The 144,179-nt window shown below is 37.3% G+C and overlaps 5 protein-coding genes across 6 annotated transcripts in view; 4 read left to right on the forward strand and 1 right to left on the reverse strand.

Moving 5' to 3' along the window:
* The first annotated feature begins 22,325 nt into the window (after window positions 1–22,325).
* Window positions 22,326–31,993, forward strand: LOC145773901 (G-protein coupled receptor GRL101-like). Its single transcript, XM_082585025.1, has 11 exons — window positions 22,326–22,385; window positions 24,177–24,299; window positions 24,701–24,761; window positions 26,056–26,198; window positions 26,686–26,867; window positions 27,338–27,481; window positions 28,111–28,227; window positions 28,905–29,123; window positions 29,652–29,797; window positions 30,234–30,408; window positions 31,863–31,993. The coding sequence occupies exons 1-10, from the start codon at window positions 22,326–22,328 to the stop codon at window positions 30,401–30,403; spliced, it is 1,365 nt and encodes a 454-aa protein (XP_082441151.1). The 3' UTR covers window positions 30,404–30,408; window positions 31,863–31,993.
* An 11,807-nt stretch (window positions 31,994–43,800) lies between these two features.
* On the forward strand, window positions 43,801–68,527 carry LOC145773902 (uncharacterized). The gene is made up of 23 exons (XM_082585027.1): window positions 43,801–43,914; window positions 44,739–44,894; window positions 45,650–45,736; window positions 45,884–45,974; window positions 47,201–47,349; window positions 47,833–47,974; window positions 48,977–49,134; window positions 50,202–50,351; window positions 51,495–51,905; window positions 54,011–54,226; window positions 55,606–55,701; window positions 56,864–57,008; window positions 57,649–57,759; window positions 58,813–58,981; window positions 59,353–59,479; window positions 59,895–60,037; window positions 60,503–60,684; window positions 62,888–63,016; window positions 64,223–64,339; window positions 64,780–64,998; window positions 65,487–65,632; window positions 67,860–68,075; window positions 68,432–68,527. The coding sequence occupies exons 1-23, from the start codon at window positions 43,842–43,844 to the stop codon at window positions 68,515–68,517; spliced, it is 3,519 nt and encodes a 1,172-aa protein (XP_082441153.1). The 5' UTR covers window positions 43,801–43,841; the 3' UTR covers window positions 68,518–68,527.
* Window positions 68,528–86,020: 17,493 nt separating this feature from the next.
* LOC145774280 (uncharacterized) lies at window positions 86,021–103,854 on the forward strand. 2 transcript variants are annotated; one of them, XM_082585481.1, is made up of 7 exons: window positions 86,021–86,116; window positions 87,189–87,317; window positions 87,571–87,687; window positions 89,100–89,318; window positions 92,620–92,765; window positions 101,175–101,353; window positions 103,685–103,854. In XM_082585481.1, exons 1-7 carry the CDS (start codon window positions 86,031–86,033, stop codon window positions 103,766–103,768), a joined length of 960 nt encoding a protein of 319 aa, XP_082441607.1. In that variant the 5' UTR covers window positions 86,021–86,030; the 3' UTR covers window positions 103,769–103,854. The 2 variants fall into 2 exon arrangements, with proteins under 2 accessions (XP_082441607.1, XP_082441608.1); XM_082585482.1 differs by lacking the exon at window positions 101,175–101,353.
* A 35-nt stretch (window positions 103,855–103,889) lies between these two features.
* LOC145774279 (vang-like protein 2) lies at window positions 103,890–118,571 on the reverse strand. Its single transcript, XM_082585480.1, has 14 exons — window positions 118,416–118,571; window positions 116,699–116,799; window positions 113,612–113,703; window positions 111,211–111,300; window positions 110,700–110,855; window positions 110,352–110,458; window positions 109,363–109,456; window positions 108,871–109,031; window positions 107,619–107,761; window positions 106,946–107,081; window positions 106,433–106,538; window positions 106,027–106,169; window positions 105,015–105,111; window positions 103,890–104,239 (listed from the first exon to the last, which is right to left on the reverse strand). Exons 1-14 carry the CDS (start codon window positions 118,469–118,471, stop codon window positions 104,099–104,101), a joined length of 1,623 nt encoding a protein of 540 aa, XP_082441606.1. The 5' UTR covers window positions 118,472–118,571; the 3' UTR covers window positions 103,890–104,098.
* Window positions 118,572–142,704: 24,133 nt separating this feature from the next.
* The window catches only part of LOC145774135 (THO complex subunit 4-like), a 3,843-nt gene continuing 2,368 nt past the window's right edge, over window positions 142,705–144,179 (forward strand). The window contains exons 1-3 of the mRNA XM_082585297.1: window positions 142,705–142,911; window positions 143,379–143,505; window positions 143,593–143,776. Of these exons, the coding sequence (XP_082441423.1) occupies window positions 142,758–142,911; window positions 143,379–143,505; window positions 143,593–143,776 (465 nt within the window). The 5' untranslated portion in view covers window positions 142,705–142,757. The remainder of the gene's footprint in view (window positions 142,912–143,378; window positions 143,506–143,592; window positions 143,777–144,179) is intronic.

The raw sequence follows: 144,179 nt of genomic DNA on the forward strand, positions 1-144,179 counted from the left end.
TTTATTTTGCGCTCTTTGGAACAAAACACAGTGCACTGTGAAACAAAAATACAGGACATAACAACAAGTAGGCGACATAAATCAGTGAAGGGACGCCATCGAGTTAGCTGCTACGTGTAAATGAAGCCTATCTCATAATTTTGAGTATCTCACAATTACTGTTTGCAAAAACGCTATTTCTCCGGCTTCTCCCAAAAGCATTTGCAGTGATACATTTCCTCAATTGCAAGTTTTGTCAATGAGAGCATTTCCATAGAACGTTTATTTCGAAACCAAGTTTTCGTGTCTTTATCCAAGAGAAGATTTCTTATTGTAACGTTTTTTATTCGTCAATGAATATTATCTGCTTGAAACAACTGTTTTGAATAGTTTGTGGCCTCCATAGTCTACTATTTTGATCGTGGATTGCTATTCTTCTTTGTAGAGCTGATAACGCAAAAAACGTTTGCTATTATTGTTTCTAATTAACAGCTTTGCGATCACTGGCTTTTCTTTGTAGCATAAGAAATAACGCGCTTTGTATTATTGAGGTCAAACCAAACAAAAGAAAGCAAGAGAATGCTTCTCTCTGCTCGCGCATATCGATGCACGAAGCAATTATGAGCTTATGGCTTGTCATCGCAATGTAATCCATTTCACGCTTTGCTGGAAGTTAGCTAGAAATAGCAAAAATTCACCAAAATCTTGAATTTACAAGAAAACTACACAACTTTTAGCATCAAATTTAATATCATCAGATCCGCCTGGCAATTTTAGGAAAAGTCAAGAAAAACCAAGTGCATGGCGTTACTGTGCTTCAAATAATTAAAGGAAATATGAGGGGGGGGCCAAATCCGGCCTCCCTTTGAGGAGCAAAGTGTTAAGGCTTGACAGTAGGTTACATCATTATAACATAGCATGATGCCCTTCTTTGTATACCGGACACTGTAGGCTATCATTTCTCAATACATAGTGAGCTGATAGATTAGCATTATCGCTATATCTTATCTTAAACCTTGAAAAAAAATTGGCCTTTTAGTAAACAAAAGTGTCTTTTTTTCGTAATCTTGCCCCCCCTCCCCCCCCAGTCAAAAATCTTTCCGGCGCCCCTGAGTCCAAAAATGCTTTGCTCAAACAAACACCCTGACAACCAACAAATATTGAGACGAGCGCGCAACCACTAAGCTAACGGCGAGTACAACGTGTAACCACTGAGCTAAGTAGCCTAGGCCAAAGAGTGTAGTATTGTGGACAATAAATATAAAAGACTAATTTGGACCAGGTGACCATGGCATTCCAGGGCCCTTAAAACAAGGCACCGCTAAAAATGCACTATAGCAAAACTACAGGCTACGCGACGTTTTCTTCGATTTCTCGACTTCCTGGAAAGGTTGTAGAACCTACCTACAGTTATCCCATGCGTGGGTCCAAAAGTAGACTAATTTCGAGACCCACTATTAACGAAGGTGACAGTAACACTTTTGTGCAGTTAGAACCATACCTTTTTATCATTGAGACTCACTTGTTAAATATGGGTCTTTGCAGCCAACTATAAATATTAAGTTTTAAAACTTTTATTGTGGAAAAAGAGTGGTCCAACCAACAAATAATATTAAGCAGTTGCAAATTTGTCGCATTGGGTTATAAAGAGTCGATTAAGAATATTTTTGTATTATTTTTTTTCAAAAATATTCATCCAACTTTAACGAAGTCGACGTTCCACCCAACGTCTAGGTTGCAAATAAGCAACGCAGGGTTAAGATATGAAGAAAAGAAAACAATCATGCAAATTTGAAGAAGGTATTTCATTACAAGGCTTCAAGCTTTACAAGCAACATTAATCATGCATTATTTGTTTATTGCAATATGGGCAAGCTCAATTTCATTTGAAAAGCTATCAATGACTTTCCATTTTGAGATTATTTTAAATTTAAAAACTAATCTCTGGGAATTGTCGTGACCAATGCTGGCATCACAAGAAAAAACCACACACGAGAAAAACCAATCAATCATCTTGTCAAAATAGTAGACTTGTGCACAGTTCAGTCAGTAATGTAGGGTATTTTTTGTACCACCGTTAAAAGATAGCAATGCAGAGTGTTTGATTAGAACTATATATCCTAAATATTTTAAATTGATGAAAATATTTTAAGCAGGAAAGCGTTCAATTAAAGCATTAAACATGAGTAGACTAAAAATTTAAATGTCATATATTGCAAAACAGTTTATTTTTCTGGATGTAAATACGTCTGTGTTTTTTTCTTTGTTTGCTGTAGCCAATATTCTAGCAATATTCAACTAGCAAATACTGCTCAGGTAGCAAAATATCGAACTTCTGAAGTGTACAGGGAACTGCTCTATTACTGTAGATTGATGAAAGTAGTGTACGTGATAAAATGTTTTGATACTTGATCTTTGAAAATTGAATTATTTTTACGAATAATATCTATGTTTATGTAAGAAACCTTATGTTGCTTTTTCAGCTTATAGCACTGTAACAAAACTTTTATATGTTTGTTTTGCTTGAAACTATGGTAGCGCTATTTTTTCGGCTGATTCAAAGCTTCCAAAAGTGGGGTCCAAGACCCTGCCGAGGTTCCAAGCTTTGTACCTCCCTTCTACTCACATAAAAAATTATTTCCACAGGAAAAATAAAAGCATCTTAGTTTACTCCATCTTGTTGAGGTAGCTGGAAGTCATGCATGCGCATTTATTATTTCTCTGTGTTGCTTCTTGATATCTCCGACACCTAACCTGAAAACATTTTCAGTTCTATATCGTTTCAACGCCGCTAGACGTCGAAACAGTTCAAAAAGTTATCTTTTGTGTGCGGAATATTGCCATGCATAATTGTTTTTTTTTATTATTATAAGAAAATAGTTTATTTTTTTTATACCGTAGGCTACATACATTTTTTTGCAAGTTTCAAAAGAAAGGTTTGGGCTTAATTAGATAATGTTTGGTATGCTAACATTTCGAGAAAACTTTATCTCTGCACGCTGCAGGTCAGATCAGCGAATTTACATGTTTTCATCGCATAGCCTTCGTTAGGTTCAGACAAAGTGCAGTTTGCTTGAGAAAACGGGTTGGTAGACATGGCTGGTACAAAACTTTAATTCTTACTTAATTCTCTCTGCTTGGCTTTTGCTTAGCATTGAGCACTTTTTGTAGAATTATAATTCTTACCTAAATATGCCAAAGAATATGCCTCTTCGCAGCTGGCAACACTATTATAGCGCACAACGGTTTTGTTTTGTCAGAACCTTTTTGACCTAATCAACGAAACAACTCGATTCTGTACATTCTGATGATTTACTGATCTACCAGTTGGCCTCATTCGCTTGATAAATCCACAGATAAAAAATCCAACCACGTATAGAATCCAATTTCCTTTGAGGTGAGTTTGTAACATTTGATATTCTTAGATATGGCATCCACTGCTTATTACAGTCACCGCATTCAAATCCAACACTGCTAAAGACCGAGGTAAATTCATCAAGAGGATTATACAATAGTGGACTTTAAGCAAACTTAAGGTACTGCATTAGGGTAGTCAACAATGCGGATCTAAGGTCCCTGAAAATGATGCACAAAATAGTGAAGCTACAAAAGGGAAAGCCTTAACGTCGACAGAGAGCAATGTAAAGCATTCATCAGACTTTCTGACTGTGATAGGCCAGCCCAGGCCTACTTGTAGGAGTAGCAGATTCTAAACCTATCTTTTTCTCACACAGTCATGTTTGAAATTAAATTAGGAAACAATGACCCTTGTTGACAAATTGGAAGTATTTTTTCTGTTGATTATATTGGTGACAAATTCTTTCATTAAAGGCACTGTCAAAGCTACAGGTGAGAAAATGCGTTAATCATCCTTTGTCTAATATACTGAACTTTGCTTCCTCTATGAGACAGAGAAAGTTGGATGATATGCGTTGTTTAAAACGTCAAACACACCAGCAACAAACATAAAAATTAAAGGAATTCCATATCAGTACGTCAGTTTGAATGTCTTAAACTTTCCATTCATTTATTTATTTTTGTATTCTGCAATCATGTAGAAAATGAAACAATGAACTCATGAATGTTGTCGATTGAGTCTATTTGAAACAGCTCAACTGAAGATGATCTAACATTCTAGCTTAGGGTTGCCATACCGTCCGGAAAATTCCGGACATGTCCGGAATTTAGGGTGAAATTTTGCGTCCGGGAGGAATTTAAAAAAATGCTCAAATGTCCGGAATTTTATGATGAGTGTTTTGGGGGGATTAAAATTGCGGGAATAATCCTGTAAATTAAGGGTGTCCTAGAAAATTCGCTCAGCCAGCACATTTTACTGCATCTGCAATCGTACTGTGCACACTGCCAATCCAGAACATTGTTATTTCGTACCTTGTGCATTTTTTTTACTACGAGGTTTTTTACTACGGAATTATGATGTAACAGAGCGTTTTCCTTATCAATGATGTTTACCACTTAGAAGTCAGTGTTACCATTTTAGTCTTTTTAAAACCAAATCTGGTTTATTTTGCAACCGTTTGGTTTATTATTTTTCGATTTGGTTTATTATTTTTATTTTTTGGTTTATAATTTGTTTTTTTAACATACTTTACGTCAGGTATTCGGTTCGTTGCAGTGATTATTTCACTCGAACAAATTTTTTAGTTTATTTCTGCTTCAATTTGGCTTATTCTGGTCTTTTTTGTTTAGCTTTATTGTCGTAATGCGATTTATTAGTAGGGGAAGGTATGGAATGATGAGCCACTTTTTCACATTAAAAGCTATAGTTGGTTAACTAATCACTCTATGATGACGAAACTTCCACATAACATAGTGTGATTACTTCAGTATATTGTGTAAAAAATTCAACCACATATAATTATAGGATCAACAACAATATTTGACAACATTGACGGTGATCAGAGTGGTTCAAGGGTGCAAACGCGTTTGGACCCTTGAACCATCGGGTATGGACCCTTGAACCACTCTGATAAGTGTGACCTAAAAAATGGTTAGAGCAAACTTTTATGATACAATAAATACACTGTCAAATGAGCACACTGCTAAAAGTTTTCAGAAATAGATTAAGCAATATTAAACTGCGAAAAGTCGGTTCAAAACTTTTTAATGTTGACTGTTTGTTTTGTCGTTCCTGCAAGTGGTGGGGAGAGGACAAAAACAATCGATTAGGCATCACCAGCTACGCCAGTCATTTTATAATACTTTACTCTCCACTTACAATACACAATAATTTCTAAAATAAAAAATAAATGAAACATGTTCATTGTCCCTCAATTAGGCATTGTGCTAACCCATGAACTATGTGGTTCAAGGGACAAAACTTTTGGTGGATCATCGGTCAGAACTGTTGGTGACAAAGTTTCATCTTAGCTTTACTTAATTAGAATGGAGTAAAGTCTAAATGAACTGTACTAAATCCTGCACTATATAGCAGGGAGTCGAACCGTTTGATTTTTCCGGTTCGGGTCCGGTTCTGGTTCAAAGATTGTTTCAAAATTTGGTTCAGTTCCGGTTCGGGTTCGAAGAAACTTAAAACCGGTTTTATAAGTTCCGGTTCGCGTCCGATAAAATTAGGCCTAGGCCTACTTGCCCAACTAATAACTAGCCCAATTGGGCGTGAAAACCGCAAGTTTGGCAACACTGATCTCAACACTGCTTTGCTCAATTAACTTGCCTTTGTTGTTTGTTGCACAAGTTACAATCAAACTATATTGTCTATGATGTCACAGAACAGAAGTTGCTTACCTCAAAAAATTCCTCTCCAAAGCATCGATGATAGTGGATCGTGTGTTACGGAATAGGCTATAATTCATCCGTACAATGTGGCCTCCAAGATAACAACATGCTACGACTGCTACGTACAACTTCACTTACCACAATGCGAACAATGACGTAATGCTGGAGTGAACCGCTTTTTTCAACCGGTTCGGGTTCGGTTAAGGTTTAAGCTAACTCAAATTTTCGGTTCAGTTCCGGTTAAGGTTCAGACAAAATCGCACCAAAACCGGTTTACAAAAATCCGGTTCGGGTTCGGTTCGACTCCCTGCTATATAGCCCATTACAATTTCTGAATTTTATATCTCGATGCTAGCTGCATTCAAGTTTCTGTAAAGCTCCAAACGCAAATGAGAAATTTTACTAAAACACCTCAAAATCACACCCCACCCTCTAACTTGCAAAATTTTAAAAGATTCCATCTAAAACTTTCCAAGAAATACTATTGAACTAAATGCAACTTATTTAGTTGATAAAAAATCTACTATGAGGTTTTATTCGAATTTGGAAGGGGGTGGTTCATGGGTCAGGTATGGTCATGGGTCCATACCTTCCTCTATTGTATGTTGGTTTATTTTTTAGTGTATTTCTTCTTCAATTTGGTTTATTCTGGTCTTTTTTTTAGCTTTATCTAAGCGTCATCAAGTTGAGCGTCGCGACTATGAAAGGCATATTGACTCTTCAATAGGCTATAATTTCAAAGATATGTGCTGTAGTGAATTTTTCTCATTTTTGAAATCACACAAAGCCCTATTGAAGAGAAATAGATCTTCAGAAAAATATGCATGGTCAGAAGAGTAAATTTGTAGTGACTTGACTTACAAGCGTGTCTTTAATTTGTTTTAAGCATGCAATTGCTTTTACTCTATTTTCGGCACAACCTAATTCTCATTATTATTTTTCACTCTAAAGTTGAGATTTTTGTCAGTGACGGTCGGTAGCTATATGTTACGGCCAATCTCTGTACAAATCAAACGTCATATAAAACCGTTCAAGTCTACTGAATATTACGTCATGGAAATTCCTAAAGCATGTGCCAAAATTGCACCATCGTTCATAAGACCTGTTTGGACCTGTTTGGGCCTGTTTAAACAGGAAATATTACATCAGCTTAAACACCTGTTGGAATGACTTCATAATTGTCTTTCATTTATTGCGTCACAGTTACTTTCTACGTGAATTTGAGATATTGATATCTATTCTGGTCATTCGTAAAATGATTGTTTGAAAGTTGGCCGCACATTTAACTGTTGGCTTAGTGCTTGCTAGCTGGACAAAAGTTCCGTCTTTTATCCAAGTAATTTGTATTGTAGTGACAGTTTTTAGGTGTACGGCGTTGCACCAGTCATTTCGATAGCCTCGGGCTAATTTTACTGGAATACACTTTTGAATAGACGTTTCGAAAGTGTGTTTATTTTTGGGTCATTGCATGCAGACGAACGGATTTGGGAATCTTACGTTACAATTTTCCCACGAAGAGATTATGGTTTACCGCTGTGACCACTATATTTAGAGAGTGCTTACCCTGCCTGGTTTGAAATTCTGCTCGTGACAGAAGACAATACTTTTCACTTCGGTAGCTGGCGCTTTAGCATAAGTATCGTACAACGTATATGCAGCTTTAGCATTTCGGTAGCGCATATATATGGTCTCATGAAAATAGTCATGCACTGTCCGGAATTTTGCTTTTTCAAATATGGTAACCCTATTCTAGCTGCTAGCAGATCAAAATCGCTTTTCACTTGTTTATGATTGAACTGACTCTTATGATAACAAATTTGTCTAACTGAGTCATTCATATCAAGCATTGTTGTCGGTTTCACGTTTAACACCTGTAAGAAGATATTTTAGTTTTTTGTTTGTAGCGTACAATGATGTGTTTATTTTAGAAATCTGTAATGACAGCCATCCCTTCAAATGCAATTCAAGCAAAGGCTGTATCCTGCGAAACAAGTTTTGTGACTTCACAGAGGATTGCAGGTGAAATGTTATATAATAATTACTTTATAAATGAACACCATTACGTTTAACATTACTTTTTATTTAAAAACACTCTCAAAATGCTTTCGGATTTTGTTTGGCATTAAATAAATATGCGTTGCTCCTCAGTGCTTTACAAAGCAGACAGTATCAAAAATTAAGTAGCCTACAGTATTATTAAGTCTTATACATGCATAGACCGAACCAAAATTGGAAGTAAAAATGCTAATTTATTGTACAATTTTCAAGACATGTAGCTTCAAGCTTAGAGAAAATGGTCTCTCGCTGGCCATTTTCTAACTTGCAATTGAAACTTGTAGAGCAGTTAACGCCATTTTCACTACTTACAACCTGCATGTCTTGAAGGAGCTGACTGCTTTTTTCACTTGCTATCTTAGTTGTAAGTGAGATTGCATCCATAACTAATCGCTCTCTTGTGCCACTATAGCCCATCTCATAAATAAGGGGTGGGCACCTTTTTGGCGTGCTCAGATCAAATAAAATGATATTGCAGAAGTAGGCGGCAACGATGCTCCTGCAGTAACATAAGAATAGGAATACTTAACTTTGAGTATTTGAACTCGTATTTGTTTAATATGAATCCCATTCATTTTTATATTTTTGTACTTAGTGATGGAAGCGATGAGATCCTATATAACAAAACTCTCCATCAAGACATCGGGATAGAGTGTCTTGTGCGTAACCCAATGACTGGAAGGGTCAAGCCTTGCTTCTTACCCAACCAATACAGGTGTGACCATGAACTGGACTGCACCCTTGGTAGGTAAAGATCTTGCTATGTTAAGCGGTAAGGTAAAGCTTTTCCAACGAAGCATTTTCACTCTTTTTACTATCGTCTTTCCCTCGCTGACTTCTCAAAACAGTTACCTTACCAGCTTTTTCCAAATCACAATTTAAGTTTTTATTAACCAACCTATCGTTTCTGCTTTGTAAATCTACTTTCTAATGAGTGAAATAATTCCCCAATGGCTATCTCGAGACATGGCCTGATTTGTTATATTTTTGAAGATTTTGATTACCGGTAGCCTACTGCTGCTGCCACCCCAAACAGCAAAATTGGTCTTTTTTACATTACGGTGCAAATGACGGATTTTGCTGTCTCTGTACAGTATGACTGAAATTTTCTATGATATTTTTTTTACTTTTTGCTTACTCCTAATAATATAAAAGGATTTTTTTTCCTTATGGAAGCAGTAGAAAAGAGAAAAAGTAAGTTAAAAAACGTCCAATCATACTGTTGTCAAGTAGTTAGCAGTCTGACTAAAATTTATGAATCAATTGTTTTTGTTTTTCAACGCCTGACAGCGTTAAAAACCTACGTTTTCCGAAATCGGGTTTTTAAGAGCAACAAAAAACCCATTTTGTCATCTGGAGAAGACAGTGAAGAAGACGTTTAAATATAATTGTTAAACAATTTCATTCAGACAGTTACCAAAAGTTGGCAAAATCTGGAAAATTCTGCGGAATGTGACAAATCAGGCCGTATTTCCTGATTGTCTTGATTCACCGTAGTTTGACAAGTCAAAACTATCCCATAATTTGAAAGTAATATTTCTGTATTTGTTCTGACGTTTTGTTAAATGTCAGATGTTAGAAAAACAAGCTCATCCAAACTTCTAAGCACTTTTAGTTAACATTATGGTTTGCCAGTAATATTGAGTCTGCCAAAAGTACTACTGTTGCCGTTTTACATGGTGCATCTTTGTGCGTTTTAAACAGATGATTTGATATTTTGACAAAAGTTTGTAGAATAACATTTGATAGAACCACAATTAATCTAAGTTTACAACTTATTTCAACTGGAATCGTTATTTTTACAAGCTTTTTTTGGATATGGGTGGCCAAAGTGGCTATTTTGTGTCACTATAAAATGGTTGAATACTGTTGTCACATTATAAGATAACAATCTGAAAACTTGGCAGCTGTTTGTGCTGACACTCAGTAAAATGAGCAACCTTTTAAGCTATCACGACAACACCAAGTCCTACTCGAAAACTAAAAGTCAAAGCTGGCATTTTTAAGCTACAGCCTATTATTCCATCCGATACCTAAAACTATGCTTCCAGATATTGTTTTACACAATGGCACATAAAGAATTTATTCAACAAATTAATCATAATGTTTTTGTGAAATAGCATGTTGTCAGGCAAGTTTTAAATTTATCTAATTTTTTCTATTTTTTTTTTTTTTTTTTTATAAAATAGGCAATTACTCGCAGCTAGCATGAATAGTTGGGAAGCGTTTTTTGTACTTAACCTATATATCATAGTAAGTGATATTGACAACGAAAAGATTTGGCAAGCACATGAAGTTTCAATAATGAATGAATATAATTAGCTTACAAACCAAGGAAAACGTTGCAATGCAAAACAAACAGATTTTGAAGCGTGCATCAGAGAGCCAATAAATGAACGTTGTTACTGGAGTTGAGTGATCACGTCTTGGACGAAGAATTTTTTTAACAACACGTTTTTTGAGCAATCATATGTTTAGAACAGCAGTGTTATGAACTCTTTGAACAACGAAAAAACAGTGCAGCATCTGAATTCCATTTAACAACAAATTTAAATACATTTTGAATGAAATTTTCTCACTATAGTCTATGTAGGGTATTTCACAATATAGGGCATTTCTCACTACATATTTCCTCACGAAATATAGACTGCATTCTTGAATGATTGACTATCGCCTGTATCAGTGGTTCCGATCGCCTGTCGGCGAATCGGCGCCGGTTTGCGTAGCCTACATTGTTTGCCGGTCCGCAAAATATCTTACTTTACTTTAAGCTAATTTTTATACGTCGCCTAATAATAATTTATAACCATATAGGCTACATTGTAAAGTTTCAATTTCCTGAAACTCAGCAAGGAAATCGGTTAAAAGTCGAAGCTGAGCTACTTGTTTCAAAAACGTCTTTGATATCTTGCTTGCATCTCATGCCCTATACTGGCAATGAAATGATGATTTTGTATGTAATCATCGTTTCCCTTCAGGTAGGCCTACAAATGGATAGGCATTTTGTTTTTTGAGTTGATATGATCCCGGCTTTATTGTAGCCTACGTAAGTTAATATTTTCTAAATTTATGGCATATGGTCACAAGTTTGGTACACAAAAGATCAGTTTTATTCACTCCAATTGTCTGTTGGCAGCCTGCAAACATTTTTTTTTAATTTTTACCGGTCTCCGGTGTAGAAAGGTTGGGAACCACTGGCCAGTATATAGTACAGTATACTGTAGGCTACTTGTACATACACAATACACATACAGTACTGCTACTGCAGGCAGTGCACACCGTTTCGGCCTTCCGTCCTTCTCAGTGCAGTAGGTACACGGGGTATGGCCACGGAGATATATACCTCCGTGTGACGTTTTCCCATTTGTGGAACCTAAGCTCCAAGAATGGTACATTATGTATTATTTATGTATGTAGGCTATTTATGTATTATTTTAGAAACCTTCAAGCTAAGCTTTTACTTATTCAAGTTTTTCACAAAACTTCAGGTAGGCCTACAAAGTCTACAAACCTACCATGTGTAGCAGTGTAGGGGTAGGCTCCTATCACTTGCAACATCTCATAATGTTATTAAGCTAACTTAGCCTATGTAGTCAGTTGCGATATTCTTTTGTTTTGATTAGGGGAAGATGAATGTGATTGCGATACTACAATGCAGTGCGATTCCTCTCCGTTTGCTCTGCGAGACAAACAATGTATTTTGAGATCAAGATTTTGTGATAATGTGCAGCACTGCTACGATAATTCGGACGAGATACCGCACAGGTACATGCAAATTTACCATGCTTAATTGCCTTATTCAAACAACTATCAATTTATCAATTTCAAGCTACTCATTTTATTTTAAAGAAATATGAAATTTACTCTTGAAATTGATAAATTGATAGTTGTTTGAATAAGGCAAATAAGACAATAAACTGTTAGTCTTCAATGTACAAATACTGTAAAAGTGGCTAAGCCCATTCCGAGAGGGTCTATCGGTTTTTAAAGTTTGTTGTACGTTTTCAAACTAATTACATTGTCTATTGTCTTCTCTGACGGCTCACAAGCCAGTGGTAATACAATGCTCAATTCGTTCATTAAGTTATAGTACAACACTCGAAGACAGGATATTGCTGTTCACAAAAACAGTAGGTACTTTAACGCATTCTTCTGTGCCAAAGTAGTAACGCAATCATGCATGACATATGACATCACACTCATGTGACTCAGCCCGTGATATTCTGAGCATTCTTCTCGAAAGAATTTTAATACAAGAACTTAAAAAAAAAATTAAGTTAATGTATCACCACTAACAGCGTGGCCACGGGTTAAGGCAAGGAGGTAGTCATTTCGATTGCGTGGGTTCGATTCCCACCCCCTGCCATAAATCTTTTTTTTCTGTAACTGAACTGAGTGCAAGAAGGATCTTAATGACTATTATCAATTGAGTATATAAGGAAAGTTGTCCTACCTATTCCAACGCCATATGTCACGTATGATTGCGTGATTGCTTTGGCACAGAAGTATAAGAGTTAAGTGAGGCTTCCCGTGACGCACCGAGTATTGAACGCGGGCCGGTAGAGTGAGGCACCACTCCACTGACCGCTACGCCACTCAATCCCGCCCCGATAGCTCAATTGGTTAGCGCGTCACTTCTGGAACGAAGAAACTCCAAGATCAAGCGGCGCTGGTTCGACTCTCGGGGTGTGCGATTAAGCAACGCACGTTAAGGAATGCTCTCCATTCAGCGGCATCTAATGGATGGAATAATTCCCTGGTAACAAGACTTCAACAATCGGAAACTTCACTCTGCCAATCTCGGTGACCGGGCCTGCGTCAGTGATTCAAAGCCTCTACAAGTATGCGAAACTGCCAGGATTAAGCTCTGCAAGAAGCTTTCCCAGTCCGAGGATAAAGATTCAATCAATCAATACGTTAAATTGCCTACACAAAAAGCAGTTCAAAGTGTTTCCAACTCAAAAGTCATAGATATCATAATCAACCCGTACTTTTTCAACCACTTTAGATCTACCCAATATTAGACCTGTTTTTGCAGATGTTTAGTTATGTTTTTATCGTTTTAATTAATTTTGTTCTCAAATGGACTAAAGAAGCAAAGAACTTTTTTTGATTAAATGCTACCAAAAAAGTAAAGTAACATAATCCATAGTTCAATCAATTTAAAAATACTTTAGTTTTATTTCCCACATTTCATTTTACCACGATTGCAAAAATGTTGTTTTCGGGTGAAAAAACATTGAATATTAACAGGAAGTTATGTTACACTTTTCATTACATTTAAGCATCACATTCGATAGAACATTTCCTGAATCGTTTGTGTTTAAACGAAATGCATGATTATAGCATATGCTACAAAAATATGTTTAAACAGCATGTTTTATTTCCTGAAACGTTTGTGTTATTTTTGCAGCCCTGATGCTGAGGGATTTCATTGCGCTGTTACCAAAACCAGGGTCACTTCCCACTGCATGCTTTCTCATCCTTACGTATGTGATGGGATATCAGATTGTGATGACGCTGTTGATGAGTGCTTCTGTACTGCGCCAGGATCAGGAGTCAACACAAACGGTATTATGTGATTTGTTTTTTTATTTTTTTATTAGAGAGTCGCGAACTTGTTTTCTGTACATCTTTTGAACATCGTTTGATTAAATGTCGCTTTACACCTGCTAGTTTTTTTGGAAACAATACCATATTTACGTCATTTTGACAACTTTAGGTTTTGCTTTGCTCAAGAAACTAGATAGGTGTAGCCTATCTGTACAATTATTTACGTTTTTGGTATAACCCGACTTTGAATTGAACCCAGACTATCCAGACGGAAAAGCTAAAATACCAACCGATGAGCCAACAAGGTAGTCAAACTTTGCTGAATAAAACCAAAATGTTTGACATGCCTTCGTAAGAAAATCAGATATTTTGCAAATCCGGTTGCCTTTCGACTTGTCTTTGATATTAAATTAAAACGATAATCAAGATTGGGCTTTCTTATGAATTAAACAAAAACTAACACACAAGGTTTGATTCAAACAGTCAAGCTGCAAACGTGTGTTGCCATTTTTAAATGATGGATTTTTGCTTTATGTACTGTTGGTCACAGCGGTAAACCATAATCTCTTCGTGGGAAAATTGTAACATAAGATTCCCGAATCCGTTCGTCTGCATGTAATGACCGAAAAAGAAACACTCCTTTGAAACGTCTATTCAAAATTTGTATTTCTGTAAAATTAGCCACCTGGCTGTCGAAAATGGAATGCAACGCCGTACACCACTAAAACTTGTCACTACAGAACAGATTACTTGTATAAAAGACGGAAATTTTCGTCCAGCTGACAAGCACTAAGCAAAACAGTTAAATGTGCGACTAACCCTCAAGCAACCATTTCACGAATGACCAGAATAGATATCAATATCTCAAACTCACGTACGCAGTACTGTGACGTAATAGTGAAAGACATTGTCACGCAATTCAAACAGGTGTTCAAAGGTGATGATGCAATATTTCATGTCTAAACAGGTTTGACACAAGTCTTACGAACGATGGTGCAATTTTGGCTCATTTTTAGGAAAAATTCCATGACGTAAGATTCAGTAGACCTGAACGGTTTTATATGACGTTTGATTAGGTGAACAATTGTCTGGAACAACTGTGACTTTACTTTAAAAATACATTAAAAAGCTTTACAGAACCTTCAATTTATGTCTTTACTAAACCTTGTAATGTTTTGTTTCCTGCTGCTCTGGCACAAACCGCATGTGTGTATAAACTGAATGTATTTATTTTAACATTGATCGATGATTAGAGATAGAGAAGCACGTCTTTATCTCCAGAGGTTTTGTGATTATAGTGTATCCTGATTATAAAGATCTTTATTCTCTGAGTGAGAAAGCTTCTTCGACAGCTTAATATTGTCAGGTCAGAACCACAATCCGTTTTAGCTTCCTCCTCGCTAATGCATATTGGATGATATCAAATGCATTATCAAGCTTATTGTTTGCCAATAACGTTATTCTGCAGCAAGTCGCAGTCTGCGATCAATTTAAAGTGATTTTAGTTGATTTTTTGATTTCTGTTTCTCTGAAATCGAAAAGAGTTGATTGGTGGTACAAAAATTGAAAAGAACCTATTTATTTGATTTGTTTATTTCATTCTGACGATAGCTCATGAAGAGAGTCAGACGAAAACCTGCAGTCTCGAACTATGAGCAACATTCTACTCGCAGTATTAAAGTCGAAAATTTATCTCTTTTTAACATAGGTTTTCTGCAATGTTGATAAACTAGTTCAGGGTGGTCCAAACCCTGGCACGCGGGCCGCATGCGGCCCGCGTGAAGCTTTTGTGCTGCCCGCAAACTCTTTGTGCATGCCGGAATTATCAGTGCTAAATCCAAGGTTTAAAAATACACCTACGTTTTATAAATACATTACATTCGCCACAACCCTAAATAAGTCATGCATAATCGGGTAAATAGGCAACAATGTCGGTTCGTGACGACACAAACGTGCGTTGATATTTTGCTTTTGTTTGCTAGCACTTTCTCCGTTATGAAGGCACTTTCTCCCTTATGAAGCGATTAAAAAGCGACACACGGAACAGAATGGCCGATGAAACCCTGGATGCCTGCTTACGTCTGTCGACCACTGAATTTAAACCAGAGATCGACACTATAATTATTACCTTTAACGTAATAGCCTATATTAAACTAGTCACTAGTTTAATTGTTTTTACTGCAATTAGACTATTAGTTTAATATAGGCTATTACGTTAAAGGTAGGCCTACTAGGTTCAATATGCAAATATTTCAGAGAACGTGATCTGCCACGAATTGGAAGCATTATCAGAATCATTGTGAAATGTACCTCACAAGAAATTTATTTACATTTTTGAATTTGCGTGAAGTGGAAATTTGCTGATTAGATTTGTGTAGTTTTCAACGAGTCGCTGTATTGCAGGCTGCAGCTAATGAACAATGTAAACACAGCAAAAAATCGTAACCTACAAAACACACGTCGCTTTTCATACACATTAGCAGGGAGCGCTAAGCGTAGCCTAGTCTTGAGATTAGGCTACTGCACAGGGCCGTAGCCAGACCGCAGAGCTAGGGGGGGGGCCAACTTTTTGTTAGGGGGGGCCCGAAAAAATTTAAATGATTTTGGTATTTTAACCTCTTAAATACCGGTATCCACAAAAATTGCAATATATCAGATTAGTGTTAAGCCCAACACTGGTCTCTTATTTTATCCGCTAGTTAAATCACGGTAACCATATTACAATGACCAACATAACACAGCAATTGTTGACTTATTGTATAATAGCGTTAGGCTACTTGTTATGAGCAGTAGCGTAGCCAGGAATTTTGAAAGGGGGGGGGGAGGGGGTGATGGCAAGTTTCGCTTATCGCGACACCCAGCGGCGGAGGGTCTGGGGGGCCTCCCCCAGAAAATTTTGAAAAATTACTTTAAATTTGGTGCATTCTGAGAGTATTTTCAACAAAAATGTGGGTGTGAATATTCCTGTAAAATGGTGCTGTCCGGTGGCATAGCAAAAGGATAAGATCATGTTTTCTTCGGCATTTTTCGGAAATAAAGCTACAAGTCTCTATGTTTTCTTGTTGCTAATTCCAGGCTAAGATATTTGAATGTTTGGTAATGGCAAAACTCGCTCTTTGCAGTTTTGTTTAAAGTTAGGCAAACTTTGTTTTAGAGACATAAAGAGACTGAAACCATCATTTGCAATATCGTGACGTACGTCACACGCGTGCCAAAGGGGGGGGGGGTTGCAACCCCCATAACCTCCCCCCCCCCTGGCTATGCCACTGGTTATGAGCAAAAACTTTAACTGGCTCGAAGAAGCTAGTGCCGAGGATTTTGATATATACGATTACATTCCGCCTATACACCCGTGAGCTAGTCTATTGCAGTCGCGGATGGTTGGATGCAAACCGTCTCACAAACAAGTCTAAATCGATAGATTTCGATACAGAATGTTCAAAGGCCATAAGCACCAAGTTTACCTGTCCTGGTTGTAACATGCTCCGTCTAGTGGGAGCGTCAACCCTTGTTAACACTGAGAATCCACACTCACAAACGGCAGTGCTAGATCCAAATGTAACAATATCTGCTGCAAGGTTGAACACTTTACAGATTAGAAAACTAGAAACAAAATTTATTTACACTGATTGAAGAGAAAAAATAAACACTGCTAAAGATTACGGGTTTATATTTTGTATGCGTTGTCTTCATAAACCACTTGCTTTACCACTGCACATTTTGCGATTTATCACTGCACAAATTGGTTATCACTGACCCTTAGAATATGGTACCGAGAATAGCGACAGCTGATATCAAATAGCCTAATTTGTACCGGTTTGTAGGCCTGCTGGAAAACCATTCCCTCTTTGTTAGGTTATCATTCTTTCCCAAAACATTTTTATTTTGCACAGTTTCTGACAAGTTGTCTACCAACCTAACACGTGTTGGCCTTGGTTGAATTGAACATGTTGAGGTTGCTAAAGGAAAGGGTAGGGGGGGGGCGAAATTGTTTAATCATCTTAGCTGTTAACTAAACAAAACAATTGTAGTTAATTGGGCCTAGGTTGGAGCTCTGCAACGGAAAAGATGGGCAAAATCATTACAATTGTAACTGTTGCTCGAGAATGTTGGAATTTTTCCAGGGGGGGCGAGGCCCCCCCTGGCCCCTGGCTGGCTACGGGCCTGCTACTGCAGCAATTCAGCATCAAGATTGCTTGTTTTTAAGTTGCCAGGTGACCCAGTTTAACACCTGACTTTTCACATTCTGCAGTTTTGCCGGCAGCTGTTACCAGTTTGAAGATATTTTTTTAAATTATATTTTTTCACTCTTGTTTCTTTTTCCAGGCAATGCTACAGCATCACCAGACACTTCATACCGTTTCTTATCAAAAGAATTTGAATTTAAAGAGATGACACATGGACTTCTAAATAGTAGAATCTGGACTGGAAACGCAGTGGACAACAGTAGGCCAAACAGTTGGTACAACAGTTGGCCAACATTGGACCAACAGGGTTAGTTACTTGGCTGTTGGCCCACTGTTGGCCAACTGTTGTACCAACTGTTTGGCCTACTGTTGTCCACTGCGTTTCCAGTCCAGATTCTACTATTTAGAAGTCCATGGATGACATTTTCTCTTTAATTGTTTTTCTCAGAGAAATAACCTGTCAAGAACATCGTCAAACAGTCTTAGAAAAAATGTTGTTTTGAAAAAAATCATCCAGACTTCAAGAAACAATCAGCAAAGTGTAACAAATTAGGCCGTACGTGTATGTGATCATGGGTAGCCGTTGTTAAAGCAGATAATTAATTTATGATATCAGGATGAACAGGAATCATACCACTGGATAGGAGCTTTTAGTGCGTTGTTCATATTTAAAACTGTAAAAACTGCAATTCAGACCAACGCAGCTCCATAAAAAATCAATCGTAGAATTTTGAAAAATGTGGCCTGCATGAAACAAAACCACAGTGACTTTAGACTACTGTAGGCTATTTTATTATTTCTCGGCAGCCGATTTGTAGCAAGAATTGACAGCAATAGACACCGTGTTTCGCCCATGAGGCTGGGCTCGTCAGTATCGCACCACTAATTCTGCCACAAAGGCATTCGCTCGCTGTACTCACTAATTCTGCCACAAAGGTACTGTTCGCTGTACTAGTGAGTGCTCAGCCTTGTGCTGATAGCCGGGAAGAACGCCCCTTTCTTCACAATATTTTATTATTGTTGTTTTTTTTTGTTTTTTTTCTAAGCCAGTGTTGTTCCACTTGTAATCTGGTCGGTGTTTTATTTGTTTTTTCAGCTTTCTTAAACGAGCATTGTTTTCGCTGCTTGGATGATTCAAAAGTGATTCCCGGCAGACAGTTCTGTGATAAAATTTTCCATTGCCAGGATCTTACTGATGAATGCTTGTGCACAGAAAAACCGAAAATTTGTGACCAAATATGTAAAGGTATTTACTATGTTAATTTTACTTCTTTCGTTTGACTGCAAAACAGTTCGTGGCCAAACAGTAGCCTCTAACTTAGACATCCCAATCAATAATGTTTAAAGCTTGAACCGCAAAAATCGCCAAAATTATTCAACAATCATATGCTATAAATAAAAGTACGTATAGCAAAGCAACACACTTTATGATCAGCACATTGTTTGGAATCAGCTGGTGAACAGAGCAATTCAAAACACAGGCGTAAGAACCAGGGGTGGAGGGGGTGTAACCACACGACTAAACTTTTCAATTTGTCGAAAATTTGGGCAAATTTGATAAAAAAAAATTGGTAAGAGCGTTCAGCATGTGTCAAAAACTTCACAGAACTTATTTTGGACTTTTGATTAAATAATGATTATGCAAATGTCAAATAATCAGGGATAAATGTCAGGAAAGCGTCAGCGGCCAATCAAGAGGTCATGGAAAACTCGTAAGGCAAATGCGAAACGCAAAGTACAAACTTAAAGGGCAAGTTCTCACACAAATTAAAAGCTTAAAGGCACGCTTCCAATATTTCAGGCATAACACAAAGTCACCTAAAAGCCATCCTAAGTGGCTGGTCCTGAGTAGGCCATAGTTTAAAGCTTTTATACAAGCAACTGGAACTGCCAGAATTAAAGCTCCAAAAGGGACTTCTCATTCTCATTATAAAGTAATTCCCTCTCAAAAATCTTCATAAATTTCAAAATAGCCACACACTTTGAATAAAATAATCATTAAGGCTACCTGGCTGTGCAGAGCTTTACGTGCAGGACCCCTAATGTGTGGAACAAGGTAAGGCCTGTTTTTATTAACAAACATTGAGACTGGACCTGGTTTAATAAATGTTTGTGTTTAGTTGGCAAGGATTGTGGACCCTGCGTAGTGGGACAACTGATGTGCGAGCGAGAAAACCCCAAATCGAATATAGAATGCGTCAACAGAACAGAAGTGTGCGACGGAAAATCCCAGTGCCCACTTTATGACGATGAATCAAACTGTGATGTTGATTTCTCAAATTTTTTTAATTGCACAGATGGATCGCAGTACATACCAAAGCATCAACTGTGCGACAGTAAGTCAGAAGAGCAGTATGCCGGTCTTTTCTTTGAGACAATAGTTGTGCTTCAATGATATGAATATCTCAAAAAAGCACTAAATCTCTTTTCTGGTTACTGACATACAGTAGCTCTTGGCATTGAAGAATTAGATGCATGACTATCACGTGCAAGGCTGTAGGCTACCTATACGGCAACACTAAAACTGGCAGTAATTTTAAAAGTTGTAACCGGCTGGTTATGATTCACCAGCTTCCATAACTTTTCAAATAATTAAGGGATTCACGTGACCGACGTAGCTAAAACAATGGTTTGTGAATCATTAGTTTTCTCATACGTCATATATATAGAGACTGACTGACTTTTTATGGTTAATAAAAACAATCAATTAACAATTTACGTAATTTGTGCGTTTAAGATAACAATGATTGTGAAAATCAGTCGGATGAAGAGAACTGCAGTGACAAGTTTTTTCAGTGTTCTGCGTATTACATGCTACCACCAGCTGGGAAACAAACACGTGAGTACAAAATTGAAAACAGACCAACTGCACTACCTGTGGTAGAATCTTGACTGATTTCATGCATTTAAAAACCTTCTGTGAATTTGATGTCAAAATTTCATTATTGCCCCCATCTTTAGTTCCATTCTACTCCTTCTTCCCGCGAACCATTGACGTTGGATAAAAGCAATGCAAAGTGCAACTGAACTACTGTAACCTACCTAAAGATTGAATTGTTTACGTTACGTAATAAGAGCTTGGTGCAGTGACACCGGTGTGAAAAACGTGATGTTTCTTTTCCTGCACAGCTTTGCCTAACGTTCCTTGTAAATAGGGAACCAGACTGCTCATTTACAGATTACAGATTACAGATGCCAAACTCTTCTTTGAAGACAATTTTATTAACTCCTAAAATATTCTCCTGTCCACTTTTAATACGGTATATCATCAGTTGATGTGTAGTTTTTTAACAGTAACTGCTGCAAGGGTTTCCACAGATTAAAACTGTGATGCTTTGTAGCTTTAAACGTTGATTAATCACATCTCAATTTTTAGGGTACGACTTTGGAAGACCTCGGTATGCTGTGGCATGTGATAAAATTCCAACTTGTGAAGACTTGGAAGATGAATGTAACGAAACAATGTGTGGGACACCTTTACCTGAATACTGTGCCAACGTCCAAGGAATTAATGGATATGTGTAGGAAGGCTGTTTATCAGTTAGCAGACTATTTTGTGTAGATTTGTGTGATCAAAATCTTTTTTTTTTTTTATCAAAATCTCAACACAATATATTTGCCTCAGTTTGTCACTTTCAATACACAGGATACTTAGTTCAGACGATCTGTCGAGACATTGTGGATCTTGATTCATTTTTATTATTAATTCTTTTACATCCTGGCGGCACCTCTTTCCTGGGTAGTTGGAAATTATTAAGCTAAGATACAGCCAAATGATTGATTGTACATTTGCGAAGGCCATCTGAATGCTTTTCTTCATTGCATACATAGAGGTTGATAAAGGTCCGTATGAGACTAAATGCGTTCTTCTGTTAGCCTAGGGTTTTTTCTCACATAGTCTACATTATGAAAGTGCAAAATTTCATCAGTAAATTTCATAACATCTTCTGGGTGACTTTTATAAGCGCATAATCTTGCTGAATTCCTTCCTTAGATGTTGTCGGTTTTGGATGAATTTTCTGAAATGGTGGACACAGTAGCCTACAAACCACGCTTCTAAAAATATAACATAAATACAAATTCGACTTCCTCGATTATCTGCAACATACTTTTAGGTGAAACCCTGGTACCACCTTATGGCAGAACATTATGCTAAAATAAGCTATAGGCCTACCTAACGCCTTACAGCTTTCTATTGGCTTACTGGGCGCCTAGAGCTCTCATAAAAATGCTCTAATTTGTTCTCAACTAATAGACAGTGCTAAAAATAAGTTCGTTAAAATTTACCAGGTAATTTCCCTAATGACTGCTGACCGTTAAGTAATTTACACTTCAAATATACGTGGTACATTTTAAGGTTCCCCCTTGAGGCCCCAGGCTTCAGCCTTTCCAGCCAAGTGATAAATCCGGCACTTCATGCTGTTTTTTATTTCATTACAGATATATAAAGTCTAGAGCAGGGTTACTCAACTAATGTTAACAAAGGTCCAGTTTGACAAGTTGATCTTGCTACTATTTTCAGGTGTCCCCATTCCAAGCTCTCTATCCTCGGAACAGAGGTTTGCGACGGATTTCCAACTTGCTTGCATTATTTTAATCACACAGCCCATGACGAACGAGATTGCCCCTTCAGGTAAAAAGATAAAGTGTTTTTTGTTTTCATAAAAACTTTTATGAACAAAAACTTTGAGCCTGCAAATAGATTGAAAAGTAATTTGCACAGCTATAGTTGAGTATTCTTTAAATTTCACCACCATTTGGATACTAAATGTGTTAGAGCATTGGGATAGGATCGAAATGGATGGTGGACATGACAGAAGTGGTTTCGATAGGGTAACCTATAATGACCCTGGTGTTGTGAGTATAGTCGTAATAGGTTATACAGAACAATAATAATTTATTTTATACTGGTTGGGTGCAAAAAGCGTCAATAAAAAATCTCCATTATTGGTTATTTTCAGTCATTTTTTTTTTGGTTATTTTGAGCTGTGTTCTGTAGAGCAAGCAAGCTGGTCGCAATAAGCAAGTCTCAAATAGTCTTGTTTAACGTTTTGCTATGGTGCAAAATCATACCAATCAGGCGAGTTTGCTTTTGCGTCATAAATATAATTGCTTCAGTGTGAGGGAAAGTCCGGGCAGGGACACTGTGGTGAGAAAACATTGCTACTACTTTTGACAATTTTTTTCTTAAGATTAACAGTTCAACATTGAATCATGCAAAAACCTCTGTTACGTACAATTTTTGAGTTTTGTAGGCTCTTGGTAGGCTCTGTAGCTTAATAGACTCAAGATAACGTTTGATACCGTTAATTAAAATTCGACAATAAATTGAAAACTTGTGAAAAGATGTGCAGCAATTTCCAAACACTTTCGAGGTCATTTGCTGAAGCGCACTACGATAACGCCTCACCAGCATTGTTGTTGTTGTTGTTGCTATGTAAGCTTACATTGAAATGACTTAAAATTGACAAGATCAACATCAATTTTATCACAAATTATTATTATGCAAAAACAAAAGTGATAGAATACATTTTATCTTTCAAAGGTTTTATTGCCACGATCAAGGACAAGAAAGCTTGCCGATTCACATTCCTTTAAGTTCAGTTTGCAATAAATTATCTGATTGTCATGATGGGAGCGATGAAAGAAATTGTTCTCTGGACACTCATTTTTATTGTAAATCCAATCTTCCAACATTCCTGCTAAAGGACAAAGTAATGTCAAACTCTTACAGCTACATTGTTTTGTGATTTAAACTTACGTTGTCCCCAGAAGTGGAGTAGCTAAATTAAAAGGTGTACAAAGCGATGCATCTACCCTTTAGTTTTGTGCAACATCAGGAGAATGAAATTGATCCACAAATTTAAACTTTCTAATATTTCAGTGTTTCATGGGTCACATTTGTCATCAGAAGGGCGAACCATGTCACTGTGTCCGAACTCTTAAAACTTTAGTTGTGTTCTAGTTCGCAGCATTCTTGGGTTAGACACCATATCGGACCACATCCAAATCTTTCAAAATTGGCTTTAATTTTGAATTCCTTCGCGTCAAAAGACTCAAATTTTATCAAAAATTGTCACATGATTCAATAATTTTGTAGTTCCTCGGATACTTTCGAAGGTTGTTAACATCTCTTACTTGCGTAAGAACTGACCTGTGTTGGAAGAATAATTAAGGTAACGGTGAGTCCCGTACTAGATCCAAACATCGGGGGGTGAGAAGATAAGGTTCTCATTGTAATAAGCGATCGGCTCTAATTGAAGAATATTAGCTATGGGCTAAGTGAAGTGTTTTGTTCATATCGGGTTAATAAAGACGCTAACTCTCCCTTTGACACCATACTGCTGTTCACGCACCACGAATGTGCAGGCCAATTGCATATTTTGTATTTAGGTGGTGTAAGTCAGTGATTGGGATGTGATGCATAAACTGTAAGTCACCAGTTCTACGTTAAGGTTACAAAAACAAAAGATTCAGGCTTTTTTATCTATCAATCAGCCTTGCGCTTGGACAAATTAGACAATGGTTTATTTTTAATTTGAATAAAAAAACTTAACGTTTTCTTTACGTTGTTTTTGCATTCATTGCAATATTGAAATGACATAAGCTTTGAGATAATGGCAATAGTTTTGTTTGTTTATTCATTAGGTTTGCAATGGAATACAAGATTGCTCAGACGGGGAAGACGAATGTCAGGATTGCTTCAGCAGCCCAATATCGTCAGATAGATTCCTGGTCAATTCATACGTACTCCAAGGATTAATATGGATTGTAGGTAAAGAAATGACAGAAATTTTTCATGTATAAAAGCTTCAACTTGTTGTTTGGTTTGCAAAAAGTCTGTATCACCTACTATAGTTTTTTTGTAGTCCTATGAGGGATGAATTAAACAACACACTAGAAAAGCCATGGTTGTGGGCATCAAAAAAAAGGGGTACCAGCAGAAACGTATATTTGATACGTTAGTGCCTCGTTGAATGGCAGCACCAGCCACTAACATGGTCTAGTTTTAATCTTTTTTGGAGATGTTATGGCGGTAAATGTGAGCAAAAATGACCACCAATAGAATCAGGATCAATTTTTTAGAGGTGTAGTAGACAGAAGCAGATCTAAAAAAAATGGAGAGAAGCACTAGACTCTATAGTACACTAAAATCTTTACCCACATCCCAGGTTGGGAACCACTGCACTAGAGGTTCTACAGATCGAAAATTGTTTACACAAAATGATCAAAGTAAGAATAAATGCCCAAAGAACAACTAGTTTGGTCAGCTTTGAAGGATTGATGCGTACCTTTTGAATAAGGTTTACTTTCGTTTGGCTACTTTTTGTGGTCCAATAATGATCCTGGTTCAAAAAACGCCCTTTGTATTTAACCAAATTTATCAAATTAAGAATGTTTGGTTTGAAATTTAGGTTCACATCATTTTTGTTACAACCAGAAAAAGATTTTGATAATCGATTTGTTAAATTCATTGATGAAAACACGAGAACCCTATGCTAATTAGAATAATAAAATGTGATTGAGAGAGAGCAAAAATTTTGGAAAACGAAGAAAAATTACATATTTTTTCACAAATTTTAGTGTTCCTTCTAGCTCTAGATCTACTAGGCTACTGGTAGTGGGTACCGCAGTCCCAATGGCCAAAACCTTTTATTAGGCTTAAAACGACCTTGATTATGAATTCATTCATTATACATAAATGGTATTGGTGTGCATGAAGTATATTTTCAATACCATTTTTGTTGTTGCTTTTTCCAACCTTTAAGAATATACTTTTCTAAAGTGATAAATTTTCAACTGGAAAAGTAGTTCACTTATGTCAAAAACATTTCACATATTTGAAGAGTTTCGTTTCAATACAAAATTATCTGTCGTATTTTTCTTTTATTTTGAATTATTAAGTCTCTTTGTATTACCAGTCACTCAGGCTTAAACCAATACCTAATAGCCCAAGTTACAAATTGATTTATTAATCATTCGTCATTTTTATCTATGTTTCATTGATGGCATTTTTTATTGTTGACCGTGTAGTGTGCAGTTTTTTTGCTCAAAACTGCAAAGATTCTTTTTGGAATGCATGGACTTAGTGATTGCTAGTTCTGTAATCTACAGTATATCCCCTGATGGTTGGAATGGTAGAAATTACAGTATGTTTAGTATTAGACACAATAAGCAGTACAAGAATATTTATTTTTACGTATTTTTTACATTTGAATAAAGACGTCTGATAATTCATGTTAGGCGAATACACCTTCTTCTTCTGACTTTATTCGCACTTCAAGTGGGGTCGCCAGATTAGATTGCAGTCCTTCACATCACTCTGTCAGTAGCATCTTCCTTCTTCACTCCCACTATTTTCATGTCTTCTGTCACACAATCTCTCCATCTTCTTTTCGGCTTTTCTTGCTTTTTTTACCAAAGGCGAAACAACCTGTGAAGGATAAATATTTCTACAAGTTTAATTAACATTTTTGGCCAATAAATCAATAGTTTGTTTCGACTAAAAATATACGTTATTGTCAAGCTTCGTTGGCTGTGTTTGGAAATCTTGGGGTGATTTGCCACAACCTAAAACAATTCCTTTGCAAGCCTTCTTCAAGATCTATTGTTACCCACAACCATCGTGTCTTGGTCATAAATCTGGCTGTGGCCGACTTGCTTCTTGGGGTAAGTTTACAACAAAAGCTTCTTTAAAAACTGTTCAGAAGTATTTATTTTATGTAGCCTACAGTTGAATAAAACAATGCATAGTTTTCTTAAAATCTTGTGACAACGATAAATCCTCATAAAAATAGGTTTAAAGAAATACTGAATACTTATATTTTATTGTAAGCTCACCTGTTCTTAACATGTTTTCAGTTTTTGGTAGCATTAAAATCATCTTGCATCACGTTTGTCACATCTGGGTTTATGCCTAGTGTCTTTAGATTTTGATTTTAAACATCAGTCGAAGAAAGGCATGGGAACCAATGTTTGGGTCTATCTTTAATCATGTCATTATGCATTTTGCTGAAAGCACAGCCGCGTGCTCTGGAGAGGTGTCGAACTAGTGCCTTTTGGAGAGTCATGCAAAAGCTTTTACTAAGCAGCCGACTTAATTGCTGTAGCCAAATTCCTTGTTTTTTGCTCACTCAAAATTCATTATACATTTCAGATATATCTTGTAGATCTTGCAATTGTCAATGAACATTACAGAGGAATTTATTGCCGTAAAGATATTCAGTGGAGATCTAGTTCATACTGTGCAGCTATGGGCTGCCTCGCAGTGATCAGCGTAACATGTTCAACTTTGACTCTGCTTATAATGGCATCAATGCGCTTGTATCTTACATTGAGGTAGAAAAAATGATTTTTATTAGTTTTTACATATAGGTCAAGTAAGATAAGGCGATAGAATAGCACAGTAAAGTAGGTTTTCGCTTTCCGATCTGGCAATCTTGGTTTGACTTAACTCAAGCCAGTTATTGAAAGGTTAAACTCATCTCTAGGATATAACATAGTTGCTAAAAAAGCGACCGACCACTCTACCCTCGTTATTAACAAAGACTTGGCATATTAAAAATCTCATTTTTTTCCCCGATGCTTAAATGAAGTACAGGAGCCACCTTTTCTTTTCCAACGTTGCAAAGACTTCTACAGATCTACTTTGTGCGTAGCCTATACTTTCTAAATCACTGTGCTACTAAAGAATGTACCAACTGTGCATATAGCCGCAAGACAAAAACTTTTTTTTCTGTTTCTGATTTTGGATCCTGTTCAGTTTTCTGAAGCAAAAATAGCCTAATTTTAAATAAATTTCCTTTCAGACCATTTACAACAAGCCGTGTTCACCGGAGGTACATTTTATTGGCAATAGCTTTTGCGTGGATTCTATCGCTTATCATTGCTCTCGTTCCATGTCTCGTTCCTTTGAATGAAACTCTAATGGATTACTTTCTTTCAGAAGTGCGGTGAGAAAAACTTTTAAATCTTTTGTTACCTTTCTTTTTAAAATATCTTTTTTGACTTCAACATTTCAAGAGAAAAATGGCTATTTTAACCCATAAGTAAACAAAGTAAAGCAACAACACGTCATCATGATAAAAGAAACAAAAATCGCGAACGTTTTCGGCTATGCATCCAACCCTTGTCAAGCCTTTGAAATACAAGTGGGGGGGTCAATGGTGTGCGTTGTTCAATTGTACTATTGATACTAAACCCATCTTCAAGAATTCTTTTTATGGATCACTTATTTTTTCTTATGATTTAACGATCTGTGGCATAGTTCCGCAACCTTTCAACAATCTACAGCGGTTGCAGAAAAATAGCAACACTGGTGAAATTTTTGTCCGTTCATTGTATACTATTACTGTACTGCTAGTCTGGATCGCAATAGTTTCGAGACGTCTATCATTAATGGCACACCCAATCCGATCCTTGGAGAAACGCCGTGCAAAAAGATAAATTTTTACTGGATCTAGACTCTTGTTATGTAACCTACCTCGATATTATTTAAGGTGGTGCATCAAACTTGTTGTACAAATTTGAAAAAGAAAAAGCCTGTGATAAAAGTTTTGATACAGATTTTGTGTTACTGCAGGTACAAAAACAATCAATTTCTGACACTAGCAAATCGACACAAACTTAAAGAATTCGTAAAATCTTTGTGGACATTTCAAGACAACACAAACGCCACTTTCACAAAGAACTTAGACAGGTAGTTTAACAAGTTTTGTAAATAGACGAATGATAGAGATGTCGATATGTTATGATTAGTCTACAGTAGGTTATGTCTTTGGGCAGTTCTTGAAGATATTATTTCCTTCTGTAGCTTGTCTAGATAATATGTTGTAGCATGTTTACAAGATTTTCTTCCAGCAATATACAGTATTTTTGTATTAAATGTGCATTACTTTTACATTGCATTATACTTACAAATTTTGCTTTATCAAAGGATAAAAAAGTAATATTGTACCTGTTTTAAATATGGAGCTGCACCACTGGCACTGAGCCTCCATTTCTGTTTAACCACTGGAGGTTTCTTGAACGACATTTATGTGTTGACGCACTAAAACAATGCCAAATCATTCAGTTCAGTGACCAGGCCTACGTTAATAGTAGCCTACAAAGTCGCTACAACCACACTACAAACTGCCAGAATGAAGCTTCAGTGGTGGCTATTTGTTGGAGGCTAATATTAGTCTATTAATAAATTGATTCATTAAAAGTTAACTATGCAAAGTGAGAGACGATATGTTTTATTGATATAATTGCTGCACACAAATAAATAATAATTTATAATTATTTCAAGGAATTTCTAAAACCTGTTTCATTGTATGTTTATCACGGAACATCACGAGGCCCTTATTCAAATAAATTACATTGCTTTTCCAGAACATTCTCGTGGAGAAATATGATCGAAGCAGTATCGCGGTTAAACGAAACGTATCGACCGGATTTGTACTTCGGATACTACTCCGCACACGGAGTTTGTCTTCCTCGAATATTCCCTGTTCCGTCCATAGATCGATCTTGGGGATTTTCCCTAATGACAATGATATTTATATTTGTTTCTTTCCTCTACATAGTTTGTGTTTATGTTACTATTTACAAGTAAGTTCGCTAGCAATAATTTAACTTCGATTTTGAAGTAACCTAACTATTTTTGTAGTAAAAAGTACATTTCTCACCAATGACAGGCTAATATACAGTAGTAGGCCTATTAACTTTAATACTTCTTGTCACGATAGGTCTCATAGTAAAAAATATTCCAGCCTTCTTTGCAAGAGTTTAACAGTAAACCTATTGCCCAGAAAGAAGCATTGTTTAATCCGTTTTTCATGCATAAACTATATGTCAAAATCAACAGAAAAAAAGAAAAAGAATACGTATTGTGTGTTACATTTTGTATAGTTTGTGTAGTCATGTTGTATACGATTGTCTAACTTAGTAGGTTCATCTTATTGACATTCTGGAATCTTGTGTTATGGCTTTGTGTTGGTTAGCTGACTGCCAATTCACAGTAAATCTTTTTCCTTTTATTGAAACACAGCATTGCTTGTGCGCATGGTTTTAGTGCTGTCAGATTTGAATAGAAATATCCACAAAATCTAACCTAATGATGAAGTAATGCTTTCACAGAACGACAGTTGACAACACTCGTCAGTCAGGGATGACTGGTGATGATGAAATAAACAAAATTCTTCAAAGAAAGTTATCACGGATAATGTTGACCAACCTATGTTGTTGGATACCCATCTGTGTCATGGCTTTTATGAGCGCTGGAGGTAACATGAAACGAAACTCACTTAGACTCTACTGCAAAAGCAACATACATGATTGTAGGCAGTTTTTGTAATTTTTTTTCGAAAACACTTGTACTTTTTCTGTGGTATCATACATAAGGACATGGCCGTGTTAACTGCCTTCAGTAGGCTATAGCCTACTCTGTAACCGGGAGGGGCACCTCATCATCAACTTAAACCCAGAAATTTTCTAAAGAAATCTCGCAATCTTTTTTGAAACCAAAGCATTAGGCCTAAAGTTGCCTATTTTTAAAAGTAATTGCAGGAAATTTAAAATTCAATTCAATTGTTCCTCGTTACAATTTATATATTCAACAAATATCTTTAAGTCAATTCTTGAGTTTGTTTTGTTGGTATGTTGTTACAATAAAAAGTTTCATTTTTGACCACTTTACCAGACGGCTTTTTAAAATTGCAGGTTACAAGTTGCCGGAAGAAGCTTACGCTGTGTCCGCAATTGTGCTCTTGCCGATAAACAGCGCGTTTGATCCAATTATTTATTCAAATTTTCCTGAATTACTTTGGAAAAACTGTTTTGTTGGGACAAGAGTGGAAAAATGGATGGAGCCAAAAGAACAAGGTTTATAGCCCAGGTATAATTTGTACAAATTTGTACGAAAACAATTTTGCAATTATATTGGGACTAGGGTTGTAGAGTTAACCAGACGCAGACCAGGGACGTAGTTCCCCCAAAAAAATTGGTTTTTTGATGCTATTACAAGGTTTTAATAACATTGTATTGCATGTAGAATGACGTTTCATAAATGTTTGGCTCGTCGTCGTGTGAGCCTCTGAGGCCGAGAGTCTATCCTTTTACCACCCTAGATTCACGATGTTCTCGGACTACGATGGAAGGCTATTAGAGAGCAGCCAGTCTTTGGTTTTATGGTCCATGATTGAGTTTTCTGAGCACCCAGTGAGGTTGTTGATGATACTCCATGCTTTGCGGCTTAATTGTGAGAAGTCGATGTGAGATTGTGAGAAGTCACTCAGTAGCTATAATTTTTAAACAAGCTCTTTATTTCAAATATTAAAACGTTTGTCCTCGCATCACTTGCTTTTGTCCCCCTGACATTTTCTTTTTAGCTATGTCACTGATTTGGACCAACCACATACGCAATACAGACTCCACAATACGGCTACGACCCACTTCGATCTTAGACTTGGCTAATTTTTGCAAAATTTTCGTTACGTTAAATAAGAAAACAAGATAGGCAGGAGTCAGGAACCTCTAGCTTGCAAGCCATATATGGCTCTTTTGATGGCTCGCAGATAAATTTTATCTTTTGAATTTCAAAACACGAAGGTTTATCTTAAATAATTATTTCAAAATCAGAGCTGAAAATACACTCAGAGTGCACCAAATTAAATGCTTTTTTTTTCAAAATTTTCTGAGAGAACTCCCAGACCTGCTGTTATTGTCTTTAGCGGAGACGTGGCCCATGTGATCACCACGCAAGTTCAATATTGTGATAGAATCCACTTTGCTTAATAGGCCACCTGTTTTGTTGAATCACTGGCTTTATCGAACAGAACTAACCAGCTGCCACTACATGTCAGTTGTGCGGTATTAAGTTTAAAAGAACTATTTGACTATCACCAAAATACATTTCTAAATTTGTAGCCTTTATGGTCCTCTTACCAAAGAAGGTTGCCGATCTCTGTGCTGTCTCTTTCATCTCTTTGTTTGAAAGGATTCTAATGAAACTATCGGCAAATGTTTATTCAATGATCATTCACTCTAAACATACACACACAAACTGTTCTCTTTCTTAAGCAAATAAAACAATAAAATAATAGATGATATATATAATAAATATAATATAGACATACTCAGAAGCAGGGCAAATTGTTGACATTATTCAATGACGAAACAATTTTTTGTGGCGTTCACACTGCACAATGCTCGAATGACAGCCAGTTCTATGGTGAAAGTTTTGACCATTGAAATTAGATCATACCAATCCATATTTTGTATTGCTGATTTTACGTAGTTTTAATTGCAAGAATTAATTTTGTGGTCTTTTAATTTATGTTTTTACTACAGGCGCCACCATGTGATGAGTTCTACCCCAGTCCATTCCACACTAGGAGGCGTTCATGAGACGACGTGTAACTTTGCCACGACTGAGCATTTGAACAATGTTATTTAATGTAATCTCCGTGTTTCAAACCGACAGTCAATTATAACATGGTTTTGTATTGGTGTAAAATTGAGCGTTTTTTTTTCGATAACACTGTAAATAAATAAAAAGAGAGTTTTACCTCCAAAACCTTTTTTGCTAAAATTGGAAACCCTGAGCATTGATGTTATTGTCTTCCAAACATAGCTTGATTTGTTTTGATTAACGACTCTGTTTTAACAATTCACCTAGCTTTCCTCCATAGTAGACCCTCAGAGAGTAAGATATTCAAAGCATTGCGTCGTACTCAGGCTTATGGTTGATACTTAAAGGTTTAGAATAAGTAAACGCGGAAGCAAAGAATGGAATCTGTGTCCACCTTCAGCCACATCATTATGTTTCTTGCCAAGACGCAAGGAAGTACGATACTTTGGGTTGGTATAGAAACAGTGCCAAGTTTGTTGGGAAGCTACAGTGGGCTCGGTACAAAGGACATTTCCAGGCCCTAAAAACAAGACACCTCAAAACAAATGTAGCCTATTATAACAAACATATACACAACATTTTCTTTAACTTTCCGAGCACCCTGGGCCCGGGTCTACAAGTACCCCTTGTATGCTACCCCCCTTTCAACGCTACTCCACAACGGACCCTTTCCAACGTCGGAGAGGCTCTCACGTCTCGGCTATAGCCTACAGCCGGCCACATTTAAAAACATTAGGCGCACATAATAATCTGGTCGCACATTGGCGGAGGAATATTTGTAGTAAGTTTACTGATGTGGTTAGGAAAGGAAGTAACAGGCAGAGAATGAAAGAACTGAATGTAGTGGCCCACGCAGAAATGTAGGTCTACTCGTGTCAAATAAAGTTTTGATTTGCTACTAATTTTAAGAATTTTATTAGTGTGTAAATGTCATCCTAGTTTAAAGAATGCACTGCACATAAATCATCTTTACAGTACTAAAAATGCTAAAAATTAATTATGTTTTTGGATTACTGCTCAAATATCAGAATATGCAGCAACAAATCAGGACTACAAACAGCATCTAATTGTAACCTACTCAGTTTGAACTTCACGATCTTCACAATCAGTTTATTCCGACGTTAAAATTCGGTGATTTTCGATAGACTACATTTCGTCATCGCGTTCAACAACAAATAAAGTGTTTTGGAAATTTTTTGAGGTTTCTGGAAACTCCACTTGATTTTATGACCACGAGTGTAAACAGAAAATTTATTGAGACTGTTTTTGAACCGTTTAAGCTTACATTTGATAGATGAAGATTTACAGTAGATTATTATTAAGAAAACGGGAAGGCAAGGAAGTCCATCTTCTTATCCACTATTGTGTATGTCTTACTCAATGAGTTGACTTTGAAGAATAAGCCAAATGGGGGTTATGTATCTTAACCCCCTCTCCCTTTGAGTCCTTTGAGACGTCAGAATAATTGAATCAGTAAAAACAATTAATGAGTAATGTCATAATTAGGGATTCAGTTAATGATAACGAAATTGCTTAAGTGCGGCCATGGCTGGCACGACAAAGAAATTTCGCTACAAAAAGACACTCGCTTTGTTTTCACATAATGAATTATTGAAATAGTTATTTTTGTTTGGCTTTCGCCGTAATTTTTTAGGTTTCTTGTTTTGAATATGCCTCCTACAGTAAATGAGTTAAATGCAGCAAGACAAAATATACTATATCAACATGTTTCTTTTTAGCTATCGATGCTTCACTTCCAGCATAGGCAAAGGTTGCGACTCCACTCTTATGCCCAGAAACAAAGCTTTGTTATGTCATTCCTGTGTAAAAGAATGACAAAATCATCACAGATACTGTATATAGTACAGTAATTTAGATAAACACTGTTATCTTATTGCACTTATATTGTCAAATTTTTAGCAGCTGAGTCTGTTGAATTTAAGTGATCAATTTATGTGATATCGGGTTTAAGAATAACACAATAAATACATTGCAAAAAACTCTTCTTTTTATCAGATAAGGAAAACATTTGCAACGTCTATAGCCTGCGCTTAAATCATAACCTTACTTGAAAGATGTCATGATTATTATAGACATATTCTTTTTATCATACGCCCACAAAGGGAAATAGGATTTTGCCTGCCAATGGCTGAAGAAAGCTTACAAACTATTGCAGAGGTTGAGTTGTTTCCAGCCAGCAAATGAGTCCTTTTTTACATTAATTCAACGTCTACAGACGTTGAATTAATGTAAGCGTTGATCAGCAATACGACGTAAAAGTGATGTAGTCAACAATCTTTACCATTCAAAACCATTTGAGCAAGTTTAATTCTATTGAATTCGATGTATGTCTCTTTGAATGAGAGATCTGTTCCTTCCGCCTCTACGAATTCAATAATCTAGTAAAACCTACTTAACGGCTAAATGATGAGAATAAACAGACTCTACAGTTTTATATGACCAGCATGTTAAAAAAATTAGCATACATTTCTGAAAGACAGACTATCTAAAAAATGTAAGATGTTGTCGATGACCTAATATATTTAAAGGGAATATGATAAGCATGTATTTTGTGCTCAGAAATAAGAAAAACTGCAATAGCCTATTATTATTTCGCGAAAGCACTTGAGAAAATTGACAGCATTTATCGAGCCAGACCCTAGACCAGTGGTTCCCAACCTGGGGTTCGCGGACCCCTTGGGGGTCCGTGAGAAAGCATTTGGGGGTCCGTGATTACCTTGATGAATTTTGAAAAAAAAAAAACTTTGTTCTAAATGCACGGATGGAGCACCAGCTATGCTCGGGAACAAATCCGAATTTGCTGCTTTAGTAAGAAACGAAGCTCCTCGCGTGGTTGTTACACATTGCTTCTTGCACAGGTACGCCTTAGCAGCAAAAATTTTACTAGCAAGTCTCAAAGAAATTCTGACGAATTGCGTGAAAGTCGTTAATTTCATCAAAAGCAGAGCTGTAAACCACCGTAGGCTACTTTTAAAGCGCTCTGTCAAGAAGTAGGGTCAGATTACGGAGTAGGCTACTTTTGTATCATTCTGAGGTACGTTGGTTATCTAGAGGAAAAGTTTTAAAACGACTGCAGCAGCTAAAAAATGAGGTATCAACTCTTTTGAAAGCAAAAGGAAGTTCCCTCTTAAAATTGTTCGAGAGTAAAAGTTTTCTATACGGCATGGCCTACTTAGCCGATATTTTCGGTCATATTAACAATGTTAATCGTGGCATTCAAAGACCAGGTGTGACAATGATGCAGCTGAAAAACTGAAAGCGTTTTTAGCGAAGTTGCCGGTTTGGAAACCCAGATTGGAAGCAGGTAATTACGCTAACTTTCCAAGGTTAGAAGATCTCATCTTGATGGATGAAACTCAAAGAGAATGTAGGCTACTCTTTTGATCTCTATGAGAGAAATTTTTTGCGCACATTTGAAACCCTGCAAATCTCATTTCAACGTTATTTTAATTTAGAACACCTGCCGAACGAAGTTGAAACATGGATTTGAAATCCTTTTCTTTTTGACTTGAACAACATTAGCGATGACGATCTCAGTAAAGATGACCTGATTGATTTGCGATCAAAAGAGTTATTACGCATTAAGTTTCATTCAAAAACTGTGGAAGAATTTTGGTGCTCACAAGTGCAAACCTACCATTCTTGGCAAAGCAAGCGATCATTGTTTTGTTACCATTCATAACCAACCACAACCAGCATAACCACTTAACCTTTGCGAGGCAGGATTCTCAGCTCTTGTTACAATAAAAACAACATCGAAATCGCCTGGACAGTGGACGTTGAAGAATGAATGTGACATGCGTGTTGCATTGTCAAAAACTCAACCGCAGTTCAGTCGTTTAGTTCAGGAAAGGCAACAACAACCATCTCATTAAATTTGCTTACGTTGAATAAGTTTCGGCATGGCACTTTGGGTCACCTTAATATTAATATTCAAATACTGTTGACATTTCTTAAACAATTCATTCATTTTCTTTTTTGAGCAACTGTTTAACCTGATATTTGCCGCAGGAGTCACAGCGGCAATACAATATGACACCGTACAGTAGTTGAGTAGCATAATTATTAGCCTACAATAGTCAATAGTAGGCATACTGTGATTAAACTAACTCGTGTGAAAATAAATTTCTTTGCAATAGTCAATAGTATGTTAATTGAGTTTCAAGCAAAATTTAGGTAGGGGTCCGCAAAATTAATAATTTGTCTAAAGGGGTCCGTGACAACAAAAAGGTTGGGAACCATTGCCCTAGACAAAAGTAAGCCGATTTCAAGCCACCTTTCAATTACTTCATCTTTCCTTGGAATCCTTATTTAAACCATCAGTCGTGGCTTCCTCAAACAGTATGTGAAGCTCAAACGAAGATGAAAACTAAGAATCACCACGATAATCGAAGCAGCCAGAGCAGCATGATCGGTATTTGTCTGTCCGTGAAACAATAGCTGCTGTAACTTCGACAAGTAAAGATATTATGACTGGGTTTTAAATCTAGTAATACGGGCAACACTTTTTAGCCTTTAAACGTCGGCAAAAAGAAACCACATCAGCAAAATGAGCTTGGGGTTATAGTTTGTTTAATGGGAAACGTGCCATGATTGTTAAAATCGTATTTCTTTCATACCAGAAGTCGGATGTAAGTCACAGAACGATGAAACATATTTCTAACATCTTTGCAGCCACAAGTCTAATCACTTTCCTCAAAAACCGTTTGTAACCCCAAACAGTTGAAAAAACTTTACGTGACTTGAGCCTTAACGCAGTGGTTGAACAATTCAGTTAAATTTGCCGGGCTCCGGGTGCTAAAATAAAACAATAATGTCTCTTGTCACGCAGACTTCCTGTGAAAGAGTGGGCGCTGCTTTTTTTCCGGTTGCGAATTTGTCGAACAAACATGAGAGGCTTGATTTAAGTCAAAAAAATGGCCTCAATCTTTCTTTCGTGTAGTTGTTGCAAAATCGGCAGATAGTAAAAAAACGTTTGCAATATTTACGTTAAATGTTCTATTGCTGCAAAAGCGAGCTTCAAAGCTTTTACTTGTAAGGAAAAACCACTTTTTTCCAACAAAAAGGATTCATTCTCTGCGGGTTTGGCTTGCGCGTTTGCTGTTTCAGATGTGCATTGTGCAGGCGCAAGGATTCTGAGTTAAGAAAGTTTGGCCATCAGTAAATGACTGGTTCCTTGTACTAAAAGCTTTTATGTTGTTTGTTTGTCTGTATAACCCATTGGTTTGTATCAATCAATAACTGCTAAATGTTTTCATCAACAAAACTACAATGTCATGATTAACCTTATGAAAAATGACAGGTAAAACGTGTTCAAACGTGGCTATTTTACGAGGTTGCAGTTTCGGTAATTGCAGCAAGACAAGAGTGATATTTTGAAAGATATTTTGAGCTAAAATCTCAAAATCTAGTATGGCCTACTGTAGTCAAAGTGAAAATTATGACTTAGGCTAACTTATCTTTTTATTTCGTTTAAACCAAAAGCTTTTGCTCATGAATTAAAATTTTTATTAGACTTTCGACTCAAAGAGTTGAGAAGACTGAGAAAGCTCCGAGATCTGATTGAGAGATATGTGGCAAATAAACTAATTCCACGAAAAAAAAACAAGGATATAACTTTTAGTTTTGGATTAGTACAAACTGTGGAGTTGCCCACATTGTATCTTGAAGTCAATTGAACCAAAATTTGTGATTTTTGGTAGGTAGGCAATAGGTGAGTCTCATACTTGATCCAAGCATCGGAAGATTTAAAAAATAAGGTTTTCATTGTACTAAACGGTCGGCACTAACTAACGAGAGTAGAGTGGACACTGAACAGTTTCTTTTTCTCGGCCGCCTTTCCTTCAGCAACTATGCCCACCCAATTTATTACACCCTAGGTAGAGGTGAGTAGTGTTTATCAAAAGCCAGCTTAAGCCGGGAGTCGAGCCAGGATGTCATGGTTATCCGCTGCGCCATCCCACCGCCCGATTTTTGGTAGACTATTATTTTTACATGGTAATGTAGGCGTAGGCCTACTAATCGGAGCAGTGCTGCAAATTTTATTTTAAATAAATAATAAAATTAATTAAATCACTTTCAATATTGGCACATCTCAATTAGGATATATTTTTCATAAAATTTGCAAGCATCAGGATATTTTCAGACGTTGAAAATAAGTGGAAAAGTTATTTAAAATCTTATGAACTAAACTTGCAGACTACAATTTCAGCTGAGCCTTTGAGCATGTTGATATTGGAGTTATACGTTTGAAGCATTACTTTCAATATTGGAGCTCATTGGATCGGGATATACTTTTCATAAACTTTGTAAACATCTGGACATTTTCTGCTCAAATTTTTCAAACTCTCAATAAATTACACATTTATTTCTTAACTCTCACAACTTAAATCATGTTCAATTTCAGTGGACTTTTTAAGTTTTACATGCATTAAGTTCAACATAAAATATAATTGTGATTATTAGAGAACAAAAATCAAAAAAGTTCCATGTTATGAATTTTTTGAAACATTCTGAAAGTTTTCGCCCAAATTTTCGGCTAATTGAACAGTTTGAGGGTACGTTTGCACCCCTGCGTCACTGGCTTCTACGCTTATGATTTCGAAAATGCGACAAGTAAGGTTGAACTACCGATTAGTAGGCCTACTGTTTTGGTTGCTTTATTCAAAAACGATAACCCATGTTAAACATGATCGCTTGCAAATCGTCAACAAAAGGCCTGAGTTTAGATTTGTAATCGTTCTGAATTCGCCCGCGGCAATCGTCTAAAAAAGTTCATAACAATCATTGGAGGCGATGGAATTGTTAGATCAAATTTAAAGCGATTGAATGGATTTCTTGTTTACCACGTGCTCAACCACAACTGTGCGTAATTGCAAGTCGCAGTTTCAACTTTCAAGTCACTTAAACAAACTAGTTGCTTGATTACTAGAATTTTTATTGCTCAGTTATCGAGCAGCTTGTCCCCTAAAGTAAACAAAAAATAATTTACTAATCAAATAAATAAAAAACTAAACTTTACTTGAATGTTCAAAAGTTTTTTCACAAATAAAACATAAACGTAGTTTCAAATGTGTGATTTCCTCATGTAAAAACAGCAACTCAATTACGATTAAAATCTTTGAATTCAGCAAGTCGCTATGGTAACGGCCTCCACAAGTCTAGCATTTTGTCTATTCTCTGTCCTCTTCAGAAGGAAACAACAAAAATAGACCTACTGACCACAATATTTGCAAATACCCTACTTTGGCCCAAACTGAGTGCAAAAATCTATCTTACTTTCATGCTTGCTCTCCTTTTCAAATTTTTGCCGATCGGTTACAACACTGTGGGCATACATCAACGCATACGCTGCGGAAGTCCCGCTTACATTATAATCATAGTCGATCCAGATAGCATGGCAAAGAAGAGAAAATAATAGTTGTCAGGTTTAATGCTGTGTCCACTTATTTAAATTTTAATGACTTTTTCAAGTGTTCCGCTTCATAAAACATTAATCTTGCATGGTTTACTTGTCTGCAATTTGGAAATAAAAAACTGATTTAGAAGAAGAAAATAGATCCTTCTTGTCAGCTTCAGTTTACGTGAAAGCCATAATTGATATACAAAGCAGATACCAATAATGCGTTTTTCCTGCAAATGTTGTAGAATGGTTGTCTTCAAATGTTTATAAGTCCACGTCTTTATATTAAACAGATATGCTTAAAGAAAAAAGACTGAGCGTCCAATTTTGTTACGCTCATGTAAATTTTTGTAATGGCCCAAACCTTTTTTCAGTCTATTTTCCAGAGTAAATGAAAAAAAAATCATATGATAGTTAACAGTTGTAACTATAAAGAAAACAGCGAAAGTAACTTCTAACTAGAGTTTTCTTATTTCATTGGCAATAACAAAACTTTCTAAAGCAAACTAATTCAAATTAAGACAAAATTAAATGAAAGCAGTAGAGTTCTACATTGACACGAAATAGATTTTAAAAAGTTTTTTTGTATTTTTTAATGATGTGCTTTTGGCCAGTCTTATATAAACAGTTTCTTAGGACCAGGTTCAAAGGTACAAGATTGTGGAATTAAATGGGCTTTGTCTTGTACAGGTCTAACATCCGTCGTTAGCATTTTCCAGAGCTCAAGCTAGTTTACTTGGTACCTCCAAACAGATGTTGCCGAGTTTTTTTTTTTTTTTAAAGAACTAAAGTTATTCCAGAGTTGAAGTTCAAGCAGGTTACAAAGTCAGGCAGCTTCAGTTTGCACCAACAATGAAAGGTTTCAGCATAAGTTACCGCCTCTTAGATCAGGGGTTCTTAAACTGGGGTCCGTGGACCCCCAAGGGGTCCGCGGACTAGTTTTAGGGGGTCCATGAAAGCTCAATGGAAATCTTAGTGTATAATTTCAACAATAGAATAAATTTTTCAAAAGAAAAGAGATTAAGTTCAAATAACGCTGATGATTTTCCTCAGGTCATCGTTACTCATTGCTTTTTACATCGCCATGCATTAGAATCGAAAACTCTCCCAACAAATTTGAAAGAAATTTTGTCGGGTAGTGTGAAAATCGTTAATTTTATCAGAGCTTGGGCTTTGAACCATCGAATATTCAAGAGGTTATGTCAAGAAATGGGAGCGGAACATGAAGTTCTCCTCTATAATATAGAAGCTCGCTGGCTGTCAAGGGGACAAGTTTTGAAGCACTTATTTGAACTTCGAATGGAAGTTTCTTTTTTTCTAAGAGACAAAAATATTGAACTCTCAAAGCAGTTTAACAGTGAAGAGTTTATTCAAGGGTTAGCTTACTTGGCGGATGTTTTTACTCATATGAATGAGGTAAATCGTTCGATTCAAGGCCCTGCCGTTACAATTATGGATGCTCCTGAAAAACTTAAAGCTTTTCAGGACAAGTTATCTCTGTGAAAAAGGACATTGGAGACTAACAACTATTCTTATTTCTCAACGTCGGAAGAATTGATGCTTCAAAATGGAACTGCAGTTTGTGATGCTCTACCATCTTCTCTGCACACAGACATGTGCAGTCATTTGGAAGCTTTGCAAAACACTTTGTGAGGCCACTGCTCAGCCGCAGAGGATATTAAAAATACAGCATGGATACTTTACTCTTTCCTCGTTGAACTGGAATCTATCAGGATGAGGAGGACCTTGCAAAAGATGAGTTCATTGAACTAAGGGCAATGGAATCATTAAGAATGTCCTTCAATTCGAAAAGTATTGGCGATTTTTGGAGTGCGTTGACGCAAGCATATCCTCTTTTGGTAAAGAGTGTCATGGCTGCTATGTATAATCCCTTTGGGACTACATAGGCTATTTATGTGAGTCACAATTTTCATCCTTGGTAACTATCAAAACAAGGAATCGAAACCGGTTGGATGCAAAGGATGACATGCGTGTTGCCCTATCAAAGACGAAGTCACAATTTCATATTCTTGTTGAAAACTAACAGCAGCATCCTTCACATTGCTGAAATTAAATCGAAGATATTGAAAAACAATCTGCATTCGCTATTTCAAACATAAATTTTGTTACCAATTCACTTTAATTTTATTGCGTTATGTCCAATTCATGCTGATCAAAAAAAGTTTCTCGAACTAGGCCACAAAGGGGGTCCACGCAAACCAAATTTTTTTTTTTAAGGGGTCCGCGTTAAAAAAAGTTTAAGAACCCCTGTCTTAGATCGATCAGACATCATATCAAAACCTTGCCAAATCATTGATTTCTCTGAACACAAATGTAAAATCTGTAGCTTTGCAAGCATCCAGGCTTGAAACTAATTAAGGTGTTGATAGCTATCATAAGCGTATTGAAGTGGTTTGGTCATAAAAAACATCTTGTAATGCGTTTGAGCTATAATAAAATATTGTACAGTTTTTTCGCATCCAGTTACATTACTTGTGGTTGAAGACTTAGATCATGAGCACTGGAAAATGAGGAACCCAGTTTTCACTTCCGCCTTCAAGCATTTCTTTAAAGGTCTTGCGAATACACAGCAGCGTGATCTCGACCAAGTTTCGAACCGACGTTCTTTTAAGCTTCGTACCACCTTCATCTCTCTCACCTTTTTGCCATGCAGCTGAGCTCATTGAGAAGTAAGAGACATGGTTTGTTGTTGTTGGTTGGTTGGTTTGGTAGTTTTGAATCTTGTTCCTCGGACTGACAAAGCCTTGATAGGTTATTCCTGGTAGTTTCGCATGCTTGTAGAGGCTCTTGATGCAGGGCCGGTTACCGAGATTGGCAGAGTGAATCTTTTCGGTTGTTGAAGTGTTGTTGCTGGGGAATTATTCCATTCACTAGGTGCCGCTGAATGGAGAGCAGTCCTGAATGCGTTGCTCATGCTCAAGCGCACACCCCGAGAGTCGAACCAGCGCCGCTTGATTGTGAGCCGGGCCCGTAACGACTGAACAAACGGGGCGGACCATCGCGGGACTAATGTAGGCTCGATATCAGTGACATTCTAGTGGGCCTCAAATGCAAGTCACCACTGCAAAGCACTTACTAAAAAAATTAAGGAAAAGAAATAATGAATAAAGCATTGAAAAAAGAGATAGTTTTGTTCCAAAAGCAGGGATTTGATGCAAATGCACTAAAGAAAACAAAATAAGCTATGCATTTTTAATTTTTAAACTCCTTATGTTATTCCTGTCCGGGCGCCAAAGTACCCACTGCCCCGTTTTATCTAGAGTCTAGACCACTGCGTGTAAAAACAGAGTAAATCTGTTCATCAGGCATTTGATAAATAAAGTCACCTGCATTTTTCTAGTGACTATAGGCTACTAGGTTACCTCCTGATTTCAAGGATGATGCCTAGCTTTTATTACCGACGTTTCGTCAGTCAGCACGACTGACTTTACCAAGGGGGCTGAAGCAGGTAACCACAACCTGTTCAGCAACAACTACTGTGTGGTTGATGCTCCTATATGCAAGTTTTGTTTCCATACTCAAAACAGACAAGATCTTATGGAGGATTTTACACATTTCTCTCTCGCTGTGAATTGCGTAGGCCTACCGCCAGGCTGGCTAAGTGATTTTTTGTTTGCTCAAGCGTGCACATTTGTTTTTTGTTTGTTTTATTATCTTTATCCTGCATTGCGGGAAAGCGGACTTGAGCGCTATGCATCGGTGTACGCCTTCCGACGTACACCTGACCCACGCTGCAGCCGACTGCAATGTTTGTTTCCGGTTGTCTACTTTACTTATGACTTAAATTTGGTACTACCCATTACTCGAAATCGATCACTGGGTAGAGGCAATTATCGTAAAGTTTCTTGCCCAGAGAAACAACAGCAAGTGCGGGTGGCTGGAGTCGAACATGCAGGCTCTCGACTGCGAGCCCAACGCGCTAACCACTCGGCCACTGCTGCCGACATTTAGAGTGTATTGTACTTGTCCGATGCGTTATCTCATTTTCGGTGTCAAAATGATTGGTTTTACTTTCAATAAATCCACAGCAAGGAAATATTTCTATGAATCTTTTACAGACGTACACGCAACACAGCGCTTCAAATGAAAACAATGAAATTGCTGCCAATGTTTTACAACAGACGACAGGCTTTTGCATCGTAATATGCGTTGCTTAATCATTCCAAAAAATATAATCAATCAATCAATGAGTTTATTGAAACAAAAACAAAAAACAAAAAGGTGATACGAAACAAAAAGACGAACCCACGTTACTGCAATCATAATATATAAGTGTATACTATATAATATGGTTTGTAGCAGCGTACATATGTAATACCTACTGCATTAATATGATCTTTAAGTCAAAATGGTATACAACTGTCTATCACTTATGCATAACTTAATTACTGTACATACAAAAAATGTTTTCTTTTGAAACAGCAATATCTAGGAAACGGTTTTAGTTACATTAGCATATCTACAGTAAAGCATTATGAAAGTGGTTTTTCTTGTATATACCCTGTTGATTATCAACGGTTACACTAAGAACAAGGTCTCCGCACAAGGTAAGCAGACATACGTTTCATGTTCCCAGTCCGCTGTTTAAGTAAAAACATATTGCAATATTACAAAAAGCAATCTCCGTTTATTCTTGGAGCATGTTGTCGGGAAATTTATCTTGCCAAAACACACGCTTGCGTTCTTGCACAGACGCCTGGTTGGTTTGGTAGTTTTGAATCTTTATCCTCGGACTGACAAAGCCTTGATAGGTTATTCCTGGTAGTTTCGCATGCTTGTAGAGGCTCTTGATGCAAGGCCGGTTACCGAGATTGACAGAATGAAATTTCCGATTGTTGAAGTGTTGTTGCCGGGAATTATTCCATTCATTAGGTGCAGCTGAATGGAGAGCAGTCCTGAAATGCGTTTCTCAAGCGCACACCCCGAGAGTCGAACCAGTGCCGCTTGATCTTGAAGTTTCTTCGTTCACGAAGTCACCCGCTTACCAACTGAACTATCGGGGCGGACTGTATAGTCGGCACGACTCTTCTTCGAGCGTCGTACCGACTGCTCACTACTCGTTCGAGCAGTTCTCAGTTTCAAAGAGCTATTTCGGATTTTGGTGAATAAGAAGAGTTGGAAGGCTGAACATGAAAAACAAAGTGTTCCACTTGAAAATTGTATTTAAAATTTTTTTTTTAATTCTTGTACATCCTATTTGTTAGAAGCGCACACTTTTTATTCAGGTCATAAAACAAACATAAAAATTTCACTTTTTGTTATTTTTTTTTGAATGAGATATTTTATTGTTGAAGCCGTACATGTGTGGCAAAATCTTCAAAATTAAATTTGTTAATTTAACGTGACACCTGAAAATGACCTTGCTTTGCAGATTCTCTTCAATCCACTCTGGCAAACTCTACAAGTACGACCATTGAAGCCAGTAGCACAACAGACACAGGAGCAAGCAGCGCAACAGCAGCAGCAACTGAAAGACCGAGCACAGAGGCTACGACAACATTGCTCAAAGAAACATCTACTTTTGAAGGTATTTTGTTATTAGATCCTAATTGTGAGCTAAAGACTCAAATGTAACAAAATTAATTGCGAATGCTAAACAGAAAAACATCAATACACCTCAAGCTGTTGGTAACACTTTTCGTGCTTTGATTAAAAAAAAAAAAATAAATAAAAACAGACAAAATGTGTTACACCACGCCTGCTATAAATATTTTTAAACTATGAGCAAGATATTAATTTTAAATATGAGTAAAAGCTGGCACATATAATTCAACGTGCCTCTGAACGTAGCCTAACAGTTTTTCAGATTTGCAATAATTTTGACATTAACCCGGAAAACAGTTATCTGTCGCAAAATATCCCGTTGGTGTTATGTCGGGTGTGTAAACTAACACGTAGATGCACATCAACTGTACCGTAGTTATTTTACAATGATGAAATTTTAATTGAACAAAAATTCATTGCAATAAGTGATTTTAATATTTAACTTCGAAAATCTCTTTTTAAAAAACATCACTATTGAAACATGTTGTCTGATGATCTTGCATCGCTTACTTTCGTTTTCCTCCATTTCGGAAAAACTGGGCTTTTAAGAAGGTCTGGCGTGGAAAATGTGCAGGGAGCTTAGGTACAGTATGAGAGCTGGACTAAAGCTACCATTGTATGATGGGTAAAAGTTAACGCGTTTGCGGTTTTAACTCTTTGATTTTTAAGACTTTCAAACCCAAGAGAAATAAACATTTCAATAATTTGATTTCTCTAATTTTTAATAATTTTTTGTAGTCACTTCATCACTTTCAACTGATTCTCCCTCACTTGAGCTGACAACAATAGAAGAAAGCAGGCCTACAACCGAACAACAGACCCCAAGTATGTATGAGTGTTTAATGTTAAGACAAATTAAGATTTAGTTCCAAGTTCCAGTACAAACAAGAGGAAAGTTTAGCCACAAACATAATGTTAAATAATCCATGACTAAACATACTGCAATGCGATAACTATTCTTGCTATGTTTAGAAACGTGCAGTATCAACAATCCATTCAACTGCAGCTCAGGAGGGGAGTGTATCTCCCGAAATGACTATTGTGATTTTACTTCTCACTGCAGGTACAACGCCTATTGTAGTCTAACAAATTTTTGATAAACTTTTTTAAAAAGCGTTTTAATTTTTTTTTAGTCTTTGTTAATAAATAGGCCACAAGAATTTTTCTAGCAGGGTAAACAACAGAAATCACATCAACATGACTTTTGATAAACTTGTTTCAATCAAGAATATAATAACCAATTAATTTTGAACCAGCTGACTTCTATTTCTTTCCAGTTGATCACTAGTCGTAATTTGTTGTTCTCATGTTTATGTATTCCATACTTTAAATCAGAAATACAAATTAGTTTAACATCTATTGCCTAGTCATTTTTTGCATTTGTGATGAAAGACGCATTAGAGTTTTTTTCTTTTAAATTAAATAAAAAAATATCCTTTTTTGGTTGTATTTTATTTGCAATAATATGACATGCAGTGTATTCAAACAACATGGTATTCAAATTAAAAAAAAAAAGCCAACCGGATGTAAGCTACTGGATGTATACTACTTCCAGAACCGTTGAAGGCTCCGTACCAACAAGAGGCCAAGAGCCTCATACAAAACACATTTAAGAAAAGCAACTTTCTTGTTACAAACCTCTAGCTCAGCGGTCGGCAACCTTCTGCTCCGGAGCCGCATGCGGCTCTTTTATCTCTGCGCTCTGGCTCAAGTGATACTTTTTAGTTTTTTGTACTAGTTCGTGTCACAGCTAAACCATTGTGGTGCATCAAAACTACATCAAAAGTAAACATCGCTCCCGTCTCACAGATGAAAGTCTGCAGTCCTGCATGAAATTAAAAACGTCGCCTTACATACCTGACGCGCATGCGCTATGCAATGAAGTTCAGGAGCAAAAATCACATTAACTGCGTGAAATAATTCATTAAAAGAATATGTGTATGTTTAGCCTATATCTGACCATGAACCGATTGGTTGTGTTTCCCAGTCATGTTAAGAATTGATAGCTGTTGGAATGGTGTCTACAAATCAGTTCTACAGGGTGCGGCCGAATAACTCGAACAATAGGCTTTCCTGTAAGCGTTAGGTTTTTGCTGTAAGCAGTCAATTAGATGGTGCGGCTCAGAGCAGGTTTTAGTTTGATGGTGGCGAGACCAAAGGCTCTTTCAATGCTAAAGGTTGCCGACCCGTGCTCTAGCTAGTCAACTTTGATTTGTGGTTAAATGTTAACTGTTGCAAAGATGTAACGCTCCAGTAAGTTAATATTGATAGAAGATTGTACGTTTATAGTGACGGGAGCGATGAGGTACGCTTCGATAAAAATCTTCATCGAGACATCGGGATAGAATGCTTTGTACGTGACTCTAAAACCGGAAAGGTCAAGCCTTGCCTTTTACCACACGAGTACAGGTGTGACCATGAACTGGACTGCACTCTAGGTAAGTAAAGTATTACTTACTTTACTGTCAATGCAAAATGTTGTTTCTGTAAACCCGCAATATACTGTCTGCAGTCTACTTGACTTAGACTCAAAGTTTAAAGGTGTGCTGGCTTTTTTTAGTCGATTGAGATTTGGCCGGTCTTGGGCCTATTAAACCATTTTCATTCAAACTTGGCCCTAAGTTATATAAATTTTTATTAACTTCATACAAAACTGTTTGTTATTGTCAAGTATATTCTGTGTAAAAATCTAGCTTTTAGGCCTAGCTCGGGGGGCTTCAAATAAATATGCAGTTTCGGGCATGTTTTAACTTACGTTTTCCAGTTGGGGCGTAGCCTACAATATAGGGCGCGTTTACAGTTTGATAAGTTACTGAATACCGTACTATAGTTCAACATTGTAGCAATTTCATCCATGATTTTGACTAGCAGGCATAACAAAGCTGTGACTTTCAAGTTAGTAAGACATTTTATTTGTTTAGGGGAAGATGAATGTGGTTGCAATCACACCATGGTTTGTGATTCATCTCCTTTTCCAGTTAGAGAAAAGCAATGTATTGTCAGGTCCCAATTTTGCGATAACGTCGTGCATTGCTATGATCATTCGGACGAAAAACCGTACAGGTAGGCAAGCCCATAGCATACCAGTTTTTCACCTCTTTTGCTTTCCAGATTTTCAATAAATTAGCCTAGATACTTAGGTCGAGATGACTAATGATAATATTCTACACATCAGAATGATATAGGCCTATCCTGTAAGACATTGAAAAGTGTAGATGCTTCTGTTGCATGCAATATTTCAGTTTTGTCAATTTATGTGGTCTACGAAAAAAGATGGATTGAACACCGTGCATAACAACCAGTTAAAGGTCAGTTTTGAAGGATTGTGCGCGATATCCAAGCCATCTATTTTTTGTAGGCTATACCTAGTCTACTAATTTGTTATCAATTACTATCCTTTGACTCCAGCTCTGAGCAATAATAAGATTTCCTCAAATAATATCTGAACAAATGTCAAAATATTCGAAAATGTTTGGCTTTGTCTTCAAAATATGCAGTCAATTTTTAAAGGACTTCTGGCAGGTTTTGCCACGCAGTTGTTGAATTATCAAAGCAGAATTGTTTTCAACCCACAAAGCATAATTTCAAAGTCGCTTCAAAATACATCCTTTCCCGTTTTCTCCACAAATCTAAAATTTATATTACAAACTTTATACTACCCAATGAAAGAACTTATTTCTCATGCGTGAAATTAAAAAGAGGTTGGCTACGGTAGTAGCCTTGCTGTTTAAAACAGCTCATACCAGCAGACCCTTGTTGACTACATGCAGCTAATTCTTAGAATTTGTTTTTCACTTTTTGAATCAAGTTTGCTACTTTTTGCTCCAAAGTGAAGTTAGTGGTATATCTAATCATATTAAATTACAACGATAATATTTTTTTATTTTGGCAGCAGGTGCTTTTCTTTTCTGTGCAGGTGTCTTCAGTTAATGTTTGTTTCAGGTTGCATTTAAATATAATATATCTTTTTAATATACGTTTGAATCTAAATGCAATATGTCCTGATACAACGAAGACGATAGACGTCTCTAGGCCATGTGTAGCCTACATTCTGTGTGCTTTTAGTCCTGGTGCTACCGGCTACCAATGCGCTGTAACGAAAACAAGAGTGACGTCATTTTGCATGCTCCCGACACCGAATGTTTGTGATGGGATCGCGGATTGCCAGGATGCAACGGATGAGTGCTTTTGTGACGGAACTGGAACAAGACTTATTGAAAACTGTGAGTACAATACCTGCCAATCTTTTAGTAGAAAACTTGAGATGAAATCACATGAACCAAAAGTAGGTTTTCATTCCTTCTCTTTCCCATCCATAACGTAGCGTGGACTGTGCTTTGTCAAGAAAATAAACTTCTGTGAATTTGGCAATATGTTCCTAAACCTTACTTTTGATTGAATAGTTGATCACCTGGGAGAATATTTATAGACTCATAGCCGTAGGAGATGGAGGTGCAGGGGGTACAGTCGCACTCTGCTACAAAAAAAATAGGCTGAAATGTTCATATATTAAGGAAAAATTGCAAATTGTTGCGTTTTAAAACTTATATTTGCAGAAGCAAAATTTGGCCAAATTTTGTTTGCACCACAAAATCTTTTATTCTCTTGCAGCTACGCTTAGACTCCATGTAGAATCATATATTACTTGGAGGTTTTCTTGTAGAATAGTTGAATAACTTTTGCCAGAAAGTTCTCCACTGTTCTAGTTTGTTCTAGTTAGTACTGGTTGATGGTTGAACGATTGAACAATGCTGGCTAGTTGACTGAATGGTAAAGTGCGCTGCTTTCGTTGATGTCTGACTGCAATTGAAGACCTGAGTTTAAGAACTGCTTAGGTCCAAAAGACGACTTTTGAGATAAAGGAAGAGTCCTTTCAAATGTCTTGTCTTATATTTCTATGTAAATACAAGCGGATTATAGCAAAATTAAACCGTTTAGAAATCAAATGTTACGCGTCGACAGGCATAGACCATCATACCACATATTTTTGGTAATAATAACTCAATTTCCACAACATGTAACTTTAGTAGTTCTACAACGCAAGTCTTCAACTGCTATAGAGACATAAAATAAAATGATTATTATTGTTAATATCAGCTATTTATGTGATTCGGCGGCGTTCTCATAGTTTTACTCATATTAAAGGTATGACTCTTTCTTGCAGTGTAAGCTTCCCTTGCACCTCACTCAAGGGATGAGAGTATTTCTTTCTTATCAAGGCAACAAAAATTTTTAGGCACATTGCCTATGTGCTTTGTTCTGCTTCTAATGATTGTTATTTGTATGCCAGCATTTTACAATGGCCGCTGCTTCCGATGTTTGGACAAGTCCTTAGTTATTCACCACAAGCAACTTTGTGATGGATTGTTCCACTGTCAAGATTTGTCAGACGAGTGTCTGTGTGACTCAAAGCCAAAAATCTGTTCACAAGTATGCAAAGGTACATCCATTCTACGCAGGCTATATCTTCGTTGGTTATTGTTAGATCGTTAAAATGACCTAACTATATATAAGCTTAGACGTGATGCCCGGGTTGGATCAATCTTGGTCGGGCCGTCATGGCTAGTGGCCACCTGGAGATGCGGCCTGAGTTGTCACATTTTGCAGATTTTGATTGCAGCTACTGCTGGTGTCTGGCTGACATTTTCTGAGATTTTTTTACTTATTGCTGCCTCTTTATGATATAAAAGCTTTTTGTTGCTTTGGGGAAGCAGTAGCAAATGAGAAAAAATAAGTTGAAAAACGCTCAATCAGACTGTTATTGAAAAATTAACAGTCTGACTAAATTTTTGAAATAAAATTGTCTTTCTTTTTCAACATCTGAGGATGTTAAAACCTATTGTATCATCTGGGGAAAACAGTAAAGAAGGCGTAAAAATATAATTTTTAGAAAAATTCATTCAAACAGTCACCAAAAGTTGATAAAATCTGGAAATTTCTGCAAAATGTGACAAATCAGGCCGTATCTCTACTTAGCCATGGGGCAGCTCATCTACTGTATCGTCAAATCAAGAGCAATTCATGGCTTCCGCGATCAGCAATAGGCCTACGTCATCGAAAGAGAGGCCATGAAACAACCTGTTAATTTTGCAGCCGCAATGAGGAATGACAATTTCAAGCAAGCATTGGTGCATTTTCTTGTTAATTCTTAGAAATCAGATGAATATTCCAGCTTCCTCGACTTAAAGGTTCTTTATGCTACACTTGATGAAAAATGTTATGTTTATCGAAAAGATGGCGAAAAATGTTATGTTTATCGAAAAGATGGCGAAAAATGCTGTGTGGTGAAGAGGAGTCCTTGGCATGCTACCACGAAGAAGCAGATACGCGCCTAATGTAGCCTACCACATCGTCACCGCATGCCAAGATGTGAAAAATGTAGTAGTCCGCTCTAATGACACGGATGTTTTGATTATACTGTTCGGAAATTTGTCGTTCGTACAAAAAGACGTACACATATGGATGGAAATTGGTGTAGGCCTACAGGCAAACAACACTCTGAGATATATTGATGTATCAAAGCTTGGCAGTACTTTATCTCCAGACATGCTTCGGTCGCTTCCCGGTTTTCATTGCTTTACAGGCTGTGATTATACAGCTGCTTTTTCGGGTAAAAGGAAGGCTCGACCCCTTAATATATTGGAGAAAAATGTGCATGCTCAACATGCCTTTGCTGCTTTGGGATATTTGAAAAGTCTTGATGAAAACATTGAAAAGGGCATTGAAAAATTTGTGTGCCAGATGCATGGATGTAAAAGTGATCATTGCGTTAATGAATTACGATTTAAAAAAATCATTGAGACATACAAACTGAAAGGTTCCAATCCATTCCGACGACTGAAAGGTTCAGATGGAAGCAACTTTCCCCCGTGCAAAACTGTGCTCCATCAGAAAATAGTCAGAGCGAATTACATTTGTGGCGTTTGGAATCATGCTGCCGAAAAAGGAAGCTTTTTCCAGACACCAGTCGAAAGAGGCTGGCGTTTGGAAGATGGTAAATTCACTCCAGTTTGATTTCATGGAGATCCAGTTCCGTCCACGCTGGACAACGTTCTGCAAAGTGAGAAGGGTTTGGACCAAGACGGAACAGAATCAGATGATGAAACAACAGAAACGGATGAATGTGACGTTTCTGACGACGAACCTGCAGACCTTTAATGAATAGATGTTTTTGTCTTTCTCCACCTCAAGCATAAATAAATTGTAGGCTATAGCCTATATAAGCAACTTTTTATCTTTATTCTTGTAAACATGGGGATAGAGTATGATTTGAACTTGTATTAATTTTACGGTTTCCACCAGAACTCACGAAACCACATGGAACACAGTGTTAGGATTGATCTTTTCACATGGCTGCAAACCGGGGCCAATGCATAGCCTACTCGAGAGAGATTATGCAGGAGGCATGCTTTTTCAAGAAGCTTTTTGACTTGATGAACATACGGTTTCAAATAGTTCAATGTGCATCTTTTCGTTCTAGTGTATAGTTTAACGTTTCTTTCGCACGCCGTTCCAGGTTTCGTTATTTTGTAGCGAGCAATTTTTCCATTCCTTTCAACACAAATCACATGTTATTCGAGAAGTCCTCTCAGTTGCTTAAATGAGACCACATAGCGTGATTTGTTTCTGTTCAGTGTTTAGTCTGAGAAAAACTTAAATTTAGGTAGGCCTACGTACAATCAGGGGCGGATTAGCAAACTGAACTAGCCGGGAATTTAAAAATAATAACGGTCCACTTCTATCAAAATAGATTTAGCATAAAAATGCTCGTTTCACAAACAATTTATTTCATTTCAGAAAAAGTCTTTCACCGGTAATATGATGTAGGCTATAAAATTAGACATTGTACGTATTTGTATAGCAAGCTTCGATTTGTAACTTGAATCATTGTCAGTGTTATTCAAACAAAGAATTAGGATATAGCGCTATGATTATTATATTTCAAATAAAATTTTCTTTTGTACATAAAACAGGACAGTGACCCTCTGACCGGCCAACCGGGAACGTTCTCGAATTCCCAGTAGGCTAATGATTAGCCGCCAATTCCACCCCTGCGTACAATATCTATTTTCATAGCGATACATTTTAACCTAATAAGCAAGTGTTATGCTGTGTAGATATTATATCTTACATGCTTCGTTGATTCTCCAAAATATTTGCAGACGTTTTGAAATATATACGAGAGACACTTGGTTTCATACCTTATGATGTTAATTTTGTGAATTTTAGGGGTTATACCGGTACCCCAAAATGAGGTTAATCCCCACTTTGGGGCCATAAGAAAATTTGTTTCGAACTCAGTGGAACATGCCCCAATTGATGAAAGAAGTTCCATCTTTGCACCTTATGATGTTATTTTTACCGGTACGTACTTTGATCCAACTTTGGGGGCTCTTTATTCGGGAATGCCCCACCTGGGGCGACCAAATTTGATGTTCTGAAATCCGTAAGTGAGGTACTATCATCTACACTTGGTTTCATCCATGTTCCTTATGATGCTAATTTTGTGAATTTTAGGGGTTATACCTCAAAATGAGGTTAAGCCCCACCTTGGGGCCATAAGAAAAGTTGTTTCGTACTCAGTGGAACATGCCCCAACTGATGAAAGAAGTTCCATCTTTGTACCTTATGATGTTATTTTTAGGTATTTTGCCACAACTTTGGGGGCCCCTTATTCGGGAATGCCCCACCTGGGGCACCCAGATCGACTTGTTCCAAAGTCTACAAGTGAAAGCATAAAATCTGGCGTAGGTTTTGTTCTTGTACTTTATGATGTTTTTTGACCCCCAAAATGAGTGTTTCACTGGGCCGTAGCCCCCAAGCGCCCCAACAGTGAAACCTCGGATGTGGGTTTCTGAACATCCCACAGTGGGGCAAGGTTAATAAAACACTCAAACCTTTTGTACCTTATGATGTTACAAATACGTCACGGGCTGCCGGACTATTAAGTGAATATAGCCACAAATCGTATGTCGCCAAACTCAATAGATTTTAAGACTTGAATACTCTGAGGATAAAGTATGTGCAGCCCTACAATGAACAGTGTCTTCTTGCAGAAATACACTTTCGTAACATCCACTATTCTGTTTTTTTTTTTAGAGGAACAAGGTTGTAAAAATTGTAAAGTCGGAGAGGTGATGTGTCGGATGCCAAATTCTTTATCATTTCAAAAATGCATTGCAAGAGAACAAGTGTGTGATGAAACCTTTGACTGTCCTCTTCGTGAAGATGAAGCTGATTGTGACGTCGATTTTTCTAAATTTTTCAACTGCACTGACGGTTCCAGTTACATTCCAAAGCATCAGCGATGCGACAGTAAGTTCACCGTACAGATGGTTAAAAAAGTTTTTTTTTATTCATCGTTTTTTTACGTTTTTTTGTTTCTTTTGCGTTTTATTTGTTTTTTTTGTTTTTTATACTACTGTATTTTCAATCGTTTCATATATTTTTTTCAAGTACCAACTGTTTTTATTTATCATAACAAAGAACTGCAAAAGAAAATGTTGAATAATAGTTGCTGAATCATTTATTATGAATAAGTTTAATGCAGTTTTGACTGTTATGTAGGCTAAGTCAGGTCGGTTTCACTGTTATGTAAGAAATGTGGTCGCATGCTCAACAAGTGGTACCAATGAACCACCCAACCAAGTGCTACCAACGATGACGATGAGGACTTTTCGGTACCAGTGGTAACCGTGTTAACAATCAACCTCATTTGTTGCTTGTCTTGATTTCTTTTACTAGTTTGTTTATTTCATTCCTGTCATTTCTTTCATTACATAACGTCTATTATGATGAGTATTTTGGTGTTCTTTAAAGTCTAGTTGGTGAATGTGAAGTCTGGTCGACGTTAACTTACTGATAAAAAAATAGAGAGGACCATACTAATTTGGAAAATTCAAGTTCTTTCAATTTAAATTTATAAAACTTGAATTTACCAATTTAGTTTTATACTTTATACTTTTTTTATTATTTTATCACACACTACTACGCATCCTTTTGGATCATTGATAAAGTCAAAAAAGATTTCAATGAAGAGTTTACTGACAAAGTTTTATTTTGACAACTTACAGATGTCTTAATTATTTCACGACAGATCTTTCACAGAAGCAAAAGTGCAAATTTTGTTCCAACATTTAAATTGTAGACAGATTGTTGGTGTAAAAAAAACGATTGTTTTTGTAATTTCGTTTTTTTTTTTTTTTTTTTATAAAAAAACATGTTTTTTAAAACGAGCGCAAAAAAAACGACTCACATCTCGAATCCGCCTTCAACTCAATCCGGTAAGGGCTCGACTTTGTGAACAAAAAAACGGCAAAATCAAGCAGCATTAGTTTAGCTCATGATTTGCGTTTGAACAACCTGTTTCAAGAACAGCTATCTATTCAAAGATACCTCGTGGATGGAAGAGTTTGCAATAATATTGTTCACATACTTCGACTTTTATTGTCGTACTTGATTCCAAGTATTGACTGCCTCTTGCATGAAAATTTTCCAAGATTTCCTGTTGTTTGCTGTGTGTATTAGGTGTATACGAGTATATAAGATGTTTACAGATATACGATATATGTACGATGTTCACATACGAAACGCTTAAAACAAGAGTAACAAATAATTCATTATATTTTTACAATAATTGTTAAACAGGCCTGTCATTCTAGTTGCCACACATATATCACTACGCTATAATTTAGATGTGTCACAATGCAAAGACAAGTCTGATGAAATGAATTGTGGAAGTGAATATTTCGAATGCACATCGTATTATTATAAAACTGCAGAACGAAAAGGTAAGTTCACTTTGCTTGATAATAACTTAACACTTTGGCTTAATCCCAATTGATCAACTAAAAACGACCCTTTTCAAATGATCATGAGGTGTAGCCTTTGAACACCCCTTCCTACACGTCGCAGTAAACAACTTAAAATTCAAAAAAAAAAAAAAAAACTTTTGGACCAGAATTGAACAAGGCAACTATTCATTACATGAACCGAAAAACGTTTAGCCTATGTCACAGTGAGTCGATTGTAAGCGGAGCCGTAAGTTATCTTTTTTTAAATAATTAATCACGTTGATTTTTTCGCTTTGAAACGCTGTTAGAATTTAAACTCAAGCTACTTTTGTTGATCTAAGATAGCCTACGTGACTTGCATTGAAAACAAGCTACACTAGGCAGTTCAAAAAGCAACTTTACTTTTGTTCATCCAAGTAGGCTATTAATTAGGCTATACTCATTACAGTAGAATTCGCCTATAGTGACTTTGGCTATAGTGACACTTCGTCTATAGTGACACCTGTTGCGAAGTCCCGTTTGCATACGCTAGAGTTGAGTAGAATTCGGCTATAGTGACACTTCGGTTATTGTGACATTTTTTCCGCGGTCCCTTCAGGTGTCACTATAGGCGAATTCTACATTACTAGCTTTATGGAGTTGAACAGCTTTCTAAACCACGGAAAAATCACAAAAAACAAAAAAAAAACATTATTAGCTGCTCAATGTATAGGCTACTTTGAGATAGCCAAATAGTAACAAAAGGGTAAAGGTGGTCCCATACTTGATTTCAAGCGTTGGGGGAGATGCAGAAACAAGGTTGTCATTATACTAAGCTTTAAGTATTCACAAGAGTAAGGAACAAGTTCCTTTCTTTCAACCATCTTTCCTTCAACTACACTCATCTACAGTAATTTATGACACCCTGGGTAGAGTTAAGCGATGTTTTTTAACAACCAGCTTAACGCGGGAATCGAACTAGGATCGCATAATGAGAAAGGGGGCGCTTCATTTGCTTGGCCAGCCAACTGCCTCCAGCCAAATGGTAGCCCTTTTTTTGCAATACTTTATATGCTGTTATGTTTTGTAGTTAGGGGCATTAAAAGACTTTTTTTTGGTAAGTAAAAGTCCATTGTTATACAGATTAACTTGAAACGTAAGTTAATATTTTTACTTGCAGTGTACGATTTTGCGAGACCTCGGTATGCTGTAGCATGTGATCAAATTCCAACTTGTGAAGACTTGGAAGATGAATGTAATGAAACAATGTGTGGGACACCTCTGCCTGAATACTGTTCCCATACCCTAGGAAAAGCTGGATTCATGTAAGCAGAGATTGGTTTTTTATTCCCACTGCTAAAAAATAAATGAGTGTTCAGCACTACCAGATCCGGTTCTATACCATAACCAACTTTTTTTTTGTAGAAAAAGGGGAACAAATTCTTTATATTATAAAAGACATACATAGGCTACAGTAGTAAGATTAAAAAGTGTCATGTGTAGCTGGATATATCAAATTATTGTTAGGGTATTACTAGCCTATAAGCTACACTCGTCATTTATAAATAGTTTGTTTTGTATTAACTCAAATTTTCTTTTTTAACTATTGGGCCGTTTTCATTTAATACAGATTAGCCTATATTGCCTGCACATAACACTTTGTAAATTCTAATATGTTTGAAGATCTGCAAAAGCAATTTATAACAAATATTGAGCTAAAACTACCTCAGAACAACAAAAATACATAAAGTTTGATTTCCAGTGTCAACACCTGAAAATGAATTGCCATTTTTTAGATATTACATTACAGCTACTTTTCTACAATGCCCTACTGTCCGTGTTTGATAGCATTAATACATTTTTTAAATGCAGTTTCACTTTAAATTGACTGACAGAAGCAAGTTTGCCGTATCTTATAGATTGAAAACAGATGAATCTCTTCCATATTTGCTTTGTCATTTTCAGATGTCCTGGTATTCGTTCTGCAATTATAGGAACGGAGATTTGTGATGGATTTCCGACTTGCTCCGAAGCGTTTCCGAACAGTTCCGCCGATGAAATTGGATGCCCTGGACGGTGCGTTTAGCAAGTTTGTCATGAAACTTCACTTTTACTAAACAGATCTTGAACAACATTCGCAATCATGAAAATGGTGAACGTTAAGTGGTTTAGAACAGTAGCTTCCAGTCACCGGTTCTCGAACCGGTGCCCGTACGTGTATTGTTTTTTTTTTTGAGTTCGCAAAAGGTCTTAATTTTTGCCAAAGTAATTTGATTATGAAATCACAGCATTGCAAAATTATTACCGCCTGTAAAACTCATTCTACTTGACCGATTAACTGGAGTGAAAGTGGCGTATCTCGACTTCGTTGATACAGCAAAATTGTTGAAAGTAAATGTCAACTTTCTCATAGCCCAGATTTTGTGCATATCTGTTCAATTCACTGTAATATTTTGTCGCAGGTCTGTAAACATTGTTTTTTTTTATTTTTACCGGTTTCTCGGTGTAAAAACGTTAGGAAACACTGTAGACCGATAGAACTAAGCAACCACAGGGCACTGCCGTGTGGTTGCTTGATTTTATCTGTCTATGGTTGAAGAAAGTCACCTCTTTACCAAAATTGTATTACGAAACACTGGCTTAGAGTAGGCTACCCTACGTCAACACGTTGTGAGTATGTTAGTTTGGGTTTCTAGAGAATCTTTGCAGTAATTGTTTTAAAATTTTTTCTCGTATTCAGGCTTGCGCTTGGTGCTTGAAAATTTGTATTATATAAACGGGAAAACAAGGAAGCCAATATTCGTGTCCACCTTCACAAATAATTTTAAGTGCCCTGCCGAAAACGTAGCGACATGCTTTTGAGCGGTGTCGAACCGGTGCCTTTTCAAAAGGCGTACTTATAGGGTTACAGTGTAGATTGAGTGCAGATGACTAAACAGCATTGGGTTTTGAATAGACTAAAGTCTTGAAAATTGCAAAAAGATCCTTCATAGCTCAAAGCTGCAAGTTTTTCTTTTGGTTTTCTTCAGAAGCTTGTCGTTAGAATAAAGTTAACCTAAATGTTGTTGAGTATTTACAGTTAGATAAAAAGAACTTTCCACATGTCATATTACTTACTTTTGCCATTAGATTTTACTGCCAAGACAAGGGATCAACACGCTTACCAATTCACATTCCTCTTTCCGCTCTTTGTAATGGTGTTTCTGATTGCTTTGATGAAAGTGATGAAATTAATTGTTCAACAACTACACATTTCTACTGCAGCTCAAAACTTCCAAGATATTTGCCAATATCTAAAGTGAGTCGCTAGGAAATTTGAGTTCAAACGTTAGCGCATTAGACGTTAACTTATTGTAGGAATATTGTATAAAATAATTTTTCTGCATTCTAATCTTTATTTTTGCTGCGGCTTACATTATTCACCGACACATTTACAAGAGTTTTTTTTTTTTTTCTTTTACCCGACATACAAAAGAGACGCAATCAGCTACTTTATAACCAGATAATAACATAATTTCTGCTAATTTTCAGACTAAATATTTTAAATCTTACAAAAATAAAAAGCTCTTAATTCTGTCACGTTATACAAATTCAAACGTAGAGGTGGCTAAGAAAGCATTATATCAGTTCACAAAGCAACCATTAAAAATCAATTTTTTGTCGTTGTAGGTCTGCAATGGAATACAAGATTGTTCAGACGGGGAAGACGAATGCCAGGACTGTTCTACAAGTCCATTTTCATCGGACACATTTCTCATAAACTCTTACGTTCTTCAAGTTTTTGTTTGGATCATCGGTAATTTATTGCGTTACATTTCAACTTTATATTTTGTCTTAATTTGTTAAAGATGTCATCATTAGCCTACATGTGTTTAATTTATAAACTGCTTCAAAAAAGTGGATGTTGATCATTTTTTTGGAAAGGTTAATCATTTTAATTGACAATTTCATGATTTTGCTACCAACCAACTAATTAATTAACTAACTAATTTTGTTTCACAATAGATCGAGTTTCGCCTTTAGCAGCATGATTGTTGCTTACTGTAGGCTACAAATGTACAGTATTATACAAACGATCTGTTTTAGCCTGATGTCAAGTGGAAAGAGGCACCAACGCAAAGAACACCATATTAAAACAGGTCATTTGTATCTACATTTGTGAAATAACTTTGTTTTAGCTGTTTGCTAATATTTTTTGATATTCTTTTCAGGTTTATTTGCTGTTTTCGGCAATATTGGAGTTTTATGTCACAATGCTCGCCAATTTATTACAAATAGTAATTCTTTGAGTGTGGTGGCTTTCAATCATAGGATATTAGTTACCAGCTTGGCTATGGCAGATTTACTTCTTGGGGTAAGTTGAATCTTCCCATGCATTTTGTTTAATGTTTGATATGCTATAGTACAGATGATAAGGATAAAAATCAATTAAACAAAACAGCTCAGCTCACACTTTTTCTTGGTTGCTTCCTCAAGGTTAAAGAATCAGGTGGACCGATGTATTTGATATCGGCTACTGTTGTTCGCACAAGACGTAGGTTAACCATTCAACTTTATTAAATTTTCTGTGATAACATTTGGCAAGGTACTAACAAAGGTTGCTCGAAATATTTCCAAAATCTCTCTTTTTACTGCGAGGCAAAATAAATTAGTTTTGAAGAATTTTGACCAAACAATTCGACTAAACAAAACAATCGTGGGAAAACGTGGCCTTCCCAAACATCGAAACAGCTATCTACCACTGCGAGCTCGTCCCATCCTCGACTGCCAAGCACATTTATTTCAAAACTGGACAAAAGGTTTCATTTTTTCATTTCAGTTTTACCTTATTGGACTTGGAATTGTCAACAGTGTAAACAAGGGAGTCTATTGTAGAGAAGACATCCATTGGAGATCCAGCACTTCATGTGTCGCCATTGGAACAATGGCTCTGATCAGCATAGAATGCTCTGTGTTCCTTCTCTCAATTATGGCAACAATGCGATTATTTCTAGTGACCAGGTTATCAATGAGTGGTCGCAATTGACATTGAGCTTATAAAACTTAACAAATTATTACTAACTTCTCCTTAAACTTCCAACCCCTAAAAACATCAGCGGATTTGCAAACTTTTGTTTTGTAAAGCACAATTTATTGTAAAAATTGTAACTTAAAATGAGTAGGAAAAATAAAATGGATATAGAAGTATTTTTGTTTAAACCATAAACAGACATAACTAAGCAACAACACTACATTTAACATTATAAAAACAAAAAACAACAAGCGAACGTTTTCGGCTAGTCATAGGCTATAGCCCTTTTCAAGCCTATAAGAAAAATACATTATTGAAAGAAATGCTAAAGAATCATATAGTACCACAGCAAAAAATATGGTCAAATCTAAACATTTGAGAAACTGCCTCGCTCACACAAAATGATAACTGAAAATTACACAGCGCAAAGGGTCAAGTATTTCAGAGGTAAAAATAATTGATTGTTCAGACAAGGACTCAGGCAGATTACGCAAGAAAGACAGAAGCACAAGAGATAGTGGCACAAAACAAAGTAATGCGAAAAGCACAAGACGTGATAATTTAATCAAAAAACTGTTAAAAGGTAAGAAGCTCCGCAAGCAAATAATTGCCTGTTGAGCCCTGGGTTTAAAGATTTGATGATCAATGCCTCATGAATTTTGGTTTCGAATTCGGACAAACACTTACGTACAATTTTGAAAGACTGCAATGACGGTTTATTATTTGAGCACGATTGGCAGTTTCTAATATGGTCTTTAATTGCACTGTTTTTATTAAAATTAGCCAAATTCAAACGCTCTCCCACTCTCGTCACCAAATGTCGCGTGGTCATACCAATGTATGACGATCTCGCATCATGCGAGCAAGTGAACTTATACACGACGTTAGAACATAAGCGGAAAGGAGTTTTGGACTTTAACTGAAAATAATAACCAGCTTTAAATGTTTTATAAACGGGAAAAATCTTAACGTTAAACTTCAATGCAATAAATCTGGACAAACTTGTGGCAAAACGTTTGGATTCCTTGCCAACAAACGGGATTGTTAGAAAGTTTTTGAAATCAGGCTCCTCAACTGGAGACGTAGTGGAAACCGAATTCAAAAACCCTCTAAGAACCTTATTAAAAAACCAAGTCGGATAATGATTAGCACCAAAGTATGAGCGTAATTTATTAATTTCATTATTGAAACAGTCATTGTTCGAGCAAATGTCTCGAGCTCGCGAGATAAGATAAAAACAGTGCAATTAAAGACCATATTAGAAACTGCCAATCGTGCTCAAATAATAAACCGTCATTGCAGTCTTTCAAAATTGTACGTAAGTGTTTGTCCGAATTCGAAACCAAAATTCATGAGGCATTGATCATCAAATCTTTAAACCCAGGGCTCAACAGGCAATTATTTGCTTGCGGAGCTTCTTACCTTTTAACAGTTTTTTGATTAAATTATTACGTCTTGTGCTTTTCGCATTACTTTGTTTTGTGCCACTATCTCTTGTGCTTCTGTCTTTCTTGCGTAATCTGCCTGAGTCCTTGTCTGAACAATCAATTATTTTTACCTCTGAAATACTTGACCCGTTGCGCTGTGTAATTTTCAGTTATCATTTTGTGTGAGCGAGGCAGTTTCTCAAATGTTTAGATTTGACCATATTTTTTGCTGTGATACTATATGATTCTTTAGCATTTCTTTCAATAATGTATTTTTCTTATAGGCTTGAAAAGGGCTATATGACTAGCCGAAAACGTTCGCTTGTTGTTTTTTGTTTTTATAATGTTAAATGTAGTGTTGTTGCTTAGTTATGTCTGTTTATGGTTTAAAAGAGTTACCTCTCTACCCAAATTGTATTTTTGTTTAGGCCAATATGTAATAATAATAATATATAGGCCTACTAATGCAATATTGTAAATTGAGTGGGATTTTTCTTTTCGTTTAGCAGAAAGCGGTTTGTTTGCTACATCAATTTACAACCCACCAAACTTAAACAACTGTCTCCTCGCATATTCTATCAGTGATAGGCTATAGGCTACATGGGTAGAAGTCTGTTGGATGATTTTTTTTAGCTTGGCCCAGTACAAATTAATTATTGCATGACGTTGTAAAGACATTCAACTGTTTTCGGTATTTCTTTTTTACATTTGTTTGGTTCGTGTTCCAGTTTTAAAATAGCAACAAACTCACAAATTTTTCTTGTAGACCGTTGAATTTTCGCCTTCACCGACGATACATTGTATTGGGAGTTATTTGTGCTTGGTTTGTATCATTTCTTCTTGCTTTGATTCCTCTCTCAAACGCAGAAACAGACTACTTTACTTCAGAATTGTGGTAAGTTAATCCACGACCATGCTAAGTGCTTAGAAAAGCTGTAGAAGCTGCTAACGGGCAAATCAAGCTTGTAACTGCAGAGGATCGATGACTTTAGTATAACTTATGCCAAGAGTTTAGGTTGACCAGCAAGACACTAACTAAAGTAACTAAACTAAACATTACAACAACGTCGTTCCTGTAAAAAAGTTCAGGATATATTCTTCTCAAATTGAATTAAATTACTTTTTTTTGTCTTTTGTAACGTCGTTTACTTAAATTAGCTTATTGTCATCCCTCGATGTCTTTCGCAATGCTCAATTTGCTTTGTGAATACATTTCGTAGGTACGGTACAACATAAAATTTTAGCAACTTTGATAATTGTTTTTAGTTGTTTGTACTAAGCTTGTTAGTGTTGCAAATTGTAATACTCATAATCATATTTAATATTATTTACAGTTATCTCTGATTAGTTTTTGTTTAATTCAGAGAGACTACTAGACTTTTGACGTTTGAATTTAATATACAGTATACGTTAGTTTATTGTGTTTTTTTAAATAATGTCATTAAATCCCATTGATTTTTTGTCAATTTATGTGTCTGTGATAACGATAAATAAATTATAATTGCCCCAATCGCCTTCTGCTCCTTTGGATCAGCGACTGGCTGAAGGCTAAAAATTTCCTTTTGAATCACGTGATAAGCAAATGAAAACATTTTAAAATGTTTCAAAGTTTGATTTGAGTAGAATGCCAGCGTGAAATTGATCATAACATATTTTTAATTGACTCTGTGCTACTTCAACAAAAACAGTGACTATTTTAGCACAACCTCCTTTCTATTAAAACCCAAAGGAACACATCAAACCCCTCAAAAATGATACAGCGCACAGTCCAAGGTTTATTTATAAAATATCTGACCAAATCTTCCAGTCACGCTGGTAAACGTCTTGTGACTCATGGTCATGGACGTTGAGAGGATATTTTGGGACGGCTACCAATGAGATCCTTGCGCCCCAAATCATGACATTTATAAAAAAAACAAAGAACGCACTGAATCCAAAGGATACGCTGTGATTTCGTCATGCTTCCCGGCCCTTAAATTACCCCGGACCCTTGCTCGAAAGTACTACCTGGACCCCCTGTCAATGCTATTACATGTGGTTGTCATATAAAACCTAAACCGTACTCATTTCTAAATACTTTCAACTAATGTTTCGTAATCAGGTATCAGCATAATCCCTTTTTGACACTGGTTAACCGACAAACTGTTGAGGATCTCACGCAATATCTTTGGGCCTTGCAAGACAGTGCCACTGCTGCGTTCACAAGAAAATCCGACGGGTAAGATGTTAATGGTTTATTAGTGTAAACAAGCATAACTAAATAAGCATTTCTAAACAAGCATACCCGGATAGTGAAACGGGCTTTTTGAATGATGTTACTTACTGTTTTTGAGTATTTAACTGGAAATAGCGAGTAGAAGGCTGCACATAGCTCGAAGCTGCAGATTTTCGTCTGACTCTATTCAGGAGCTAACGTCAGAATAAAACAAACCTAAATGTGGTGAAGTATTTATTTAGATTTAGCTTCTCAAACATTTCTAGACAAACCATCAACAGTTTTTGATGCTACATTCTCTTAAGGTTTAGATTCTATGATATTTCTCTTATTAAGCTGTTGTTTGGAAAGATAAGATAGGACAAAGTTCACAATGCATCTTAAATTAATTTATGTTCAGTTGCAGGTTATTATTATATATATATATATATTTTTTTTTTCAGCACACTGACCTGGGAGAACATGATCCAAACCATATCTGTACTGAATGACAGCTTTGTGCCAAGTTTGAGATTCGGATATTACTCCGCACACGGAGTATGCCTCCCTCGGCTCTTTCCTGATCCGTCTGCAGATCGTTCATGGGGATTTTCGCTTTTCCTTGTCATTCTCAACTTTATCATTTTCATTTACATGATCTGCGCGTATAGCGCAATCTACAAGTAAGAGCTTAACAGTTTTCTTTGCATGAAATACAACTTTAGGGTGTTGCAACAATTTAGGCTGTTCTTCTTCAAATTTTATAAACCTTAAACAAAAATAAAAAACCCAAAATATCGGTACAAACTCTTTGTAGCAAAAAACTGTTCAAAAACTATATTGTCTTCATCTAAAATGCTAAAAATGTATTTATCATAAATGTAAAAGTATTTATAGAACTGAAGATGAAGACAGTATAATTTTCGAAAGGTTTGTTTGTTAAAACATGAGTTTAGTATCTACATTTTGGGCTCTTTATTGTTTGATTAGAGTAACCGAGCGTTCCAACCATTTTGCTCATGTACCCTACAAACCTTCTTCGCCAATTCGTGGAATCTGCTTTATAACACTCTTGCGATGGTGGCGGTAAAATGGAGTAAGACAGATATCAAACAGATATCACACATTTAACCGGCAAGAAAAGTATGGAAAAACATGAAAATGTGTTTAGAATAACTGTGAAGAACAGCCGACGAGCCGGTGGTGTGGATGAAGATGAAGCCGGTCTGGCTTTGCAGCACAAGATCAGCAGAATTATATTCTCTAATTTTTGCTGCTGGATCCCTATCTGTATTATGGCTTTCATCAGCGCTGGAGGTGAGATAAATATTAGATATAATCATTCGCTATCTCCGCTTGCAGCAGATTGCGCATCAACATGGGTTAATTGACAGGGTTCCATGTGATTTTATGAGCCGTACTGCTTCCATGCTGGCTCAAGGCAGATTGGAAAAGGGTGATATGTTACCAGATTATTACCCGATTTATCCTCACTACGTTATGCAAAAAAGAACACAATCGGTACCCTTTTAAAGTCTTTGGTATGACCCGACCTGGAATCGAACCCAGGTCTACCAGCACCAGAGCCGAAGGAGATAACCACTGATCCACGGGTGCTGGTTATTAATATTAGATACTCCGTAATTATTAATTAACTTTACAGCCTGCATTTAGAGCTGCAAGTTTGTTTGATTACCACAAGTCGCAAACATTAACTGCAACTTCAGTGTGAATAAATCTGTCTTTTTTACTGAAATCGAAACAAATTTAAATACCAATCAAACATACTTGCAGCTTTAAATGCAGGCTGTAAAGTTAATTTGATTTGTATTTAAAATCAAATTTGTTTAGATTTCAGTAAAAAATACAAATTTATTCATGCTGAAGCTACAGTTAATGTTTGCGACTTGTGGTATGGTTTGATAAATTGCTACCTCTCATAATTATTTAATAGTAGGCCTAACAACATTTATTTTGCACTGGTTGCAACAGCAGACAGTATATGGTGAACCACACAACATAACATGAGGCTGATAGCTGTAAAAGAAGATTTAGTCAGCTGCGTTCCATTATTTAGGCATGTCAAGTGTTTTGCCGAGACACAACTTCGTGCTTTGGAGCGGTGTCGAACCACCGCCCTTTCGAAGGTCACGGAGACATTCTCACCACTCGATGACGGAGTCGACGGATTTAAATTATGAACATCAGTTATTAGTTCAAACAACTCCAAACTCAAACAAACGATTGTCATCGTAAAACAAATGATTCCATTCTTTTTTTAAATTTATTAGGCTTTTCTTTACGATGCAAACTTTACAGTAGAATTGTTGCTATAAATACACAAGCCAAGAGACAAAACAAGAAGTAGTACATATTGTATTTTTAAAAGGAACATACTCATTTACAGTATAGGTCTGGTAAACAAACCACATGATCTTGTTATTATTGTCAAAACAAGAGAATATTAATGGAATGTCTGACTTTCCGATGACGTCAAGTGATTGCTCATTCAAACGAAAAAAAATTGTATGCGTACAAAAATCTTGCATTTTTTAACAAGTTCTTGTAACGTGTGTTTCCTGCTGCTCCAGAAAGAATGCCAGACCAATCATGACACTTATTTGCGCAACTTGCCATGAATCATCCCTGTGGAAAAATGTGTCACAAATTGTACTCTGTAGTCAAGAAACATATTCTGTTCACGAGGTCCTTAAAATAGATATCCGTGTTCTTTCTCTCTGGTTTGGCGGTTGAAATGGCGTTGGCTTGATTTCAAGACTTGATAAAAAACATTCTTTTTGTGATATGTTGCATAATATCCAAATTTTTGCGGAACTTTATTAACTCCAAATGCAATGCATTGTTAATAAGAGAAACAAAGTGGTTGGAAATGATTCAGGGTTTCCAATAAAAAAATGTGCAAAATAAAACATTGATCTCAAATCCATTATACAATTGTCGTGCTGTCTCTATCAAAATTACTTCACAAAAACGCTTTTAACCAATTCCGTGTGAGATACAAAATCCCATTTTACAATCAACTATCCAAACACAGGAATTGTTTTTGGGTTTTGGGAATGTGATGGCTGTATATAAGCAAGCATCAAAGGACGTGGAGTTGGGACCTTGCAGCTAAATCGTGACTCCATCTGGATAAAAATAAGGAACTTCTGAAAAAGAACACAGTATGCGAAAGCCAAATGTGCATATGAAACAATGCTTGCATAATAGGTTTTCTTAAGAATAAGTTTCCAATACGAAAATTTTTACTTTCATAAGGACATATACCTCCTCTAGGGAAAAACAAAAGGCAAGGTTTTTATGAAACCCCAGTCCAAGAGTAACTCCTAAATACACCTCCTGACGTCAGTACATGTATCTTGCTGTTCAGATGTTCATTCATGCACCATACTTTACAAGTTTTTTTCATATTCTTCCGTTATAGAGTGCTGGTACACTGCAAAATGTAAACGGTGTGTTTTTTTTTATCTCAAAACATATTCAATGATGAAAAAATATCACTGACAAATCAAAATTGTTTCAGGGAATTATGTATCCCAGGAAGCTTACGCTGTATCTGCCATTATCCTTCTTCCAATCAACAGCGCCTTCAATCCCCTCCTTTACTCTGATTTGCCTGAGCTAATTTGGGCAAAGTTCTTTGCTCGTACAGCCTTTGGAAAGTGGGTTGAATCCAAGAGATTGACTCGTCTCGAGTCCAGGAGAAGAAAATCAAGAGCTTCCAGTTTATCTGCTTCAGGTACCCTAGGAGTAAGATTTTCAAGCAATATTCTGTTTGTTTAATTTTGCAATGTTTCACGTAAGCTCATCTCTTTTTAATTCAAACCGTGGCAAAACATATTTTCAAATTAAAGGAAAGATTTTGTTTGTAATGCTTTATCTCAAAAGATCCGGCATCTTTTGAAAGTAGTTATATAATTTTTTTTTTACAAATTCCGTAATAAAGCCACAATGTTAATGTAATCTGCAATGCATTTGTTTGGCAGTAACGTTTTATTCGTGATTTGATTGTACAAAAAACAACCAAAAACAACTCTATGCTTTTATAACTTAAGTGTCAGATTTTACTTTCGAAAAAATAACGTTTTTACGCAGCACTTCGTCAAACGGAACTGACTAGATTTCAGACTAATGCCATGAAGAACAGCTCACAATCAAATGACGAACTTTCGAAAATCTAACGAAGGTAAAACAGACATTTTTTCAAAAAAATCAACTTTCAAACAAGTTTTGAAAAAAAGGTTAATCCTTCCTGCTGTTTTCTATATTTCAGGAAAACCATAGACCTACATTTGTATTTCTAAACAATATATTTGGCGAGAAGAACTTGAATTCCACAATACAATTAATCCAGCAAGAAATACTTCAAATTGCAAAAAAAGATGCGAATTGGTGAACAGTGTTGACGTACAACTTTTCGGCCTAACGGTCTGAATGACGTTTAATAACATAATAGGCCTACATACACAAACCCTTTGTGTTTTATATTCAAATACAGTATATTCATCTTATGAGTCGATCAGCATGAATTTTGTTTTCGGAAAATATAAAATCAATGGTCAAATATACGAAAGTGTATCCCAATTTTTCCCAAAGGCTTCAAAGTCTACATCTGAAGGAAGATGGCAGCAAAGAAATATCTTCTATTGACTTATGATATAACAATGATCAAAGTTGTAGGTTACGATTTGTCAATTTTCAGCTACTTAGATATGTCATTGACATTTTACTTGCACTTATTTTGGCACTCAACCGACATTATGTTTTTAATGCACAATTAATAGCAGAAAATGCTCTGCAAGTGCTCAGGTGAGTGTCAAATCAGATTTTGCATCTGGCAGTAAAGCATTACCCATGTAAATAAACCATCGCCAAATCAATGCGCAAGTATGCGGTTTACTACATGCCCAAGTCCATATAGTGTTTTGAAAGTGCATAAGTAACTAAACAAAGCAATTTTTCATTTCATAAGTTTCACTTTTTTGGTTTCATGTTTTTGGAAGACCTTCTACCACTTTTGAAGTAACTTCTCGGGTTGTACCATAAGCATGCTTAGAATGAGATATTTGTAGTTCTTTGTGAAATTTAACTTTCCATTTCGTTTCGACCCTGTTGGTTGAGTCGATATATCTTATCCATTAGGCTTCTATATGTGATGACATTTATTTTCAAAGACCTTTATTTTGTATGCTTTTTCTGTTTCATTGTTTTGTTTAGGTCTACTCTTAGTAGGGCTTGGCATGAAAGCGAGTAGCTTATACAATAAAAAAAAATTGCCATAGCCTACAACACGCTGTTTGTTACTAAGAAATTTAAAAACAAATAATTTGTTTTTTGTTTCGAAGAAAATTTTCTGGTATTAATTATTTTATTTCAAATTAAATTTCTTGGTTGAGAAGTTTGTTGTATTATTTTATTTTAAAATAAAAAAAAAATTCGAAAAGATTACAAAATCTACTGTAGAAACGTTTAAGGATTCGCAAAGGTAAAGCCGATAACCTTGTGCTACACTCTTTGTAGAATTCCTTACTTCAAAGCCGCAAGTGTGACAGAATAAAATATAATTAACAAATATTCTAAACGAAGCAGAGTTTTGTCCCACGATTCTTTTCTGTTTCATTTCGATTTCTTTCGATTTTTCATTGTTAAAACTTCATGAAATCGATTTCGTTTTCTATTGTATGAAAGTGTAGAGACCACTTAAAGTAGTCTACCTTTGATGGACGTTTGTACGACGGAAAGATATGTAAATTTTAGGGGTCTTGAGCACCCGCATATTCTTTGTCCCAGCAGGACCCATTTGTGGTCTCGTACATGAAACCCATGAAACATACATGAAACCATGAAAAGCACATGAAACCCATGAAACATGCATGAAATCATGAAAAGTACATGAAACCCATGAATTACTCCAAACATTTGACAACAGAATGCGATTAACTCACATGAGCAGACAGCAAATATTCAGCTTTTTGTTCATAGTGGTCACTAAGTTGCGCATGGATAGTAATAAGACAATTTCAAATATTTCTTTAGTTGAAAAGTTCTATGTAAGTTTAACATGTCATTACGTCTCTTGTCGATTTGTATTCCCTGTCTTCAACAATTTGTTTCGCTTTTCTGGACTCTCAATAGAAACAGGCCTATGATAGAATGTATTGCTGCCTTTTGATTTTGGCCTCTTATTATGTTCATTCCGTGAAGTATGTAATATGTAAAAATCGTAATCTCATAACTTTTATTTCTGTAAATATCGTAATTGTTTGTATCAAGTAAAAAGCCGATTGCTTTCAAATGGTTGTGCAAGGTGTAGGGAAGATTTAACTTACACAAGAAAATATATTTTGTGTAATATTGTTTTAAATTTATTCTGCACTTTTAGTAAAACACAGATATTATTTTTGTTTAAAGGTTTTATTCTTAAAGCAGTTTGACGGCATACCTGGATTAGTTCATCCAAAATGCACTTAGTTTTACCAGATTGAGTCTACTATTTTAACATATCGGAACAACCATAACATCTTTATACTGTACAGTACCTTACATTTGATCTGCATAAAGGGAATGAGGGAAAACCAATAACCTACCCCGTTTAAATGAAATGCATTAACTGGTTCCCTTTTGTTTTATATTTTGCGTCAAAAATTTAGTAGTTGCATTAATATTATGACTAGTAGGCCCCTTGAAGCTACACTTTGCTTTGGCCCAAAGCTCAAGTAAAGTCATTGCTTGCAAGGAAATGCTCGTCCAGAAATAAAAAGAGATTAATTTAATTGTATCTATCTTAAAACCTGGAGTCATTTCTAAATAATTAAGTGTATTTTTGGATTCATAAATCAAAAATCTGCTTGAAAACACTTTCTAATTTTGTGCCATGAAAAATGTTGTCTACCTTTGTGATAGACTAGCTCATTCATTGTGCTTTAACTGGCTGTGTTTTAGTAAGCTGTGCCTTTATGAATATGCGCAGTGTTTGTAATATCATTTTATGTCTTTTACGTGGCATCTGAGCTCTTAATACTTCACCCCACTGTAAGCAAACGATCCATAATAAAATGATATTTTGCTTTTAATCTAGGATTGTAAACTTGAAGTAACCTTTATAGACTAACCGGCACTGTATTTTTTCAGCCAGAGAAAAATAGCTTTCCAGTTAGTAGCCGAAAAGACTTTGTCACTTTATAGGAGAAGTTTTGCGTTTTCTGTATGTGTCGTATCAAACCCGCTTCGTGATATCAACTGTGTTTTGCAGTTACAATTGTGCACATTTTAGCTTTGTCTAATATTGCTTTTTTTTTATAACTGTATCTACCGTTGTGTGCCTGGTATTCAGCAATTTTCAATAAACGAACAAGTAGGTCTATTGGTAGGCTATGACGTTGATTTCAGAAATTGAACGAACTGAAATTTAAATGTGCGTATTTTCTCCTCCCCTTTGTGTTCTATGGGAAAAGGATAAAAGTTTAAGATAGCAAAGCACCACAAAATGTTGAAAACAACAGCTTTCGGTAGGCAAATGTTTCAGGTTAAAATTAAAAATTGTTCTTGTGACATGCACCGAAACGCTTTCCTAGTGTTCGATGTACTTGTATGAAAGTATGGAGACCATGACAAGGTCAAGTACTTTAAATATGTGCAACAGAATTTGTAACGGAAGTTATAACTATTTTGGCCAGGTATCAGTTTTTGAAGGATCTTAACCGGCGATTGAGCCTTGAAAAACGTGACTCTGGCAGTTTCGGATACTTGTAGTTTTCGGATACGGATACCGCCCCGATAGCTCAGCAGTTACGCGCCCGGCTCAAGATCACGCGGCGCTGGTTCGACTCTCGGGATGTACGCTTGAGCAACGCATTTCAGGACTGCTCTCCATTCAGCGGCATCTAATGGATGGAATAATTCCCCGGTAACAACACTTCAACCCTTCAACAATCGCAAAACTTCACTCTGCCAATCTCGGTAACCGACCCTGCGTCAAGAGCCTCTACCAGTATGCGAAACTGCCAGGAGTAACCAATCAAGGCTTTGTCTGTCCGAGAATAAAGATTCAAAACCAACCAACCAACTTGTAGATGCTTTGAAACACTGACTCAGATCCTGTAACCGAGGTTGACAAAGTGAAGATTCCGCTTGCAGTTGATACTGTTTCGTAGTTCTATTTACTCTTTCCAGAAAGCGTTATGGAGAGCTGTTTGTAAAGTGCGTTGCTCACATGCATACCCCGAAATCTGAATCCATGTTTGATCTGAACATTTCTTTGTTCTCAGATCCAGGCATGGAGGAACCATTTTAAAAGTAGGTGGGCCTAGAGGCGCAACAGTCGAAGTCAATCGAACTTCTGGTGGGCTAAGCTCCCCAGACCCCCATAACATTGTTGCATTCCTAATACTTGAAATCGTTTGTACATTGTGTTTTCATGGTTGCAATTCGTGCCAGCAAGCGCAAATTTTTCATTTTTGGGCCCGATTTGGCCAAAAAAATTACAAAATTGTTAAATTGCTCTATTGCGCTGTAGGCTACAAAATATGGCGATGTAGGCCTACACACAAATAAAAAGACAACAATACACACACAGTTATAATACCACCTGAGAGTAATAATCTGCAGCATTATACAGTACGGGCATTTGTAGGCTAATGATATCATTGTTTTAACCATAGAGACCATAGAGAATAATTATATTGATTGATAGATTGCTGAACCAGTCACACGCAACCACACCCACACGTGCTGCCCATCAATAGTGGGCTCAACAGAAAAGTTTGAAGATTGGATTTCATCATTGAGCTATCAAAGATATAATCAATATATTATTTTATACTGCAAACGTTTTGAAAATTATACTGTCTTCAGTGCTATAAATGAAGACGATTTATAGCACTGAATATACACTAAAGTTTTCGAAAGGTTTGTTTGCTTAACATGTGCATAGTATCTACATTTTCAGCTCTTTAGGTTTTCATCAGATTTAATTTTTAATTTCAGACTTCTGTAAAACGCAATTTTCCCGTTAATTAAAAGGTGAAATTTGTTAAAAGTAAAAACTTGAGAAAAAGACAGGAATTTGTCACAAAGCTATACAAAGCATAACAAAGTAAAAATTAAACCAATCTCATTGGATTGTTATTAATCACTCTTGAAAAACCACCCTTTTATCCGAAACTTCAAGACAACTCTCTATACTTTCATTGCGCTGCGCTGAAAAGATCCGTAAGATCGAAACATTGGCCATTACCCTCAGTTAAAAATGTCTGTTTGAACATTATTTTTTAAAAAATAAAAAAAATTCATAAGTCATGTAATTTTCACTTTGTGCGGAACTGATGTTCGCTCTTCGCTTCCGAAGATGACCCATGAGACTGAAATCAAGTTTTTTAGTATGGGGCTATGGTCAGAGTAGGCTACATGAGTGCGGAGATGACTGATGAGGCCTATTTGTGCGGTGAAACTTCTGCTGCAGAATGGACATTGCGGAGCGGAGCTACATGCATTTGAAAGGTTATTGATATTTTTTATTCACTTGTTCAAATTTTTTCCCGGTTTAGAAATGTTGCCAGGAGCTTATTTAAAATTTACGCTTTTCTGTTTAAAATTAAGAAAAATTCACAAAAATTTAGGATCCGATCCGGATGCTGTTTTTATGACAAAAAAGAAGATCTAGATCCTTCCGGATCCGAAAAAACAGTAAGATCCGGGTCCAGAACCTGTTCCTGTATACCTCTGCTAAACAGTAGTAACCTAAGCTACGTAGCATGTCGTAAGCTATTAGTGTAAACACATGCAGTCACAATTCTCATCTTGGACACTTCATAAATGTATTCTTCCAAAATTGGTATGCACTGTACTTTCTCCAGGCCCTCCAATTACTGTAAAGAGAAGAAGCTACAATCTACCAAGAATGAAAGCGCCAGTCATTTGTATATGTAAATCATCCTTTGACTCTTCGCAAAAGAAACGCTTTGCAATTTAAGATAATAACAGCTCTAACTACTGCAAAAACGTTTTGATCAGAAATAAGCGAGTTTATTCGGAAAGTGGGACGCAGGCATCCGAACTACTGGATTTTACTGGATTTTTACACTCTACAGGTCCACTGGACCGTTGGATCTCTGCATTCTTCCGAAGCTACTGGATCTCTAGGTCTAGGCTACATCCTTCTGGACCACTATTTCTATTGAATTTTAAGCTAAGTGTGATAATTAGGCATGTCTCAGAATTATTTTTATATTTTCACCTGTTTCTGGTAGTTTTGGAGGCCATTCGATTAGGAGTAGCTTAAATTGTTTATTAGCCATGTTTATTATGGGTTTGACTGACTCTAACGAACATAAGTCGGCTAGTATCGTGTATGCTCATCCTTCGCTTTTCGCCCTATTGTCCGCCCCTATAGCTCAGTTGGTTAGTGCGTGACTTCTGGAACGAAGAAGCTTCAAGATCAAGCGGCGCTGGTTCGACTCTCGAGGTGTGCGCTTGAGCAACGCATGTTAAGGACTGCTCTCCATTCAGCGGCATCTAATGGATGAAATAGATCCCCGCCAACAAGACCTCAACAATCGGAAACTTCACTCTGTAAATCTCGGTGACGGGCCTGCGTCAGTGATTCATAGCCTCTACAAGTATGCGAAACTGCCAGGTTGAAGCTCTGCAAGAAGCTTTCCCAGTCCGAGGATAAAGATTCAATCAATCAATGGCCTTATTGAAATGGCCTTATTGGTTTGTTGGCCTTGTTTTCCTGTTAGCCTTGTTCCCCTATTTAGCTTTGCTGGCCTTGATGCCCTGTTGGCCTTGCTGCTCTGTTGGTTTTGCTGCCCTGTTGGCTTTGGTGTAGTTCGTCTAGTTGAGTTTACATGCTATAATTGACAGAGCGTGTTCTAGTCAATTTTACAAGTTTAAATGATACACCATGGTATCCGATTCAGTATCTCATTTACTGCAGCTGTTTGTCATGTCTTAAACTGTTTTTCATAATCGTAAGCACTAGCCTTGCCATTGTGGCTATTCATACATAAACATTAGGCTACCTAAATTTGTTGTCGCCCTCACCTGAAACTTTTCAACTCTTTTTTTGATGTGCAGATATCACTTTTCTCCCCCGTTTATTGGAGCCGACCAGCCGCTCCATTGGAAACAGAAGAACCGTCAGCTTTCGCGCCGTGCGGAGGAAACCCAACCCGGCTATTCTATTAGTCATGGGCGTTCTTCTGCACCGCGTATTTCAGTATGTGTTGTCTTCTTGTTATGTTGCGCCATGTGTGCCTATCGCAGGACGTTTTCGTAAAAAGTCAAAGGGCGTGGTCCCGTTTGACTTCTCGCGAGAGTGTCTGCTGTTGGCTTTTTGCATTTAATTAGGTTGTTTTTCCGATAGGCTATGCTTTGTATTCTTTGATTGGCCCACACGCCTTTTGCATTCCATTCCAGATGTAAGCTGGAGGCTTTGACGTCGTGCTTGTTCCGTTGTTCATTGGTTGTTTCTAATTCCTTCTTATTTTGTCTCAGTTGTAAGACGATCGTATCATTTTCGTGTTCAGTTTAATGCTGGTCGGTTCTGTTTTTTCTTTATTACCAACTCTGGCAGTATCCTTTGCTTTGGCTTTGCTCTGAAATGCAAGTTGCACCGTTGATGATTGGATGAAATCTTTTGCATGCGAATGAAGGTGTCGTGCCCAGATCAACCTTTGGCACAACAGCACAGGGGTGTCATTGCCTTACCGGATGGCCTTGATATGAGCAGATAGCTTAATCTTTATCGTGTCCGCTACATCCTGAAATGGAGTAAGTATTGAAACCATAAAGATACAGAATTCATCCCATCCTGGTAGTAGAATAGAGGCAGTGGTATAAGGCTTGGGCGTTGGATATTTTCTTGAAGATACAGTAGGTATAAAATATCATTTTTATTAATTTACAGCAATCATTTCATTCCAAGTTACTGTTGAATCCATTATTTGCATACAGTAACGGATCCAGAGAGGCACTTGATCACGTGCCCCCCCCCCCCCCAATAAAAAAAATTAATATTTCTTTGTAAAATTTTCTTGCCTTCTCAATCACATTTCATTAATTTAACTGGCAACATGAGGTCCGCGTGTTTCAGGAGTGAATTCTGGAGTAGAAGATAAAGCCTCACAAAACCTAATGAAACACATCGCATCGTTTCGAGGTAAGCACATTGCCCACTCAATTAGCCAACAATTAAATTCACCCACTTCAGCTTGAGGTATAAGGTAAAATGTGCTTAGTACACTACATGTTAGGATGGACACCTCAAATAGACTTTTTGAAATTTCATTAGAAGGCTATGGTTTCTGCGGTTGTGGAAACGTATGCCATGGTTATCTTCAACAACCAAACCTTGCAACTCTAACTGCCATATAAATCTCATTAAAATTTGATGGAATTTGTCAATACAAAGTGAACGTCTTGATAAAAAAAAACAGTATTACGCAATAATATACACAAAAAGCGATCAAAACAATGTATACTTTGTCAAAATGTTCTCTGGGACAAGCTTCTTCAGATTCCACTATATTGGTAGCTACCTTAGATTTTAACCTTTGCATTGCCATTTTCTTGACAATTTGTATTTTGCCGAATCTCTTTGGTCCCCTATTTTGTTTTTGCCTGTTTACAAGCACACATTTTAGGTATCAAGTTTTCAATCGCTGAAAGAAGACCTACATAGCTTTTCAAATGCAAATTTTAGGTGTATTTGTGCTGGCTAGTGATTGAATGTCTGTATATTTACAAACAAATCTCAACAGTATTTTCCTTCTTTTGAAAACAGGGCTAAAACTATTTTTATTTTACGCGGTAGAGAAATCACAATGCTTCCAAAAAAAGAAACTTTTATATCTGATTTGAGCTTACATTTGCTGCTTACGCATAGCACGTTTTTTCTGCGACCGTTTGAAACACGGTAGACGGTCCCCTGCAAACATGTGAAGGCTTGATTACGAAATATCGGATCTGCCTCTAAAAATTCAGATCTGTGCTGACGGAAGTCAGCTCGCATAAACATCACTTATGATGTGAAAGAGTAGTCAGTCGTAGTAGGCTCACAACAAAATTTAATTGGAGAGCAGTGTCATTTAAATTACGTTCTGCATTCTGAAAGTGTTTTTCATAGAATTAATATACTGCAGGAGTGTAGGGGATAGGCCGATATACAAACAAAAGGAAAGCTTTTCAATATTTTATTATAACTTTTTTCAGAAAGCCTTAGTCGGTTAAAAGATTTCGTAACTACAACAAATGCTTTCTTCAGTATAGCCTGTAACTTTCTGATTTCATTCACCCTCCGTCATAAGATTTACAATCCTGTTAAAAGCAACATTGTTAAATACAATAACTTCCCAGACAGTTATTTTATAAGCAATAAACTGAGATGGTGAAGCAGATTTTTAGTCGATTGCTAGATTTCATATTTTAAGCAAAATCCAAAAGCTTAGAACATTTGCTTTAGGACAAACTTTACGTATTTACTTACGCTCAACTTCACACTCTGAAGGGGGCACAAAGGCCTATATGTGTTTTCAATAAAAGTACAAATTGACATATATTTGACAGAAAAACGTGATAGGCTATATATTTCGTTTTATCAACTAAAATATATCCTGCAATTGCCCAAGAGCTTTATACATTTTTGCTCGCGGTGGCAAATGTTTTCAATAAATTTAATCTCGTGACCCAGCACAGAAATTCTGAGTTTTTTTGACTTTTTAAACAAAAATTTAGGGTTGTTAAGTCACATATAAGTTATCGACAAAAGCTAACAAAAATCTTAGGGTTGTCGTTTTTGGCAAACAAAAGTGCTTATTTATTGACAAAGCCAAACATTTGCAAAATCCTAGACGTTTCATTGGCAGAGCTTAATGATTTGCAAATGAAAATAAACGTTTGTTGAAAGAGCTGGCTTGCTATTTTGAAAAATTGCCAGATGTTTTATTGCACCGTATTTTATTGAAAATGCAGTTATTTGCATTGATGTTTAATATGACGTGCGGTATTTCTATACTGTTGCTGCATGCTTCTTGGGATACGTTTTTTTTATATATCACAATATATTTAAACGCAATGCATGATTATAGCATAAGCTACAAAAATATATTTAGAACAGCATGTCTTGTTTCCTGAAACGTTTGTGTTATTTTTGCAGCCCTGACGCTGAGGGATTCCATTGCGCTGTTACCAAAACCAGGGTCACTTCCCACTGCATGCTTCCTCATCGTTACGTATGTGATGGGATATCAGATTGTGATGACGCGGTTGATGAGTGCTTCTGTACCGCGCCAGGATCAGGAGTCAGAACGAATGGTGAGTGTCATGTTTAACTTCAAGTTTGTTTGCCAGAAAGGAGCAAATTTGTTTTTAAGCATCACTTGCCGTCAAGCTATTGTGGTGTCATACTTAGGTATTTTGTATATTTAGCCTACTCGCTCTGTCATTTATTCTCAATTTGAATTATTCTGCTGATGAAACGACACTGGTTAAAATAGAAATATTCCAAAGAATTTTACATTCCAACAGCCCTAATGATAGTCTAAGACTTAGACTCTAAGTGGTCATATCACAGCTTATGCTATCATTTTGATTTTACACGACTTTGAAGTTAAATATTCCTTTTTATTTAGGCTATACGTCTGTAAGTGCGGTCAGTTCTGATGATAGCAAGTTAAACATATCGTTCAGTGGCATTATCACATAATATCACACATTATATTATAAATTATGTCGGCTGCATAGCCGAGTGGTAGCAGTGGTAACTGAATAGCCGGCAATCGAAAGGGCACCGGTTCGACACCGCTCAAGAGCATGTGGCTGTGTCTGTGGCAGGACACTTAAAGGCATGCCTGAAGGTGGACACGAAGACTGGCTTCCTTGCCTTCCCGTCCACTTAATCTAAATCTTCAACCACCGGGTGCAAGCCTGGATACCACAGTCGTCAGTCAATTATCACATATACTCCTAGTCGGTATCCAACCTATTCCAAACCTTCACAACAATGCTGTGCTACGACAATTTCCTGCTTCGCAGAAGCGTGCAAAGCAAATGTAGATTGTTTGTTGATAGAGATTCTGTAACGCAATTTCAAATTACAATCTTAAATTATGCATGAAAAAAGAAACCGTTTGGTTGTATACCTGCAGTCTGTACTTAACAGGGCAATTAAAGTGATGCTTACATTCTATAATCTTGCACTGTTTAAAAAAAATGCCACTCTTAATGTGAGCAAGCCACAATTATAATATCGTCAGAAGAAAACTGAAGACATGACAATGACCAAACGATGTTGTATGTTTAAGCTTTTGGATACAAGCAGTCTTCATTCCGGCATTGCAATTTGCAAAAAAAAATTATGCTGTTTTTCTTTAATATATTGAACTTCCAGTGCTGAAGTTTTGATAGTTGTGGATGATAATTATTGACATTTTTCACTATAAAGTATTTCACTAAATACTTTAAATCACTTTGGCTTTGCCCTTGCTCCCTTTACCTCATTCAAATTACAGTATACATCTTTTCAGATTTTAGATGCTTACGTCCTCAAAGAAATGTAATAAATTAAATTGGAAAGTTGTAACGATGCACTATAACGTTAATGTAATGTAAAGATGTTGTTTTCAGCTTTCTTGAACGATCATTGTTTTCGTTGTTTGGATTCATCGTTGGTGATTCCCAAAAGTCAACTCTGTGATAAAACGTTTCAATGCCAGGATCTCAGCGATGAGTGTTTATGTGATACGAGGCCAAAGATTTGCGACCAAATATGTAAAGGTAATGATCTGTCGATTTTAAACATAAATAGCTGTTGCATTCTGTATCTGTGACAATTCATGAAGAATACTAGATAACATGTTTTGTGCAGAATAACATCCAATTTTATGAACTTGAGGGTCAATGTACAACGAGATGTCAGTTAGGAAGTCAGTAGGCTAATAAAAGTCTTTGTTAAGCCATCCTGTTAAGTGTTAACGCTAGTGCAGATAGAAGCTATGTTAAACTGGAAAATCACTTCTTTGTATTTCAGTTGACGAAGACTGCGGGCGATGCACCGTCGGGCAAGTGATCTGTCAACAAGACGGCATGACAAAGGACATTCTTTGCATCAACAGAACTGATGTGTGTGACGGAATATACCACTGCCCTCTTAAGGACGACGAGACTAACTGTGACGTTAATTTTTCTAATTTTTTCAACTGCTCTGATGGATCAAAGTACATACCAAGACATGAACAGTGCGATAGTAAGTCGAAACATAGTTATTTGCCCCCACGTTTTACGTAGGCTACTTGCTTCTAGGCTACTGTTGCTGTTTTCACAAGGATTTCTGATTAGTGGGCAAATGTGCAGATTAGATCATTAATATTAGTAATTAAATTAACAATGTAAGATTATAATTTTGGATTAGAACTTATCTAGAAAAGTCACCGGCAAGCCCGAATCGAACTTACTGCAAAGTAAAAACCATCACGTATATAAGTCCAAGTCGTCAGTCATTTTCCAACCATAGGCCTACTTAAGCAAACAGTTAAAGCCTAGTTTAAACAGATAAAATCTACAATGTTCAACTAACTGACACGTTTACCTATTTTAGTTAAGGCAGGACCACATATAGGCTACGTCCGACTACGTACATCAATTTCAATTTTTTGTTTCAGATATTCAGAATTGTGACGACAATTCGGATGAGACCAATTGCAGAAGCCTATTCTTTGAGTGCTCTTCTTATTATTTCTCTGGTGCAAATAGTAAGTGTTAAAAACCTATTGATACAGGCACGATAATGATAATATTGATTATAATGATAAGTGATGACTTGAGTACCAAAACGAACAACTGTGCCCCTGTCTCGAAAAGTAAATACAATAGCCTACTTTATATTGTTTCAATGCACAAACACTTGAAGGATAACGCCATTGATGTATTAAACTGAAGCCACAAAAAATTGCATAACTTATTTCTTTAAATGTCCCATCGCCAAAATTTTTTTTATTTGAAATTCTTGAGAAACGACATTGAAACCAGTTTTCTATAAAACATCAAACGCCATTTACAGCTTGAGCGTTTTTTCAGCGCAACGGTACGACTTTGGAAGACCTCGGTATGCTGTGGCATGTGATAAAATTCCAACTTGTGAAGACTTGGAAGATGAATGTAATGAAACAATGTGTGGGACACCTCTGCCTGAATTTTGTAACAATGTTCATGGAAGCAGTGGCTACATGTGAGAAGGATATTTTTGACAAGTTATAGCCTAAATCAGCGGTTCCCAGTCTTATTTTGAAACGAACCAATTCTCTTTTTTTTAAATGAAGTTTAGAAAATTTTGCGACCCAAGCATAAGCTGATATCTCACTTTGAAGGCATTCACTAATTTTTTTACGGTGGCAACATTAGCTGTGGATGAACTTTTAGGTTGGTCAAACAAAATATGAGTAAGAATGAAAGAAAGTAGGCTACTTGCAAAGTAAGGACAATCGATAAGCGCAGTTTCAAGTAGAATTTGCTTTATTATTAGGCCTACAATATACAGTATTATAAAAACAGGCTATTTCATACTAGGCTTATACATTTTTCTTGTTTGAAAAAAAACAGGCATCCCAAAAAATTTCTAGCGACCTAATTTTGGGTCGCGATCCATAGACTGGGAATCATTGGTCTGAATTACTAAAGGATAACTAAAATTTTTCCTACTCCAACTTTAAAGCCTTGATTTTTATTGTAGATTTACTTTGATGAAAAATTCTAATACTTGAACCGTGATTGGTTTTAGATGTCCTGAATCTAAAAGTTCTATTGTTGGAACAGAAATTTGCGACGGCTTTCCGACTTGCTCAACCACTTCAGGTCGTGGGCGTTATGATGAAGAGGCATGCCCTAGAAGGTAAGAAAATTTGAAAGAAATTTTGCAAGAAACGATAATATAACATTTCATTGCTTTACAGGTTTTACTGCAAAGACGGAGGCCATAAAAGACTTCATGTTTCACTCAGTGCTGTTTGCGATGGAATTGCTGATTGCCATGACTCAAGTGATGAACAAAACTGCTCTATGGAAACACATTTTTACTGCAGATCCAATATTCCACCATTTCTGCACGAAAGAGATGTAAGTCTTTGAACCAGTTGTCAAACTATGAATTATTTTACAACTTTAGCAAAACATTTTATAAATTCCAAGATGAGCTATTCAAGATCAATCACTTTGTAAGTTGGAGTTTCGTGTATTCTTTAACTGGAGAATGTAAAACAAGCATACACTGTAAGTATAACGTAGTCTACTATGTCTGGCCAGTTTTTTTTACTACACTCAGCTTTTACTTTTGCATTTATCAGATGAACGTTGCTAGAAAAGAGGCTAATGTCAATAACTATTGTATTTTCATTTGATGCGCTTGTTGCTTGAGCGCTACGTCAACAAATGCAGGTTCCTTTTGAACAAAATCAAACTTTGGCCTGTTGTTCTTTGTCTGTATTGATAATGAAATGAGGCATGGATTACAAGGTGGGCAATAATCAAGTTGGTTTATTCATTAGGTTTGCAATGGAATACAAGATTGCTCAGACGGGGAAGACGAATGCCAGGATTGCTTCAGCAGCTCAATATCGTCTGACAAATATCTCCTCAACTCGTTTGTGCTCCAAGGCTTAATATGGGTTATGGGTACGTCTAAACTTACTGTGCAAACAACCATTACAAATGAAGATTATTAACTTTAGCCTATAACTGTATCATTCACTTTGTTTTTGGCAACACCACAAAACTCATGGGGGAGTCTTACATTTTTTGTTTACAAATCTATGCGGTACTATGCTACGTCAGTGAGATGTGTCTGGTGTAGCTGCTGAGTGCAGATGTAGTTGCATGCAGGGCCTCCAAGAGCCCTGCCGGGCCCCGGTGCAAATGTTGCTGATGGGCCCCCCAGCGCGACATGTCGCGTGATATCTCACCAATCACAAGCAAAATTTGCGGTGCGCGTTCTTACAAAGGATAAATTAGGTTAAAGTATCCATTATTTCACAAACAATGCACTATTGTAAATATAACTTTAAATTCACAGATACACACTAGTTATACACAAAGATAAAATGCTGTAAAATGCTAAAACACTACATAGTGTAAATATAGCCTCAATAGCGTTGTCAGATATGAATTTCTGCCCTAATTCGAAAAGTTTATAGCCGTTGAAAACAAAAACTTGCATTTTGGATATTTTTTTTAGTCCTGGGCAAAGATCAAAACCCTAACCTTTCCTAACTCGGGCAACACTTGATTGTAATCATGGCAACAAGTGGGTAAAATCAGCCATTTCGAAGATAAAAATTGCAATACTATACGACATGGCTGACATAGCATTGCATATGTGTGCTAACAGCTTTACATTGACACACAATACCATTTCTGACCTTGAAATCTGCAGAGACTAGGGCAGCAAACTTAGGATGAGTGCATTGATATTGTTCATGACATTAAGAAATACCAACTTCAACATAAGAAATACCAACTTCATATAAGAAATACCAACTTCAAAATATTAAAAAAATTGTATGCAAAATTGACCTTAAAACGCAAATTTAAACATTTTATTGGCCCCCTGAAAGCAAAAAAATGAAAATATTGTTGTTCTAAAAAAGGGCATACCCATGAGGGGGCCCATTCAAAATACAAAACTAATATTCATATAAAAAACAATATTTTATGCAAAATCGACCTGAGCACGCAAATTTAAACATTTTGTCGGGGCCTCCCTAAACTCAAAACATTGAAAATTCTGTAATTTAAAAAAAGGGCATAGCTTAAGCTACCCATAAGGGGGGCCCCATTCGACATACGGAACTAATATAAAAACAATATTTTATGCAAAATCGTTGAAATCAATCTTTTTATTGCGTGAATTTAGACATTTTGTCGGGCCCCCTTGAACTCACCGGGCCCCACCGGGCCCTTGAACTCACCGAACTCACCGGGCCTCCTTGAACTCACCGGTTGTCCCCCCCCTCTTGTGGGCCCTGGTTGCATGTGCTTCCCACTTATCGCTTTCAGCCTCATCCGCCAGATAGTCATTATTGCCTTTGCCAGATACTCATCCGCCAGATTAGGCTAAACAGGAATCTGAGTGCTTAAGTCTTCCCTGCTAGTACATAACCTCTCCACTGACAAGACTCTAGGCAGCCTCACCCCACCCACGGTACACTACGGCAACTGGGTGCCATGCGGCCCCAGATTAACTGGCTAAGGATCTCGGAGCAGACTGGCTGAGCCCTAGAGGTGCAGTGTGCAAAGTCCGCTGACATGCAGAAACGTCCTGGCACTGATCAACCCAACTCTAGTAACAGGGTCATGTGTCGTCTGCTATCTCTAGATAGCCTGTCGTAACCTGGAAGAGAATAGCACATCCGACGAGTCACTGGTATATTTTTGGACAACTGTGCATCATGCAGGGCGAATTTCTCATAACTGCCCTACAGTAGTTAGCTGAGAACGGTAGTAAAAAATTGTCCGAAGTAAAACCTACAAAATTGGTAAAGCGTGACCTTGTAGCCCTGCACATGAATTCTATCAACCCAGTGAACCTCGAGGTGTGGAAAAGAAGACTTCGCTCTCGATAGACAGACCCACCCCGACATGAGGATTAATGGCCTATATAATGAAATTTGGTTAATGATGATGATGAAACTATTTTAACAAATTAAAATGTATTCTTATTTCTGCATAAGAACTTTCTCATATATTCGCCATTTATCACATTGAGTCTGCAGCAATTTATCGCTTTGCGAGCATGCATCATTAATTCTTCATGTTTCTTGTTTAAGCTATATTTGCTGTGTTTGGAAACGTTGGAGTGATCCACAACAACATGCAGCAATTCATCCACAAGCGACATTCACTCTCCGAAATCACTTTTAATCACCGAGTGCTTGTTACAAATCTTGCATTCGCAGATCTACTTCTTGGGGTAAGTCCCTACAATGATACAATGCCCTTTTTCAATCACCATATTAGTGTTTTTTACTATAATTTAAAGTCTCTAACTGTTGGTTGCATATAATTTTTTTCGCTGTGATCAAGTGTATAGTTTGGCATGTGGTGCATGTTTTGTAAAGAAAGCAAAAAGTTGTCGATAGAGTAATAATAATAATAGCGATTTAAACTACTCATTGCAGACAGAATGTAGCCTACGTTACTCTCAGCGCTTTACAAAGCAGACAGTGTTAGTGCAGCTGCACAGTGGCGCAGCAAAGTACATTATCGCCTTGAATCCATTCCTTTGATCAGCACCAAACAGATTCTGTACCACTTTTTAAAATGTCTCTCGTAGGCCTATGACCAACAATGTATTGAACCTCACTCGTCTACCAACTAATTTTTATAGGCTACAGATAGTTTTGATCCTTCGAAATGTTTGAATTATATTTGACATGAAAATGTCTTCTCATAAATTATAAAGTGCTTAGTGTTAAACTGCGTAAAGTTGTTTGTTTCTCAATGACTTCTGTCGAAAATTGGAAACTTACATGACACAAACTTTAAACCTTTCCATTAAAGCCGTGACCTTTTCGTGAAGATTTTTGCCATTAAATACATTTGAATATTTCAGATATACCTTGTTTTTCTTGTAATTGCGAATGAAGTTTACAGAGGAATTTACTGCCGTAAAGACATTCAATGGAGGTCGAGTTCGTATTGTGTTGCTATGGGCTGTCTAGCAGTAATCAGCATAATGTGCCAAATTTTAACTCTTTTGATCATGACTACAATGCGGTTGTTCATCTCAGTAAAGTGAGTGGAGATTGATACGTACTTTTTTTGATACTAAACGTTGACATTAGCCTACCAGTGCTGTCCTGTGACAATTTTGACGCTTCTATATAGCTTCAATAAAAAATTAAAATGGGAAGGAAAAGGGATAATTAAAAAGTAACTCTGTTAACATGGAATTTTGAATAGACGCACAGGGAGACAAAGAAAATATTTTCCACTCATAGACTAGGCTACTTACATTTAGTCTATTCTATGTGGTCTGTCAGGTTCAGTTAAGTTTGTTTTCATTGCTGACCATGACGGAGAAAAAAACAATAAGCTATACGTACTAAATTAGGTCCAGAAAGAGTTAAAAGGTAAAAGCGTCAGAGCTGACTCGTTTCATGCATATCTCAGTCCACCGCGAAAGCATATGCTCCAATTTTATGCAAATTTGGTAGTATTGAAATATGTTTATGGCTCTTAAAGTATTGTCGTCATGTTCTAAGGTCATTTCACTTCAGTATAGGACTAAAGTCAAAGAGCATGATGTGGCCAAATCTAAGTGAAGTAAGCTTTTACAGAGTCAACCGTTAGGGCTGTTCAAAAAGACATAGTTCAAGTTAAAACAAAAATTTATTTTGGAACAATTTAGTTTGATATGAAATCAACGAAACAGTTCAAATATTCTTCTGATGCTTTTGCAACCCTGTGTAAATGGCAAGTCACTTTGTTTTCAATTTATGGAACAGCGCTGTTAAGCGGCTACTTGTATATGATGACGACTGGGAACAAAAACATTAAATTATTGTCTTTCAGTTAAAAAATATATAGCTGAAAACCCACTTTCACTGTTTTAACATTTACCTGCTTTTATCATTGATATTTGTCATTATTTGCTTTCAAAACTAGCATAAAAATAATCTAAAATACCAAACTTGCTTGCAAACTTAAGATTATTATTAAACTGACTTTTAGAGTGAAAACTGAAAAGATATTTTGCATTTCAAAATTAGTTTCGCCAATATCACAAAAAAAAATCTAAGCCAGTTAAAAGTTTCTTCTCAAACTTACAGTATAGCAAACTTATGGTAAACTTTTTTGTGTTTAGACCGTTCACTGCGAAGCTACATCGAAAACACATCTTTCTGGCAATAGGCTTTGCTTGGACTATTTCAATTGTCGTAGCTGCAGTTCCTTTGGCTGAATCTCAGCGTGATTATTTTATATCACAATTATGGTAACAACAACAACTACTTTCAACGTTGCCTAATGTGTTAAGCTTGACCGTTTCCCAACTAATGTAAAATTATCCTTATAAACGATTTGTTGTTCTTTTTGGTTCAAAAATAACATCAGCACTGTGGTAGTAACATCTATTTTTTTAATTTTGTGATTGATTGAATTTTTATCCTCGGACTGGGAAAGCTTAAAGTGTTAGGTTTTATAACTGATGTAAAAGTATCCTTATCAACAATTTGTTATTCTCCTAGGTACAAAGATAACCAGCTTCTGATGCTGGCAAACAGGAAAACAGTCGAAACGTTGGTAACCTCATTATGGTCCCTTCAAGGTGATGCCAGTACTACGTTTACCAACAATTTATATGGGTAAGTAAATACGAATAATCGTGTAACGAAGGCTGACGCCTAACAATAAGTAGGCCATCCACTGAGAAAGGTCGGAAAGCACTGGGCTCCTAAATTTCAGGATTTTCATAAAAACGAAAAAATCTATTTTGCTCCAGAGATAGGCCTACCAAAAAAACAGGATTATTAGATTGGCCAGCGTACACACTCTCAATGATATACGGTGAATGGCTGCTAAAAGACAAGAACAGCAAAACGAAAATACATCTAAGCTCGTTTTTTAATTTTTAATGGAGTAACTGCGTAAAAACTCAAAGCATTTACAGATTCGTCATGTCCGTAAAAGAATAAATTTAGTAGCAAATAGCACGGTATAAAAAGCTCGTTTTGCGTTAACTGATATTAACGAAATACTCAGGAGGATATCGTAAAGGTTCTGTAGATTACCATTTGAAAATATCTGGGATTTGTGTGCATGAACCTAAAAAGCGGCATAAACAAAAAATCGATAAATCCCGGGATCTCGGTTTCTAAGTAGGATATATAGCAGGCTATCACGAATTGGTGTGATTCAGCTGCTTAAAGAAATTGATATTCGCAAAGAAGCTTTCTATTTAAACACGTTACGCTATAGTAGTAAACATGTTTATTTTCTTCATTGCCCAAAGTTACTATCGCAGTGATTTACAAACCGGTGCTTCGCGGCACACTAGTGTTTCGCAAAAGATCTTCAGATGTTTCGCAAGAAATTTATTAGTTTGACTCGTGTTCCATGGAACACCGATTGAAAATTAAACCTCTGTCCTTCGCGTTTATCTTTTTGCAGTTCTTGCCCAAATATCAACTTTGTGCTTATCCAACCAGGCTCAGATATCGCACTGAGAAAGCTGAAAGTAAATAACCATTTTAAAAATTTCGTTATGTGTTCCGTAAGATTATTTTAATGCATAAAGTGTTCCGTGGCTCAACAAAGTTTGAAAACACTACACTCTCGAACCGAAAATGTCGGTTGTTAGTCATATCCTGTATCCTGTATTCTGAGTAGCTACAGCTAAACAGATGATAGCCGTTCAAACAAACCAACGATTGATAAAAACTCTATGACTAATAAACGCTGGGTAAAATGGTAAAATACAGATATTTTTTCAAAGTAGGCTATGTGTATATTGTCAATTTAAACACGCAGTACGTAGCCAAAAAGAGGCTATAAGTTATGAAGTCCACCCCACTTCCTTTGTGGTGTGCATGACGTCATAATAATTGAATCAGTAATAATGACAAATAGTGTGATTACGGATGCCTCAATCGCGATTTTATACGTATAAGGCATAGGCTACTTCATAAAGAAGTTCATCATCTTTGTTTGGTTACGTGATTGTAAATAGACTGTGCTGCGTGTAACTAAGCATGTGTAGACGTTTGTATGTTTTCAGGTCACTTACTTGGAATAATATGATAGAGATAATTTCGCGACTAAACGACACTTATGTACCAAACTTATATTTGGGTTATTATTCGGCTCATGGAGTGTGTCTTCCTCGAATTTTTCCTGATCCTGCTGCAGACCGATCTTGGGGATTTTCTCTGTTTATTGTCACGTTTGCATTTGTCGCCTTCATCTACATGCTGGGAGCCTACATCACAATTTACAGGTAAGCTACATTTAAGTTGCACGAATTGAAACAAAAGGTTGAAAAAAATATTTCAATTTGAGACAAATTATCAATTTTTTTGATTGGCTATAGTGGCGGCATAACAGAGTTGTGAAAGCCTTGTACGACGTTAAAAAATGTCGGTTTGAAACCGCTCACGAGCATGAAGCTTGAGGTGCGGTTAATAAACGTCTTCGACTGGTGCTACAAAATATCCGCCTATCATTAAATTATTTAGATTTTTTTCTAATTTTGAAAATACTATTATTGTTTTGATGACGTTATCGATTACGTTGTAATCATACTTCTCCTCGTTCAGTCTTCTGTGATTTTTGGACAATAAAAATATTAAACCTGAAACCAGACAAAAATGCTTTTGATGGCCAGAGTTGCCAAATTAAAATTTATTTTTTTTGCCAAACAGTGACCAGCAAACTGCTGAATTTCAATCAAAGGAGAACTAAAGTTAAACCGGAGCTAAATCAATTAAACGAGCCAAAAAGTAACTTTGCAATCTATAAATCAAAATTAGTCATTTAACATCGTAACGATATAACCCATTTCACGCAAAATAATATCTCAAAATTGGTTTCATTAAACGGAACTTAAAGGTGCTTCTGGCTTCATCATTGTTGTATTTTTACTAAACTTGTATTTAACAAAAGACAGAATAAAACAAAGACAGGCAAAATAAATCGAAGTGAAATATTGTAGTCGATTGCACTGCAGTAGTAGATTCACCTAAAGTGATGTTTAACGCCACGCAATTTATACTGAGAAAAGAACGCAAGAATTTAATTGAGATAAAGAGTAGGGGAGAGTGGGGTTGGTTGAATCGGGGTTGGTTGAATCACGGTCGACTGCGCTGAGACTAAAATCATTGAACCGAATCAGATGACTTTTTTCGCAAGGCATGGCCATCATTTCGGCATGCTGGAACGCACGAGTTTCGAAGTTGATGTTTAGTTGGTGTTTTTGAGTACCCCCATATTTTATAGCTGTTTGTAACATTTCAGTGTTGTTAGTATTTTTCGTTTAGCGTTAGTTAGATAGTGTGCAGATGAGAAGGTGGAAGTTATTTTTGTAGCCAGTTAGCTACGTGTTAAGAAATCAGTAATGACGGCCAAGTTCAAACTCAGTGTAAAAAGCTTTTACTCTTATTTTCTGTGATATCTTGGTGGGGTTGGTTGCATCACGTGATTCAACCAACCCCGTTATATTTTAACCTGATGAAATCATTAATCAGAGATGTGTCAAATAATCTGCCAAATGAATCCACTAACACTAACCAATGTGATCATATTCAAACGCCTGTGATGTCACAGAGCATTGGCGTTGCTGATGAGCCACCAGCCTCGAACGAAAGCTCAATTTTTGAGGTGCAAGGCCTGTTGGCCACCATAAGCGATGAGGAACCGGTCAATACACCTTCAACTTCTCGTTCATGTCAGAAAAGACTCGCATTGACAAGTCCTGGAGTTAATTCAATGCCATTCAGCCCTGAAATGATGCGTGCGTTCCCCAGGCCCCTGTCAAAACAGGTAAAAGAAATGGAGGAAGAAAACGCCTCAAGTGTGCGATACTGACGGGCACGCCAGAAAAAGAAGCAATTGAGCATAGGAGTGCTGAGAAGCCTCAAAAGAAGAGCAAGATTCAATCAAAAGAAAAAGGAAAAAGAGGTTCAGCAGCTACTGCAGATGGAAGAGCATGGCTATGCAACCAATGTGGAGAAAATTACAATAACAGTGTTGACAGAGAAGCTTGGGTGAAATGTATCGTAGTTGGCTCATGAGCTCTGTACAGATGGGCTGTTTATCTGCACAAAATATGTTAAACTGTTTTGCTTGTTTTTGTGGAATGCTATAAATATTTTGCCATTAAGTTAGTTTGTAGTTATTCGAAATAATGTGTTATGTTATACAACACAACAAGGAATTTTTTAAAATGATTTTATGAATGATTCAACTAACCCCACCATGTGATTCAACCAACCCCGTTGTCTCAAAAAGTAGTACCTTTTTTGAAATTTGCATCAATTTTAACTGCTTTGTAGTATCTACATGAAACCGTTTTCATCTAGTAGAGTGTATGTCCAAGTATCAGCAGACCAATTTTTACCATGATCTGTAGTCTGTGGCGCCCACAAGCGGAATTGTCACAATCAATGTGTAAGGCCTCGCGTCGGGCTGCTTTGCGTCTTGACAGAATGTGCTGTTTTCATTATGGAATTTTGAGCGATGTGTTATTATCGGGTATTGACCTAAAGTAACCTCTGATGACGAAATCTGTATTATGTAACGTGTTTTCTACAACCTTCGGCCCTACGTGAAATTCTTTAGACTTCTTTAAACTTGCTTGTTTATGCCGCTCAATGCTACGTGACCGACGATGAGTTCGTGTGATGCAACACTACGTAACCTTCTCGAAGTTACTAGACCGAACAAACCTTTTATAAATAGTGGTGTAATTTGCGTAATGGATTATTGTGATGATTATTATTGAGTTGGTTATGAGAGTTGTGTTATGAGTTGTGGATTGGTAGTTGATGCAGAAATTATTGGTGATTGAGACTTGAAGTAATTGAATACAAGTAGATGAGAATTGGTGCTGATATAAATTGTGTTCGAATTTAGAGTTATTTGAGAAGCCGTTCGTTAAAGTTGTTCAAGAAGTCAGATTATCATTTCACTAGTAGAATTATTCGACATTTAATTGACTGCTTTTCGGTTTGACCCATTAAACTACGTCATTGAACCTTTCCAAGTCTTTTTCCTGGTAAGAGATAGAAAGAAATCGTGACAGGAATAAAACCTTAAAATGATTCAACCAACCCCACTCTCCCCTATAATGGCGCTAATTTGGTTGGAACGCCACGCCAGCAAGCAAATTAGACGTTTGTACTCGGTAGACAAAAATGATACGTTGTACTAACGAAAAACCAGAGCAATAATAATGAGCAAGGCCGTTGAGGATAACTTTGGCCGGTACCAATGTGATCCTCGCGGGCCCCAAATTAAGCCACTTCTAGGAAAAATGCATTTTATCCAACGAAAATGCGGCGGTTTCGCCAAGTTACGGACTCTTTGAAAGGTTTTGATCTATTAAAATCATCTCGAGTTCGGGTCAGAAGCAGGTCTATCTTCTGGATTTCCCTGTCAAAAGTAATCTCGTCGTACTCACTTACCTGGTTAATGGCATGCAGACCTAATTCTTTAGCCGCAGAGCTTAAGGTAATCCTGAATGCGACAAAAGGTTGCTTTTACCGGACCAACAAATATCATACCACAACATTGTTTTGCAGAATAACAGTGGAAAACACTCGTCGATCAGGTATGGCGAGCGATGAGGAATCCAATAAAATTCTTCAAAGAAAGATATCCCAGATAATGTTCGTCAACTTCTTCTGCTGGATACCGATTTGTGTGATGGCATTCATAAGTACTGGAGGTAGGTCTGTTGGGCTAACCTTTCACTTTCTGAGGTTTATTTATTTATTTGTATTTGCATCAGACTCAAGATCATCCATATTACAATCACACATACAAAGTAAAAACAAAGAGATTGATAGTAACTATCCGTTCGCATTAGTTAACAAATCCATTGGTTGGACGATAAATGACAAAATGTTAAGGGTACAAACTGATCCTAGTTTTTTTACAAATAAGAGCTTGAAAAGTTGTGGTAACATGATATTGTAACATGTACCATGTTTTTAACTAACAAATTTATATTTTAACATTTGACCGAAATTTATCATTATTGCAAAATGCATTTCAATGCTGCAAATTCAAAACCTAACGTTCTCACAGAACATAAGTCAAGCTTCCTGTTAACAAACGCTACTCACACAGAATCTAGCTCAACACATCTGTATTTCTAATGCGACATAACTATGAAACCGGTATAGCTTTTCCCTTGATTCTTACGATAGCTGTTATTGATGAAAAGGCTCTACCGGTATATTATGAAGTAAGCGGGGAATTGAAAAAGACAGCCATTCGAAAATAGACTTGCAAGCGAACGGACTGAACTTTAGAACGAGAAGGTTAAATTAACGAGTGGGGAATGTCGCTCTTCTGACACCGGTCGCAATAAATTATATTGATTAGAGCTATTTTTCAATTCCCGAATAGCAAATTTGTAACTTTGATTTAATAAAAAATGATTAATTCTATTTAGTTCGTTTGCTTTTTTGTAGGAAGTCATACCCCTAGACTAGACAGCCAGAAGCCTAAATTATCCTTTTAATTATCCTTTTTTAATTAGAGACTTAGAGTCTCTCAATATTCTTTTAATATATCCTTTTTATTTTTATAAACAAATTACGACAGTAAGTTAGGCAAAACCCTACACTGGGGGCTCGTCCAAAGGCGAAGTGTAGGCCTAAAGGTGCGTCTACACGAGAAAGTGTTCTTGCTTAGAAATTCTTGCTTAAGCTAGTGATTAAGCTCGTTTTGTCTACACTGGCAACCTCGACGAAGATTTTGCTCGCTTGAATCGCGGTCACGTGAGTATCTAATCCCCAATGACGTCACGTTTTAAAAAGTTCCCGCCAAAGCATAGCAGTTCGCGCTAAAGTACAGCAGAGTAGACCAAGCAACTGACTGTTCTTTAACCATTTGAAGTTGTTCAAGTTGTTGCAGTCTTTCAGTCATGGCTTCCCAGAAGTTGTGTAAAAATATGCTGCAAAAAGCGAAGGATGCAAACCCGCAATTTACTGCTTATTGAAGCATTCAGACACCTCAGTGAGGTTGAAATGTTGGAAACATAATTTCGTGTCAGCGTGGGTGACTGGTAACAACCAGCAAGATCATTCCTCCGCTATTTTTATTACCCAGTGTACAATGGCAATGGTTTTCTGCTGAGATCCTGTTTTGGATTTGAAATTGGAAAATATTGTGCTTTCTATGGGCTATTTCGAGTACGGTCACCGCCAGTTCAGCCCGCAACATTAATAAGAACGGGTTGGGATTAGAGATGTAAATGCAAAAAAAACGAACCGTTTTTTTTAAAAAAAAACGTGTTTTTTTTCAAAAAAAACTTGAGCCAAAAAAAACACTCGTTTTTTGTTTTTTTTTGTTTTTTTTCATATTTTTCTGAAAAAGTTGCAATTTTTTTGCAATTTACAGCTTAGTTTCATTATAGTGCTCTTGAAAAACATTAAATTACTAAAAATAGTTTTATTGGTGTGCTGAAATTCCTAAGTGTTTGTGTTTGGCAGCATATGTTCTTGCATAGTCCTATGAGGACCTATGTTGTTTCGCTTTCTTCTTCATTCTCTGGCATGTTTGTGGCAGTAGACCTGACAAACATTGAATTAATGAAATTTGATACATGACATAATGTAGATGAGTTAATTTCTTTTTCCTTTTATGGAAGTTAGCCTATGATGTTAGTATACTGTGGTACTGGTTATTCTTGTACACACTCAATGGGTTGACGAAATTTTGACAAAACAAGGTGGCAGTATTCAGTACACACATTTACCTTGTTTGTGGACGTGGTAATTTACTAATGCAAGCTATTGCCAATAGCTTGTTTAAACATGTTTTGTAACTGATAGCTTGCCAACGATGTATATGCTTTATAAATGTTGAAACAGAAGTATTCTTTTCGTGTGTTGTAAGATCTTGGATTGGACACTTCGTCATTGATGCTTCTTGCAGATTATTTGGGACATATAATGCAAGAGACCTTATCACTGATATTTTTAGCTGTCAAAAGTTAGTGCATTTGTCAGAAAAGGTTTAGGTTAATGTTCCTTTCAAATGCCCACCACCCATGTTGACTATTGCTAGTAACTACCATTCTACCAACCTTGAATGAAGAAATTTTTCCTTTAAAGTGGAGTTTTTCAGCACTGCTCAGTGCTCAGTGTTCACATCTAGTGAATAAATGCTTTATAATGCTTTTCCTGACAAGAATAAAGTTTTACCCATATTCCCACAATGCAGGATAAAGATACAAAACAAACATCAAAGATGAAAACTTATTTTATTTGAGAACTAGGCCTACTGTTTTTTGAGATAAAAAGAAATTGACCTCTTGTCGTTACGCACCAATAAAACCATGATGCAAACTTTAATTTTTTTTATTGGGCAGAGGAAAGATTGACGAAAAGTTAGGCAAAAACAAAAAAAGTGCTAAAGTCTCAAAGTTCTGCAAACTAGTTCAAATTGGATGGATTAAGTGCAACCAATAACCATACTTCTTTTAAACATGTCTATGACAGCACAATGGTGTGATTAAGGGAAAACAAACATGACTATGACGTCACAAAGGATTATTGAATCTCTTCAGGAAAAATAAAAAAACATCAAAACGTTTCCATCTTTCACTACATTTAAATGTGATTTGGGCTAAAAGTTGGGACTTTAGCACTACACTGCTTTTGCCAAACTTGTCATCAATCTTTCTTCTACCCAATTATTTTTTTTTTTAATTTACGCACCATGGTTTTATTGGTGCGTAACGACAAGAGGTTAATTTCTTTTTAGCTCAAAAAGTAGTAGCCAAAACTTGTTTTAATATTCATAAACAGATAGCCCACCCCATAAAACATGGGGGTAGAGCTAAAACTTATGTAAATATGTTGAGCGGTTCTTGAGATATGGCCGTTTTTCTATTGCTCCTTATCTATAAAGCCACTTAGTGGCTAAGGTTATTTCACTTATAACTCGAGAACCGCTTGTGTGATTTTCATCACGTTTGCACCAAATGCACATCAACTGGAACAATCTCTTGACGTTGTACTGGTAATGGTGTGGTGTGCTGGTGAAAAGTGCCTTTGTGAAGTAGAGAAACAGGACCCTGACCACCTGGTCCTAACGTAACATGCCCATTAACCAAAATCCCAGGTGGCTTCGAAACTGTACACGAGTGTGGTACTGCATTTAACAACTGGCTGAACCAAATTACAGACAATACTTGAGATGTGCCAACCATAGGACACTGTGTTACTATTTGAGACGATGAGAAACCTTTATGGCTCGTGTGTTGAGACTTGAGAGACATATTGTCTCATTTGAAAGATGTTATACGAGTTATGAGACTATTTTTTTGTTGAAAGAGACGCTATTGCAATGAGTTTACCCTAATTGCTGCATATTGTGACATTTAATAAAAAAATAGGTAAAAAAAACAAAAAAAACAAAAAAAACGAATAAAAAACAAAAAAAACGATAAAAAACAAAAAAAACGAGCTCGTTTTTTTTAAAAACAAAAAAAACCGTTTTTTTACATCTCTAGTTGGGATCAAAACTTAACGAAATCCTTTAACGATACCGCGCTGCCCTGTCTGGATACTGAGCTGAGAAGAGACCTGAGATTTTGGCGGGAAAAAACATTTCTAAGCAAGAGAACTCACTTAAGCGCCCAGTTTTTCGTTCTGGAGCGTATTTTTTCTCGACGGCTCGCTTACTCGCCCATTTTCTTAAAAGTAAGCGGCACAAACTGCGATTAACTTAAAGAAACAAGAAGTTTGGCTAGCTTAAGCAAGAAAACAGTCGTCGTGTAGACGCACCTTAACATGTTTTAAAAAGATTTATGAGTTCGTGCATTTTTAAGCTAGAAATAGAAATTGTGGCAGAGCTTGCTTGCCAAATCTTTCACAGCTGATCTTTCTGCTTTTTCTCCAAATCTTTCTGCTTTGGGGAGAATTTTTCTTGAACTCTTTCTTGGGTGTCACCAAAGTGGTGCGCAGATTGTTAATTAAGTTTTATTCATTTTCAACCAAACTTACGTTGGGAGGTCACCAATGTGGTAACATTTATATTACATGGTTGTTAAATGTTTCATAAATTGATTGATTTTATTGAGACTGTCTGATAAAATTCTGTTTAATTTGACTACACTAAAAAATTTTCACAAAACTGTTGTTTTACCATATTATTGAGTTAATCAGACGTTAATCATTTTTGTTTGAACGAGTTCTGCATTTTATTCCTCAGCCATTTTTCTCATCATCAATCAGGGATTTTATTCCCCATCCATATTTCCTCCTCCATTTCTGATTGGCTGATTTTATTTGTCCTTTCCGGATATCTTTCTTTTTGGTCTTGAAAGAAATAGAGTCTGTCTGGGATCCGTGATCATCATCATCATCATTAAGTTCCTTCCTCTCGTCGAGGGTTGGAGGCAATGAGACGCCAAGTTTCTCTGTTTTGAGCTTTTTCTTTTGCAGTTTTGTAGTTAAGTCCTGACCAGTCTTCAATATCATTAGTCCAAATTCTTGGTGGTCTGCCCCTATTTCGTTTGCCGTTCATTTTTCCTTCTAGTAGTTGTGTTTGAATAGAATTATTGCGAATCATGTGGCCAAAATATTTCAATTTTCTTGATTTAATTGTTTGTAGAACTTCCATGTTGGTTTGTATTCTGGACAGTACATCTTTGTTTGTGATTTTATCCTTCCATGAAATTTTAAGCATTCTTCTATAAATCCACATTTCAAATGCCTCAAGTCGTTTAACCATTTGTGATGACAGTGTCCATGTTTCTGCATTGTAGAGTAGTGTAGTCCATATATAGCATTTCGCAATTCGTTTTCGAGTGTTGATGTTAATTTTGCGTGTTGTTAATGTCTTTTTCATTTTTACGAAGTTGTTTCTTGCTATTTCTATTCGTCTCAATATTTCTGTATCGCATCTGCCATTTTCAGTTATTGTGTGTCCCAGATAGGTAAAGCTTTTGACTTGTTCGACCAGCCGTGATAGAGACGTTACATTGCTCCTTGTAATAATCTAGATAACTTTCTTTTTTTGATCTTGAGAGCAACCAAGTCAAGAAGGCATTCTGTAAGGTTTGTTTCAGTAGGGACTAGTAGCCTAATTGTAACTAACTAATTGTGTATGAACGAAAGGAGAGTGATGCTGCAAATGAAAAACAAATTTTTATTTTGTTGATATTTCAACAGTAGTCTAGGACTAGGTTACCAGCAGTGTTGGGCGCGATAATTCATTTTTCAGTTAAGCGATAACGATAATCGATAAACGAAAAATGCCTAAAGCGATAACGATAAACGATAAACCAAAAAAAAGTTAAGCGATAACGATAAACGATAAATTATCGCCGATAATGTCCGATAACAATAATTTTTTTTCTTGATTAGCGCTGCCCCACCCCATGCAGCACGAACTGTTTTCAAAAACATGACGAAAAATCGAACATAATGTACTGTAAAGGGACAAAACTTTTTGTAAGTTATGCATGAATAGAATCGCAACAGCGGCAGTAGGTATCGAATCTTCAACCTCTTGATCCAGAATCAAACCACTGAGGTAACCGCCATGCTTATAATTATACCTTTCAGATACCAGTTGGATGCTTTTATCAATTGAGTTACACTGCCGCTTACGTGCAGTAGGCAAAATAATTAAATCAAATGAAAATACCATAAAAAATTCCAAACTTTGTATTTTGCTTTCTGCATAAAAGGGCTGTTTACAGCAAAGTCAGCAATAATTGAAAAAATTCCAAAAAACGCAAAATGCTTGAAAATTTATCAGTAGCCTAATCTTAAGCGTTATTGGTAGTAAAAATGTGCATACTGTGAAATCCATCAAGCTTGTCAAATTAGTCGCGTTTGTTCAAGAACAATAACGTAATTATCGTATAATTTACTGATGAATTCAGATAAATTTTTCTGTTTTCTTCGTGAACACCATCATTAAAGCAATGGCAGAACGCTGAGTTGTTGAGATAAGAATTACAATATAGGCACTGTATTATTAGTGGGAATAAAAATATTTGATTGAGCGTTGGCTATCTCGCATAGGTAAATCGTCGTCGTATCCAGGCTTACGCCCGGTGGTTGCAGATTTAGATTAAGTGGACGGGAAGGCAAAGAAGCCAATCTTCATGTACACCTTCAGGCATGCCTTTAAGTGTCCTGCGAAAGACAGTGTCCTGCCCTTTCGATTGCCGTTCCAGCGCTCTCACCACTCGGCTATGCAGCATAGGTAAATGAGGAAGGTTATACTGTATTTAGCATAATTTTACCACGCAACTCGATGCGCCATTTGTCATGCAAAAACTACTACAAGATGCAAAAAGTGTGATGTCGGTCTGCATGTCAAATGCTTCAAGCAATATCATATTCTGCAATGACTTGTTTCAGTGATGGTGGCGCGAAAGACCATGTTTCCGATGTAAAAGCGGCCTCGTATTGCGACACTTTCATAAACCACTTGCCAATTTCTTTCGCTTCGCTTCAAAGGAATCTGTACCGCCTGTGCGCTTACATTTTAATTGTAAAATTCACTCGCGATTGCCGATTGCAGCAAAACAACAAGAGACTTGTTGCATGCATTTCATTGCATTGCAATTTGCAACTCTAAAAATTATTGTGTTGTCAGGGCCGTCGCTGCAGGGGGCGTGCCCCTCCCATGACAACGACCTGTGCACACACACTTCAGGCACTGAAGAAGAACTGGTTTTAATTTTAGTTTCATGAACTAGGTGGCTAGTAAAAATATTACTTTTCATGTTCTTTCCACTTGTGTGTTGATCCGAAATAAAATTTATCGGTGATTAATTATCGGCGATAATCAAATATTGCCTTTGGCGATAACGATAAACGATAACTGAAAAAATAATTAAGCGATAACGATAAGCGATAAAAATTTATCGCCGATAATGCCCATCACTGGTTACCAGCGTAGCCTACGCAATCCAATAAATCATGCTGCAAGTCACATGTTTTTATAAGTTTTCCTAAAGCCTAAATAGTAAACGCTATATTTCCCTATCCAGTATCCAGGGCTTCCCAAACTGGGGGTCGCGACCCCCCAAGGGGTCACGTAACGAACTTCAGGGGTCGCAGAGAGTATACCAATTTGCACAAGGTACTGCATACACTTCTGTGCGAGCTGCTATGACAGTTATTAACTGCATTAAGAGTCGCGCACTCAATAGGCTATCCGCATTTTGAAAATTTATGAGGTGAAATGGAATCGGAGTTAAAAACTCTTTTACTGCATCGTGAAGTGAGGTGGCTTTCAAAAGTCAAAGCTTTAAAACGGCTAGCCAATTAACGTTGAAAACCGAAATTTTGATTTTTCCAACAGAATAAAATTCAGTCTTGGTCAACCATTTTCTCAATATCACCTAGCTTTTGGAATTATGCCAAATGTCAGATTTGCTTGAAAAACTGAACGAATTAGAAAACATTAATAGAAAACAAAGAAGAAGCATCAATATTTTGCATTGAAATCTAAAATTGATGCGTTCATCAAAAATTGAACATCTGGAAACAAAAATTTCAAAATGATTTATCTGAAATGTTCTCACTTCGCCCACCGTTTCAGCTTAAATTGCTTAAACTTTTAAACAACATTGAAACCGCCTTGAGACCTGCATTAACAAACGCTGACCCATGGCTGGACTTGCTTTGTGGCAAACTGGAAAGCAGTCACACCATGGCGTGAGTCACACCCATCACACTGAATAAATCTGTTTGCTTTTTTGTTTTGTTTCTAGTAGGCTGCCCATAGGCTTCGTTGTTCTGGTCACAAATAAATAAAAACAAACTGAACTGAAAACGGTCAATTGTTTTTGGTTTTCGTTAAATTTAAGCTTTTCAATAAATATCACAAATGTATATTTCGCCCTGTTCTTCATTTTAATCGTAAGGGGTCGCGAAACATTTTAGGAGATGAAAAGGGGTCGCGAGCAAAAAAGTTTGGGAAGCCCTGGCTAGTCTAAAACCTAAATGGTGTGTTATCTTGGTTAACCTACAGAGAAACTGCAGTCAAGAAATGACATTATCCTATGTTGGAGAAATTAAAATTGGTTAAAAAGCCTGCTAACGCCAATAGGCTACCCATGTGATTATCGAGTTGTTTATTATAAAAATTTCAGGTCAAAAGTTACCAGAGGGAGCATACGCGGTATCCGCCATTGTGCTTCTGCCTATAAATAGCGCATTTGATCCAATCGTTTATTCAAATTTGTCGGAAATTGTTTGGGATAAATTCTTCGCGCAAACCAAGTTAGGAAAATGGATGAAAAACAAAGTCAAAGATCTTCCGCCACCAAAGGTGGGTTTTCCTGGTGATTTACAAACAACCATTGAAACAACTTGTCTAAAAATTCTCTTCGTGGTGGCCGTTAGACTAAAGTAAACTACCGCCGTGACAGCACAGCAAACCATCTCACTGCAATTGCCGAGTGGTTAGCGCGTTGGGTTCGTAGTCGAGAGCCTGCTTGTTCGACTCCAGCCACCCGCACTTGCTGTTGTTTCTCTGGGCAAGAAACTTTACGATAATTGCCTCTACCCAGTGATCGATTTCGAGTAATGGGTAGTACCAAATTTAAGTCATAAGTAGAGTAGCCTACACAACCGGAAACAGACATTGCCGTCGGCTGCAGCGTGGGTCAGGTGTACGTCGGAAGGCGTACACCGATGCATAGCGCTCAAGTCCGCTTTCCCGCAATGCAGGATAAAGATAAACAAACAAACAAACACTAAATATCCCAAAAAACTGCAAATAAATTTGTAGGTTACATTAGGCAGCTGTAACGAATTCTCTCCAGAAATAACTTTGATGAATTATAGCCGCTCCGTTAGCTCAGTGGTTGAGCGCCTGAATAAGATCACTCGGTGCTGGTTCGGCTCTTGAGCAACGCATTTTAGGGCTCATCTCTATTCAGCGGCCACTAGTGGATGAAATAATTCCCTGGTGACAATTTAACAATCGGAAACTTCACTCTGCCAATCTCGATAACGGTGTAACGGTCCAGGAGTTACTGCGGTCCAAGAGTTACCGTGCTGCTGCAGCGTAGCACTCTAGAAATGACGTCAGATCACAAATAACCAGAGCTGCCCGGCGCTTCTGAAAGTGATACAAAAACAAAAATTTTACAACTAAGTTTAATTAAGTAGTTATTCTCAAACACATGCATACCTTTTCATTTAAGATTAATTAATGCCTAAAATAGTCAATGTAACTTTTTGTGCGGTAGAAGTTACAATTATTTTCATAAAAATAATAATTAATTATATTTGGCAACCCTGGTAATTCTTGGACTGCGGTCACTCCTGGACCGTTACAACGGTACCTGCGTCAAAAGCCTCTACAACAAGTATGCGTAATTAGCAGGAATAACCAATCAAAGCTTTGCCGGTCCGAGGATAAAGATTCAAAACCAACCAACTTAACAGCTGAAACGTAGGCATAATGTGTGGTCATTTAGTTAAAGCACAAATCACTGTATTTAGTAGGTCTACTCAGGGGCGAGTTTACCCGATTGGGGGCCTGAAGGAGCACTTTTAGATCGGGGGGGGGGGGCGTACAAAAAGTAAATTTACAAAATAATTTACAAAGTAAGTCGGCAGCAGTGGCCGAGTGGTTAGCGCGTTGCCGTTTGGCTCGCAGTCGAGAGCCTGCATGTTCGACTCCAGCCACCCGCACTTGCTGTTGTTTCTCTGGGCAAGAAACTTTACGATAATTGCCTCTACCCAGTGATCGATTTCAAGTAATGAGTAGTACCAAATTTAAGTCATAAGTAGAGTAGACAACCGGAAACAGACATTGCCGTCGGCTGCAGCGTGGGTCAGGTGTACGTCGGAAGGCGTACACCGATGCATAGCGCTCAAGATAATGCATTTACGCCAAGCTCAGTAGCCACCCTGTGACTAAAAATTAACCTTGAAAGAAAAAGGAGGCATTTTGCAGAAACTTCAAAAGCTGAGAGAAAATAATTATAATAACACAAAATCACATTTTTTCACGTCGGGGGGGGCCTTCAAAGAAGGGGACCGGGGCCCGGGTCGCGAAAATTTTTTTCCCACCAGATTTCTGTCTCATTTACATATTTTGGTAAAAGTTTGTATTAAAACCGTGTGAATGCGACATTTTCTCGTAGGCACGGTTGATTCAGTGGTTTCATCCTCTGCCTACTGATCGGGAGAACGGGGGGTTCGACTCCCGTCGTAGTCAAACTTTTTTTTTCTTTAAATTAATTTTTGCGGTGCACAAGAGCTTTTCAAAAAAGTAGGGTTAGGGAAAGCTTATATTTTATTATCATTGCACAATTTCATTGGCAAATAGTTATTTCGCAATCTGAATCAACCAATCTCTCAAAACACTTTCGGAAAATCTTACTTTTAGAGTGACCAGAATCAATGAGACAAAAATCTCGTGGGAAAAAAAATTTCGCGCCCGGGTCTACTGTTGCGAGTGCCTGCACATTGCTCGAGACGACGTCGGTTGGTCACCGCTAAAGAGCACGCGGCTGTGTATGAGCAAGAAATTTAATGTCATGCCAAAATGGGCGTTAGGCTACCGACTTTCTGATTGAATATTCGTTTTTTATTTCCTGTTGTCGGGTGTGTTACAACAGACGCTAAATAAAGTCATGACTTTTAGGACACTCCGGAAACTGCAGGGCGAGGAGACGATCAGACCGAAGGAAGAACTATCGGAAGCACGCTTTCTCCGACTCATCCATAAGACCTGCTTGCTGGGATTAGATCAGAATATGTTGAGCACCCAGGAACACAGGGGAAGGATGAAAAACGATTTAGCTCAAAACTTATTTCTAACAAACAAAACTCTGATGTGTTATATATGAAAGATTTTATAAAAAAAAGCACAAAGCACGATGATTTCACAGAGGTTGTAGGTATGGTCGAAAAGCACTAAGCAGCTTAAAAATTTCATTGCTGTAAGTGAACAAAAAGAAGCATGATAGATTTCTCAAATTTCAAATGTTCTTAGCACATTAATTATCATATCTATTCCTGTTTGAGATGAGGCAGCAGATAATCTATTGCGTCTTCATTAGAGCGAGGTTTCGCTTTGCATCTGGAGCATGAAGCGATCTGCATCAACAAACTCCTCCTTCAAACTGATCCGTGGTAAACGATGCGCGGTAACGATCAGGGAATATTCCTTCTGGTCGAGACGGAAAACGGACCCATCCTGAAAAGAAATGGAACATGTTTTCCACGTTTCGGCAATATCAACTGGCTTCATAAGGAAGCACCAGCAAGTGGATGCTATGACTCTTAACTACATTGTTTCAGAAAAAAGGGTGGTCACTGTATTTTCCTAGTGAGGTAAACTGGTCACAATAGTTCTATATATTCGGGAAGTTTTACGACTAAAGTGATTGTTGCAACGAGGACATTTTATTGCGGGGATGTGAAACTCCGACACTTTAGAAAGGTCAGTTGCAAGTTTTCTTTCAGGGGAACTACTAACTTCACTACTACTATGTAGCGGAAGCCTACAAAACGTATAACATTTTGGAAACCATTAAAAGTAATCCTTTCGGTTGCGTGAAAAAAAGAGAAAAAGCCAAAAGTGGATGCAATTTCACATCCCCTACTCTGAAATCTCTAGTGGCAAGGCTTGTCCAATACTCTGATACAAAAGCAACCATTTAATGGGCAACCCTGCCAAAGGTCCTTCCACAAAGTTAGTTCAAAATTAACGCAGAGTGAATAGAGTGATGCAAAGAGCTATTCCAAAATAAAAACTCCATCGAATTCACACTTTTTTTCTTAAAACGGTATGCACAGTGCGCACATGAAATATTTACTGCAAAGGTGAAGGGTTGCCAGATTGTCTTAGGTCATTTAGCTTTTCGTTCTAAAGTTGCAGGAAATATACGGTATATTATGTGTTTGCCCACAATTGTGCTAATATGACAAAGACCTGCAAAATTGGTTTGCAGACTAAGTACGGTAGTTACCTTAACCATGTTGACAAGTGGTTCATCACTAACTATCCCCCATTGGCTGGAATCGCCACGTGGCGAATACGTAAGGTAAGGTCCCGGATGCAAATACCTGAAAATGTTTTCAGACATGTTCATGCGCAATCACAATATCGAATTAATGTTTATTTATTTAAACATAACAAATTGGATTTTAGATTATAGGACAATTACTTTATTGATTAGTCTGCAGTGGTAACCTTCAGTAGGGACAGTTTTCAAATTGTTTTGCATGCGAAGTTTGATAGAAAACCTATTGCAGAGTAAGCTATTTGTGAGAAAATGACGTATATTTAGAAAATCACACAAAATTCTCTTTGAAGGCACACACTCCTCAAGTAGCTCTTTTCAAACATGGAGCTGTTCATGAAAAAATGCTGAAATCAGCACAGGTCGGGCTATATCGGCAAGATACTTCACGCTAACAACGTTTTGAATAAATTGATTGCATCTGTCAGAAGAGTTGATTTGCAGTACAGAACTTAAAGATGGCGAGAAGGTGGTTTATTGCCCGAATTTACTGTACTTTTCCTCTGGCCCTCTTCACTAGCTTGTCAGAATGAAATGGATCTAGAGCGTACGCTATGGTAGATCAGGCTTTATTCTGACGACTCGCTCCTGAAGAGAGTTAAACGAAAGCTATTCACAGCTTCGAGCGATGAACCACCGTCTCCTTGCCAGCTTTTCTATTGTAAATTATGTGATCCCAGCTCGCTTAACAATAATATTGTACACTAAGAAACAAAGCAAAGTCTGAGTTAAAAATACCAGCACAAGCCTGCTTGGTTTATTCGTACAGCCCACCAACAATTAGTGGGCAATTTTCGTACAATCTTTGTTTTGAAAACTGCAAAGCTTTTGCAGAATAAAATAGCAACTTTCATCTAAATAAAGATAGCGAACGGAGAAATTTGCTTCAGTCGTCAGTTGGATATGCAAACACGATTGTAAATCTCCCTCACATTGCGCAGTCATAAACAACGACTACCTTTCCAAGAAAGCCCTGGGAGTCATGTCATGCCGGAGGCAATTTGAGAGATGCTCCAAGATGCTGTCGATGTCATGGTGTTGGTGCTGTCGAGTTGTGCGGAGATACTTTTGCAGGGATCTTGCTAGGGCGGGAAAGATGGCCTGCAACAAGGGAAAGGCTGATGAGTGAGAGATCAGATCTCGAACGAATGATGCGCATCCCGGTTCCATGTGGGACGGCCTCCAGATTTATTCCACATCGAAATGACAGATTACAAACTAAACCGCTTTGAACAAAGCAAATTAACGAACTTGCATTCAAGAGTTGCTTGGCTAAAAGAAAAGGACAGAATGAGGGACAATATCAGCAGTTCAAAATAATGAAACAATCGTTCATGGAACAACTGAATACCAGACTAACCAACCTCAGAAGCTTGCTTTGCATCCATCGACATATCGGCGTCTTTAATCACAGAATAATTGACAGCCCTTCGGATGTGAGCGAAAGCATCTTCTGTAGCAGCGATCAGCCTGAGATTATGAGAATTGGTTTAAGAAGTAAAGATGATCATCCATAGATAAAGTTACATGTGGTCACAACCAATTTCTATTAAACAAAATGTGTATGTATTTAAGTGTTAGATGCACCAATAGTGGATTATCTACTGACTAAGTAAATCGGCCGATCAACTAGAATATTCGTAAACTAATCTTTTTCCTCTGGTACAAACCATAAATCGCCGATTACTGATCCACATGAACTTGGCGTAAGCTGATTCTTGATTAAATAATCAGACGATTAGCTTAATCGCCAAATTAAACAATCTGTTGGTGCTGCCTTCAACAGTCTCACACAAGTGGATAATGCATTCACTAAAATCGGGCTCTGAGTAAAAACAGAACGTGATTTGAAACAAAGATTATCTTCATCTTCTCACCTTGCCTTCCTCTTGCGGACTCTCCTCTCATACTCCGCCTCCTCGTAGTATCTTTCATTGTGTCCTGCATCCCTCCTCCTGGCCACAGCGGCAATGATTGCTCGATTTTTTCCGCTGGTGTCGTTCCCAGGATGACCTGGATGACAATGATTGGCAGTTGTCCAAAGAATCAACAAATCAACAGTTTTTTTTCAGTTCAGTTGTTTTTTTTCAGTCCTTCACAGCCAACACATCACACGTCAACATAGCAAAGGTCGAGAAAAAGGTAGAAGCGACAAAACGAGAACGTTAAAACGTGCTATGACCGAAGTAAGTTATTAAGTTGAAAAAAATTTGGCACGGTCGCAACACATTTTTTGATGAACTTATCTAGAAGCTATCAGACACTCTAACAATCGAAACCTGGAGACCGGACCAAATGTTTAAACCAGTGGTGCTCACAGCTTCGTCAGTACGCGGCGCAAGTGTAACGTAACTGGAAATACATAACCGTTACCTACTTGACGCTCAATGGACGTTACACACTTGACGCTCAATGGACGTTACATACTTGACGCTCAATGGACGTTACATACTTGACGCTCAATGGACGTTACATACTTGACGCTCAATGGACGAGCTTTGACAAACGTTTGTAGAAAGCAAGCGAATGCGCTGTCAACAAGAAACTCACCATCGACATTGTAGACTTTGAAGGTTTGTTTCTTGGATTGTTTTATCCGCGAGCTACGCGATGGCTTCCTCATAAGCGCGGGATTGTAGACGGGAAAGTCGCAGTAATACTTTTCAAGCACCCACACAGAACAGCGTTGAATGCTGACAATGAAAAAATGGCGGTTTAGTAATAGAAATTTAAAAACGCGAATCCTAAGTGGATAAGAACCAGTGAAGTGAACTTTAACCAATGGGACCGAGATTTGAAAAGGAAATGTTAAAGTTAAACCACGAACTTTGAACCCCATCTAAATCTTTCATGCCGACACCGCGTTGCCTGTAATATACTGGCGGTATAATTGTGTCCGTTGGCCTGCTGCAAGCAGATGAACGAACGATTAAGCTGCCAATTAGTAATACCACATCGGGATGGATCGCGCAATGGTTATTCCCAATCGATTTCTAACAAATATTGCACAACAACGTTACATGTTATTGCATTTACTTTAGAGACGTCGCTAAAAAACGGACTTTAATTCGTACAAAACCATGAATGCTATGAAATGCGATATCAGTTTCTATCGTCGGGAGCTGATGTCTCGCAGGGATGCCAATCCCGAGTAACACAATGAAATTAACTACAGGAGCCATGATGCCATATTATAATGTCACCAAGTAGATGGCTAACATTTGTGATTCGCATAGTGCCGCTCTCTTGTTGTTAAACAACGTTGATACTGGATTAGTCAGATCAAAAATAGGAGCTAAATTCCCATGAGCATTGAGCAAGCCTGGTAAACCACTCGCTATTTAATACGCGAATACAACAGTACTTTAATGTTACTTTCACAAAAAATCGACAGTCAAAATTTGCTAAGAAAAAAGCACCTGTGTTGCATGGTGTGCTTTGTATCAGGGCTTCTCGAATTTTCTTTTTTACTGTGCAAGTGTGCAACAACATTTCAAAAAATAATTTTCAATGCAACTTTTTGGTACTAGGTAGTTTATAATGCAAACGCAACTGTAGGCCTTCTTTTACTTTATTTGGCGGCGCTAAAATTACGATTAGCGACCCCATTTTTGGTCGCGATCTATAGTTTTGGAAGCCCTGCTATAAATCAACCACATAAAACTAGTGCATCTGATATACTAAATAAATGCATCTAATAAAAAAATATAAAGGTTTCGCCACAATCAAGCAATTTGAAGGGGGCAGACAGTTGGAAGTATGACCAATCGTACCCGTCAGGTTAAATCAAAAACAGTCGCACCTGAGATTTCCTACGTTGTAGAATCTTCTCTCGCCATCCTTGTTCCGGATGACTTCCAAAACAAAAGTAGTTTGCAATTGACGAAGCTCCAGCAAAACAAGGGAAAGATAATGGACAAATAAGAGACAGTCCGTGAAGCTGTCGGCAAATTCAACGATAGCCTGAAGGAACAAAAGAAAAACAAAGTGTAGCACTGAAGTTGACTTCAATTCATAGGCGGCTTGAATATGAATCATTAGCTAACACGTTTCTTCTTTCTGTGTGGCAAAATAAGCAAATACGTATTAGCAGAAGCAAAGCATGCCTTTGTTATTGCTTATTAAGAAAAACTACTTTTCAATGGTCACTTCGGCATGATTGAATAGGCCTAGCCTGAATTAGATTTTTATACTTTCAGCTAGAAACAGTTCACTAAAAATTGTAAATGAGTTGATATCGTTAATCTAATTTCTAAGTAAACTGTGAAAGACTGCACTTTTTGCAGTTACTTGCCTGGAAATCAGTTTCTTGGACTTCAACCACCCAGATGATGTAGAATAGCCAAAAAGTGACACTCATCAACAGCAGCACAAACATAATCAAAGCTCTGCGAAAATAAAATCATAATGTTTCACTTGACTCTAGAGATTGAATTAGAAAAATTCGCTTGTATTAAAGAAACTCGGCAATTATTTCTCAGCAAAAAGCACCATCTTAAGAAGTCAACCATTGCAGCAGTCCAGGGAAAACTCACTGGTGGGGTTTGGCAACACTGGTTTAGAGTTTAGACCAGTGCTACTCAAACGCCGGTACGCGTACCGGTGCCGGTACGCGAGCACTTGGCTGCTGGTACGCGGTCAGTTAGGAGAAATTGTAAATTAAGTAATTTGTTTTATGTTGATCAGAACGTCTATATAATAATTTTTAGGCAACGATAATGTTCAATCTGCTTTCCCAGCAAAAGACTGTTTGGTGGCCCGCTACTGCGACGACTTCCAGTTACGTCACAAAGAAATGTTATTTTGTAATTGTTATCCATTATTTCAACAAAGTATCGCAATGTTCGATGCGAGATGATCATCCTTTTTGTGTGTTTGTGCTGTGTCCACGTGCTTGACTATACCTGCAGCGTCCAGTAACAATCGATCGGCCACACTCTGACTTCAATATATCAGATGATTGTAGTGAGTTGAGCATGTTTATACATAGAAGCGCACACTAGCAAGCGCACACTTCGCATCAAAATTCGAAAGACCATTAATAAAAGTGTTTTTTACTTGTTTTTTTTGTGTATTTGTTACAAAAGTAACAATGATTTTGCTCTTGTCTTTTTTTCGCAAATTGACCGGGACGCCAAGTGATGAAAGGTGCTCAGCCGGTACACCGCATAAAAAAGTTTGAGTAGCACTGGTTTAGACAACTAGCTGCTTCAGTTTATTTTTTTTGCTCACTTGATGAAGGAAGAGACAACAAAAGCACTCGACTCAAGTCTGTCTATTTACCTGAAAATGTAAATTCTCGGCATACTCGTACGCTGACGACGGAAAAATATTGCCCAAGAACCGATCAGCAATAAAAGAAGCTTGAATGCCATTCCTAGTAGCGCTGCCTGGAATGCAAAAACACTAAATGTTACATAAAAAAAATTCAGTACGGGAATAGGGAATAATAATTTTCAGGCTCAAAAAAGAGGAAACTTGTTCATACCGGCAGTACTTACTTTTAATTTTATTGCTCTAAAAATGGCAATGCGTAGCCCAAGCTTTGATGCAAACTGTGCATTTGTGAAAGTTCCGGTGTTTAAAACGAACTAAAGCAACACAACGCCCGCTAAAAGTGGAGAGACTTACCTGACAAGGAGTATGGCAGGTTTGCTGTGAGGGATTGGACGGTAACCAATAATAGGGAAGTGTTACAATGGCAATCGGTGACAAATAAGAGAAACAAGCAAAAATCACAGTTGCAATAAATCCGCAGTCATGAAAACCAACAGGGGAAACTTTATCCTGCAAAAATTATTTGTCGATTGGTCTTGGAATGGTAATTTGATGCCATTACGCATACTAAAATTCAAATATGCTCAACATGAAATCAAAAAAAGCAATGCATTCTGGGTAATGCAAACGTTGCATCGGGTAAGCGAATGTCTAACCATATATTTTAATCAATCAATAGTTTATTTATCAAAAACAAGAATAATACAAAGGTAATATAACACAAAAATGTTTAAGTTTTGCTTGAGATATGTAACCATAGCCAACGCAACGACAATACGGTCTAATAGTCAGTTGCCACCCAGGAAATAGGAATTGAAGCCACAGTGACAAGTAAACAAATAAGTATGGGAAATAGATGACCTACCTTGGTTAGTTTGGCAAGGGATTCATGACTTAATTGCGTAACGTCGGTTGTTCCAGACACGAAAGTCTCCGTCTCTCCCCAATTGTCGTTCTAAATGATTGGTGAAAATTAACGTTTGAAGAACGATAGAAAGTTGAAAATCTTTCTCATTCGCATCATATAATTGTGATGGCGCACGATCGCAAGTGATACGGTTGAAATACGGCAATCGCAGATGTGCTACTGCAGACCAGTGGTTCCCAGTTCCTTGGGGATCAGGGAACGCATTGATATTAGGAAAAATACAAAAGTTGATCACTAAAGTTCACATGCGGTATCTAAGAGCAAGTTTGAAAAATGGCGACTCAGTGCACCTCCGTGAAGTTTAGAGGTTTAGGATGAAAATATAGTAATTCTTAGAAATGGATTCGTTGCTACAAAGAGGGTGGAATTGGAAAAACACCACCAGACAAAATACAATGAAAAACTACTAAACGGCCATCACGCCAGTTGCTACACGAGTCGATACAGGTCATATGGGATGTACTTGTCGAAATTAATAACTTCCGACATTTCAAGCAAGCTTGCCGGGTCATTGTGAAGCTTTTTTCACGAAAATAAAAGACCGACTTAATTTTAGCATTACCACGTCAACACAAGCAACTGTCATATTCCGTTTATTGGTGAAATAAACAGATTATTGATTCATTTCCTGGCCAAACCACATGGGATTACGTTGTGGAGTGACACTAAGCCGCATTCGTTCAAATGTCAAGCTACGACAATTATATGCCAACATTTCCGAATACCCACGCACGAATCTCAACAAATTCAAACGCATATAGAAGTCTGACAAAATAACAAACAAACTACAATACACGCTACTACCCAATGTTTAAATAGGTCGAAAGGGATTATGACCAAAGGTGGCCAGTACTAAAAACACGTCAAATTAATCTGTGGAAATGATTTTTTTTCCATTTTGAATTGACCAGTCAAGATTGCAAGTAACAGTAAAAAAGGTACAAGCATGGTGAGTCCCATCCTTGATCCAAGCATCAGCGGTTAAGATAAGGTTCTCATTATACTAAGCCTTCAAATTATCGAGAGTAGGGTGGCCAGTTCCTTTTTCTCGGCCGCCTTTCCTTCAGCAACTACGCCTATCCAATTTATTACAGCCTGGGTAGAGGTGAGCGGTGTTTTTTCAACAATGTTTTTTCAATTTTTCAACAACCAGCTGAAGCCGGGAGTCGAACCAGAATTGCATGATTGGAAAACGAACACTTTATCCCAATCCGCTGCCACATCCCAGGTAACAGCAGTCAGCAATAAAACATTACAAGCCGAAAATCAGCTAAAGTAACAACTCGACGCTTTATTTCACAAAACATCTTCATAGTCTAATATTTTATTTAGCAAATCAGTACAAGAATAAATGCTAGCAGCACATCAATCGATAATACAGACTTCACAGTTGTTCCACACTTTACTGTGCCGATATTCATAATAACTATTGCCACAGCTGCTATGCTAGTATATGTTACAATAAACACATGGTGGTCTCTTGAAATGACCTAATGACCGCAAGTCCTAGGGGAGATTTATTACGTTTTCCAAACTGTTTGGAAGGTGCAAAACTCTGGTATCAGCGATGTACAGATTATCCTCGCAATAATATCAAGCGAGTAGCATTTCACTATTTCTCATAGAATATACGGTACCATGGCCAACTATATTTAATAATGAAGATAGGCTACCCAGTTTAAATCAATTGCACATTAAAGGCAAAATATGGCAGGTTTGTGGGAACGGTGGGAGGCTCGCCACATTACCTGGTGACGCGCCACATTACCTGGTGACGAATTTATAAAATATCAATACGACTGTTGGAATAGGCTCACAATCAAAAAGTGTAGTGAAGATAGACAACTTAATGCTCTATGAAGAAACTGAAAAGTTTTCACATGGTTCTATGGGCATTTGCTATCATTGCCAAAGGAAATAATTTGTCAAAGATATATATATACAATAAGATTTTCAGTCTTGTTTGTAACGAAAGTTATCACGCTTTGCTAGCGGTGCATACTGCATATCAAGCATTGACTGAGAGCTCAGAGGTGTCCAACAAACTATACGAGGATTTTTTGTATTGTCCCCATTAAGTTTAAATGTGTTGACATAAAATCCAGCTACTGTTTAATTAGATTACTTCGTCAGGCTAATACATTCTGATAACTTTTTAAACCATATGCTATAAGTATTTTAACCACACACTATAAAAAATGTAATTCTTGTTCGAAAATTAAAGATCCTATCATGTGAAATAGTACGCATAAGCTTTTTCAGTCAAAATATTAACCAATTCTACTACAAACCACACTGCCAAATACAACAGTGACTGCAGAGACTTAAGTCTACCCACCTCAGGAATGTTGACAGCTACAGCCCTTGCATTAGTTCGTCTGTCACGTGGGTCATCATTAGAAGGTGTACAAATGGACACACTTTTCTCACCTTTATGCAAAAACAGTAAATAGGAAACAGTAGATTATCAGTGAACGCAATGTACAACAATATAATGATCAACATGCTTCAATAGAAATCTCTCAGTTGGACATATTTTTGGCTTCTCAAAAGTTATGGCAACACTGCAAGTTATGAAGTTCACATCTGGCAAGTCAATCTGTTTTGGAATCATTGAGCAGGTAGGCTACTCTGATGAAGCAATTTCTAGTTACTTAGTTTGAAAATGGAAACGTTTCTCAATTAGGCAAATTCCGATGTTCTAATCAGTAACAAATTTACAAATTCTAGTGCAATTAATAAAGAAGACGATTAGTTTTTTTGAATACACTGCACATTGGTGCTTTTCTTTTTGCTCCCTATCACTACTGCCAGCTAATCAGTAAAACATCCCATCACTCAAAATGTTTATCATTTTCTTTCAAGTCTTAGTGATTAGTGAAGACATAAACTTAGATTAAACTCAAAAATCACATATTTCTAAGTTGGTCTAGTACAGTGGTTCCCAAACTGTGGGCCATGGCCCACTAGTGGGCCACGAAGACGGTTTCAGTGAGCCACAGAGTTATTTGTAATTGAACTTATACTGTTCCTGTATTGTTAACAATTTCTAGATTTTTTACCGAAAAATTTTAACTGCCATTCTTAAAACTGTCTGCCACGGGGAGGAATTGTTACGTAACAATGAGTTTTTAAGCTTGCATGTGCCAGAAATCGTACTTAAAAACAAGCGTTCTTTATGTCGTGGACTGATAGTTGTGAGGTGCAGAGCGAAGAAGAGATTGAATAAAAATTTGCAAATCGAGACATGCTAAACTAAATTACTAAATACTAAATTATTCAATGGCAAACAAGAGAAAGTATGATGATAGTTAGTTAGTTACGTTAAATTTGGATTTACTTCGTTAAATGATCATGGAGTCGAAAAGGGACTGTGCGTACTATGCTACCGCGTCTTAAGCAATGAGTCATTGAGACCGAGTAAATTGAGAAATCACCTGGAAAAAAATCATCCTGAGTTGAAGAATAAGAGCATTGAGTATTTTAAACGACTAGAATCTAGCTGTAAACGTCAACGACTTGACAAAACTGGAAACTTTCAACAAACTGATCAGAAACTTACAGAAGCATCTTTCGTTGTTAGCCAAATTATAGCTAAGCAGAAAAAAGCTCATAATATCGCTGAAACTGTTGTTAAACCGTCTGCACTGGCCATGACGAGAATTGTCCTGGGTGATAAACATGAGAAAAGTCTCAAAGCTATTCCTTTATCCAATAACACAGTAAAGAGACGAATTGCAGCAACTGAAATAAATAAATCTGCTTTTGGTCTATTCGCCATCCAGCTGGATGAGTCTGTCGATGTATCTTCAGTTTCTCAACTTATGGTTTTCGTTCGCTATGCAGTTGACACCTCTGTAAAGGAAGAATTACTCTTCTGCTGTGCTTTGAACACCAGCACAAAAGCATCAGATGTAATGGAAAAAAGTCAACCATTTTTTTAATGAAAACGGAATATCCTGGACAATCTGTGTGGCGTGTGCACTGACGGTGCACCTGCGATGCTTGGTTCCAAAAGTGGATTTAAGGCACTTGTGCAAAGAAAGGCTACTGGCGTTATGTTTACTCATTGCTTCATTCACCGGGAAGCTCTGGCTTCTAAAACTTTACCAAGTGGTCTCCAAGGTGTGCTTAACGTTACTATTAAAATAGTAAATTTTGTGAAGAGCAGCGCTTTGCACACTCGTCTATTCAGAAAACTTTGTGAAGACATGGAATCTGATAATAAAAACCTTTTGTTTTACACAAAAGTTCGGTGGCTCTCTAAAGGGAACGTTTTATGCAGAGTGTTTGAGCTCCGCGATGAGTTGGAAATCTATTTAACTGATGTAAAACCTGAGTTAGCATTTCACTTTACCAATGTAAAATTTATTGCTTGTTTGGCATATTTGGTAGATATTTTTCATTCTTTAAACACCCTTAACCTGAAAATGCAAGGAAAAGAAAAAAACATTATTCAGAACATGGACTTGATCAATGCGTTTGTTGAAAAATTGGCAAACTGGAGACGAAAAGCTCAAAACGGCAATTTTGCCTGGTTTAACAACCTGTCTGATATTTACGAGTTAAACGATGAACTAAAGACCAATATTGTTCAACATCTGAAAGAGCTGGAAAGCGAATTCAAGTCATATTTTCCTGAAGTTAGTGCTGATGACCTATCACTTGCAAGAAATCCGTTTCGAATTTCCCCTGAAAATGTGGAAGATGAATTACAAGACCAATTGATTGAATTGAAAAACGACTCCAGTTGCCGAGATCTATTCGAAACTTTGCCACTCACGGAATTCTGGCTAAGCATGGCATCATCATATCCAGAAATAAGCAAAACCGTACTTAAACAGTTATTGCCTTTCACTTCTACATGGTTATGTGAATCTGCCTTTTCAGCGCTAGTATGTATGAAGTCCAAGCAACGCAACCGCCTTGAAGTTGAACATGACATTCGCTGTGCTCTTTCGACAACTGAGCCAAGAATTTCTAAGCTTGTTGCTAAAGCGCAAGAGCACCCTTCCCATTAAAAAATAAATTGCAAAAAGCTATTTTGTTTGTTTTTGTGTTACATGTCATATAGTACAGTAATTAGGTAGTAGAACTTGGCCGATTAGCGTAGTGGTAAGAAACATCGCTATCTGTGCTGGAGGTCTGGGCTTCGATCCTCGGGCCAGTCAAATCAGGCACAGCGTCGCCACTTAGAAAATTGCTAGAGCCTACAGTGCTCGCCCATATACAAGTGTATAAAATATTTTGGGTGGGCCACGAACTTTTTTTAAATCAAAATTTAGGCCACGGAGTAAAAAAGTTTGGGAACCACTGGTCTAGTAAAATGATAAAATTCAATTTAAAAAAAATAGTTAAAGATCAAAAGTTTGCATGTGCACCATATGACAGGAGATCAAAAAAGTTAGAAAACTGCAACACTAACCTCTTGACTTTTCAAAATTTGGGTCATTTCTGCTTCTATGACGATGACTTGTGTGTTCACGCGGCTGATGCTTCTTATGACTGTATCTTGTTCTTTCTGACCTAGACATACTTAATTAATTTTATTGTTAATAAGAAATGTTCACAGTTTAACATTTAACAATCATACAAGTAGTTCCAAATTACACAAGTTGTATGCCAAACATGAAATCAGACTGTACCCATATCATTTTAATAATCTATAGCAGAATGTGATCTTGTCGTAAGGGTAGTGAAAGGTAAAACGCATCTAGCCCTTCAATTTGCTAAAACCTTTCAATCAAAAAAGCATGCCACTTGGCTTACACTTATTTCATCTATGGAGTTAATTACAGAAAACAGAAACTTTTTATGATATTTTCATCTATTGTATGAAATGAATCGAATGGCAGTTGGCACAAGTACAATTATGGCATGAAAACCTAAGAAAAATAACTTTATTTGCCAATCGGATAACACTATTGCACATATAAATTTTATCAAAATAATCAAGTTGTATTATATGACTCCAAAGCCTTCCAAAGAATTCAATCTGATTAAGCAAGCGCCATAAAAAGATGATTAATATCATCAAAAACTTCTTTTTTAGTTTCTTTGTCGAAGATAATAATTTCTTGCAATATTAAAAAAATATTAGTTGAGCTGCTGTACAAGTCTCCGCTCTAGTAAAGAACAAGTGCAACCTAATTCGTACCATGAACAATTCGTACCGTCAGTTCGTACCTTGAAAAGATCAAGAGAAAAAATTTTTAAAAAAGCTGTAGTCGCTGATCGCAGTTTCAGCAAACATTTTAAAAAGGTTAGGGTATCAGAGTATCGGTTAGGTATCGATATCCGCAAACAAACAAACTGAAAAGATTGAGAGAAAAAATAGAACATCGCTGATTGCAGTTTCCGTTTTTCCGCAGTTTCCACAAACATTTTAAAATTTCCGGTAATGATCCTAAGAGTTTGCCGAAGTCGCTGATTGCAGTTTCCGCAAACATTTTAAAAGGGTTAGGGTTATTCGGAGTTTCCGCAAACATTTTAAAAGGGTTAAGGTTTAGGGTTAGGGTGTTTCCACAAACAAACAAACTGAAAAGATCAAGAGAAAAAAATAGAACAAAGCCAAAGTCGCTGACCGCAGTTTCCGTTTTTTCGGCAAACATTTTAAAATTTCCGGAAATGATCCTAAGAGTTTGCCGAAGTCGCTGATCGCAGTTTCCACAAACATTTTAGAAGGGTTAGGGGTAGGGTTGATCGGAGTTTCTGCAAACATTTTAAAAGGGTTAGGGTTGATCAGAGTTTCTGCAAACATTTTAAAATTTCTTTAAATGATCCTAAGAGTTTTTGTTTGTTTGCGGAAAATTTTAAAATGTATGCGGAAACTGCAATCAGCGACTTTGGCTTTTTTTATTTTTTTCTCTCAAACTTTTCAAGGTACGAACTGTCGGTACGAATTGTTCATGGTACGAATTAGGCTGCATCCGTAAAGAACACCATGATGTCATAGACAGGAATCGACTAAACATGCAGGGTGAAACTACTTTACCTTTGCTTTATAGTTCACACCCTTCAACCAATGTGTCTTAGTCGATTCCTGTCTATATCATGGTATTTCTACCATGACTTGTACACCAGCTCCAAATACTATTAAAAAAAATATTTATTTTAAATAGATAATGTATAAAATACCATACCTGTTTGTTGCCAAGGAAACTTCTGACTTATCGTCACGTTGACTTGCAGTTTCCATGATGTAGGCTTGGTTTAGATACAGGCCTACATTTCAATCTTTTATTACAGTTACATGATATATCAAAACAACATTGCACTAACTGTAATGATCTAAATCCATCTTAACACATATAAATATGGCTGTGGCTATATTTACACCAAGGATGCCAGCGACAAATTTCCAATAAACTTAGATTGTGTGCTAAAAAAAACCCAGATGAGGCAAAAAAAAACCCAGGTCCAGAAAATATGTAGTAAAGCGGTTAAAAAAACCTGCGTGCGCTTTCAGCACCATTTTTAAATCATTACACAGAAGCCTCAGAAAGCTACAAATAGTAACACGTACGGTAGCCTATATATATATAATTATACAATAAAAAAAACAATGAAAACTATCAATACTACAAAAAAGTGCTCAATGCTAAGCAAAAAAGCAAAGCAGAGCAAATTAAATCAAATATAGTAATTAATAACTATATTTGATTTAATTATACAATATACATGCTTATGTTGGTATGGTAGTTAATATATATGTAATATAACTATATACAAAAACAAGAGCTTGGTAGGCCTATATGGGCTCACAGCAAAGATTTTGGTTCAAAATTACCTTTATGGTAAAGCGTCTAGCTAGCAAGGTTCAGTGCGTGTTTAACCAAAATTTCTAAAACTGACTAGACAAAACCAATAAGGTTAGTTTTGACTTTTGAACTAAACTTTTTGCTGTGTGAGTTGTAGACTGCGGCTGAGGAGAATCATCATGCCTGCTTACTGCTTGGTGTACAACTACGATAACTTGGTACTTAGCAATAAACCCTGCTTAGCCTTTTTCATTTGAACATAATGTTGAAAAGAATAACTCAAATTCACAATAAGTAAATGTTCAGTAACACAAATAGTTGTACTACTCCAATTTTTAGTCATCCACATTTTCATAAAGTTGGATCATTTCTTTAGCATCCTGTAGGCTACTTCACTGACTGCAGTAGCTGATGCAAAAAAACATTACCAGTAGGCTACCTTATCATTTTTGTGTTGCAGTGTGGACCATTTATCGAAGATCCCAGTGCCTTAATACCGTGCAAGCTCTGTACAAAGTTAAAAACCAAAAAAACCTAGATTTACCTAAATTTGAAATAAAAAAACTTAAAACCCAGATGTGGTCAAAAAAACCCAGATCTAGGTGGAAAAACCAAGGTCTGGCATCCTTGATTTACACTATATAGTGTTTCAATAGCCTCAATAGTGTTGCCAGATAAGAAACTCTGCCCTGATTTGAGAAAAGTTTAAAGCTGTTGAAAACAAAAACTTGTATTTTGGAACCTTTTTCTAGTCCTAAGCAAAGTCCAAAACCCTAATCTTATTCCTAACTCTAACCCTTACCTTAACCCTTCCTAACTTTAATCCTAACTCCAGCAACACCTGATTGTAATTTGTAACCATGGCATTAACTGTGCAAAAATAGCCCCTTCCAGGGATGGAAGAACAACGTGGGCCTCGTGGGCCTGGGCCCACCTACTTTATTTTCTGGGTGGCCTGGCCACCCATTTTTGAAAGCCAAATTTCTTTGAAAAGGTAGCGAAAACGGCAAACCAGATGAGGGAGTTCCAAAAAAAGGTCTTCACTCATTTGATACACAGTAGTTTGATTAAATCTTTGATAGCTTAATGATGAAATCCAATCTTCAAACTTTTCTGTTTCCATTATTGATGTGCAGCACGTGTGGATGTGGTTGCGTGTGATTGGTGGAGCAATCTATCAATCAATATAATTATTCTCTATGGTCTCTATGGTTAGAACAGTGATATCATTACATACATAGGCGTCGAAATAGGGTGGGCAGGGTGGGCGACGCCCACCCTGCCGTGAAGCGAGGGTGGGCAAAATATGTTTCGCCCATCCTGTTTTCAGTTTTCATGCCACTTATGAAGTGTTCGTTACAATTATTTCCGTTTTTCTTAAACGCTGGACTATCCAACCAACTGCAGCGCAACTTCTTGTTTTACGCTATGTCTCTCGCTAGGTATCCGACAGAACAAAGCAATTCCGTAACAACGCTGCGTGGAAAAACGGCGGTACGCACTGCATTGTTGTTGCTACGGCAACTGCCACAGCTGGCAATTCCTGGTGAGAGAAAGCCACGTTTGATCTTTTCTCCAAATTTGCGTCGGCAATTTGATCTTTTCTCCGAATGGTCTCACTTTCGTTACGTCACAATCAAACTTCAGTTCCCGGTCGGCGTAAGGGAATGTGAATATGACATCATAATGAACATGACAATAAAATAACCGATACAAACTAAAGACGTACTAAAAACAATCGCTTTTACAAATGCGGCAAATCCGAAGGCGCCACTTTAAAGATAACAGGTCACGAGTCACGCGCTTTTTAGGTCGCAACGGAAAACATAAAAGAAGTTTGTTTAGTTTAGCAGCGCTCATAAGATCGCAAGATGCAAGAAAGAAAACATCCAACCTATTAAAGCTTAATTGCTGCAGCGACGCTAAACACAGTGTTTGTGAGAAAGACTAACCACACTTTTCGAAATTAGCGTCGGCAATTGCCGAGGTGATTGTAAGGACAACAAGATTACAAGAAAAAACTAATTTTCTTAGACTACACCAGACTAGAATGTTGATTCAATCTTACTATTGCTGGATGTTTTATTTGGGTTACTTCCTACTTCGCCGGCGCTTAGACACGTGCCCAGCTGGGAGAATCTTTTATAAAAATATCACCCTATAATTCAGGCCTCGAAACTGAAGGCGGCCATCGCCGCGATTAACCTACAAAAACCGACATTTTGTCCGCCGGGTCTCGCCCTTCCGTCGGCCGCATTTGTTCGCCATGAAGTTCCTAGAAAATTTTACACAAGCGGCCTTGTAAATAAAGTAGTAGTACTTTGCCACTTATAATCACAAAGGACTAGACAAGAGTTAAAGCACTCGATAAATCACAATACACCCTGTATTATGCTTGAAATGTTAACATTATTGAGTGATCAAGCAGCTGATGTCTGACGATAAGCTGGATGCAAGTGACACCACAATACACTTTATTGATGCGATAAATTCAGTCTTCAAAATTAGCGTCGGCAAATGGCGCATTAGCGTCGGCAATGAAAATGCCGAGGCCACACGAGCGCTTGTAATGTTTGGGTTAAACATTCCTCCCAGTCGTTATGGCACAGCATAGATTTATTCCCTAGTCAACACCCTGATGGATCTTTATGAAAAAACAAGAGGCCTGTGGAGTGGTATCAAAGCCCGAAAGCCGCAAAACGTGGACGCTTCATTGCGAACGGCAAAGACGGTGTAGATTTACAGCCAAGCTATGAGCCTCTTGATGTATCTGATTCCAGTGATGACGCGACAACCTCGTGCTCCGATACAGCATCTGATGATTCCGATTCTGACAGCTAGTTCTTTATCAAACAGATTTTGTGTTGTTCGCAGTATCCCAATTGTGCCGAAATTACGTTAGTGTATACGTAAATCGAGGCAATCTTCTCGCAGGGAGCTATTAATTTGTTACCTGTATCTGGTTGAGCAATTGACGTTGAGGTTGAGCAACACGCAATATAACCGAGCGGAAAAATTAAATCGATTTGTGCTGACTCGAACGTTGAATCAACCCAAAATTGACTTACTTTTCCCCGTGAGGTATTTAACGTGAATTCCTGCAACAGCGTGCCACGTGCATATCTTGTAGCTCGCTTTATCGCTACTTTTGGCATTATTACATCACAACAAATCAAACAGTGCGGTCGTGATAGACTACTCTAGTATATTTTTCGCTTCTGCCAAAGTAAAAATGTGTGTCGAAGTTCCGATGGCCGCCATGTGCTTGTGATTGACCGCCGAACAGCTTGCTTCAGTCGGACACGTTTGGCCGCCGGAAAAAAAAAGTTGTTTCAAGGCCTGCTATTTGCATTGATTTAACTAGACGTCAAATTATTGTAAGCATCTATTCTCCTTATTGCGCCTCGCTTTCCGTTATCTCGTCCAGCTGATACAGCATCTGATGATACCGATTCTGACTAGTTCATCAAACAGACTTTGTGTTGCTCGCAGTGTCCCAATTGTGCCGAAATTATGTTGGCTTATAAGCTTAGGTAAATCGAGGCGATCTTCTCGCAGGGAGCTATTAATATGTTACCTGTACCTGGTTGAGTAATTCACGTTATTTTATGATAATTCAACATCGCTAGATGTCGAATTAATGTAAAACAAACGTAAATTTCTTATTGGGCATTGTTGTTACGCAATATAACCCGCCGGAAAAATTAAATCGATTTGTGCTGACTCGAACGTTGAATCAACCCAAAATTAACTTACTTTCCCCTCCCGGTGAGTTTTTTAACGTGAATTACCGTAACAGAGTGCGTATCGCGTTGCTCGCTTTATCACTACTTTTGGTATTATTACACCACAATAAATCAAACAATGCGTTCGTAATAGACTACTCTAGTATATTTCTCGCTTCTCGTTTTACATGTTTTAGTACAATCTTTTCCTAATAAAGATTCACAGTAATTGCAGAGGCAATTTCAAATTATGCCGTTTGGCCTTGGCAACGTTTTTGCCGAAGTAAAAATATGCTCATTTCGAAGACTGGACCATTGCGAATTTGCAAACACACATTCAATGAAATCTGTTTGAAAACTCTTGCCCACCCAGAATTCCTTTCTTCTAAGAAAAAATCGACGCCTATGATTACATATGCACGTACAGTAGGCTATAATGCTGCATATTATTACTCCCAGGTGGTATTATAACTGTGTGTGTATTGTTGCCTTTTTATTTATGCTTGCCTACAATCTACATCGCCATTTTTTGTACAGCGCTATTGTAATTGTTTTGACCAAATCCGGCCCAAAAACCCTGGTGTAAATGTGTAACTAAATTGGGTGTAAACGATTTCAAATATTAGGAATGCAACAATGTCATGGGGGTCTGGGGGCAAAGCCCCCCAGAAGTTGGATTAACTTGACTGAGTTGCGCCTCTGGGCCCACCTACTTTTAAAATGGTTCCTCCATCCCTGGCCCTTTCCTATAAATATTTGTACATTTGTATATAACTGCAGAGTGCAGACAGTAGCATACCGTTTCGGCTTTACAGCCTTATCAGTACAAGTCATATTTTTAGTGTAAAAAATCAGAAGTTTACAGTGTGAAATTTCTGCATTTCTGCAGTTATAAACAAATTAGAAATTGTGCTTCACAAAATTTTTTGTCATCATTTATGCAATTATGCAGTTTAAACTCACACTTTTTTTTCAGTACAGTGGGTTCACCAATCTGTGGACACCGACGGTTTTTCTTTAATAACTGCTTTTATTCTTTATGCTTCTATCTGATTTTTTGCAAGTACGCACACTCGCTCAGCGGCACTTCAGTCATTCACAAAAAGAATGAAAAATTTTGGTCAAAAAGCAGGCATTCTAAGACAATTTAACCAAATTTTTTGATAACGCATGCATCATTTTTTCTTGAAATCAGTTTTTACTCATTTTTGCAAATGCTAACTTTTCGCATATAGCCTATTCACTATTTAGGGGAAGGTCGGGGCCTATGATCCCCCTTTTTGATTTAGCCCCATAGCTTTTTTATTTCTAAATATTTTCACCTCACATTTCATGCTAGCATAACTTGTGATATAACCTGTTGAATCACCAAAGAGAAAATTCGTATCTTGTCAGATTTTTAATGTGGAGCAAAAAATGTAAATTGTTGAAGTGGCTCATGGGATCCAACGTGTGGGGTCCTATGAGCCACCAGTACAATCAAAAGAATAAACGACAAACGTATTTACATGAATACATTGATGAATACATTTACATGAATACACAACAATACCGGTACATTTACAAGATAATGGGACGTGATAAGTTGAAAATAGTGGCTTAAGTGATCATGAAACTGGAAGATTTCCACAATTTTTAAATAAAAGAATAATAATTTCTAATAATCACATTAAGCCTACATTTTTTTTATAAGTGACAGATCATATAGGCCTAGAAAGCTAGAAAATATGAAACAAATTAAGCATGCCATAACTGTGCCATCATTTCTATGATCACAAGCTTACAAAATCGATCCATCGAATATAGGCTACTAACAGGCTATTTACACAAGATCAAAAGCAGAAAAGCCGATCAAAATTTTTCTAATTCCCTTCACTTTTTTTGTTGACCCAGTAGTGATGGTTGGACTACAGAGGAAACTAGAACAGCGATTTACCACAATCAGTTTTTTTAGCAGTTGTCCGAGGCATTATGGTCAGTTTTGTGAACTAATTTTTTTTAATTGATTGTAGGCCTACAGATATAGCCTAGCCTACAAACGTATCTTAAACTGTTAAACAAAAATTGAAAAATACACATAAACAATTTACTATAATCTTAACTACCAGTACCGGTAGCTTTTAAAAACATAAAAAAATAAATAAACAACTTTCTAACAATAAACTTATTGTGATCTAAATTTCCACCAAGTAGGATCCTATGAGCCGGCCTTATAGGATCAGCAGTTCAGCACACAAGGTGGCTCATAGGTTTCAACTCTCCATATTGACAAGTTTGTAACAGAAGTGGTTAAGTCGGTACAAGTTCACATGTATTGAATCTAAACTATTAACTTTAATACTGCACCTCTTTCATTATTCCTTTAAAAGGGACACTACTTGTCACCAAATTAAACCATTTGAATATCTGTTGAAAAACTAAGAAGTTATAGTAAAATTTCCGAACCCCTCAAAATTTACTTTTTCAACATAAAAACAAAGAAACTCTCCTTTCGCTTCGAATTCTCAGAGGAGATTGTCCTGGGAATTTTGAGAAATCCATTCAAGCATGAAGAAAAGATCTCGACTGAAACGGAGTGGCAAACTTTTTTAATTAAAAAAATAAAGAGGTGGCTCATAGGACCCTATATGCTAATAGGCCCTGACCTTCCCCTACTACAAAATCCTCTTAGCAATGCATCACCATTTCTGCTTTGCACAGAAAACTCTTTGTTTAAGTCTTCACTCCAGGGATGCCAGCGGCAAATTTCCAATAAACTTAGATTGTGTGCTAAAAAAAAAACAGATGAGGCAAAAAAAACCCAGGTCCAGAAAATATGTAGTAAAGCTGTTAAAAAAACCTGCGTGTGCTTTCAGCACCATTTTAAATCATTACACAGAAGCCTCAGAAAGCTACAAATAGTAACACGTATATATAATTATACAATATACATGCTTATGTTGGTATGATACGGTAGTTAATATATTTAATGTGTAATAATTATTAAAATTGTTAAAATCCGAGCAGAAATGAGAAAGCTACAGCATATTTGGTGGAGGCACTATTCACCGATCACAGCAAACTGGGGGCGGCTTATGATGAACAATGATCGAATCGCCTTGGCAATTAATTCATTCGGGTAGATGAAGCAGCGTGCTTTCCAACGATCTAAGCAGAAATGAGAAAGCTGCAGGCACTATAAGCAGAAATGAGAAAGCTGGAGGCACTATTCACTACAAATATTTAAAAATCAATCGCCATTCCGCTTTTACTTCTATTCCGCGTTTTTGCACCCTTCTTAAAAGTAGTTGCGTTTTTTTGCATGACGTCACATATTTTCATGACGTCACTGACCAAAACGGCCGATGCTAAACCAGCACCTATAACTATATACAAAAACAAGAGCTTGGTAGGCCTATATGGGCTCACAGCAAAGATTTTGGTTCAAAATTACCTTTAAGGTAAAGCGTCTAGCTAGCAAGGTTCAGTGTGTGTTTAACCAAAATTTCTAAAACTGACTAGATGTATGAGTGTATAGGCTAGCCATTAAGGTTAGTTTTGACTTTTGAACTAAACTTTTTGCTGTGTGAGTTGTAGACTGCGGCTGAGGAGAATCATCATGCCTGCTTACTGCTTACAGTTTGGTGTACAACTACGATAACTTGGTTCTGAGCAATAAACCCTGCTTAGCCTTTTTCATTTGAACATAATGTTGAAAAGAATAACTCAAATTCACAATAAATAAATGTTCAGTAACTCAAATAGTTGTACGCAGTGGCGGCTCGTCATAAGGGGCTGCGGGACTGCAGCCCCCCCAACATTTTTGTGCGTTTGTGAATTATATTACATATAGATAGTTTTTCCATGTTTTTTTTTTATTTATTTCGCTTGAAGAATTAAAAAAACTCTTAATATTAATTTTTTTTTGCAATAAAAAAAAAATTGTGTTACAAAAATTAATTGGCAACTCTGGGTCTGCATATTCTGCAGGTCCGGTGTTTCTTGTTCTTTTTCTTATGACGTAAGGTTTTTCAGAAAAAAGTTTTCTGGCGTCACTGAACAAGCGCTGTAGGGACTGCAAATAGAACAGACCCCGGTCAGGGATTCCAACTTTGGTTCTCGTAAATCTTTAGGGTAAGCGTGTGGAAGCTTTCGGTGATTAAGTGAAGGGGTCGTAGGTTACTTTACTTGATCTATGTTTTGAGAAGTCACTGAGACAGACTAGTTTTGATGTGAAGTAAAGCCAATTACTGTAATTATTGGTGCTCTTTCACAATTCGTCCTTTTGTGATGAAGACGTCATTAAACGTCACACAGGTTGGAATGGACTATTATAAAGGAGGAAGTACGGGGTGGAAATGCACTGAAAAACACCTGAAGGAAATTGTCTCCCATTTATTTATTTGTTGTTCAATTTCAACAAATTTGCTATCGTTGGAAAGCACAAGCATAGATCTAACCAACTAAGTTAATACCAAGTCCCAAAATAGTACTAGCTCCATCTGGTGACCACCTAAACTTGACCAAATTCAAGCCATTTTCAAAAGTTTACTTTAAATCAGGGGTGGGGAACCTTTTTAGTATTGCGGGCCACATAAAATGAGAAATAACACACGCGGGCCACTAAAAATTTCGAAATTTTGTCCGATCTTTCTGGAACATTCTGCCTTCATCACCAATCTTTCTTTTCTTTCCAGAAGCCATTATACAACGTAAAATTTTGAAATTTGAGCAGAAGGCTACTCTGCAAAACACTTTTCACGAATGGCATAACTGACCGATTAACAATAACTGGTCACATTGTGACATACACATTGTTGTTACAAATGGCCTTCTATGATGGATTAACTAGTCATAGAAGGCCATTCGCAATATACCGAGAATGCAGACTGCAGAGCCTACTCTTTTTTGAGGTTGAGTTGTTGTTTCAATATATTTTGGGTAAAGAAATTTTGACGCGGGCCACATGGAACAGTTACGCGGGCCGCATTCGGCCCGCGGGCCGCAGGTTCCCCACCCCTGCTTTAAATGATAAAAACATTAAACGACAGCCAATTAAAAGAACATGTTACTGTGTTACTAACCCTAACTCAGTGCATTTATAATTCAGTCCGGTACAGGTTTATAATTATTTATATTAGGTTAGCCTACTGGTTGATGCAGCCCCCCCATGTTTTGAGACCACGAGCCGCCACTGGTTGTACGGTACTACTCCAATTTTTAGTCATCCACATTTTCATAAAGTTGAATCATTTCTTCAGCATCCTGTACCTCACTGACTGCAGTAGCTGATGCAAAAAACAATACCTTATCATTTTTGTGTTGCAGTGTAGACCATTTATCGAAAATCCCAGCAGCCTTAATTTGTTTTGTTTTTGTTTTATTATCTTTATCCTGCATTGCGGGAAAGCGGACTTGAGCGCTATGCATCGGTGTACGCCTTCCGACGTACACCTGACCCACGATGCAGCCGACTGCAATGTCTGTTTCCGGTTGTCTACTCTACTTATGACCAGGCCCGTAACTAGGGGGGGCGAAGCCCCCCCCTGCAAAAATGTTGGCACCCCCTGGAAAAAATTATGTTAATTAGCTCTGTTCGCTGACTTTTCAGTTTTATACTCAATTTTCTTGTGTTATTTAATTGTAAACATTGTGTGTTTAAAGGTGTGGTAGAATGTTGTCTCTAAAACAAAGTTTGCCTAATTTTAAACGAAACTGCATTGAAAGAGCGAGTTTTGCCAATACAGTACCGGTACCAAACATTCAAATATCTCAGCCAGGAATTAGCAACAAGAAAACATAGAGACTTAGCTTTATTACCGAAAAATGCCCTAGAAAACATGATCTTATCCTTTTGCTATGCCACCGGACAGCACCATTTTACAGGAATATTTATACCCACATGTTTGTTGAAAATGCTTTCAGAATGCACCAAATTCAAAGTAATTTTTCAAAATTTTCTGGGGGAGGCCCCCCAGACCCCCCGCTGCTGGGTGTCGCCTTTGGCGAAGACGCCGTCGGTCTTTGCCCGTCGGCCGTCAACCCTCACCCCCTTTCAAAATTCCTGGCTACGCCACTGACTGGTTCTATGATAAACTAGTCTAATGTAAACGTTGTATTAGGCCTACGATTAATGTTCTTGCGTAAATATACCCACATTGTGTACAAACGTCGTTTTCGTACATGATACGGAAAGTAAAAGTTGGGCCCCCTCTAGAATACTTTTTGCCCCCCCTGCTGCTCCAAGCTAGTTACGGGCCTGCTTATGACTTAAATTTGGTACTACCCATTACTCGAAATCGATCACTGGGTAGAGGCAATTATCGTAAGGTTTCTTGCCCAGAGAAACAACAGCAAGTGCGCGTGGCTGGAGTCGAACATGCAGGCTCTCGACTGCGAGCCCAACGCGCTAGCCACTCGGCCACTGCTGCCTTAATACCATGCAAGCTCTGTACAAAATTAAAAACCTAGATTTACCTAAATTTGAAATAAAAAAAATCAAAACCCAGATGTGGTCAAAAAAACCCAGATCTAGGTGGAAAAACCAAGCTCTGGCAAGTCTGTCATCCTTGCTTCACTCTTCAAAGACTTCAATGCTTCTTATCACTGATGCGTGAAAATGGGGTTTCTAACTGAGATTTTTTTATTAGAAAATTACGCTTTTGTTACGACTACCTTGAATAAGGCGGCGCACCAGGCTTCAGACACTTCAGTTTGGCTGCCAAGTGCCACCACAGGGTCGTGTTAATCGCTCCCCGTACCTTTCGGCCAGACAAACCTATGACTGTTTAGGAGCCCACTCATTTTACTCTATATCTAATGTCGTTGGCTATTTGAAAAAGAAAAACTCTGCTGCAGAAGCTCGATAATAATCAATAGCGTAAATCATACCACGCCGTATTTATTGCTTTTCAAACCTAGGCTGAGGACCAACCTACGTCCAACAAGGGCCCACGCATATTTAGTTCATTCGTGCGTACAGCCTGGCCCCGCGACGTAAGCTGGTGGACGTACCCCCATGTGCATCGTCACTCCAAAATCACACCGCTTCCCGCTGCCGCGGGTGTAGCAAGCCAGTTCTTAAAAGTCTCTGACCCTGCTATGTTTATTGTGCTCTTCTTGCAGTGGCAATTGTTTTGTGCCCGTACTAGGGACTTTATATTATTATTATTTACATTTATAGTAATACAAAGTCCCTAGCCCGAAGGCTACGTTGTGGATGCTAATAAAACAGCCCTTCACTAAACAAAACAACACAGTAAGGAGCCAATGAAAAGGCAGTAGGCCTAAGAAGGAACTCATCAAGAAGGTAAGATTGCAAAAAAAGAAATAGTAGTAAGAACAAAGAGATAAAAACACTGTAAAAACAAAAAAAGCAAACGGAACGACTTGGACATGGAGAACACAAATCTTGCAACCGACTCTCAAAAAGCACGGAAAAAACGAAATCCTTGAAGAACAGATTGCCGCGAATAGGTTACTAAGGTTGCTATTGCAATAACGGCACAAGAATTGACTACTTGACTAGGCAATGTGACTGCGATGTCACAGTATGGCTTGCCGTACGCAATAACATTGCGCGACATTAGACTAGTCGTGGACGTTGCTGTAATACCGGTAGGCCTACCATCTGGGCTGGAAGCCAAACGCTAGGTCTCATCTTGCACCCCAACCAGTATTGCCACATTGGCGGTTTTAATGCTAAATTTTAGAAAGTTGACTTTTTTAAGTCTACTTATAGATTAAAATATGGCACGGTCGCAACACCATAGGCTCTGGCAATGGTCATGCTGTTGACATAATCAGCCCAAAATGCAATATTATGAAAAGCACCATCCAAATTTGGAAAAAAATTGCCTGTTTAAACCTGATGTTTTGTAAATACGCTACTGGGCATTGATAAAACAGAGTTTTTTAAACTATTCACAATGTTGAAAAAAATTCAAAAGCGCCAAAAAGATATCAAAATGATAAGTCAAAGTAACCTTCCAAACGCATTAAAAAAAACCCTCAAATTTCTAAAATTCGGAGTTAAAACCGCCAATATGACAATTCTGTTTTCCTTGCTATGAAGTTACATTGTGACGTCCATGGTCTAGTAGTGCTTACGTCGGCCGAAGTTTGATGGGCATTTTCAGATTTTTTTAGAAATTTTAGTGTGATCTTATTAGGTGATATTTTTATTGAAAAAGAGTGAATTTTAATTGTTAATTATTTAAAAATTCAAAAATGCAGCGCGAGCCGAATAAAACGTCTTGGCAGGCAACGTTTTTGAGACCCTAAAATCGATACTGGATGAAGTGTAGGCTACTTGTTCACTTGGGATTACTGTTCTGTTTATTGCATCATTGCAAGATTTGACACTGACAGTTTATCAATATCCATAAATGGCCAATAACTTAAAAAATTTTTAGTCGGTACATTACCCACGGAATCCAACCCGCTGAGCTTCGTCGCGAAGAAGCCACTCTGTCCTTCGGTCGATGGGCACTGGAGCCTAACCACCTTCTCCACCACAAGATCTCTGCTCTCTCAAACGAGCACCCCCGTCGACTGAAATCAAGACACCCATTCGTGCCAGCCGCTCAACCTCTTATCAACGAAGCTGATGTACAAGACATCTCTGCGGCTGCTTGGGCGGACCATAAATGGAGTTCTGAATGGAGGTCAACCGCCACCAGACTCTATTCGTTCATCCCCCACGCCGACACACGCCCCATCGGTCTAACACTACCAAGACAGGCATGGGTGCGCCTCAACCGTCTCCGTACGGCGTCGGGCTTTTCCGCTCAACCATGCACCACTGGGGAATGGCCTCTTCCTCCTCCTGTGAATGTGGTGCCGAGGAAGCGGGGGGCAGGGGGGCAGCCGCCCCCTGCCCTCAATTTTTTGCAGATGGAGGAGCAGGGGGGGAAAAGGTGTCCTTTTAAATTCATGAAAGCTACTGCACATTTTGCAATATAACAATTTCTGCTATTCGCTTTTAGCCTAATTATAATCATTCATTTTTGCCTCAAAATAATATATAGGTACGGCACAAAATTTTGCAACACAGTAGCCTACAGGCCTTAAAACTAGTTTTTTTTTCGGCCGCCATCGTGGGGGCCAAATCTGCGTGCTTGGAGGCCAAAATACAAAATAAAAATAACGATAGTACAAGTAAATAGAATTAAACTTGAAACAATGCAAAAATGATCACTTAGCGTTGTTGAAGTCTGGGCCTGGGCGACGTCCTATAATAGAATCGTTGCACCACGCAATAACTGCTTTATCGGGATTGTAATACAATACAGCGGGACCATCTAACGACACTCGCATGAGTGTCTCCAATGTGGCTAATTTTAACGAAGTTCGCCACTCCCCTAGAATTCTCTTCAGCAACGAAAAATAACGTTCGACATGTGTTGACGATGACGGCAAGGTAATAAAATAAGTATTTCAATGATGTGAAGGACATTACTAAAAGAAGCATAACTTTTGCAAAGTATGATCAAAAAATGTTTTCCCCTCGGATGTCAACTAACCTAGTTCTCCTTTCTAAGTAACCTAGTTCTCCTTTTTAATGTCCGACAACATCGAATCGACAAAAAAACGACAATATTGCCAGCCGATGTAAATTAGCACTTCGGATTAAGACTTTGTTAAAATAAACGTCGGGAATTACAAACAAGACTTACAGCGCTGGTGATCGCAGGTGGATATATTCCATCAATAACAAATATTCTTGCACAATGCAACAGTGGCGATTATGACGCGCTGACCTAATTTTGCGTCACTCTTTGATACTACATATTTTCGACAGTTAATCCACGATCATTCTATTGCGAAATTAAAGAATTGGCTAGAAGAGACTGGCCGCCAAACTTGGCCGATTGAAGAGGTAGCACCGGCGATCATTCTAGCGCTACTTAGCGGCCATGGCCGCAGGCTGCTTTAAGGCTTGACAGTAGGTGACATCATTATAACATAGCATGATGCCTTTCTTTGTATACCGGACACTTGTAGGCTATCATTACTCAATACATAGTGAGCTGATAGATTACCATTGTCGCTATATCTTGTCTTACAACTTGAAAAAAAATTGGCGTTTTAGTAAACAAAAGTTCCCTTTTTTCGTAATCTTGCCCCCCCCCCCCCCCCCCCCAGTCAAAAATCGTTCCGGCGCCCCTGCGAGGAACAGACCGCAGACCACATCATCAATGACTGCTCCATCTTTAAGCCACCTAACGGAGTGGAAGGTCTGCGTGTCATGGATGATGAAACCAAAGACTGGCTGCTCTCCAGTAGCCTTCCAGTGTAGTCCGGGAACATTGTGAATCTGGGGTGGCAAAAGGATAGACCCTCGGCCCCAAACGCTCACACGACGACGACGACCTACGGAATAAATAGTATTTCGTGGTGGGGAGGGATTTCCTTTTTGCCTTTCCTGACAACGCCACTGGATGAAACTATAATTTCCCTATGCCACAATTAGTTAGCGCGTGGAGGTGTGATTTTGCTCCGTGACTTCATACCCGACGCCGATCCCCGTCCACCAGGGATATCCCTCGCAAGGCTTGCGTGGGTCAGGCTTAACCGCCTGCGAACCGGCGTCGGCCGCTTTCGTTCGGACATGCACACGTGGGGCCTGGCACCTTCATCAGAATGCAAGTGTATAGTGCCACGGAACAGACCGCAGACCATGTCATCCACCACTGCCTAACCCACCGGCCTCCACACGTGCGCATGGTCTGAGGGTTCTGGACGACGAGACTGCTGAGTGGCTGAAGATTTCCTGCCCTCCAATCTAGCCTGGAAAGATCGCTCATACGCCATCAGCATCAGTTAGCGCGTGATTTTGTGAACGAATAAACTTGAAGATCAAGCAGCCCTGGTTCGACTCTCGTGGTGTGCGCTTGAGCAACGCATTCTAACGACTGCTCTGCGGCAACTAATGGATGGAATAATTCACAGACAACAATACTTCAACGATCTGAAAAATTATATTGTCAATCTCGATAACCGGTCCTGCTTCAAAAGCCTCTACAAGTATGCAAAATTAACTTACCAGAAATAACCTTAACCTATCAAGGTTTTGTCAGAGGGTAAAGATTCAAAACCAAACTAAAATTTGGTTCAAGAACGAAGCGGAGCGAGAAAATGTCACAAAAATCTAGACAATTGTTTGTTCTTTATTGTTTTTTTTTTAATTTTGCTTGTTATTTTGCTTGCTTTTTAATTTTGCGTGTCTCCCTGGATACTCTACTGGTCCCACACCTTTAAAAAATCATCATATTCTTGCTAAGCATCTGGAAGAGACCATTTTTATATTTTGGTGCCAGAAGCTGAAACTAAACTTTTTTAATTTCAAAGTCTGTAGGCTAGCCATGTAGGCTAGCTTAGGCTGTATACTCCTCGGGATGAGTAGACTATTTATCTGTGCCAATTGAAATGACGACGTTTTGGCCAGTCGCTAAACTTTTGGTTGTAAACTGTGCGGTGGTGTGTGTAGAATTTGATTGTTTATGATTCATATCGATCACTCTCCCATTTCGCTCTTATTTTAAATTTCTTCTTGGTCGTTACTTGATAACAATTTAGTTCCTTTTGCTAGTTTCTAAATTTGTTTCGAAATTGGATTTCATGTTGCATGTACTGTAGCTATAATTGCTTTGCAGCCAAACAAATGGTGACGTTGTAGGCTACAATGCAGAACGTGCTTTTGTAAAGAAAGTTTAGTTAACATCCTTCACAATGTTCAATTAACGACCTGTTTTAGCCTGATGCTGCGAGTTCGCTGTGGTAATAGCGAATTGCACTAGCTTTCGACACACAGTTCCCTTGTCATGTGCTATCGTTGTTTCGTACGGCTCTTTTGTTTGGTTTGAGGCTGCTGTATGCTGAGTTTCTGTGTTCTGATTACCACAATACAAAAACGTCCCACGAAAATGGAGTATGTTTGTTTCCTTTTACCATTCACATCAGGAATACAAATGAAAAGAAGTTGTATGCCTGGTGTGAATGGTGACATTACATGTGAACGGTAGTGTCAACGGTGACATTACTGGTGTGAATGGAAACAAACATGTGACATTTTCGTTGCGACGGTTTTGTATGCTGACGACAGTTTTGTATATTAGGTGTGAATCTCGCCCTACTGTGCAGTTAGGTCTATAACCTATGCAGAAATTTTTGGAGAACTGAAGAATAGGATTTATTAAGACAACTGCTCGATGTAAATTGTTGTAAAATAATTACAACCAGGTAATTTATGCGTAGGCTATTGTTAGCTTTTGGTCATTAACTATATTTCGATTGTGGTTTCGAGGTAGCAATATATTCTATTTTTACGACACAGTAGCCTATCACAACTTGTAAGGCTTGGAGAGTATGAACTATATTATCACTTTTACAAATGACATTTAAAAGGAAAATGTTTAAAAGGAAAATGAATTTTTAATTAAAAATGGAAGCACGTAGAGTAGGCTACACTGACGCTGTAGGCCGGTAGCCACTTTACAATTGAATCCGTAACCAAGAAATCGGTAGCCACTTTAACATACCGGTAGGCTACCAACTTTTGTAAGAACCAGTAAAGCTTCGAAGCAATCAACCAATCAGAAGGCTACAGGTAGAATAGTGTTTCAATCAAGAATCAATTAAGTTAGAGGTAGAACAGAGAAAACGCAAACAGTTCTGATAGAAAGTAAATTAAGTGAATGTTCCGCCATAACTAGCGTGGCCTAAAGAGCTAGGCTAGGGAATACATTTCGATGACATGGGTTCGTTTTCCACTCCTGTCATAATTCTTTTTTTCTTTTGTAATTACGGTACCATGCAAAATGTACCGTAGCCTATGTCGTGCAAAGTGTTAGCTAACCAAAGCAGAGCTTGTTGTTTTCATAAAACCTCTAAATGCAACCTGCGTCTTTGCGCATAGTATTACGTTGTTTTTACTGACATTAAGCTTGCGTTTACCTAAAATTAATTCCACAAATCGGGTGGTCTATTAGATTGTACAGAAATAATTGCGTTTCTAACAATTCATTATTTTTTCCAGAAAATCAAGTTTAATAACTTGTCAAAAATACCTTATTTCGATCGTATTGTAGATGCATATTAGGGTGGGCCAAAATTGGGCGTTTTTCAAATTTATCTTTCAATCGCTCCAATAAATTGGTAAAAGTTGCCATTTTCCATATGGTTATTTTTGGATAAAAAAGTTTTTAGGGTCCCGCAAACGCCCCAAAGTGCTCCAATTTTGTTAAATTTCGCAAAAAAACGAATTAAAACGCCAATTATACCATCTAAATTATCGCCAATCGTTCTTATACAAGTATATACAAGATGTATATATGGAGCAACTTGATACACAACATGTAAAAAAAAATTGATTAACGTGGCTCAAATACTTAGTGAGATATTCATGTTTAAAATTTGAAAATTTTAACCACATGGTGGCGCTATAATTTTATATTTCCTTTAATAACTGGTGACACACTAAAGCCACCGACATATACAAGGTATCAATGGAAAGGTAATTAGCACGGCTAAGCGATTGTGTATTGAACTTGGTCATGATAATGTTTGATGACGTCATTATGACGTAATATATTGGAAATTGAGTTCATATGAACGATTCATTTGCCTTTTACAGTATATCGAATTCTTAAAGTACAACTTTTAATTAATGATATTTTCTTCCCAGTTTAAAGTAACATTTTCTTTTGGATGCAGGTAATCGGAAGTACGTGGTGTGTAATTATACACTTATACAGACAGTAATTGATACTAATGCACAACACTATAAGTCAAGAAATCAGCCAAAGTTTTTTTGGTTACTCGTTCAGATGCAGTAGCTGCAGATCGTTGGAATTTTCTAACTGCATCAATCACTTTATATGTTGCTTGTAGCTGCTTTTCATTTTTTGGCTTTGTAGGACCATGAAGAGATGTTGCCATGCCAAGTGCTCTTTCGGCACAATCATTTACCACTGACAGATTCTTGACAACAGATACTGTATATTGATAGTCTGGTAATTCAGGCCATTTAAACGCTGACAGTTTTAGCAACTCTTCATTGAAATGTAGAAGATCAAAAAGTCTATATGTGTCGGCCCCAACAAAATCTTTCAATTGCTTATTGGAGAATGAAGAACATTGTGGCATCTCCTGACTTTTTTGAAGAGGTTTTTCTTTGTATTTTAAGAAAGCTGAGCGCATTGCTTCTTTGGTTGAATTATCCACTGATGTATCGAAAAGAGCAAGACCTACCAGCGTTCACTCAAGTACCAAGTGTGATCTTGAATCTTATCTAGAGCAGGTTGGACAATCTTTAAAAACTCATAGGGAAATATTCCTTTAGCACTGCAGATTTCCTCTAGTGCTTTGATGAAAGCCAAGTCATTTGAGGGAGCTTTGGAAGCAAACATGCATGTTAGCCACGCTTTGGCATAGTAAACGCTGTAGAATGTTGTCAAACTCCGGAGTCTATGTCATGGGCAAAATATGGCTTAAGCATTGTTAACTTCATAACGTAGAGAACTTTAGACATCCATCTTGCATGATGGTAGGCAGACGGTGCCCGCAGCTTAAATGGCATATATTTTCGTGGAAGAATAGGCTACCACCAAGATACACGTAACAAAGTTGGGCGATTTCTAAATAATCATGCCTTAACACTGTGTCATTTTCCAACCAACTTTTCAAAAATTGTTTAGCTTCTTCAATGTGGCGGAATAAAGTGCGTGAAAGTTTCTTCTTATCCAAGAGTTCGAGATTTTGTGTATCTGTATTAATATCATTCCAAGCAGAACACAGCTTCTTAAAAAGTGGTTCATAAGGTGCTGTGGTCTTCTTCTTATCTCCAGTTGTAGACAATTTTCCGAGGACGGATTCACTTGCTGCACCACAAAGCAATTCGTAAACATGATGCCGGCAGGCTAATTCCAACAGTGCATGGGATAAGGAAGGTTCCAAGCGTTTCACAATGCCAAATTTTAAACCAGTATTAACTGCGGTAGTGTCAAATACGCATGCGATTATTTTGTTTAGTTCTATGCCCTTTTCTATTAACAGATTAAGAATTTTGGAGTGCTCTTCAGCTGCAGATCCATTTTTCACAGGTAGCCTATTATTCTGAGTAATATCTCGTCTCCCTCAGAAGGGGTTGGTAGCACGGCCACTCGCTCCTCCTTGTCAGCACAGTGAGTGAGAGCTTTGAATATTTTCTCGTCCCAGTGAAGTGTGAAAAAATCAGTAGCTGTAGCAAGTTCATTAGCTAAGAGATTTTTTTCTGCTTCAGTAGAAAATTTCATCCGGTTTCGGCGTACTACAGTGTTTACAGAGAGAATTTTGTTATTAAGACTATTTTCTACCGTCGCGGCACCTATCATTTCAAACACTTGCCTGTTCGACAAAGAATATTTGGCTGCCGGGCTGCAAACTTGGGGTGTAAGAACTTGCTTTTTCTTGGTTTCGGTTGTCTTGCTTGTTTTTGCCGACAAATCCCCCACTTAGGTTTGATCCAGATCTTCTCCACTTTCTTCTGAAGAAGTAGGCCTACTGGATTGCAACAAATCTTGCGGAAGTGGTGTATCTAAAGCATCTTTAAGTTTACGTTTTATACCTTGATCTTGTCTCGTTTTCTTTCTTTTCATTTTTATTTTCTCTTGAATATCTAAAGAACCCAAAGTGGCTTTTCGATTTTTATCCCGGATTGCTTCAAAATAATTCCAGTCCTCCATTTTCTTAGAGCTGGTAGACGTGCTCAAATCGTCTTCTACGTTTTTCTTAACAACCCATAGCGTATCTTGCAGATCATCAAAAAATTTCTTTCTGTTTCTCTTTCTTTTCCTTCTCTGTGTTTGCATTTTTTCAAATTTTCATACCGTCTGTCAACTTCTTGACCATGTAAGTTATAGCATCTGTGTTTTAAGACCGATTCCTGTTTTCTTTCACCATTGTTTAATATCTTCGACAACTAGAATTATTGCTTCTCGTTTCGGGGAAGTACCTTTAGATTCTTCTTGCTTAATTGTGTGATAACTAGGGCCATTTAAAGTCATTAAAGTCATATTTTTTTCTATGCATCAGTAAGTCGTGAAATCAATTTTAACGCAAAAACCGCATCCCTACGAGGTATAATAAGAAAGTTATGAAGTCATATAAAGTCATATTTTCCTGGTTAGGTCATAAATCAGCTTTTTAAGTTATATAGTCATATTTTTGAGTTATAAAGTCATACCGTTGTATAGTTTAAATAAAAAGTACCAATTTATGCGGTGAAGCAAATAAGCACTAAGAATGTAAGAGTCACTGTAAAGAGCGTCAAAAATTCAGTCAAGGATCCAAAGTTGACTAGCCAGTTAACAGAAATGTGCCGCCACTACAACAATATTTCAAACTTAATACTCAAAATGGAAAGTTGTACGTAGGCTACACCATCAAAGAGGCCCATGCTGATCTAAATGCCCTTGATTTCTGAAAAGATCCGCTTGAGCTCAAAAATTACATTAAGAAGCGATTGGACAAAAACGATGTGAAACAAATTATGGAGCTACAAACAAAGCTACAAGACATTTCACCAGCGCTTTATGCAAAACTGCAGAAGTGGCAACCCACGTCAGCGTCTGTGGAGCGCTCATTTTCCTCACTAAAGTCATTTTTACGTCCAAATCGTAACTTCAAAGACTCTAACATTCCACACTACATGAAACTGTACTACTACAGTGGTTTAAAATAAAAATGAATGTGTATTACTGTTATGTTGCGTATGTTTTACTCTTTAGTTCGGTGAGTGACGTTGTTCGCATGTAAAAATAAACGATTTTCACATAAAGTCATATAAAGTCATATTTTTCAAAAAATAAAGTCATATTATTGATTTTTTAAGGTCATATATAAATGGCCCTAGTGATAACCATGGAACTGGGTAGGCACTTTAACATTACCCACTCGTCGAAAAGCGTACTCGCGATTCAGCTGATTTCAGTCATGTGACTCGACACGTGATATTCTGATCGAAAAATTTTGATAGAAAGAAATTTAACTGAATGCTTCGCTACAACCAGCGTTGCCTAATGGTTAGGGCAGAGGAGTAGTAATTTCGATTTCGTGGGTTCGATTCCCATCCTCTGCTAATACTATTTTTTCTTCTGCAACTGAACTGAGTGCAAGAAGGATCTTAATGACTGCAATCAATGGAGTTTATAAGGAAAATTGTGACTAAAACACAAAGCAATTTCACATTGAAAAGCAGGCACTCTTCGACGAGTGGGTGATGTTAAAGTGCCTACCATGGAACTGAAGCAAGACTTCTTTCCCACATGGAGGATACTTTCCAATAAATCCAAGTCTATGGACACCAGCGTTGAGATTTAGCAAAGGTGATTCGTCAATTAGCCATAGTTTTCTTTTTGAATACATTTTATTTGATTAATTGCAGAAAGGCAATTTTAAATAGTATGACGTCATAGTGACGTCATCAAATATTAGTTTGGCCAAGTTTAATAAATGATCGCTTAGCCCTGCTAATTATCTTTTCATTGACACCTTGAATGTGTCGCTAACTTCAGTGAGTCGCCAGTTACTAAAGTAAATATAAAACTACAGCGCCACCATGTGGTTGAAATTTTCAATATTCAAACATCTTCTCCACATGAATATCTCACAAGGTATTTGAGCCATGTTCATCAAATTTTTTTAATATGCTGCGCATCCAGTTGCTTCATACGCGTACCAAATATGAGGAAGATTGATGGTAATTTAGAATATCTTATTGGCGTTTTATGTCGTTTTTTTGCGAAATTTGACAAAACTGGTGCACTTTAGGGCGTTTGCGGGACCCTTAAAAGTTTTTTAAACAAAAAAATTTTTTTACCATCGCTAACATATAGAAAATGGCAACTTTTTCCAATTTATTGGAACGAAATTCCAAAGTCGTTTTTTTGGCCCACCCTAATGCATATACAAGGAAACCAACTATAGAATAAATTTTTGTGTTCTAGTATTCGTCGTCTTCGAGCGGAGTATAACAATTCGTTTCGTATTTTATATGAACTGCCTCGTCACATCAAAATCAGAGAGCTTCAAATCTCTTGTGATATAAGTACATTTGAGTCTTGATGAGAAAGGCTCTTTTTGCGTTTATTAAACGCCTCGAAATCTCAGCTATTAAATTAATTTCGTCGCTCATGAAATTGGATTATTTCTTATTGTCATCGTTTCATGAACACTACAAACAAACAAGGTATCTCGTACAGTAGCCTATAACCTTATTCTGAATGTGTCCACTTGTTTATAGCCTACTAGCATAGCCTATGTCTTTGTAGCGCATGCTGCATGCAAGTGAATTTGTTGAATTGTTCTTTTCACTTCATATGGATCACAATGTCTGAAATAAACGTTTAAAAATAAATGAACTTCTGCCAGTTTTAGAAATAGGGTCTGCAAAGGATTGTCTCATGAAAAGGTGTCAAGAATTTGTTTTCTCTGTTTAATTAATGTTAGCCTATAGCCTATTTAGCACTTAACTCCTTCAAAAACAACTTGCATATCGAATGCCTTGAGAATGAATTATCGTTTATTTAAACATCGACATAGTGAACATTGATTCAATGTTTAAATAACATTTGTCTGTCTGCTATTGTAGCCTATATATAGCCTACTCGTGTAGCATAGTAACTTGTCAAAGCTGTTACCGAATCTTAATAGATTCAACATCAACGTTAGCGAACGGTTGTTATATGATTGTTTGTTTTATCTTAATAAGCATACCATTTGGGGTTATTTTTTTTAGCATTTTCGTTAAATATCACAACTTTTTTTGTGCTTGCTCCATCAGCGTAATATAATAAGCAAAGTAATATTATTCACGCTTCTGAGCAGCGTAGCAGGAAATTATCTTCATTTTTTCTCAATAAAGCATCAATAGTTAGTACATCACAACAACCTTGGCGAGTGCTCACCATTTCATATCTATGTAAACCAAACACACGTCTATCTGCCTTATTGTAGGCAACTTTAAACGTCTTTATTGAACACCTGTCTTGTTTACTGTTTTTTCTAGCGAACGGTTGTTATATGTTTTGTTTTGTTTGTTTGTTTATCTTTATCCTGCATTGCGGGAAAGCGGACTTGAGCGCTATGCATCGGTGTACGCCTTCCGACGTACACCTGACCCACGTTGCAGCCGACTGCAATGGAAGTTATATTTCGCAATTTTCGACGGCAATGAATTGTTATATTTCGCAATATTAATGCAACTCATGGTGTTTTTTTCATCTATTTTTTTGTTAAGTTAGTCTATTATCCTCTTCTTTTTTTTGTTTCAAAACGCGAAGTTCGTCTAACAATTAATAGCTATTTTTATTTTTTTCCTGTGTGTGATTGTGGCCCCTAAACCAAAACTAAATCCTTACATTTCACTGCACAACGAAGTAGACTCCAAGCAGCAAAACTTTGAACGACCAAAGCCCCGGATGAAGAAATCGCTGTAACGTGGTGGTTTGGATAAATTGAAAGGTGAAAATGGCGGAAGCTGACTTTGAAAGCTGAAATTTGCCAAACATTTTCAAAGCGTTTGAAGTTTTCGGTCGACTGATCAACGATTAAAAGTAAATCGCAAACCTAATGAAAGATTCTTCAATATAGTTTACCGGTAGCCTACCTAGTTACACTACAATATTCATAAAGTAGTTGTAGTTTATACCGGTAGCAAGAGAACCAGTTAATCATTTTCTATTGTTACGGTATCACTCTTCGCAAGAAATTGAATTATTGTGTAGAAACGATATTTTTACAGTACAGTAATCACCAATTAAAAATGACTGTTCTAGTGCTAAGCTCATTGCTTCTGAAACGACCATTTCTTACATGCAGTAAGGAAGTTACCGGTAACAAAGATCTTTTTGAGAAGGTATGGTTAAACTTGTTTTTATACATAACGACAGTTTAATTAATATGATTGCGCATGTTTTTTCAGGTACCCTGTAGAATAATAAAATTTACTGAAATTTAATACTGCAACCTCACATCAATTATGGCAGACAAACTAGATTTATCACTTGAAGATATCATCAAAATCAACAAAAAAACCAATGTAGGCCGAGGAAGAGGCGGTGGCCGAGGAAGAGGTGGTCAAAGAAGAGGTCGTGGTACTGGTGGTGGGGTCAGTAGTGCTCGGAACACACGAGGTACGACATGAAGATTTTGGCATCTCAAGGAAATCATTTTCTTTGTGATGGAAACAAGATGCTCTTGCCACATGTCTTTGGAAACAGAGTCCATGGAACAATTTTGTTTGATGAAATATTGATATTTCAGCAAAGTGTGGTGTTATTGCCGCTCTTGTTTAGTCTAATGTATTTTTTTATGTCTGCCTTTCCTGTCAATTCAGTGAATAGCAGTGAAAGCCGCATGCATCATAGTTTGTTTGAGGGTTGATAGTAGCATTACAAGCACAGTCACTTGATTGTGTGTCAGCACATAAAGGTAGAATTCGTGTTTCTTGGCACCTTTGCTCAGCATTTCAGGTTTTGTCTGCCGTGGCACTTTTTATGGAAGTCGTCGACCAGTGTCAATATCATTCAACAATGAGTGTCACTGTTGGTCGGATTGGTGGTGGCATTTTACAAGTTCATTTGGAAATGTCTTCTGTCAGGTAGGGGAAGAGGGCGTGGAAGATCACAGGGTTCTTTTACTCGATCCAAAGCACCTAATGACAAATGGGATCATGATATGTACACTCCAGGAAAACAAGGCTACAGGACCAGTTCCAGCGGTGGCAGGTATTTTGATTTGAAATTATTATGGTACATTTTTAGATAGGCTACTTTAGGTGTTACAACATTATAAAAAATACTTTCTTGGTGCAGGGGCGGTGAAGGTACAGGAAAACTTCTTGTGTCAAACTTGGAGTTCGGTGTATCTGACAGTGACATAAATGAGCTTTTCTCGGAATTTGGCGCACTTCGAAGAGCTGCGGTACACTATGATCGATCTGGCAGGTCTTTAGGATCAGCAGATGTTCATTTTGAAAGAAGATCAGATGCATCCAGGGTAAGATTCACTGCTTGCATTATTCTTTCACCACTAGTTGTGTAAATATCAACTTTGGAATGACCATTAAGGTGATTTATAAATTAAAATTTTTTTGAATTCAATGGTGCACCCTCTTGTATCGTGTCTATATGAAAAAATAATCCTGTCAAACTTTTAGGGCAATCGAAAGCATTTTTAAGGTTGCTACCGACTTTGAAAGCTGCACATAATACACAAATGGGTCACTCCATGTCAACTCAACAGGGTGTGCAAGCTCGACCCTCTTAGATTTTCTTGAAATTCACACTAAAGTTTTACATTGACGTATAATGAACACAAAAAAATTTCAGCTCATTATCTCAAAACGTTTAGACCTTAAAGCCCTTCAAAATCACCAAGGTCCCTCAAAATGCGTTTGCAT

This window comes from Aplidium turbinatum, chromosome 7 (assembly GCF_918807975.1).
Source record: "Aplidium turbinatum chromosome 7, kaAplTurb1.1, whole genome shotgun sequence".
NCBI classification, from domain to species: Eukaryota; Metazoa; Chordata; class Ascidiacea; order Aplousobranchia; family Polyclinidae; genus Aplidium; species Aplidium turbinatum.

What these genes read in the sequence shown, in the direction of transcription:
- LOC145773901 (XM_082585025.1), top strand. Translation starts at nt 22,326, where the DNA reads ATGGATGGTGGACATGACAGAAGTGGTTTCGATAGGGTAACCTATAAT. An exon ending in GTTTACACAAAATGATCAAA is followed by an intron (nt 24,762 to 26,055) that starts GTAAGAATAAAT and finishes GTTATTGTCAAG; the next exon opens with CTTCGTTGGCTGTGTTTGGA. An exon ending in TACTTTCTTTCAGAAGTGCG is followed by an intron (nt 27,482 to 28,110) that starts GTGAGAAAAACT and finishes GTGTTACTGCAG; the next exon opens with GTACAAAAACAATCAATTTC.
- LOC145773902 (XM_082585027.1), top strand. Translation starts at nt 43,842, where the DNA reads ATGAAAGTGGTTTTTCTTGTATATACCCTGTTGATTATCAACGGTTAC. An exon ending in GAAATTGGATGCCCTGGACG is followed by an intron (nt 57,760 to 58,812) that starts GTGCGTTTAGCA and finishes TTTTGCCATTAG; the next exon opens with ATTTTACTGCCAAGACAAGG. An exon ending in AGTTTTTGTTTGGATCATCG is followed by an intron (nt 59,480 to 59,894) that starts GTAATTTATTGC and finishes TATTCTTTTCAG; the next exon opens with GTTTATTTGCTGTTTTCGGC.
- LOC145774280 (XM_082585481.1), top strand. Translation starts at nt 86,031, where the DNA reads ATGGGCTGTCTAGCAGTAATCAGCATAATGTGCCAAATTTTAACTCTT. An exon ending in TATTTTATATCACAATTATG is followed by an intron (nt 87,318 to 87,570) that starts GTAACAACAACA and finishes TTATTCTCCTAG; the next exon opens with GTACAAAGATAACCAGCTTC. An exon ending in TTTACCAACAATTTATATGG is followed by an intron (nt 87,688 to 89,099) that starts GTAAGTAAATAC and finishes GTATGTTTTCAG; the next exon opens with GTCACTTACTTGGAATAATA.
- LOC145774279 (XM_082585480.1), bottom strand. Translation starts at nt 118,471, where the DNA reads ATGGAAACTGCAAGTCAACGTGACGATAAGTCAGAAGTTTCCTTGGCA. An exon ending in CCGAGAATTTACATTTTCAG is followed by an intron (nt 109,457 to 110,351) that starts GTAAATAGACAG and finishes TTATTTTCGCAG; the next exon opens with AGCTTTGATTATGTTTGTGC. An exon ending in TCCAAGAAACTGATTTCCAG is followed by an intron (nt 109,032 to 109,362) that starts GCAAGTAACTGC and finishes TTGTTCCTTCAG; the next exon opens with GCTATCGTTGAATTTGCCGA.